The sequence below is a fragment of the Trichosurus vulpecula genome, chromosome 1 (genome assembly GCF_011100635.1).
Source record: "Trichosurus vulpecula isolate mTriVul1 chromosome 1, mTriVul1.pri, whole genome shotgun sequence".
In the NCBI taxonomy this organism is placed as follows: Eukaryota; Metazoa; Chordata; class Mammalia; order Diprotodontia; family Phalangeridae; genus Trichosurus; species Trichosurus vulpecula.
This window is the reverse complement of record NC_050573.1, coordinates 446,703,762-446,823,615: the sequence shown is the minus strand read 5'-3', so window position 1 is coordinate 446,823,615 and position 119,854 is coordinate 446,703,762. Positions and strand designations below refer to the sequence as shown.

At 37.0% G+C, this 119,854-nt stretch overlaps 1 protein-coding gene and 2 long non-coding RNA genes across 3 annotated transcripts; 2 read left to right on the top strand and 1 right to left on the bottom strand.

Annotated features, from left to right (window-relative positions):
• The first annotated feature begins 6,606 nt into the window (after positions 1-6,606).
• On the top strand, positions 6,607-8,461 carry LOC118834956. Its single transcript, XR_005009361.1, has 2 exons — positions 6,607-6,926; positions 7,959-8,461. It is a non-coding gene; the product is annotated as an uncharacterized LOC118834956 (long non-coding RNA).
• On the bottom strand, positions 6,990-12,072 carry LOC118834955. Its single transcript, XR_005009360.1, has 3 exons — positions 11,953-12,072; positions 10,365-10,473; positions 6,990-7,548 (listed from the first exon to the last, which is right to left on the bottom strand). It is a non-coding gene; the product is annotated as an uncharacterized LOC118834955 (long non-coding RNA).
• Positions 12,073-27,003: 14,931 nt separating this feature from the next.
• On the top strand, positions 27,004-115,738 carry BDP1 (B double prime 1, subunit of RNA polymerase III transcription initiation factor IIIB). The gene is made up of 39 exons (XM_036764355.1): positions 27,004-27,486; positions 34,829-35,102; positions 41,445-41,554; positions 42,665-42,724; positions 47,648-47,779; positions 49,325-49,458; positions 52,500-52,594; positions 54,445-54,499; positions 58,175-58,318; positions 59,579-59,857; positions 60,783-60,930; positions 62,135-62,296; positions 64,125-64,290; positions 68,273-68,364; positions 71,666-71,852; positions 74,182-74,315; positions 74,754-74,964; positions 75,797-75,981; positions 80,613-82,710; positions 83,410-83,594; positions 84,578-84,779; positions 85,694-85,821; positions 86,056-86,260; positions 86,753-86,958; positions 88,296-88,683; positions 92,177-92,296; positions 93,128-93,164; positions 93,661-93,744; positions 94,907-95,132; positions 95,602-95,762; positions 99,179-99,332; positions 99,934-100,102; positions 102,191-102,257; positions 104,378-104,564; positions 105,206-105,413; positions 107,072-107,114; positions 111,066-111,330; positions 111,506-111,752; positions 112,832-115,738. The coding sequence occupies exons 1-39, from the start codon at positions 27,263-27,265 to the stop codon at positions 112,967-112,969; spliced, it is 8,310 nt and encodes a 2,769-aa protein (XP_036620250.1). The 5' UTR covers positions 27,004-27,262; the 3' UTR covers positions 112,970-115,738.
• Positions 115,739-119,854: the final 4,116 nt, after the last annotated feature.

Genomic DNA, 119,854 nt, shown 5'->3' with positions numbered 1-119,854 from the left:
AGTAACCCAACCGCTCTTCCCTGGGGTACACCCTCTCCCTGTCCTCGATTCCATCCTCTTTTCTCCCACCGTGAATTCATTACCTTCGTCTTCAGTCCCTCGCCTTGACCATCCTTAAAAATTGTCACTGCATCCCACCGTCCCCAAAGCTATTGTCTTTTTACAGCCAAACTGCTTTAAAACGCCTACGCTGTCTCCATTTTCTCACCTCCCACACATTTCTCAGCCCCTTGCAACACGACTTCCAAGTCAACTAAAGCTGCTCTCTCTAAGGTCCCAAAGGTCTCTTAACTGATAAATCTAAAGGCGTTTTTCCAGTATTCATCCTTGCAACATCTGGTCCTTCTCCTTGTGAATTTTTCTTCCTTTAGTTGTTGTTACACTGTTTCCTTCTAGTTATCCTACTTGCCAGACTGTTGCTTTTTTCTCTCTTTGCTGGATCATTCATCTTTCCTCTCACAATAGGTGTGTATTCTCTCTGTGTTCTCTCTCCTGGGCCCTATTCTCTTCTCCCTCCTATACCATATTTCCTGGTGATCTCATCCAGTTCCATGCCTAGAGTTATCAGTTACATGCAAATAACTGCAGTTGTGGCTGTGGGATTGCCCTTAGGGCTGTCTTGATCTGCAAATCCTCACGCAGCCACAGCAGCCATTGGTCATCTTTATTGAGAACCCTAAGTTGGGCAGCTAAGTGGGGCAGTGAATAGCGCATTGGAATCAGGAAGACACATCTTCATGAGTTCAAATCCAGCCTGAGTTCCTCACCTGTAAGATGAGCTGGAGAAGGAAATGGCAAACCACTCAAGTATCTTTGCTAAGAAAACCCCAAATGGGGTCATGAAGTGTTGGACATGACTGAAAAACAGACTAGACGCAACAACTTGTCCAAAATAGCTCATTCTTTCTCAACCCTCTCAACCTTCAGATCTCATGACTGAAAGCACCAGACATCCAACTTGGAGTCATCCTTGATTCTTCTCTTTTCATTCTCCAACTTCTCTCTCACTCCTACACCCATATTCAAAACAATTGTTGAATCTCGCAAATTTTACCTCTATTACCGGAAGGGCTGAGGATTTTGTCACCCCTTCATAGTAGCCTCAGTAGCTACTTGCCACCTAACCATCCTCCACATAATTGCCAAAATGGCACTCCTAAGGCATGTCTGGCTAATTTAAGAAACTCCAGTGGTTCCCTCTTACAGAGTTTAGAATCAGATACAAACATCACTCTTTAGCATTTAAATCCCTGCACAATCTGGCTCCAACCTACCTTTCTAGACTTGGTATACGTTATTCTTCATCATACACTCTAGAATACAAATTGGCCACCTTGTTTTCCTTCACACAAAATATTTTATCCCTTCCCAATGCCTGCAATACACTCCTTCAGCTATGTTTCTAAGAATCCCTAGTCCTGTTCCTCCCCTCTCTACTGCCAGTACATTAAGCACCTACTATATGCGAGACACAATACTAAATTCTGGGGATACAAAGAGAGGCAAAAGACAGTGCCTGCCCTCTAGGAGGAGACAACACGCAAATATGTACAAGCCAACTATACACAGAGTATGAAAAATTGGAAATCAAATAGGAAGGCACTAGGATTGAGAGAGGCTGGGGAAAGCTTTCTGTAGACGATGGGATTTTAGTTGAGACTTGAAGCCAGGGAAGCAAGTAGGCAGAAATGAGAAGGCAAAAAATTCCAGGCATGTGGGACTGCCAGAGAAAATACCTACAGGTGAGAGTTGGGGTTTCTTGTACAAGAACAGCCAAGAGGCCAGTGTCACTGAATCAAAGAGCATGTGGTGGGCGATAAGGAATAAAAAGACTGGAAAGGGGTTTGGGGAATGTTGATTATGAAGGGACAAAACGGATTTTGTAGAGTGCTGGCTGGCTTCAAATGGGTTTATCAGAGCTCAAGCTAGTTTCCTAGGAAGTAGTTTCCAGTTCATTTATCAGGCTTGTTGTGTAATTCTGGACTGGAGGAAGAGCTTCTGTTTCTACAATTTTTCATTGCTCTATCTGGGTTCTTTATCAGATATTAATGGGACATGTGTGGGACTTTTCCAGTTGCAACTAACCTTGGACAGTTACAGTTGCTGCTTTTGATACCATCAGAGGCAGCTGCTATTAAAATGTCTTCTTCATTTAAGAGTTACAAAGTGAGATTTTATCCTCAAATATAGGCTCAGTAAGATTTTATCCTTATACAGGATCACTCCAAATACACCTTTGGGAATTTAGTATAGACTTAATACTAGTTCATCTAATTAATTTTCCTTGTTGGAGCAAATATCACAGGGGAAAGGAATTGTCTAAGCCAACCTTGTTTGTGATTATAAGTCTAGAACTGTTTAAGGACCTCTCATTTTATATATGAAGAAATTTGAGATCCAAGGAAGGTGTGATTTGCCTAAGGTCATACAGATAGTGACCATTGTAATCTGGGACCAAGATTGGTCTTTTTTAGACATCTATTTTCTAAAATATTGAATCACATCTTTTTATATGAACTTGCATTTCCTAGTTTATCCCTCAACCCACCCCCTTCTGAGAGCATCTCTCATAACAAAGAGGAAAAAAACAGTTCAGCAAACCTAAATGACATATTGAAAGAGTCCCATGTTACACACTGTTGCATACCAATAGCCCCCCATCTCTGCCTTTTCGTATATCTTCTGGGAGCCAACTTTGGTCATTATAATTGTACAGCATTCAATCTTAATTTTTTTGTTGTTCTTTCCATTTACATTGTTGTTATGTATATTGTTTTTTCCTGGTTCTACTTCACTTTTCTTCAATTCGTAAAAGTATTCCTATGAACTTCTGTTTTCATCTTGTTCATTTCATCTTGTTAATATTCCATTACATTCATGTACCACAACATGTTTTAACCATTCTCCAGTTGATGGCATCAATTTTATTTCTAGGTATTTTGGTATGCACAGAGCTTTTTTTTTTTTATTAACATTGTCCTCCTTGGGTATGTGCCTATCAGTAGAATCTCTGGATCAAGGGTACACATTTTGGTCACTTTCTTTGAATAATTTCAGATTGCTTTTTCCAAGTCAAATGTTTTCCTTGTTATCCGGTTAACCACATATTTTAATAAAAATTACATTTTACTGACTGCTTCATCTTTACACTAGTCATTTCTAAAAAAAACACCATTCTTTTCCCAACTTCTAGCCTCTCCAGACCACACCATTCATTTTAACAAAGAAAACCAATTAAGCCGCACCCAATACAATGACTGCATCTAACCATACATTCAATATTCTGGCCAGAAATTTTCCACTTCTTTACCATGGGGAAGAAGGTATGTGTTTTATCATCTGTTCTCCAGGACCATCATTAAAAGAAAAAAATACTAAGCATTGACTTTCTTCCAGTGATACATTGTTGTAGTCATTGTATGTCTATCTTATCCTTTTGGCTCGGCTTGGTTCATGCTTCAGCTTATACAAATCTTCCCATGTCATTTCTTAATGTCTCTTCCCTTACCCTCAATTACCAGTGTTTTGGTTTTTTCCGCCCAGCCATTCCCTAATCAGTGAGTATCTATTTTGCTTCCAGTTCTTTGCTACCAGAGTACTGCTATACTATGTTGGAATATATAAGATTTCTGTTTCCATGTTTGATCATCTTGGGTTTATTTCGTAGTGACATGCTAGCACAAAAGGTTTGGACAGTTTAGTCACTTGTCTTTCATCATTTCAAATAGTTTTCCAGAATAGCTGGACCAGTTCTGAGCTCCACACAGAGTATATTAGTGTTGTGTTTTTGAAGCAGTCAAGAATTGTTAACAAAATGGGTGCCCACTGTTTGGAGTACGGCTAAACAAATTTTGGTACATCAATGTGATGAAATATCACTGTACTGTAAGAAAGATGAATACAGAGAAGCATGGAAAGACTTATATGAACTAGTACAAAGTAAAGTAAGCATACCAAGGAAAATAATATTCACAATCACTACAACAATGTAAATAGAAAGGACAATGATAAAACAAAACTGAATGTTGCAACTTTATAATGACCAAACTTGCTCCAAAGAAGACACATAATAAGGAACCTTTCTGGTTTCTTTGCAGAGGTGGAGGACTCAGTGTGGAACACAGCATAAAATATCAGGCTGTGTTGATAAGTTGGCTAATTTTAATGATTCCTTTTTCATCATAAGGGATTTACTCTCTGAGTAAAAAGCGGTATATTATGAAATGTGGATACTGTAAAAACAAAATGTCAAGAAAATGTATTTTAAAAGTGTATTTGGTATGCCCATGTTTCCATGGCCTCTCCAACATTGACTATTCCTATTTTGTCATCTTTGTCATTCTGCAGAGTAACAAAATGAAATCTGAGCTGTTTCAATTTGCATCTATTAGTGATATGAAAAATTTTTAAATGATCATTTATACTTTTTAGTTCTTTAGAAACTTATGCATATCTTTTGAGCACTTATATATTGAGGTATTGTTCTTGGTATTATATATTTTCATCAGTTTACTATATATCTTGGATATCATTTTCTGAGTGATATTTGATGCAAATATTTTCCCTCTAAATAGTTTTGTTTTCATCTTTGTTGACTGATGCATGCAAAAGCCTAATTTGATTACCTAATTTTAGGTAATCGAGGTAGAACATTTTACTTTTGATGACCTCTTTCCTATTTGCTTATAAATTCTCCCCTTAACCACATTTCCTCTTGCTAATTTTTAAATGATATGAGCTCTATTTAGTTCAAATATCCATTTTTAGCTTACTGGTATAAAATGTTGGTTTGAATCTAATTTATTCTAATCTGCTTTCCAGTTTCCCCAGTAACTCTTGTCAAAATGGGAGCCCTTTACCCATTAATATTCTTGATTTTATAAAAAGAAAAAAACAACGCTAAACCTAGGCTACTATTTTCTATTGCTACTATTCCTTGCCATACTGTTCCACCAATCTTTATTTGTGCTTTTTCTTATTTCCTTTGAGAGTCTAGACCTTTTTTCCCCCTCCAAATGTTATTTTACATCTAATGTTTACGTCATTTACTGAGGAAAAGATGAATCTCATCTTCATAGTCATAGGATCATAGATCTAGAGCTAGAAGGAACCTCAGAGGCCCTCTAATCCAACCCTCTCATTTTACAGATGAGGAAACTAAGGTCACAAGGTAGAATCAGAGATGGGTGGTGAACCCAGGTCATGACTCCAGTCAGTGCTCTATCCCATTACTACACTGTCTGCCTTAAGTTTTGTCTAGTTCTATAAAGAACCCCTTCTTAGTTATTTCTTATAGCATTATGTCTAAATTGAGGTATAATTTTTTTATTATATTGGCAGAGCCCTCCAATTATTTGCCTTCATTTACTTCTCTAAAGAGTATTTCTGGACTGTCTTGGAAGATTAACTTCAGATGCTTTTTGCATTTTACATTAATTTTGAAGGCAATTTCTTATTTCTTGCTGGGTTCTGTTAGGACTTAGAAATGCTGATTTCTGCCAATTTACTTTGTATTGTCTTACTTTTTTGAATTTGTCTCAATTATTGTCTTCACTTTTTTCCTGGTACCTATATCTTTTTTCAGGTCTTCTATAGAGGTTCTCCTTAACATGTATGATCTTCAGATGTTTAATATCCCAGGTATACCACTGTATTTCTGTTGTTTCCCCTTCATGACATTGTACCGGTCGACTACCTTTTCTGATTATCATGTTATTAACACTGGAGGTAAAATGTCACAGCTTATTAGGCTGAAAAGTGACTTTATTTGCCTTTTGAATTATCTGCAATGGGAGTGGGACAGTGTGGTATATAACAGACAATGCTGAACTTGGGACTGAGACCTGGATTTGAATCCTACGTCTGACATGTGTAAGCTGCATACTATTTAGGCACATAAGTGACATACTCTCTCAGCCTCAGTTTCCACAATTCTAAAAACAATATAATACTTGTACTTACCTAATAAAAGTTATTGAGGATCAAAGAAGATAATGTTTGTAAACCATATAAGTGTTAAGCTACCATTCCATTAATCACAGACACATATCGATAGAAGAACATGGTTTTAAAGAAATGGGCTATTGCAGTAACTAGTAAGTGGCATCTTTGAAAGCATTATGCAGCTTCCACATGTTTTCCTTTACAGTAGTCAGAAATACAGCGGATGGATGCCACATTTTTAAAGAATTTTTGTTAATCAAGGGGATAGCATACTAACAGTTAACATGGAAGCCAAAAGTCCTTCCTTGCTTTAATGCTCAACAATGTAGTTTTGAACAAATGATAATGAGCCATTTCCACTCTTGTAAAATGAGGCCAACATAAATGCATACAAATAGTTGTAGCATGTTATGACTTTTTTTTTCCTCCACCATATATCTGAGAGGCAGTGTGGCACAGTAAACACTGAATTGGCCTTAAGAGTCAGGATGGCCTGGGTTCAGGTTCCTCCTCTGACACATACAGTTTTGTGACCCCGGAGAGCACACTTAAGCTCTCAGTGCTTCAAGCAAATCTGAGACTACAAATTGCAGAGCAGGTGCTGATTTGCATTGATAGAGAAAATTCCCTACACAGATAAAATCATAAGTCCGGTTAAAAAAAAAAAAAAGCATTCATCTTTCCATTATTGGGTGAAGTGGGTTTATTAAAGTCTCAGGATCTGGGATGGAATCTCTGTTCATTTACTGATTGTGTAACTTTGTGTCTTGGGTCTCAGTTTCTTCGTTTTATAAATGGAGGAGGAAGAACATGTCTAGTTGAACAAAACTTGCCACTGAATGGCATTTTTCCCTTTTTCTCCCTCCAGAATTATATTTATATTGTATATTGATACAGATTGCTGACATCTTTTGAGGATCTACTTCTGCTGTCTCCAGAAAGTAACATTTTTATAGGCAAGATCAAAGCTGGATTGAAAAAAGGTAGTCAGCATACCTTCACAATTTTTTAAAAGTTAAACAGAAATATAAAAATGCCAATTTAGATTGCTGTTGTTAAAACATTTGTTTACTAATCAGAGTAGTGTCATATTTAGATAATATTTCATGCAAAACATGCTCTAAAAAGTTACATGAAAACTTGACTTTTATAAATCCAATAGTAAAAAATTATAATGGATCTTAATGACTTATTTCAAACAAAAGTTAACATATCATGAGAATACTACAGAAAGGATAAAGATTTGAATCTTAAATTCTGGTATCAAACTACTTATCTACATACATAATTCTAGATATTAATATGAACCACAGGGATGCTATCACTTTTATAAGCATGAAGCATGAAGTAATGTTCCATTTCTTAGAACTATTCTATGCCATGCAGCTTTAGTAATTGTGGACTAAAAAGAAATAAATAGAAAGTAAACAAGTCTAAGATATGATAAACTGTTAGATATTTAATGGCTGGTCATTCTACAAACTCTTGATTTCAGATCCTGTGATCCACTTTGTTCTTCAAATTACTGTGGATCATTTTTCACCTGTCTGCAGAGATTTCTTCTCATTAGCAGCCTTCTGCTTTTGTTGCATGATTTCAGAATCCCTATGAAAAACAAAAATATAAGCTGCTATAAAAAAGTAAACTTAGTTTTAGCTATTATTTCCCACAGATATCCTGTTTCTCTAATGCATAAAAAAGCATTTGAGGTGTCTGAAAAAAAGTACTAACAAAATTACATTTCCCCATTTTCTTCCCTTTGGTTTTTCTTCATTAGTAAGAAGGAATAGATGGGAGCACAACTGGCAATATATTGCCTTGTTAATGCAGCCATAATTCTTATTGGATTTTGTTGTGCTAAAATGTTCTGAGAAAGTTGTCTCCTTGAGATTTCACTCTTAGAATCTCATAGTTCACTAACACATAGACCAGGAAATGGGCCTAGGTTCTTAAAAGATATCCAAATTAAATTTGTGAATCCAAAATGTTTTAGGAACATATGCTTTTTTTTTCAGGTTGATATTAGGAAAAAATCACACGTCCATAAAAGAATCCAATAAGATAGGTGAACTCTTATCCCCCAAATGCAAAACAACCCCAAGGGTAAGTGGCAGTAGCTGAGCAAGTGGTGACATAAGATATGAAGGTGAAGCTGATGTTGAAGATGATGAGTGAAGAATGTTAACCAGAATATATTACTGACAGCATCAAATAGCAGTGAGGTCCAGACACAGAAGAGAGTCCAGAAGGGGACAATGAAATCAACAAGCCATCGCTATAATTTTTGCTAAAGTTAATGCATTTTCTAACTGTTATAAATGACAGTTTATAGTTTCATGCAAGCTCCTTTTTATTTTGTTTTTGAATCTTTGAGTAGACTGAAAGCTCCCTATGTATAGGTAGGAACTGTTTCACTTTGTATTCTCAATATACCTAGCTTATTAACTTGTTGATTTTACTAAGTGCTTACTTCCATTTATCTTCATAGAGCCTGCACTAATAAACTCAGTGTTAGTCATCTTAATAGTAATGTCATACAAATGAAATGTCACATGATAATGTTAAAGATTTTTACTGTCTAAACCAATGACTCCATGCTACAATCACAAAATTTTTGAATTGGAAGGGACCATATTGATCATCAAGTAAACCCATACCCCCAAAAGAACTACTTACCTGACACGTGCCCCATCTGCCTAAAGATCTCCAAAGAGGATAAACCCACTTACCTTCTATTAATTGTTAGGAAATCTCTTCTAACCACCTCAATCCTAATTCTGACCACCCCTGTCTCTCCTCATTACTTAGGCTCAGATAAGCTTATTAGAAACATTTTAAAACAAATCTATGTCATTTGAATTTGACTACAGTTTAGTACTATCGTGGGAGAGATACACACCTTGCAATTAACCCTTAACTCTCATGGAACTTACCGCATATTGCCCTTACAATAGAGAAAGTCTGCGTATACAAATTGACTATTTGAGGAGAGTTGGGAGGACAAGCATCTTAAATTTCTTTGTACCCTTCCACACGGGGTACAAAATGCCTGCAGAAAAGTACAGTAAGGTGCCTTTAACAAAGAAGAATTGTGAGATACTTAGTAAAATATTTGTCCAATCAATGGATAATCAGTTTTGCACATTTTATTTAGAAGAAGTCCTTGTGGTAGCAAAGAACTGAAAACAAAGTATATGTCCATCAACTGTAGAATGCTTAAACAAATTGTGGTGCGTAAATGTAATGGAATATTATGCTGTGAGAAAAATATCATAAATACAGAGAAGAAACATGAGAAAGACTTACAAGAACTGCAATGCAAAGTGAAGTAAACAGAGCCAATAAGCAATGTGCGTAATAACTACAATAATGTAAATGAAAGAGTAACCACCACAAAATCTAAAATGAAATGTAGCAAAATTACAGAGAACAAGCTAGTCTCCAAAGAGGACATATGAGAAGACACCTTCCTCACTCCTTTGCAGTTACTTGAATGTGGAACATTGCCTATGTTTATCATATGTTTTAATGGATTGATTGGTTTTGCTGATTTTTTTTCTTCTTTTTAAAAATTCTTTATTATAAGGGATGGCTGCCTAGGTGGGAGGAGGGAAAGAAATACAAGAGGAAATTTAGGTGATTACAAAATAGATAACAAAAATCTATTTGGGGCAGGTAGGTGGTACAGTGGATACAGCAATGGCCTTCTAGTCAAGAGGACACAAGTTAAAATGTGGCCTCAGTCACTTACTAGCTGTGTGACTATGGGCAAGTCATTTAACCCCAAATGTCTCCCCCCAAAACAAAACATGAATTTAAAAAAGAAGTGTCACACCTCTAGTAATCTGTTTTTACATTCTAAGTGGACAAGGCTGTCGTGGAAGGTCCTATAGCCTCAATCTGTAATGAAAAAGGACTGGATGTGGGTTTCCCATATTATAGCCCTAGAGAGTTCAGATGAAGGGATATGAATACATTTATTTGTCATTTCCTTCTAATCACTTAAAAAATAATTTGTTTTTAGTTTTCAACATTCACTTTCATAAGATTTTGAGTTTTAAATTCCCCCCCTTCTCCTGTGATCTGATATAGGCTCTACTTATACATTCATAGTAAACATATTTTCACATTAGTCATGATACAAAGAAGAATTAGAACTAATGGGAGGAACCACGAGAAAGAAGAAACAAAACAAAAGGAGAGCAAATAGTATGCTTCCATCTGCATTCAGATTCCACAGTTCTTTCTCTGGATGTGGATAGCATTTTCCAGTTGTCTGGAGTTTGGAGGCAGAGAAAATTAAAAACTCAAAAATTTGTGGAAATGAATGCTGAAAATTAAAAAAAAAGAAATATTTTCTGCTTCCAGCCTAAGAGGTCAAATGAAAAGCCAGTTACTCAATAACTCCATTAAAAACTTACCTCTGCTTTCTCTGGGAGGCAGACAAGCTATCTTCTTTTCTTTTTCCCTTGCTAATCTCCTGTGTTTTCTTCATGTTTTTCTGACGGGCAAGTTCCCGCTGGTTTCCACCTACAAAATGAATAGCACTCATACTTTTTAGCCCTTTTTCATATATTTAGCTATGTCTGTTTTAAAGGACATGTATGTGAATCTTTAATCTGAACTGGCAGCAAGTCTTGCAGGTAAGACAGGATTATGAGACACATGAAAACGCATCAGCACCATAAGCAATATTAACATTGCCTGCTACCACACCATCCCTTTCTTAAAATCATTTCAAGTTCACAGGACCGTAGATTTAAGGCTGGAAGAGACCTTAGAAGTCATCTAGTCCAATGTATCATTTCACTTAAGGTAAGTGATACAGAGACCATAGCCCTGTACCTGGAGTCAGGAAGAGCAGAGTTCAAATCCTGCCTCATTTACTAGCCATTTAACCTTGGCAAGTCACTTAATGGCCATCTGTCTTGGTTTCCTCGATTGTAGAATGGAGGTGATGATAGAACCTACCTCTGTGAGGATCAAATGAGATAAAACAGTGCTTTGCCACACAACAGGTACTTACTAAATGCTTCTTTCCTTCCTTTCTTTGGCCCAGAGTAATTAGGTGACTTGTTCATTATTACACAATAATAAATGGCAGAGACAAGCCTTACTCAGGTCCACTGACCAAACCCCAGCACTCTGCATGCAGCTTGATTGCAGTAGGTAGGAGTCAAGACATACTTTTACAGATGATAAATGAATTACAAATTGTCTTATTATGGGGTCAGTTCTCCCACAAAAATGGTTATAATTTTTTTACTTGTACATAGAATTCGTTAGATTTAGGCTTACAAAAAATCCTCTTCATTCTCAAAAGAGAGAAAAAGATAGTGGGAGAGTGTATTGGCTCTTTATCCTTACTATTGGTTACATCATAGGCTTTAGACATCATCCATAAACAGACCAAAACATATAATAGGACTATATTTCTCTTTCCTTTTCCATCCCCGCTCCACTGCCTTGCCTAGATAGGCTCAGACAGTAAGAATACCTTCCTCAGAAGGAGAGGTTTATCAAACGTTTACATCTAAAATGGATGGGAAATTTGGGAGAGGGCTGCAACGCCGGGGAGTATTTCAAAGTGCTGAAGCTGGAACCTACAGGCTGGACCACTGAAGGCAGCAAAGGGGATGAGGATCGGGGAGAACCGTGGGGAAGCAGAAAGTCTTTGTGGAATTGCCGCTTTCTGAAAGCGGGGTTGACAGATCCTGCATTCTGAGGGGTGCCCCGGGCCAGCCCAGCTTTCCCTTCCCTCCCAGCTAGCTACTTTCCTTCCCCAGGTGCGCAGGAGGGCAGAGTTGGGTCTGCATCCTGCCCCAAAGCCGGGCGGAGCCCTGGGGTGGCTCGGGGTCACCAAGAGCTGAACAAGCTCCTTCCCCCCCCCCCCCGGAGGCTCCGGGGTGCAGCCTCTCGAGCATCACAACGATCTGGGGCCGCAGCCCTGAGAAGGGGACCTCAGCACGTCGTAGTCTGGGTTCCCGCAGCCGATCCGCTAACACTTACGGGCCATCGCGACCGTCCGAGTCTCGAAGGGAGCCAACAACTCTGAAAATCAACCGTTCACACAAACGTCCCACCACCGCTGCCACAGGACAGAGCTGGACAGCAACCGTCGCTGCACCCGACCTTAAATAGGCTCAGGTGCCTGTGTCGTCACCAGGCCCCACCCACAGCAACGAGAAAAACATTCGCTGGCGTTCGCTGGAAACAGCGGTTGCTAAGGCGCATGCGTTAAAGGTGAACCTCGTTAAGGGGCAATTTGTGTACCAAGTGTCCTCATCATCTTAGTCCAGTTTTGTTCTGAGACACCTGCGGTGTTTTCTTTTAAATCTTCTTTTTTATTATGAACGTAATAATTACCAGCACATATATCATAGAGTTTATGAACTCCTGAAGTTGTTACATCATAGTTTTTTCTTAAGTATACATTACATTTAACATAGTAACAAAATTGCCATGCTTGTAGTCCCTTCTGAACTTTTCAGTTTTATTTTTAAATTTTTCTTTTCATTGCGAATAATAAATTATTTTAACGTTCTATTAATACGTTTTAAAAAATCTGTTTCATCGCTTTCCAACTCAACTCCAACTCAATAGAACTGCCCCCCACCCCCACCCCCAGCTCCTCTGAGAAACAAATCAATGATGTGGCCATGTCTAAAAAATGCCATTCTTCACTTACAGTTTGTAAGGGTGGAGTTAAAACTACCGTCATTTGGTTATGGTGCCTTGATTAGGTGACACTTTTTGACTGAACCAAACCATCAGGACTAAGTGTTAGGGCTTGTATACCTGCTCAAATCAACTAAAGTCACTGTGTGCCTGTGAGAGAATAGGTCACTCTTTAAATAATCTGAATAAAAGGGAATTGAGAATTAGAAATTCTGAGCTCCTGGACTACAGCGGCTAAAAAAGAGAGAAGTGAGTTGCGGCCCAGAAAAGAAATATAAAAGAAAGTCATTGTTTCTACAGGCATCTTAGAGAACTGTGGCTTAGGAAGTCTTTCCCAAACATCACCTCTTAATACCTTTCTATTAACAAACACTAAATATCTGCTGTTTAATTACCCAAATGTTTCCAGTAAAGTGAATTTTGGCCTCAACCACAATGAAGCCAGGAATTAACTAGAGATTGATTTGGTTTAAGGTAGAGAGCCCAATCTCTGCCTAGGTGTTGGAAATTTTCCTAAATGAGGGCTCAGGGCAACTGTAATTGAACTGGGAACGTTTCATCTAAAAACAACAAAAACCCTCCCTAAATCCAAAGATGAAAGAATCAAGTGGACCTTAATGGGATATCAGTACCCTCAGTCTTAATATGAGCTTATTATTATTATAAAAGGATGTTACAAATTCATCATCTCTCTGTCAAGAGGTAGAAGGAATACTTCAGTCTTAAATAAGGATGGTCAGAGTTAGGAAGATCTACCCCTTTAGAGAAGGACTTGAAAAACTTATTGAAGAAAGAAGGAACTTCCAGACATAAACCACAAGAAAGGAGGAGAAATTAGCATATACGCCATTATCAAGCCTCAAATGGATTTTCCTTCCTTAACTTAGAAATAGTTATCTTTGGGGGGTTAGGTTCATTTGAGGAGCCAAGGATCTTAGCAGGAATGTCCTTTCTTTTAACAGGGGCTTGACATTTCATGAATTTAATCAAAATATTAGTGAACTCTAATAATGACACAGAGGCTGAAATTTTAAAATGAACCAAGGAGATCAGATTTAAGGTACATTACTATTTATGGTAACAAGATTGCCTATGGTCTAAATAAGTTCTTGTCCCGTTGAGGGATTGAAATAGCCATTGAATATGTTTTGTACACTTGGCAACAGAAATATTATTCATTTTCCAGGGGAGAATAAGGGATAATTCTAAAGATATACAGCAGCATTTCCTGACCCACCTCCAGCACCTCTGAATGTTATTTTAAATTTCAGCATGGATGGTCTTCAGATCAAGAACAGATTCTCATGATGACCAGTTTCTGTTGAATCTAGCTGACAAAACTAGTGGCACAATTTTAAGCAATGATAACTTCAGAGAATTTGATTGGATCAGTATCTTGGATTTTTTAAAAAGCTGTTTAAATATACATTTGTTGGAGACATTTAATTTATGGTTCCTGATTATCCTTTGGGAAGAAGTGGAGAAGTGGGAGAAGTAGAGGAATTTCTTTGTAAAGAAATCTTCCTTGGGGATTTCCCCACATCTGCTCCATGCTCTGCCAAATGGAGGATTATATGAAACTTTAGGGTCCCCAAATGCCAAGCTACCCACCCAGCACTATCCAACAACCCACACCCAAGATATGGGGAACTCTTTTAAGCAACATATCTCTGCAGCAACCCAACCTCCCAATCCTACAAAATTTACAACCAGCTCAGTGATTACACCATAGAGATTATCCAGAAGAAACCAAACACCTAAGGGAAGCCCTCCTGAAAATATTCACCAACTCTGAGCAAAGATGGAAAATTGGTCACATACTGGCAGCATATCCACGTATGAGACCAGTGAACATTTATAAGGTGTTCAGCTTGTGCAGAGTACCCACAATGTAGATAAGGCAAAATCCATGTCTCTAGATGTGCAATGAGGACATCTTCTTGCTACTCATCTTATCATAGCATACTTATCCCATAATAACCCTCCCTCTACCTTTATTATGGAAACTGAATTCAAATTGCTTGTGGAAAAGAGGTGTTATTTAGCAACCCTATGGTTTTTATTCCCCATGCTAGTCACTTCACTATACATGGGTTGTCTCTTTTCATTAGAATATAAACTCTTTGAGGGCAGCTGGCTCTCATTTTTGTATTTGTAGGCACAGTACTTAGCCCAATTCTTGGCACTTAATAAGTGCTTAGTAAGTACTTTTCATTCATTCATTCATTCATACATTCATCCCGTGCTCTCAAAAAGCTTTCTAATAGGGGAGAGAGGGAATATTGTACGGCAGGGCTGTCCAAAATGCGGCCTGCAGTGCAATTTATGCGGCCTGCCTACAAGCACAGAAATTTACACAAATGCTTTAGTAAATGAAGCCCAGCTACCGTAGAGCTCTCACTAAAATGTCAAATCAAAATACATTGTCTATTGTTTCAATAAAAACCTAAGGTTGGACAGCCCTGTTGTACATAATACAATCAATCCATAAGTATTTCTTGAGGAATTCAACATTTGGTGTTTAAAATAATTTTTTATTGATCTTTTCTCTTTTACATCATTAGCATTTCTCACAGTATCACTCCCCCTTTCCTCTCCCAGAAAACCATCCTATATAACAAATATTTTATTAAAAAAAGAGAGAAAAAAATTCAGCAAAAAAAATCAGTACATTGAAAAAAGTCTGAAAATGTATGTAATGTTCCACATCCATGAACCTTCCATTTCAGCAAAGGAGCAAAGTATCTTCTCACATTTCCACTTTGGGGTTATGCTTTTCACACACATCTACACTTGCTATATGCTAGTCCTACATACAAATTTGCCTTTATATAAAGCAGTAATCAATTGATCAATGAACAGGCATTTACTATGTGCCCCCTATGTGCCTGGCACTATGCCAACCAAGTGCAGGGGACAGAAATGAAAGTTCCTGTCCTTGAGTTACATTCTATAAGGAGAGACCCTATGTAGATAGGTTGCTGTTGAGTCATTTCAGTCACGTCCGACTCTCTGTGACCCCATGTCGGGTTTTCTTGACAAAATTACTGGAGTGGTTTGCCATTTCCTTCTCCAGCTCATCTGATAGATGAGGAAACTGAGGCAAACAGAGTGAAGTGACTTGCCCAGAGTCACAAAGCTAGTAATTTCTTGAGGCCAGATTTGAACTCAGTCATCCTGACTCTGGCATACCACCTAGCTGCCCCTATGTATTGGAGAGAGTGCAATGAGATAAGGTCTCTTATAAAGGTGGCACTTGAACTGAATTTTGAAGGAGACTAGGGATTCTAAGAGATGGGTCTGAGAAGGAAGTACATTCTAGGTATGGGGGGCACATCTAGAACAAAACACAGAGATGAAAAATGGAGAGTTGTGTATGAGGAAAATGAGAAGGCCATTAACTTAATTCTAGTCATTTGTTCGCAACAATTTGGTGAAGTAGGTTTTAAAGAAGAGGAAACTGGGGCTCACAGAACCCCAGAGAAGACTTGTTGAAGGTCACAAGGCTAGTAGAATGGCAGAGTTAGGGCAAAAAGATGAAAAAAATTTCTAGTCTCAAAGAACTTACCAGCATATATTACTGTATGGATAACCAATTTCTTTTTTGTTCTGTAGATAAGGACAACTGGTTGGAAGAAAACAAATGGCATATGCTAGGCTCTAAAAGACAGGGATGAGGACAGATGACTTTTATCTGTGCAATGGATCACGGGAATCCCTAGTTTATGTTATAAAATGTAATAAACACTACTTTTTAACTATTCATTAAGTCAGGAACTTTGAGATCCATTCATAGATGACTTGAACATTTTTTTTTGTTTTTTGGCAGGGCAATTGGGGTTAAGTGACTTGCCCAAGGTCACACAGCTAGTACATGTGTCAAGTGTCTGAGGCTGCATTTGAACTCAGGTCCTCCTGACTCCAGGGCCAGTTTACTCACTGTGCCACCCAGCTGCCCCATGACTTGAACATTTTAAGATAATGACTTGAACTTAAACATATTAAACATGTTGGGGCTGGAAAATGGGGAAAGGAAGGTAAGAACCCAACTGAAACAGACCAGAAAAACCTAGGTACAGTTCTGCTTACAAAACCAAAACACAGAGAAGAAAGAACATCCAGAAGGAAGAGTTGGTCAACTGTATCAAAAGTAGCAAATAGGTTGAGAAGGCTAAGGAATGAGAAAAGACTACCAGATCTGGCAATTAAGAAAAATCAAGTAAAGGACTTTTTAGTTTCCCTATTAAATTTCATTATCCCAGTCTGGTGAACTTTTGTCAAATATTTATTTTGGTTATGTAATATACCATTTAGATAAGCATTCCATCTGTCTTCTTCAAGTCATTGATAAAAATGGTGAACAGAACAAGGCCAAAGACAGAGTCCTGCAATACTCTATCCTCCTTTAGATCAATGGTGTCAAGCTCAAATGGAGACTGATCCCTTCAGAATGCATATTGACTTAGAAAACCACAAATTTACATTATCTATGTCCTGTTGTATTTTTATTTATTTTGTTAAATATCCATCAATTACATTTTAATGGGCAACACCTAAAAGTCTTTCTAGTGACTCATAGCCTCCTGCCTTTGACAGAGTTTAACACTTAGGTCAATATTGATTATACTAATCAGAACATTTTGAATCCATTTGATCAAGTAGTTCCAGATAGGCAAAAGATTGCAGAACGCCTTTAATATCAGAAAAAGGAATTTTACCTTTATACTGAAAACCCAAATGAAATAATATTTTAAAATGCTTTGTAAATTTAAAAGTATTTTATAAATTACAATTATTATCTATTATAGATAGTGGAGAGCTCTGTCACAATTTTTTATTAATATTAATTTGATAGTTTATGGATTATCCAAATGCTTTATTCTCCATATCATTAATACTCTCTTTAAGAAAAGACATGGAAAAATGGTCAAGGTAAACATGAAATAACATAAAAATTAAACTTATTTTGACAGGAAATATTATTACTTATAGGGAGATCAGCAGATTACAGATTTGTTAGAGCACAGTACAATGAACACAGAGCTAGAATAAAGAATAAAGGTATGGCATGAAAGTAAAACAACTTCAGCCTGACCTGTGATGCCTACAGTATTGGATACGAATGGACAAAAGTACCTCCCAGGATCACTGTATCGATAAAATGATATTTGTAAAGCCCTTTGCAAACCTGCAAACACTATTATTACTATTACAGTCGCTGCTACTACTATAAGCAGTTGATGATACAGTGGATAGTGCGCTGGGCCTAAAGTCAGGGGGACTTGAGCATAAATTTGGTCTCAGACACTGACCAGCTATGTGACCCTGGTCAAGTCACCTAACATCTGTATGCCTCAGTTTCCTCAACTGTAAAATGGGGATAAGAGCACCTACTTCCCAAGGTTGTTGTAAGGGTCAGATGAGATATCTGTAAAGCACCGAGCACTGTGCCTGGCACACAGTGGGTGCTATATAAATGTTTATTCCCTTTACTACCTGTGTGACCTTGGGCAAGTAACTTCATTTCTCTGGGCCGGTTTTCTCATTGTAGAAGGAAGAGATGGGACTAACTGACTTTCCAAGTCCCTTTTGGCTCTAAATTCACAGTGCTATGCTTCTTTCCTATCTACATATAATTTTCACGCATTGGTCATGGGATCTGATCTCCCATTGCAGGTGACATCTTTAACATCCTACAAATGACAAATGACAGAAAGATGTAGAGAATACAACCTCCTATTGTACTTACTGTTTGTGGACTATAAAAAAGCATTTGATTTATTAGAGCCAAACACTGCCTCCAATAAGTGTATTCTAATGCTGCCTGACACTTTCCTCCAAGAGGTGGACTCCTGGGCACATGAGGTTATACAGGATTTCTGAAAGGTACAATAGAAAGAACCAAGTTCAATGAGTCTCTGATCATTAATATCAGATAAGGCATAAAAAAAGAAAATGGTCCTGGTCACAAGTTTTTACCACTGTCATGAATGAGATCTAGCCTAGAGTTCAAGTTGAGTGAGGTCCTCCAGATGCTGCTGGTTTTAGATCACACTGCCTGGAACACTGCAGAGGGAGGGATATATAACCACTCCCAAGAGGATGGCCTAATTATCTAAGCAGGAAAAACCTTGTGCTTTCACACAGCCATCTTGGCTCTGCCCCCTCAAAACCATGTGGATGAAGAATACCTATTGTCTAGGACAGGGCTGTCCAAAATATGGCACGTGGCCTACAGTGATTTTATGCAGCCTGCCTGTGGGTTTTAATTTTCACGAGCGAAAAAATAAAAAATAATTTGCATGGAATGGGTATTAGATTTTTTAATTCCATTACTAATAAATAATTTTGCTGATGTTAATTTTCTTTGGTGTTTTTAAGCAGCATTACAGATGGAACATATCGAATGGAATTTTCAATCGATCTGTGGGATGCATTCCATCTATATGATGCAGACTAGTCAGTATGCACCTACCTTTATACTGTTGCATTGTCGCTTTGTTGTTTTGTTTGCTTTTGCGCTTTGTGCCTTCACCTGTCGTATTGGTGATGCATGTTCCCCCATTTTCTATTAGCGTACTGCATTTTTTTATTCTGGGTGTGGCCCTCAAATAATTATTTTATTTTAATGCAGCCCTAAGATAACCTAATGTTGGACAGCCCTGGTCTAACACATGATATATAGTTTCATGGACAACTTATGGAGCTTACCAGTCAGTTTATGTCTTCTGAACAGATAATGGCAAACAGATGACATATTCGATCTAGAATAAACAGAAGAAGAAGAATAGACTGCATTGTCTTAGAGAGGTTGCGAAGTTCACTTCTTGATTACAAACTTCTCCCAGAAACAAAGTCTCATCTACTTCACTTGGCTGTGAGACTTGGAATACAACAGTCTCCAAAAAATTGGAAATGATTATCACCCAGAAGGCATTGGAAAGGTACCTGGCATGAGTGAAAAAGACAGACTGGTCCCATGGTAAGATGGAGAAATAACAGATGAACAGCCTGTGTGCTCCAACCGCATCCTCATAACATCAAGAGAAAGTAAGGAAGTACTCTAGCACTTTGGGGAGATCTCCTAAGGTAAACTTACAGGAGGGCACATACGAGGTTGGTACAGAATGGACAGCGTTGGATAGGTTATGACTGCACTGTTGGAAAGAATACTCACACTGATGAGATAAGGCCTATTTGCGTGATGTGGTGAAAATTTAGTTTCATTGAAAACTTTTTATTAAGAAAGTCCTATGGGATAAGCACCGTGACTTTAGTCTACGTGTGACATGACAAAGGTCTTGACAAGAGAATGAAAAGGTTGTAACTAATTTTGAAAGAAGATGGATAAGGCTTGCTAATGGATATAGAGGGAAGGAGGAAGAGTACAGGATATTCTCAGAATCTGTAATTTTACTTGTGAGGACTCCCTGTACTAATGCAAATCATAACCCTTCTATAGCTTCCCATCATTTGCAATCATTGCTCATGTTTTATCACAGATTCTCCATAGTGGCCCAATATAAGAGGCTTTCCTTTGGTTCTTTAATATTGTGGGAACATCAATATATCTCCCATTCAAGATTTTCATCTATTGTCTCACATTCTTGATAAGTGACCACTCTGCCTTTTCTGGTCATTCATATCCTTGATATTCTCCTTTAGACATTTTCTTGCAACAGAATAACTAAATGACATTCTGTTGTCACTATGCCTATTACGTATCTTTCCATTGTCCTATGGATTTAGTTGTAATTTTAATTCTTCCAAGATTGATATTCTCTGAATCAGAGCTATATAGCATGACTAGGGAAACCGAGGAGTTAAAGAAATGGACTTTTGAAAACATCAGCAGTTTGAGATCAGTGAATGCACTGAATGATTTCCCAAACAAAAGCAAGTTCCATCTCCCCCTTCTACTCAAGTCCATTCCCAGCTAATTCTCCATCTGCAAAACAGCAAGCAACAAATACTTGTCAAATATACACTTGTTGATTGATTTAATTCAGTGAGCTTGCCAATCTTTACATTCTATAATCTTAGCAATGAGTTTTTTGTTTACTTAGTTTTTCTGTGTGGATGGCTGGATCATTCTCCATTGTATTACTTATTTTACTAGAGAGGTTCTGTTGTGTGTTCTGGGGGCTTGATTCAATGAGTACAATTTCATTTGCAAGTAGCAATATTTAGAAATCAATAAAAAGTCATTATTTTCATCTTCCTCTAAAATTGTTTACAACCTTTTCATTCATCCACTAGGCAGAACATATTTTGCATAAGGCTGAGAAATACCTCTAGTGAACATATCTTCTTTAGCACCTTACTTGATGGCAATGCTCAGATTTTATAAATTTATCGTCATGTCTACCATGCAGTTTTCTGTAATTCTGAGTCACATGTGACACACCTTGAGTATAGTTTTCAAGGGTACATTTCAATCTCCCAAATTAAATGTTTCCTTAAGATGAACAACTAGAAGTTTATATTTCCCAATCAGCCATGTGATCCTAAAGATATGATCTGCTATAGAAAATGATTTGTGAATGTTTTTCACATTTTTACTGACAATACCCTCAAAATTTTGCCAAGCATCTCCTACTTTTTTTGTTGGTGGCATAAAAATAACACATGTGTTATTTTCCATTAAAAAAATCCTTCTCCTCAGGATATCTTTAAAATTAATAACTGGTTCTTTTAAGTGCAAATCTTCTCTGGCACAGATTTTTCCTGTGTGTTCTTGCTCAGGGTCAGTTGTTCTTTTTGCCTTCATCTTTAAGAAAATGGAAAAAATTATTTGAAAAAAAATACTGTTTTGATGTTCTGTAGATTTTTCCAACCTGCTGGAGCCCTTGCCCTTGTCCATAGGGATCATTCAAACAGCTAGAACTAAGGAAAATCCCTCTTCTACTTCCTGACAGGAAAGGAACAGTTGGGAAGGGAAAGTCCTTGTTCCAATGGCCAGGGTTGTTGAGATGGGGGAGAAGGGCAAAGATGCTTTCTGTCATCCCTAACTGACTCTCTGAATGCATTTTTAAAGTGTAGAAATATTGTTTCTCAAAGCTATTAATAATCAACAATCATTTATTAAGCAACTACTATGTGGCCAAGCTCTGTGTTAGGTTCTGGGAATAAAAATATAAAACAGTCTCTGTCCTCAAGAAGCTTAAATTTTATATGGGGATATGCACATGTAAAGCGTATACAAGATATATAAAATGTGTACAAGGCACTTTTTTTGGGGGGGGCAAGGTTCTATCCTCCTATTGTTATTGTTCAGTTGTGTCTGACTCTCTGTGATCCCATTTGGGGTTTTCTTGGCAAAGTCACTGGAGTGGTTTGCTGTTTTCTTCTCCAGCTCATTTTACAGATGAAGAACTGAGACAAATGGGGTAAAGTGATTTGCCCAGGGTCACACACCTAGCAATTTGGTGAGGTCAGATTTGGCAGGAAGAGGAGTCTCCCTGACTCCAGGCTCAGCACTCTGTCCACTTTACCACCTCACTGCCCACCCATTCTCCCATTAATACAGTAGTATTCTTTTTTTTTTAATTTAATTTATTTATTTTCAGTTTTCAACATTCACTTCCATAAATTTTAAATTTTCTCCTTTTCCCTCCCCAAGAAGGCATACAATCCGATAGGGGCTCTACACATACATTCCTATTAAACACATTTTCACATTAGTCATGTTGCATAGAAGAATTATAATGAATGAGAGAAACTATAAGAAAGAAAACAAAACAAAACAAGGAAGAAGAGTCAGCTTTGCTCTGCATTCTGACTCCATAGTTTTTTCTCTGGATGTGGATGGCATTTCCCATCATGAGTCCTTTGGAAAAAATTTAGGTCCCTGCATCACAGAGAAGGGCTAAGTCTATCAAAATCAGTCCTCATGCACTGTGGCTGTTAAAGTGTTCTCCTGGTTCTGCTAACTTCACTCAGCATCAGTTCATATGAGTCTTTCCAGCTTTTCCCAAAGTCTGCCTGCTTATCATTTCTTATAGCACAATAGCATTCCATTACATTCAAATATCACAACTTGTTCCCCAATTGGTGGGCATCTCCTCGATTTCCAGTTCTTGGCCACCACAAAAAGAGCTGCTATAAATATTTTTGTACGTATGGGTCCTTTCCCCATTTTAATGATCTCTTTGGGATACAGCCCTTTGGGCAGTTTCAAATTGCTTTCCAGGATGCTTAGATCAGCTCACAGCTCCACCAATAATGAATTAGTGTTCCAACTTTCCCACATCTCCAACATTTATCATTTTTCTGCTTTGTCATGTTAGCCAATCTGGTAGGTGTGATGTGGTACCTCAGAGTTGTTTTGATTTGCATCTCTCTAATCAATAGTGATTTAGAGCATTTTTTCATATGATTATAGATAGTTTTAATTTCTTCCTCAATACAGTAGTATTCTTGAGCTCAATGGGTTTAAAGGCCAGACAGAAAACATGACCACTGTATTGTTTTATGGGAAAATTAAATCAGGTGTCTAAACAACCAATTTAGAGATGAACATTTGGAACACAACCTGTTTTTAAGTTATGGCCTTTGTGAATATAAGTCTTGACTCTGTAATTAAACAGTAAGCTCTAGAGGCAGCTGGTAGCACAGTGGATAGAATGCTAGGCCTGGAGTCAGGAAGACCTGAGATCTAATTCAATTTTATTTATTTATGAACTGAATGACCCTCAGAAAGACACAGCCTCAGTTTGCTTCAATTGTAAAATAGCACCTACATTGTAGGGTTGTTGTGAGGATCAAATGTGATTAATATTTGTAAAAAGCACTGAATACAGTGCCTAGCATCTAGTAGGTGCTATATAAATGTTTATTTCCTTCCCATCCTAAGGGTAGTGACAATACTACATATTTTTAAAAAACTTTAAATTTTATTGATATATTTTGTTTTTTAATCATCAAAATTTCTCTTATTATTCCTCTCCCTTTGCCTCTTGCAGGGACCCATCAAATACAATATTTTTTTCAAAAATCAAAGAGAAAAAAATCAGCAAAACCAATCAACTCATGAAAAATGTCTGCAACACTCCCACGGACCTCGCACTTTTGCAAAGGAGTGGGGTGGAGGTGTCTTTTAATATCTCTTTTTATTTTTGCAACATTCATTTTTGATTATTTTGTTCTTTCCATTTACGCTGTTGTAGTCACAGCGTACATTGTCTTCTTGACTCTGCTTGATTCTGCTGAATTTCCCTTGATTGAACGGGACTATCTTGTACCAGCCAAACTATTGATTACTGATTCCTGCAGTTAACCATATACAATCCAGAGGTCAAGCTATAGACTTCAACTCCTGAGACTGTCTTGTTACGGATGTAGATATACAGATGTACAGACCCCTTAGAAGCCACCCCACCCCCAACCCCGGGCCATGCCAGTAGTAAATGAAGCTGATAGCCTGTGCCCAAGGTACAGAAATTATATGTTCAACACCTAATTAGCATACTTGGCACACCATTCACTGAACTTTTCTATATAAGCTTTAACATCACTCCTATTAGACTGTGAGTTCCATAAGGAGCTGTACCTGCCTTTATTAGTGTTACGATAAACTTTTTGCCACTTGACTGGAAGATTGCTTAAGTCTGAATTCTTTCCAGACAACTCTGCCCTGAATCTCAGTATTTTGGGGTTCTTGCACCCCTAAAACTTCATTAAATCCAAACTTCACAGGACAAATCCTTTCACTGAGGGGATTTTATTTATATGTATTACATGTTATATATTTATATATATCTGTTTTATTAATGGATTTGTTTTGTGAAGTTTGGATTCAGTCAAAAGGCCACACTTGAGGACCTAGAAGGCCACATATGGCCTCAAGGTCCCAGGTTCCCCACCCCTGGCCTAGGCAATCTATGACTAATCATCAATAGCTGAACAGATGTTTTCAGTTCTTTCTCCAGAAGTCCCATTACCTACTTCACAGAGCTGGTATGAAAACTGTACTTTGAAACCAGAAAGCACTATATAAATGTGAGCTATTATATCATCTCTACTTCCTCCATCCATACCCTTTTGCTTTACCTTCCCCTGCCTTTGATTTTTAGCAATAGCTAGGGACAGAGATGGCACTCAACTTGAAAGACAGTTCTAACAGTAATTTGCTCAATGATCCTTGGCATATCATTTAACCTTTTTGGTCCAGTCTGAATCAGAAATCTGTATTCAGGTAACTGAATGGGTACAGGTAGGTAACTCCTGGTATACAGGGGAATAAATGTGACTAAAAATGGAGGTAATGCAGCCCCGTCAAAAGCACTGTTTGACTGAGCCTAGCAGCTAGAGTCATAGACTTTTTAGAGCTGTAAAGATCCATATATTCATATCTTAGTTGGGTCAGAATTTCCTGAGCACTATCAAATCATCAAATAATGATGAAGGGAAAATATTCCCATTCAAGTTAATACATTTTCACTATGCACCTATTACCTAGATGAGGGTCATCCCCAAGAACCCTCTCTGGCCCTGACATTCTGTTAACCACATAGCCCTGTGGTAGATACTCTAAGAGATACAAAAGAAACAATTGACAAAGTAGATGCGCATTGATTGGGAAATGGTTAAACAAATTGTGGTACAGGAATGTAATGGAATATATATCACTGTGAAATAAGAAATTATTAATGTGATGAATACAGAGAAACATGAAGTGACACACAATCTGATGCACGGTGCAGGAAGCCTAGACCAAGGTCCTTTCCCCGATTGCCAAATTTTCCCACATACTTATCTATGTCACCTTATCTTTTTCGTGACCAAATCCTATCCTACCATACCCTTTGGAATCTCCATTCTATTGTTAATTTGCTCTTCAAATTAGACTTATGCCCTCCTCTTGGAAACTATATATTTCTTATATTTAATTTTTCATTTCCATGTTACCTATTTCCAATGGAATGTAAGCTCCTACAGCTGTTTCTTTTTTGTCTTTGTAATCCCAGTACCTGGTTTATTTCTTTCGCTGTTTTTCAGTCTTGTCTGACTCTTTATGACCCCATTTGGGGTTTTCTTGGCAAAGATACTGTAATGTTTTGCCATTTCCTCCTCCAGCTCATTTTACAGATGAGGAAACCAAGGCAAACAGTGTTAAGTGCCTTGCTCAGGGTCACATAGCTAGTAAGTGTCTGAAGCTGGATTTGAACTCAGGAAGAGGAGTCTTCCTGATGCCCCAGGCCTGGAACTCTATTAACTGCCAACAAGCTTGTAGTAGGTACTTAAACTGTTGAATCGAAATGAATGATGGTATTATCTTTGTATACCCTAGGATTCTTCAAAATTAAAAAAAACAAACAACAATTAATCATCAAGAGTTAAATAGTTGCTTTAAATTCTTTTTTTATTTCATTTTTTAAAATTCTGAATTCACCAAATAAATAAATAAATGGGAACAAGAGAGATTGTACATGAAACAGTGAATACCAAGATCTATTTTCCAACAGGCCAAAGGATTTGAAAAGTTGTCAAAAGAAGAAATGCATCAGCAAGTTCTTTCTACAGAAGTGGCATTACCTAATTCACGGAGTTGGAATGAAAAATGCACTTTGTAAAGTGGAAAGTACTCCATAAACATGAGTTACTGATTCATATCGTCATTGAAGCTTTTTTTCTGACACTTTTATCAAAGAATGGTGATTGTTACTTCTGAGTTTTCCAAGGCTCTTTTAGACAAAAAGTCTAGGAATATAATAAACTTCCAAATATAAAATCTAAAAGTGCTTTCAGTATGGATCCTTGTTTGCAGAGGCTCCTCTCACCAGAAGATAATTCCTTTGGGCCTTAGGAACTCTTTCAGACAATTTACAAAAGGGCAAGGGGCTGCGATTAGCTGGGAGGCTGCCCACACCGGACAAATCAGGGATCCTCTGAAGACTTGATGCGTACACATTTTTGGTCCCCCTCCCCCCTACTTTCCCCCATACCTACAGTCCTAGGCGGGAGAACCGTGACCCATCATCCCGGGGTTCATGCTCCCTGACTTGCTCCAGCCCGATCAGTGGGGCAGGCTGTCCTTCCTGGCAGGGTGGGAGGCGTGGAGAGAAAACTGAAATGTCATAGAAGCCCAGCCAGCTCCCTGTCGGGCGGCCCAGATCCGGGACCCTGCCACTTCCGCCCGCCTCTAAGTTTCCGTAGGCCAGTCCCAGCTTAATTTACGGCCCTGGGAAAACGAGGGTCACTTCCTCGGCATCAGGTCACCGCGGGGAGGCTAGACTTAGGCGTTCGGCCACCTAGCTCCCACACCCAGGAGTGCCAGAGAAGCAGCAGCAGCACCCCACGTTGGGCCCAGAGACCAGCGGCGACCACGCCTGCGGGCGCCGTGCGGATGACGTCACCGCGGCCGCGCGCCGCGATGACGCCAGGAGCCGGCCGGGGCCGTCCGCCTGCTGGGCCCCGAGCTGGAGGGACGGTAGCCCGCCCGCCGCGGCCCGGAGCAGGGACATGAGGAAGAAGCGGCGGCGGGAGGCAGACGGAGGCGGAGCCGCCCAGCGGCGGTAGCAGCGTCCTCGGGGGGTGGCAGGTGTAGCTCCGGGGCAGGAGCGTCACCTCCTAGCCCCCCTTTCCAGTCAGTGGCCGCGTTAGGGGCTGGTGGCGGCGGCGCCTCCCTTAGTCCGCCACCATGTTCCGGAGGGCGCGACTCAGCGTAAAGCCCAACGTGAGACCCGGGGCTGGCGGCAGGGGCCCGGCCGCTCCCGAGCCCCCTCGCGGCCATCAGCCTCCCCGAGAGCCCGAGCCGGCCGCGCCGCCGCCGCCGCCAGCGCCCGAAGCAGCCGAGACCCCGCCGGGGCCCCCGCTGGATCCCGAAGGAGCCAAGCCCCTGGAGGACCAGGCGGCCGAGTGCGGGTAAGAGCCAGCCGAGCCGCTTTTCTGATTCTTGCCGCCCGGCCCCGAACCCCCTCCCGCCTCTGCCCCAGACACGGGGTGCAGGGAGGCAGCCCCGAGTCCGACAGCGTGGAGTGAGCTCCTGGTGCGGCCGCGGCTACAGCCAAGGACTCCAGGAACCTGCCCTGGAGGGGCTTCCAGTGTGATGGGGGGGAGAGAGGAGGAGATGGAGGGAGGGAGGGAGACTGACAGACTGAAAGAGCGAGCGCGCGCAGGAACAGCTCTGTCTGCGGAAGAGAATGACCCAAAAGTGTCAGTGCAGTTTTAAGCTATTACAACTTAAGCCTTCCGGGACACAATCTAGAATGAACTGGTGGTAATCATCCAAGGGAAGGCTCTACTGTTGAAGGATCGCGAATGACTCCTTTCGGAACCGGGGGGTCTTGAAGGCAGCCGGGAGGCAGGGAAGAGGAGAGATTTGCAGGCAAGGAGTTGGAATGTGTAGTATCTTGTGGGAGGAACATTAGCTCCCCAGCATGTGGTGATTTACCCATCTCCTTATCCAGCCCTAACTTTCAACTCCATACATATCTCCTGCTGCCTGTTGGACATCTCCAACGGAGGTTCCTTAGAAAATCAGCATGTCCAGAACTGAACTCATCTTTCTCCCCAAAGCCTCCTCTCTTCATAAGTTATCTATTACTATTGGATACTGCCACAATTGTATATTCCTGTCACCTCGACTCACAACTTAGTGTCAGTATCAACTCTTGACTCGCTTTCACTCCATCCTTACATCCAATTTAGTCTGTTGCTAAATACTGTGGATTTTACCTTCATAATAGCTACTGTGTATACCTACTTCTCTGCCACTGCTGTTACCTTGGTGTAGGCCCCATCATCTCACACCTGGACAGTTGCAATAACCCTTGCAGTAGCCTTCTGGTTAGGCTCCTTGCCTTAGTCTTTCCCCACTCCAGTCTATCCTCCACTTAGCTATTAGATTAATGTTCCTAAAGCAGGAACTTGACTGTGTCACCTTCCCTTTCCTCTGGTTCCAGTGCCTTCTTATTAACTCCAGAATCCAATATAGAATCCTCAGTTTTGCTTTTAAAGCCCTTTTTAACCTGGCCTCTTCCTACTTTTTGCACTTTTCTGAAACCTTACTCTCCTCCATGTATTCTTCCATCCAGTGACACCGGCTGCTTTGCTGTTCATAGTGAAAGGCACGCTATCACCATGTCTAGAATGAGCTCTCTCCTCATTTCTACCTCCTGGCTTTCTTCAGATTTCAGCTAAAATCTCACCAATGCCTTTCCTGATTCCGCTTAATGCTAGTGCCTTTCCTCTGTTGGCTATCTCCAATTTATCAAGTATATAAGCTTGTTTGTATGTAGTTGTTTTCGCGTTGTCTCACTCATTAGACTGTAAACCCTTTGAGAGCAGGGTGGTATGTTTTTTTGCCTTTGTATTCCCAGCACTTAGAGTGCCTAGTGCATAGTAGGCACATAAGAAGTACTTGTTGAATTGAGGAACAACAAGGAGGCCAATGTCAGAAGAATACATGAAGGAGAATAAGGTGTCGGAAGACTGGAAAGGTAGGATGGGGCTGGCTTTTGAGATTCTTTGACAGCTAAACTGAGCCTTTTTAATTTTATCCTAATAGGGAGCCACTGGAATTCGTTGACTGTGATGTGGCCAGACTTGTGTTTTAAGAAGAGCAGTTTAACAGCTGAGTAGAGGATATATGGAAGTGGGGAGAAACTTGAGGCAGGAAGACCAACCAGCAGACTATTGCAGTAATCTAGGTGTTAGATGAAAAGGCCCTGCACTAGGGTGGTGTGATGATGTGTAGTGGGGACCATATAGAAGATATATTACAAAAATGGAAATAACAGGGCTTGACCTCTGATTGGAAATTGGAAAGAGGAGAGAACACAGTGTTAAGGGTTGACACCTAGGTTGTAAGACTGAGTGACTTAGAGGATGGTATCCTCAACAATAACAGTGAGGTAGGAAGAGGGCAAAGTTTTTGAGGAAAGATAATGTTCAGTTTTGGACATGTTGAGTTTAAGATACCATGGGATATCCATTTCAAATGTCCAGTAGGCCATTGGATATACAAGATTGTAGGACCAGTGAGAGGTTAGGTTCGGACAAATGGATCTGAAAGTCACCTACACAGAGATGATAATTGAAACCAAGTGAAATAGTACAGAGGGAGAATAAGGCCCGGGACAGAGCCTTGGGTGACCCAAGCCAAGGAGATTGAGGAGTAATAATCAGGTTGGAAGAGAACCAGGTGACAGTAGTGTTATGAAAACCTAGAGAGGAGAGATTCTTGAGGAAAAGAGGACAATCAGCAGTGTTAAAGGATGCAGAAGGATGAGAATTGATAAAGGGCCATTAGAATTGAATATTAAGAGATCATTAGTAACTTGTGAGAGAGCAGTTTCATTTCAATGATGAGGCTGGAAGCCAGCCTGCAAATAGTTAAGAGAATGAGAGGAAAGGAAATGGAGGCCTCTTTTGTAGGTGGCCTGCTCAATGAGTTTAGCCACAAAAAGTAGGAGAGACAAAAGACTGATCGCTAGCAGGGATGAATGATCAAATGAAGGTTCTTTTGAGGGTGGAGGAGACATGGATATGTTTGTTGGCAGTAGAGCCATAGAAAGTAGCCCATAGAAAGAGAACAATTGAAGATGAGAGAGAAATGGGCCTGATACAGGGGCATTCTGCTTGAGGAGATGGGATGGAATGGGATTATTTGTGCATGTGGCAGGGTTTGCCTTGTTAAAGAGAAAGGTCATCTCTTCCTGTGAAACAGGGATAAAGGATGAGGTAGTGGAAGAAGGCATCTCGATGATATAAGATGAGGAATAGGGAGAAGAGGGAGTTCTTAGTAAATGGCCTCAATTTTTTCAATAAAATATAAGGCAAGATTCTCAGTTGAGGGGGTAGGTAGAGTTAGAGGAACTTTAAGAGGTTTGAGGTTAAAGTAAAAAATTTGGTACATCTGCTGTGTTGAGTGAGCTAATGAATCGATCAGGGAAGTGTAAAAGGATCGCCTTACTGCTTTGGAGGGTCTAGTTGACATTTTGTAACATAAATTTGAAATGAACCCAATCAACAGAGTTTCATGAATTTTTCTTTTTTAGTAACATGGGAGTTACACGTGAATGAAGTGGATGATGGGAGTAACCCTGGGTTGGGGTTTGGAGGACAAGATCTTATGTATAATAAAGAGGCAAGGGACCTAAGAGGAGAAGTCAGTGTTGAATTAGTTCACCAGGGGGTCAGGATGGGAAGGAAAGGGAATAGTCATTTATTAAGCACTTATTATGTACCAAGCGCTGTAAGCACTTTATAAATTTTATTTGATATGAGAGTCAAGATTGGGAAGGAAGAGAATGTGTCCAGTGCAGTAGTAGCAACTTTGGAAAGAACTGAGGACTGGAGAGATTGGAAGTCTTCACTAAGAGGGAGAATAGAATTGGAAGTTGCAAAGCAGAGAGAGGTATAGTAATAATGGATTATGATCAGATATAAGAATCTCAGAGTTCACGAACTTAGATGTGGAACACTTATAGGGGATGACAAGATGAAGGATATGTTCATCTCTGGGTAGCTGTGTGGTAGAAGTGTAGATCATTAGAAATGAGTATTTTGAGAAATTGGAAAGTTAGGATTTTTGAGAGAGTATCATCGTGTATGTCAGAGTCCTCTGGTATGAGAGCGGGAATTGGGGAGGAGAGAAAGACAGTGAGCCATGGATTCAATTCATTGAGAAAGGGAGGATGAATGTCTTGGAGATTTGTAGACCACAGAGCTGAAATGGTTTGGAAGAGATGCTCTTCCAGTCAAGTAGGAGGGAATAGAAAGTTTTCCTTGCTGGAGTGAGGGCCCAGCTAAGAATAGCATAAATGCACATTTTTATAATTTCCTCTGTGTCTTGTCGGTATCTCTGTAATAGCAAGAGTCAGTCCTTGGGAGTGGTCCAGGGTTAGGACTTGACAGTATGTGATGGGGATAGGACAGAGGACAAGGGACTTGAATGTAGAAGATAGTGAAAAGTGGAACTGGCTTACCAAGGATTCGAGATAGAGAAAGGAGGAGAGTGTAGCTTACAGGAATGATGGCCTAGGAAAGAACTGAAAGGTAAAAGGAAAGGAAATCATGGCAGTGTTTAAGAACAAGTTTCATGGTCTTAAGGTAGAGGTAATGATAGAATGAGAAAAGATTATAATCTGACAAAAGAATTTCAGAATTCGTTAATGTGGAAGCGGAACACTTAGGGGTGATTAAGGTTAAGGGTATGACTGTTGTCTGTAGTTGAGGTGTAGGTCAGGTGAGTTGAATAGATTGAGGAACTGGTAAATTAGGGTATTTGAGAGAGCATTAGTATGTTGAAGTATTCTAATATGAGGGGAAATGGGGAGGAAAGACTGAATCTGGCAGTGAACTCACTGAGGAAGGGAAGAGAATGCCCTAGGCAGTAAATGATAGTCACAAGGATTTGGATTGGGAGATAATTTTGGATGTCATAAACCTTAAAGGAAGAGATGATGTTTGGTGAATGAGAGTAGAGGAGGCACTTTAAGGTTTGCAGCTGCTTTACACATATTATCTCTTTTGAGCTTCACAGCATCCCTATGAAGTAGGTGCTGTTAACCCCATTTTACAGGTGGGAAAACTGAAGCAGACAGAGGTTAAGTGGTTTGCTCAGTTAGTAGATGTCTTGAGGCCCTATTTGGACTCAGGTTCAAGAGAGTCCTAAGTCTGAGTGACTCCAACTGACCAGTGAGGGATGGAGACAGAAAATTAAAGCAAAAAAAAAAAATAACATTTATGAGATTCTAAGGTGCCTTAAGTATCCTTTATAGGAGAAACTCAAAATAATTTTATTAATTTCCAACTAATTAATATGAGAAGATACCCTAACCTCAACACTAGTGCTGTCATCAGACAAGAAGACCCCTGATGCACCTTTGGTTGATGCAGAATTTACACTCATGCTTGTTGTGCCATGGCTGCCTAGAAAAACATGATGAAGTTCGTTCAAAGTATAGCTCCTAAAGCACACAACAGATTATTCCTATACTTTAAAAAAGAATAGATCTTTTTTAACCAAACTTTAACAGGACCATTGGAGACATCCTTTGTCTTATTGGAATCCATGCCATGCTTGCAAGGAAAAACTCCTTAGCTTCTAGAGAATGAATTCCAAGAATAGGCAAGATTCTTTGATGAACAGGATCATGTTCAGGTATTTTTGAGTTCCTACCAAGGCTGGTAGAGCTTCAACTTGCTCTATTCCCATCTACTATTGAAGCCAAACCCACTTAGCCCTTAGAATTAAGGAGGCTTTGGAGCAAACTTGACGCTTATCATACCCTCCATGTATGTAGTAGCACTTAGTAGCTCTCACAAGGTGACAGCCATGGCTCACTTAAAAGAGCTTTTACAAGAAGCATGGCACCATAGGGCAGCCTTATCCTGAGTGCCAGGCTTGTCCTTCAGCCTCTCTCATAATCTTAACTGGGCTCTCACTGTGACAAGGCAATCTTTCCATACCTCCCCCCCCCCCCCCCCCCCCCCCCCCCCGCCAACCCCCTTTCACAGTAGCTTTTCTAAATCTTTTCTTCCCTTGGCTTTTCCCCATCACTCTCCTAGATGAGTACGTTGTCTCATATTTTATTGGAACATTGTGACTATTCACCGAAAGCTCCCTCTTCTTCCTGTTTCTTACCTCACATCACTCAGATGCCTTCAGCTACTATTTCCTCCTTTACTCCTATCTCCCGTGAAAAGATGTCTCTTCCCTTCGCCAAGGCTGGCAGACAGCTCTACATGCTGTGCAGTGATCCCATTCCATCTTGTCTTCTCCATTTAATTGCTCCCCCCCCCCCCAATCATCTCCTCCCTGTCACTGGCTTCCCTGACTTTCTCAGGCCTTAGCAAAAGTCCTTCCTTCTTCACAAAACTTTTGCTGGCCTCCTTAATGCTAGTGCATTACATCTGAGGTTGTCTCCAATTTCTCTTGTATATATCTTGTTTGTATATAATTGCTTGTGTTGTCTCTGAACTCCTTAAGGACTGTGTTGGTAAGCAAAAATGGGCTCCTTAGCACTTAGTTCAACAAGTGCCCTTGAATAGTTTGGCTTTTGTTCCCTTTGAGTAATTCATTGAGCCTTATTAGGTGCTAAGCCCCAGGCCCAAACCCCTATTAGGTGTAAAACCTTAGTGGGTGTGGATTGGCAACTAAGGTGGGGCCCAAGGTGGGGCTAACTCCTGGGGGGGGGGGCTAGTTTACATGTCTGGGAGAGCAGAGGCTTTTAGACCACATGGGTTTAAGTCCACTTCTTTGTGACGATTCTAGGTCACGTGGGTGAGTCACATGTGTGACTCACCCCTGACACTGAAAAAGATATAAAAACCAGGGGATGGCCTCTTCTTCCTTGGAGCTCATTCCCGCAGCCGTGGTGGCTCGCATGACTCTGGGCCATTCCTTGTTCTGAGCTCCTGGGCTCAACCTAGATGTTGGTAACTATGAATTGTATTGGGTCTGTCTGTTGATGTTTGTAATTTGCTTGTGTTTTGTTCTGAAGTTTAGGGTGCTGGCTTTTCCCCCTGAACTAAGTGAATGCTGTCTGTATGCTGGATTAAAGTAAACTTGTCAACCCCTTCACCTTGCTTTCCTTAGTTAAGCAGATCAAAAGAGCCTGTGCTGTTGGCAGCTTTCTGGGTGCTGGCTGTGGGTGGATCTTACACCCCCACAGAAGCTGCTAGCCGGATTGTTGAAACAAGGACAGGGACTGGTTTTTTTTTTTTTCCCTGATTTTTTGTATCCCCAGTGCTTAGCAGAAATGCCTGGTACATAGTAGGTGTTAATGAATGCTTGTTTACTTGACCTGACTTGACCTCTGCTGCATTTGACATTGTTGATTACCTTCTTTAGGATATCCTGTCTCCTCTGGGTTTTCATGAAACAACTCTCTCTTGGTTTTCTACCTGTCTATCCAGCTGTTTTGATCAGTTTCTTTTGGAGTTCTTCATCCATGTCACAACTGTTAACTGTGGGCTTTTCTCACAACTTTGTCCTGGGTCACTCTGTATTCTTGGCTTGGTGATTTCATAAGCTCTCGTCCGTTCCAATATGATTAGATACAGACAATTCTCAGATCTCAGTTTCTAGCCCTAATCTGTCTTCTGAACTAATGGCATCTGAATAAGTAAGATTATACCACATTTGTCTTAGTACTTGTTTGTGGTTTTAACTGAAATGAGTTTTAAAATTAGAAAATAAATGTTTATGGTAAGTATTTTAAGATAGTTCATGATATATTTTTTGGTATTTCAACAGTGATGAAACGCCCGCTGGGGATGATGCTGGACAATCCAGTAAATCTTCATCGACTGTTTCACAAAGAAGAAAGAGAATATCAACTGTGCCTAGTCTCAATAAATCTAGTGCCCCTGCTTCATCAGTTCCCCAGTCCTTGTGCAGTGTTCAACAGGAAGCACCACAACCAAGTCCCCTTCCAGTAAAAGAGAAACAGCCATGCTCAGACCGTCATAGGATACTTAAAGCTCAAAAGCTGAGAGAAATGCTGAGAGAGGAAATGACAAAAAGAAGGGTAAGGACCTCCATTAAGAATGGGATAGGGAGAAAGAATGGAATTTTGATTCTAGAATTCTACTGGAATTCTGTTCAAGTATCAGTAAACTATATCCTGGGAATTGTTACCTAAAAAAAAAGGAGTCTTGTACTCATGCAAATAATATCTCTCTTAATTCTTTTGGGGTAGACTGTAAGGAAAGACAGCATGGTTTGTTACATAATTTTTGTTTCTTTTTGTAAAAGGTTTTTTTTTTCTTTTTAAAAATGTCTTATCAGTTTTTTTTTTTAAATTTCACTGTCACTTTTTGGTACTAATTTATATAGAACCTTCCCTTGCAACAAAATAGCACAACTAAGCAAACAAACTTACTCGTTGATAATTTCTAAATGGGTATACCTCATTTGATAATATACCACTCCTCCATTGAGAGGATCTATTAAACTGATTTGAATTCTTACGACTTTAAGTGTTGTTTTCCATTATATTGTCATGGTTGTTGTGTCTGTTGTTCTTTTGGTTCTGCTCACTTCATTATGTATCATTTCAGACAATTTTCCAGGTTTCTTAGAATCCCTCATTTTTATCATTTCTTATGGCAAAATAATATTTCATTAAATTTATATAGTGCAATTCAGTCATCTTCTAATAAACACAAACCTGCTTTGTTTCCAGGTTTTATTTTTTTTGCCACCATAAAAAGTACTACTATACATATTTTGGTGTATATAGGCTCTTTCCATCTGCCTTTATCCTGCTTGGGGTATATGCCAGAAACTCTTGTTGCTGGATCAAAAGGGTATGAACTTAGTCACTTTTCCATCACAGTTCCAAATTGTTTTCCATAATGATTGGAACAATTTACAGCTTTTATTAAGTTTAATTTTAAAGATTTTTGTATACTCTCAAATGTAATACTTTGTTTTTAAAATAGTAGGCCAAAAACCAATAATATTTTCAAATAAAGATTTCCAAGTGATATGAGGATTTATTTAACTCACGGAATATGTAGTGTTCTGTATGAGAAGCTATATTATCTAGAGAATGAAAGATGATAAAACTCATTTTTCAATGAGAGAATAAACTTGATTAAATTGTAGGAATAGCATATGTGTAGATGTTGTGGCTTTTAAGATGTGAGTGTGTAGGAGGATGTTCTAATTTTAAAAGTAGTTGAATTTATACGTTTAATAGAAATTCTAAATGTTTTATGTGGTATAGTGAGAATCTACTTAGAGCTTCATATGAGTGACAGTTTGTCTGGTTTATCGGATTTAATCTATGTTAATGAGAATATTATACCCCAAGCCCTTAGAGGATCGTGGTTCTCAGAACTTTCACTAATGGTTACTGTAACACCTAGAAGGCTGAATCCTGTTAAATAAACATTCAGTTTTGTTTGAAAGGGACTTAATGGCTACGGGTAAGCACATGAATTATGAAGGTTATTCTTGTCTCTATATACATGTCCATCCAAAATAACTCATATTGACAATAGAATCTGTTACTTTTATTTCTGAATGGAAGATGGTAGCAAGTAGATTACATTTTCTCAGTACACTTAGAGTTACTCAGTCTTAACAACTCTTAGTGAAGAGAGAGAGAGAGAAAGACTGCTTGTTGCTACTTGATCCTTAGGAAGGATGAAAGTTGAGAATTCCTCTTACCCAGCTGTCTACCAAGAAGGGAGAGCTAGAGCATCTTTTCCGTTGTGTTCCAGAAAAGAAAGAAAAGCAAGAGGGCAGAATCAAGAGGCCCCTCCTGGAAAAAGCCTTTAAACAAAGTACAGCACTCATTTAGGCTGAAAACTGTAAAGTGTATGCACAGAGTGATTTTTTTTAATATTGGAAAATTATCTGTCAAAAAACAAAAATTAGCATTATATTCAAAGGGCAGAGACTAGATGCTTTCTCAATAAAGACAGGAGTAAAGATGCATCTTTTCCCAGTATTATTTGACATGGTTTTAGAAATACTAGCAATAGGAATAAGATAAGAGAAAGAATATAGGCATAAAAATAAAGAGAAGACAAAACTGTCACTCTTTACCGATGTTATAATGGTTCACTAAGAAAATCCTAAGGAATCAGAAAAGAAATCAGTTGAGAAAAGTAACAATTCATTAAATGTGCAGGCAACAAAATAAGCAGCATTTTTATGTACTAATATGAAGTCTAAGAGGCAATATTAGAAAGGAATATTTCATTCAAAATAAATGCAAAATGTATCAGATCTGGTAATCAGTCTGCTCAGCACATTCAATACTTATGTAGATGTTATTATAAAACATGACTTAAATAAAGAACAACTTAAATAATTGGAGGAAAGCTCTGTGTTCCTGACCGCACCAAGCTAACATAAATAAAAAATGACAATGCTACCGAAGTTAACATACAATTAGTTTAATAAAGTTCTCTCTCATTCAGACTGCTGAAGGGACACTTTACAGAGTTAGATATAATAAAATTCATTTGTAGGAACAAAAGATTTAACAGAGCTACAGAATTAATGAAAAGAGGTAGAAATGAACAAGAAAAGCACTTCTATACCTCAAGCTGTATTGTAAAGCAAAAATCACCAAAATGATTTGGTACTGGTTAAAAAAATCAAAAAATAGAGCAATAGAATAGACAAGAAAGAATCAGAAATAATTGAACTCAGAAAACCAGTATTTTATAAACTCCAAAACATAAATTACCTAGGAAAGAATTCACTTGAGAACTGCTAGAAAAACTGGAAAACATGTTAGAAATTACATTTAGAGCAACCTCTTATACTATATTCCATAGTAAATTAAAAATGTGCACATAACCTGAATATTAATGGTCATGCCATAAAAATTTAGAAGACGAGATAATCATCATAAACCTTCCATAGCTACCACTAAGGGTGAGTTCAGTATCAAGCCAGGAATAGAGGCATTAAATTGAAAAGATTTTGCTTGAACAAAATTAATACAACTAGGATAATAAGGGAAGTGGTTTTCTGTGGAAAGTCTGTGAAATATCTTTGGTAAGGGTCTAATATCCAAAATTACATATAGAGTATACACATACATAAAAGACCAAAAGCCATTCATTACTAGATAAGTAGTCAAAGGATTTGAGCAAACTGTTCTCAGAAGAATTGCAAACTAGTAGCAACACTATGAAAGAATACTCCAAATCACTAATAATGAGAGAAATGCAAACCAAAACAACTTAGAGGTTTCAGTTCACACCCAGTAAATTGGTCAAGATGACAAAAGATGGGCTTAGTCAGTATTGGAGGGCTTGTAGAAAGACAGGCACACTGGAAACCCTGAACATGGAGTGATAGGGCTGTGAGCTTCTCTCTAGCTATTCTGGATAGCAATTTAGAGTGGTGCAGATAAAGTGACTAAAATGTACTACATTTCCTTTGACCCAGAGATTATACTCCAAGGCATATACCCAAAGGAGATCAGGACAAATGGAAAGTCTTCACATATGCCAAAATATTTATAGCAACACTGTTCGTCATAGCAAAGGACTAGGGAATAGCTAAATAAATTGTGGTACATGAATGTAATGGAATATTACTATACTATAAGAAATGAGGAGCATGGAAAGACTAATATGAACTGATGCAAAGTCAAGCAAGCAGAACCAGGAAACTATATATGCAATGACTACATCAATGTAAATGGAAAGAACAACAAAACAATCAAATGTGAACTTATAATGGACAAGCTTGACCTCAAAGAAGAGATAAGAGAAGATGCCCCTCAATCCCCTGCTTCTTTGAATGGGGTGGGGGTCCTATGGTTGCGGAACACTACATATCAGACTTTTTTAAGATGTTGGTTAGTTTTCTGAAACTTATTTTTCTTTTTTTATTCATTATAAGGGAGGAGGGGTATGGGCAAGGGTATATACAGTGGGAAATACAGTTTTTGTGAAAGGAAGACATCCCAGCTTACCAGGTAGAACAGACAGGATTGAAAAAGCCAAGAACTTTTGTTCCTGTGACCACTAGAAAAAGAGTGAAGAGGTAGAGCAGAAGGAAGACACCTCTACTCCCCAGTGTGCTAGGTAGAGAAAGGGAACTACAGGGCCTGGATTGTGGCTCCTCAGTTGAATAGGAAGAAAAAAAGAATCCAGAGAAAAGTTCCTGAAAAGATCTGGATTTTAAAAGTTCTGCCTACTATTTTCAGTCAGTATAGGTCCCCAGTTTTTAGTTTTTCCTCTTGAAGGTAGGAGGCCACCCTGTACTTTGTGTTTTTGAAGCCAGTTCTTAAAGTCAGAGATTCCCGCCTTTTAAGGAACAAATCATTTCTGGATCAAAGGGGACCTAGTCACATGATTTTTATCCTAAGAACTTCTATTTTGATTGGAGCCCATTGAGGGGAGGGGTAGATTTTTTTGACTCCCAAGTTCTCTCCTGCCCCATCCTCCATTCCATACAGCTAGAAAAGAAACCTGGTGTCAGTTTATAACTTGATTTTGCTGAGAATGCTGACCTGGTAAGCTCCTGTAATTGAAGGAATTCCACATTGGTGTTAAATGAGAAGTCATTTCCTTTGTCACCCAACTTAACCTTAAAATCTTAGAGATGGAATACATTTGAACAGAGAGCACAAAAATCACAATGTATTTTGCTTTGCTATAAGCATATGTGTACAAAATAAGAGCAAATTTAATTAGACCAAGTTTAGATTTAAATAGAAAATTTAACTTTGGAACCATGCAGATATACCTGTGAAAGTATTTTTATAAAGAGAGATTTTTTTTTTCCTGTCTATAATATTCTTACATAGTCCTGAGTAGTGATATTTATCATGTCCAGGGGTATAAGCAAGTCTATCACTCTTACTATAGGGGTAGAGATGGGTACTAGAACTGTAATTTCAATGCTTCAAGGAACTCCTGAATGAGGAGCCCCTCTACAGTACATGTTGGCACTTTCAGGTTAGAGGCTAGGAGAGTTGCTTAGAGCACTGAAAGCTTAACTCACTTGTCCAGAATCACATAGCCTGCAGTTATCAGAGGCAGATTTCTTGGCTTTGAGACCAGCTTTCCATCCACTTGCATAATGGGTGCCTCTTTTAATTGTCATCGTGCTTTCAGAAAACATCACATCAATTCACAGCTTGACCAACCTTTTAATAGTGTGCCTGTTTCTATGCATCCTGATAACATTGAATTTTATTTATCTTTGCCAATTTAAATGTCATGTATTTCCAGATTTAATTTGAGAGGTAGCATGACGTGTTAAAAAGAGCATTCAAATTTAAGTTATCGAGGCCCTGAGTTTAAATCTCAGCGCTATTGCTTCCTGCCTTGTGACCCTGAGTAAGCCACTCCTTCCCTCCCTCCCTCCTCTCTGTCCTTCACCTGAAAAATGAGGGGGTTGAACTAGATGACCTTTAAGGTTACTTTCAAATCTCAACTTACGAGTTATGAATTTCTCTGATTTTTAGAGTTTTAACAGTTCCACAGTTAGACTTATGAAAAATATATATAAAATAAAACATTCTCCAGTTCTTTATCCTGGGCATATTGCTTGTTGCTATATGCAAATTATTTTTTATTTAATTGAACCAATCTGTTTTGTCTCCTTTAATTTAATTTTTAATATTTGAATATTTAAAAACATCTTTATAGTTCTGAAATTATATAACATCCTATCATCTTCTAAATTTTTTTAATGCATTCCTCATATTTAGATTATTAATTCATTTTGAATTTATTACATATTATATGTAATGAATTGCAGTTCTTATCCCTGTTACAGTGTTTTTTATTCAGTTTCTTTTCTGTAAAATGAGGACATTAATACTTGTACTACTACTCTCACAAGGCTATTGTGAAGGAAGTACTTTGTAAATTTCAATTTTGTTGAGTCTTTTCAGTTGTGTCCAGCTCTTCATGACCAATCCTTTTTGGGGTTTTCTTGGTGAAGGTACTGAAGTGGTTAGCCATTTCCTTCTCCAGCTCATTTTACAGATGAGGAAACTGATGATTTTACTGATGAGGAAACAAACAGGGTTAAGTGACTTGCTCAGGGTCACACAGCTAGTGAGTGTCTGAGGCCAGATTTAAGCTCAGGAAGATGTCTTCTGGCTTCAAGCCTGGCACTCTATCCATTGCACCACCTAGATGCTATATAAAAATGAGCTGTTTTTACCCTAACTTAATTTAATTAATGCATGACTTCTTAGAAGGTTTCATCTTTTTATATTCAGTATTGAAAATGTTTTCCTTAAAATATGGGATGGGATATTACTAAGGAAATTTCAGTCGAGAAAGTAGTAGATAATGACTAGGTTACTATTCTGTGTTTCAGCATGCCTTAGATTTGTATATATAAAATAATATTAAATAATTGTGTGTATATGTAGAAGCAAGGGAAAAACAAATATGCCGGAAATGAAAGCCAAATGCCACCAGACCGTTCTAAAATGACTATGAGAGACTTAATATATTACCTGCCGGACAGCAATCCCATGAAGTAAGTCTAATTACTTGTTTTTTTATTTTCATTGATTTGTTTTAATGATCTAAACATTATTTCTAGGAATTTGTTTAAGATTTCCCCAACTTAAGGTCTCAAGTTCCTTGGCATGTCTTTATAGCATGTTTAAGTTCTTTCACTTAGATTGTTATGAAGGAAAAACAGAAGTTTTAGTAATTAACTTTTGGGGGGAGGCTAGCTAGTGGTGCCTGACTATAAAGGAACAGAATTATAGCAAATCTTCATCTCTTTCAGATTGAAAGTGTTTGTCTGGTTTTATTAATTCTCATGAGGTACTCTATAAAACCAAGTTTGACCCCATTCTTTAGTAACCAAGGGTCTAGTTTCTTGTTAACTAAAGAAAAGGATTATAGGCAAATCCCTTAACTATTCCATGACTCACTTTTCTTATCTTTAAAATGGTCACATTAATATAGGGAACATGTACTTCACATAGTTGTGAGGAAAGCCCTTCATAATTTATAAACCAGCATATAATTGTGTGCCAAAACTTTATTTTTAAGCTTGAATATGAAATAATGGATACTTCATTAAAACTGGCCCTGCAATAATTAAATGCAGTGATACTTCTTCTGGGAACAAAGCTCTTTTTAACAAAGCTGGCCTGAGTGATATGATCTCAGTTTGAAACTTCTTGCTGGTGGTAAGGAACAAGGGTATAGCTGAGAGGGAGATCATATTTTGGGGCATCAGAGAGCCATGACTTTGGTGGTCAGGAAGGATCACTCTAAGACAATGGCATATGCAACCAGCATATGACTGGCTTGCACTGTATTGACAGAGTCTGGAGTACTTACTGAGAAGGCAAGTGAATCCCAGCCTGCCTTTGAAGCAGGGAAAGAATTACTGAAAGTCTCCTGGATCATACCTCTACGTTTCCTACAGATCATTTTCTGATAACAAAGTATCTGAAAAAGCATGTCATTGGGACTCATTCTGTTCATTGACAGAAGTATCACTGTATCTTTTTCATTGACAGATTTGACAGGTGACTTAAAGTTGCTCTATTAAACAGGTTTTTAAAGAAGAAATTAGAAGTAATAATTGTGTATTCAAATTGTGTTGTGTTATTATATTGTTTAATAGATCTTCTTTGGAACAAGAAGCAAAAACTGAAAAATCTACACCACCAGTGCAAACCAAAGAGTAAGCTTCTGTTTCTAATTGTGAAAGTTTCTGTTATATATACTTTTTTTTTTAACAGTTTATATCCTCTATATTCTTTTTTAAGTTAAATCATTTTTATCATTATTTATGTACTTAATATTTTTAGTTTTCAGCATTAATTTTCACAAGAGTTTGAGTTATAAATTTTCTCCCCATTTCTGCCCTCCCCCCCACTCCAAGATGGCATATATTCTGATTCCCCCAGTCCCCAGGCAGCCCTCCCTTCTGTCACCACATTCACGCCTGTCCCTTTTTCCCTTACTTTATTGTAGGGCAAGATATATTTTTATGCTCCATTGCCTGTATATCTCATTTCCTAGTCGCATGCAAAAACTTTTTTTTTGAACATCTGCTTTTAAAACTTTGAGTTCCAAATTCTCTCCCTTCTTCCCTCCCCACCCCTACCCTCCCTAAAAAGGCAAGAAATTCAACATAGGCCAGATGTGTATCATTATGCAAAACCCTTCTACAATACTCATGTTGTGAAAGACTAACTATATTTTGCTCCTTCTTATCCTATCCCCCTTTATCCAATTTTCTCCCTTGACCTTGTCCCTTTTCAAAAGTGTTTGCTTTTGATTACCTCCCCCCCCACCAATCTGCCCTCCCTTCTATCATTCCCCCTTTTTTGTCTTCTTCCTCATTCTTTCCTGTGGGGTTAGATACCCAATTGAGTGTGTATGGTATTCCATCCTCAGGTCAAATCTGATGAGAGCAATATTCACTCATTCCCCCTCACCTGCCCCCTCTTCCCTCCCAACAGAACTGCTTTTACTTGCCACTTTTATGCGAGATAATTTACCCTGTTCTATCTCTCCCTTTCTCCCTCTCTCAACATATTCCTCTCTCATCCCTTAATTTGATTTTATTTTTTTAGATATCATCCCTTCATATTCAACTTACCCTGTGTGCTCTGTCTATATATTATATATATATATATTCCCTTCATCTACCCTAATACTGAGGTCTCATGAATTATACACATCATCTTTCCATATAAGAATGTAAACAAAACAGTTCAGCTTTAGTAAGTCCCTTATGATTTCTCTTTCTTGTTTACCTTTTCATGCTTCTCTTGATTCTTGTGTTTGAAAGTCAGATTTTCTATTCAGCTCTGGTCTTTTCACTGAGAAAGCTTGAAAGTCCTCTATTTTATTGAAAATCCAATTTTGCCTTGGAGCATGATACTCAGTTTTGCTGGGTAGGTGATTCTTGGTTTTAATCCTAGCTCCATGGACCTCTGGAATATCATATTCCAAGCCCTTCAATACCTTAAGTTAGAAGCTGCTAGATCTTGTGTTATCCTGATTGTGTTTCCACAATACTCAAATTGTTTCTTTCTGGCTGCTTGCAGTATTTTCTCCTTGATCTGGGAGCTCTGGAATTTGGCAACAATATTCCTAGGAGTTTTCTTTTTGAGATCTTTTTCAGGAGGTGGTCGGTGGTTTCTTTCAATTTCTATTTTACCCTCTGGCTCTAGAATATCAGGGCAGTTCTCCTTGATAATTTCTTGAAAGATAATATCTAGACTCTTTTTTTGATCATGGCTTTCAGGCAGTCCAATAATTTTTAAATTATCTCTCCTGAATCTATTTTCCAAGTCAGTGGTTTTTCCAGTGAGGTATTTCACATTGTCTTCTACTTTTTCATTCCTTTGCTTCTGTTTTATAATATCTTGATTTCTCATAAAGTCACTAGCTTCTACTTGCTCCAATCTAATTTTTAAAGTAGTATTTTCTTCAGTGGTCTTTTGGGCCTCCTTTTCCATTTGGCTAATTCTGCCTTTCAAGGCATTCTTCTCATTGGCTTTTTGGAGCTCTTTTGCCATTTGATTTAGTCTATTTTTTAAGGTGTTATTTTCTTCAGTATCTTTTTGGGTCTCCTTTAGCAAGTCATTGATGTGTTTTTTATGGTTTTCTTGCATCACTGCCATTTCTCTTCCCAGTTTTTCCTCTGCCTCTCTAACTTGCTTTTCCAACTCCTTTTTGAGCTCTTCCATGGCCTGAGACCAGTTCATGTTTTTCTTGGAGGCTTTTGATGTAGGCTCTTTGACTTTGTTGACTTCTGGCTGTATGTTTTGGTCTTCTTTGTCACCAAAGAAAGATTCCAAAGTCTGAGTCTGAATCTGAGTCCATTTTTGCTGCCTGGCCATGTTCCCAGCCAATTACTTGACCCTTGAGTTTTTCGTTGGGGTATGACTGCTTGTAGAGACGAGACTACTTTGTCCCAAGCTTGAGGGGCTGGCCTCTTGTTTTCAGAGCTAGTTCTACACAGCAGGCTCTGCCACAGCAGCACTCCTTCTCCCCCAAGAACCGCCAACCAGGACCTGACTCAGATCTTAAGCAGGCTCTGCTCTGATCCTTCACTTATTTCCTCCCACTAGGTGGGCTGGGGCTGGAAACAACTGCAGCTGTAGTGCTGTCCTCAGAGCTGCACCACCTCCGCTGCCCCCAGGGCGGTGGCCTAACCACTAACTCCTTTCACTCTGTCCCCGCAGCTTTTCCCACTAACCTTTTCTGTTGTCTTTGGTGTTTGTGGGTTGAGAAGTCTGGTAACTGCCACAGGTCACTGATTCAGGGCACTAGGGCCTATTCTGCCTGGCTCCTGGTTTGGTTGGTCCGGGCGCAGCCCTCACTGGGCCCTGCTCCACTCTGGTCCTAGCTCCATGCGATAGACCTTACCCAGTGACCATCCAGGCTTTCCTGGGCTGGAGCCCTGCTTCCCTCTGCTATTTCGTGGGTTCTGCTGTTCTAGAAATTGTTCAGAGCCATTTTTATAGATGTTTGGAGGGTCCTGGTGGAGAGCTTTAGGCAAGTCCCTGCTTTCCATCTGCCATCTTGGCTCCGCCCCTTTCCTCTATATATACTTTTAAAAAGAATTATTTTAGTACTATCAAAGTCAAGTGTTGTTGGTTGTATTCTACTTAATGGAATCATTAACAAATATAATAATTCACTTAAATTAATATGGGAAAACCATTTATATGTTTTTGCATTTAAGATTTAGCTCATACTAAAGCTCTTATTTTAGGGTATTTTGGGAATTAAAAGATGGAGTATTGAGTGATTAACAGCAGATTTTTTCTGTGCAGGTTCATAAAGTGCTTTTCAAGGTTTATCCTGCATTGGCTTTTTAGCCCTTATTTCTGTATTGACTTTTGGTAGCTAATTCCTAAACAGTCATCCCAAAAGATACAGCAGCAAGTCATAGCACAAGAGTTACTGGTTCTATTCACTCTTATACTTCCCTATTTCAAGGATCTATGATTTCATCAGTATGAATACTCTTTCCACTGATTTAAATCACAACCTTTCAATAATTTGAAATAGAGCTTTTGAAAATTGCTGTGGCCAAAAGCATTTATCACCTGGGTGATGTGTCTGAACTTAGGTAGTTTGGTCCTCAGGTGATGGAAATAATTTGTCAGTGGGCCCATGCTTTTCTAGCATGTTAGTGCCTGCTAAAGCATATATGGTCCATTGTCATAGACTTTAAAATTCTGTCATTGCTGTAACATGTTAAGGTCTTTAGGACTAATGGAGATTTTTTCATTTAAGCAGAGATAATTGTGGACTGAACTATTGGGAGATCTCATTTCTTTTCTTTCTTTTTTAAATTTTGTTTTAAAATTTGAAATTACATGTCAGCAATCCCCAGCATTTTCATACACAACAGGACACAAAAAAGGATTATATATGAAACCGTGAATCTCCATCTCAATTTTTTTTAGTTGTTTTCCACACATTACTTTCAAAACTACCTCATTTGTGCTTTCTTCTCAACATTCTTTTGTTCTCTTCTGTGCACTGTTAAAAATGTTTCAGTGGCCCCTTTTTTATTGGCATCCTCATTGCTAATCATGCCTTTCTCCTCACCCTTCCTTCCACCTAAAAATATGAGAGGAAGAAAAAAACCTCTTAATAAATAAGCATAATCAGACAAAATGGATATACACAGTGACCACATATAGAAGAATGTATGTCTCTTTCTGCACCTTTAGAATATATCTCTGTCAGAGGAGGTATGCTTCATCATGAGTCATACTGGAATCATAGTTGGTCATTGCATTGAACAGAGTCTAGTCTTTCAAAGTTGTTTGTCTTAATATTATTATTATTGAATAAATTGTTTTCTGGTTTTGCTCACTTCGCTCTGTATCAGTTTTAATCTCTGATTTCTTTGAATTGGCCTTTTGCCATTTCTTAGGGTCTAGTAGTAATTCCATTAATTCATATAACATAACTTTTTCAGCCATTCCCCAATTGATGGACACCCCTTTAGTTTCCAGCTCTTTTACACTGTAGAAATCACTGCAGTGAATATTTTTGTACATATCGGTCTTTTTATTCTTTATTTAATGTCTCTGGGATACTGTCTAGTAGTAGTGGTATTGCTGATTCTAAAAGTTAGCATAATTTAGTGATTTCTGGGGCTACGTTACAAATTGGTTTCCAGAATGGCTGGACCACTTCACAGTTCTGCCAATGGTGCATTATGTGTCTATTTTCCTGGAGCTCATCCAACACGCTGTGCAGTTTCCTGATATCCTGACACCCTTAACTCACCTTAACTCACCTACTATTCCCACTCCCTATTTAGAAAATCATCTTGTGTTAATTTCACAGTTACTAGGGTAGTTCACAGTTGTACTTCTGTTCAGACTGCACATAAAGGACAAATTGTCTTTTTCCTCTGGGAAAACACTTGTCTGGCTAAGTTTAACCATAGTACAACATGAGGATATTTTATAAGCCATGTTCTTAGAAATATATTGCACTTTTAATTTTTCTAGCAATATCATCTAGAAGGTGATATTACTAATAATTTTTATAAGTTCATACTGATCAAAAAATAGTATTTCCACAATTAAGTTAAACTATTTTTACTTTGGGGATATTTTAGTCAAGAAGAGAAAAATATTCCTGATGCCGAAGATGATGTTGAAGAAATGGAGGAAGAGAGCAACGATGGCCCTTTACTTGTTCCTCGTGTTAAAGTGGCAGAAGATGGCTCTATTATTCTGGATGAAGAAAGGTAAAGAAAGAGAAAAATTGGTGTTCTTGGAATAGAGGAGAAATTATACCCAGTTAGGCAAATCATTGTGGGCCACTGTCACTTAACCTCATTGTGTTCCAGCTTTTTCATCTACATAATGTGTAGTTTGTACACATGCTATTGGTATCAACTGTGATATATTTATATATCATTTTGATAATTTTAACTGTGTTGTCTTTTATACATGAAGATGACGTTACTAATCGGCCATCTAGTTGGTTTTCTTTTTTTTTTGCCTTAGTGTAGTGGTGTTAGATTTATGCTGAGCTGTTCATATCCTGTTTGGTCTTGTCATTAGGAAGGGAGATTTGCATGATTAGTTACTGCAGTATTAGGGTGTGGTTTATGGCTATGGAACAGAATATTTTTGTGTTTGCTTGCCTTGAGGGGAGCAGAACTCAAAAACTTGACCTCATTGCCTCTGTATATCCAGTCAGTTGAAGTGATTGAAATTTCAAAAGATTCACTTTTAATGAACCTTACAAGTGAATGAGCATCATACACATTTTATGATTTTGGAGGGAAATCTATTCAGTGACCTTAATTTTCTTTTGTTTACACTCTTAAGTTTAACAATAACTTACTGTAATTTTGGCATCTTGAAATTTACCTTTTTTTTGTTTATGGTGATATTTCATTTGCCTTGCTATAGTAAAAAAAAAAGAAAAACAACAGATGAAATAAAAATGCAATACAAAATCATAATACTTTGATAATTATTCACAGTGATAAATGTTTGACTATTGTTTTCTAAGAATTAAATGAGGTGCCAATAAATTTTAAAGTATCCTTAAAAGTACAAATTTATTGACCACAAGGGTCTTGTATAGCACTATTTTTTTAAACTTACATTGCTATGTGAACAGTGTTTCCTGCATTGTAGCAGCACTGTGTGTGTGTGTGTGTGTGTGTGTGTGGAGAATGATATGTTAAATGATGATGGATTCTTGCAATATAATTTTTTCTTTTGCCTGAAATCTGAAGTATTTTGCAGATTATTCTTGTAGTTAATATAATATAAACTACTGCATCTCTCTCTCTCTTTTTTTTTTAGGGGAGAAGGCAGGGCAATTGGGGTTAAGTGACTTGCCCAAGGTCACGCAGCTAGTAAGTGTGTCAAGTGCCTGAGACCGGATTTGAACTCAGGTCCTCCTGACTCCAGGACCGGTGCTCTACTCACTGTGTCACCTAGCTGACCCCTACTGCATCTCTTTTAACTATGTTAATATCACCAAATATTAAATGCCTACTGTATACTAGGACTGTGGTAGACCCTAGATATACACATACAATGTATGAAGCAATCTTTACTCATATATACTACTAACAAGTGAGACAACTTTGTCATGTGTTAGGGTATGCATAATAACTATAAGGAGAATAAATATAAAAAAATAAAAATTGCAGTCAAATTTAAGGAAACACAAATGCTTTTATGCATGAATCTGTCATAGTAATTAAAAAATGTAACCTCATTTTTAGGTATTGTATTCTTCATGTCTTTCAAAATTCTTTTTCTTTCAGTTTAACAGTAGAAGTTTTAAGGACAAAAGGCCCATGTGTTGTTGAAGAAAATGATCCCATTTTTGAAAGAGGTTCCACAACTACATATTCCAGCTTTAGGAAAAATTATTACTCTAAACCATGGTCCAATAAAGGTAATCATTGTCGCATTTCAGTTGATGGAGGCTTATGTGAAACAATTCTCAATGTGATATCTAACCATGTAAGTTCGGATTATAAGAGATTATAAGATTTAATTAATAACGAGAGTAAGGATAGCACTGCGGTAAATATCTAACTCTTTTGTGGAGTTTTTTGGTAATCATTTGTTAAATTATTATTGTGTTTTACTTTTTGTAGTTTTGTTTTTGATGGGATTGTTTAAATTCTTCACATAATTCTTCACTTCAACTTCCCTAATTAAAATTTATACTTGTAAGTTAGGAATAATCTGTTTTCCATTTCACCATTGTTTATTATTGTAGAATGGAATACCTTAAAATAAGCTAATATGCTTCAGGCACTAATTAAACCATATCAGCCCAATAGGATAGTTTTATTTCCTCTTTGCCTATCTAAAACCTTTCGTTTTTTTCCCTTCTCTTTCTTCTCATATTGCTTTTGTTGGCATTTCCAGAACTATGTCAAATAACCGTGAGGACAATGGGCATCCTTATTTCACTCTTTTATTTTTTGGGAAAGGTTCTAATGTATTCCCATTGCATGTTATGCTTGTTTTTGTTTTTTAGATACGTTTTATGATATTGTTCTTCATATACTTTTTACTTGATTTGTTCTGTTTAAGTAATCACTAGTTAATATGCTGCAGCCTACTCATATTTACTATGTCTCTCCATGACCCTTTGGATCGCTGTAATATTGATTTTTTTCTGTGTAGTTGTGTTCTTTAATTTACTTCCTCCACTGGGAGAATATTGATGCTAAAAAGAGGGGTTTTTTTGGTAGGGACAATTTAAGAAAAGGTGGTGCAGTTTTATCACTGTAATCCAGATGTGATTTAATTCTGGTCCCAAATCATTATTTATCTGTAGCAACCGTGTGTGTGTGTGTGTGTGTGTGTGTGTGTGTGTGTGTGTGTATTTTACAGATGCTGATGAATTAATAACTTACTGCGCTACCCAGCTAACTCTGTATTATAATTCAGGCAGTGTACTTCAGTTTGTATCAATTCATAGAAATGTTTACGTTCTTTATGGTCATTATTTCTTACAGTTCAGTATTATTCTGTTTTATTTACATACCACAGTTTGATAGTCATTTTTCCCCTTGCTCCATAACAGGTATTTGCTTCATTTCCAGTTCTTTTCTGTGACAAAAAGTACTGCTATTAATGTTTTGGTGTAGATGGGGTTTTTCAATCCTTTCGGCAATATGCCTATTTTTAGATATCTAGGTCAAAGCGTATGCTTTCTTAGCGTAATTCCAAATTGCTGCCCAGAATTGTTGGCCCACTTAACAGGATTTGGAGATTTCTTGTGATTTTTGATATTGTGGGCTTTTTTCCTATAATTGGCTCTTCATATCTTTTGACCACATTTTAATTGGAAAAAATGACTTTTACTCTGATTTTGTATGTTAGATGTTTATCATACTTCTCCCCCCAGTTTTGTTCCAGGGAACTTCTGGATGAACTTCTTTTTGTGGTAAAAAAAACTTTTATTTTTGTGTTTCTGTGAATCATTTCAGCATATTTATCTCCTATAATTTTTTTCAAGTCATGGTTTATTAAGAATTTACTCGTTTTCCTTGTAAAGCATATCAATATCCCTTGTCCTTTAATTTTTAAGAAATATTTCTATCACTGGTCTATTTATTATTGTGAGATTTTGCTGTATCTAGGTCACAAAACACTGGGTAGATTATTATTCAGCCAAAGTTGGAGGGACAAATGTTAGACTACTGTATGCACCTGGTTTTAGCTTAGTAATCATTCAACAAGCATTTATTAAATGCCTACTATATGCCAGGCACTGTGCTAAGAACTCGTGATACAAAGAAAGGTGAAAGACAGTCCATGCTTATAGTCTAATGGAGAAACTTACAATCTTACTATTTTAAACATGTTTCACTGACCTCTTTTTTAAAATTCCATAAAATTTAGTTTTGATAATTATGTCCTTATGGTATAATTTTAAATTTGGAAATGATTTCCCCTTCCATTTGGGCAAGATTTGCCCAGATCTTGTTTTTGTCCCTTTCTCTCCATTAACACCACAGCTACTCTAGTTCAAGTTCTCTACCTGTTTAGTATCGCTGCTACCTATCTCTTCCCTCTCCAGTTGCCACATAGCCACTAAAATATTCCTAAAGCACAAGTGTGACCATATCACAGCTTTTCTTAGGAAACTCCAGTGTCTTACAATTTCCTCTAGGATAAGAGACAAATTTTGTCATTTAAAATTCTTTATAATCTGACTCTAGCCAGTGTTTCAAGATTGACTTCTCATTACTCCTCACCATGTCCTGTATATTTGAGCCAGTTTGGCTCACTTGTTTTTTCCTGTCCAAGACATTTCATCCTTTATCTTTGTGCCTTCACACAGACTTTACCCACTGCCTGGAATGCTCTCCCTTTTTACCCTTACCTTTTAGAATCCCTGGCTTTATTTAAGATTTAGGTCACGTAACATGACCTAGAAGAATCCTCCTGTAGGGCAGGAACAGCTTTTTGGCTTTGTTTTTTTGTTTTAAATCTTTATATACTGACACTTAGCACAATGCCTTGCATTTACTAAGTGCTCATTAGATTTTATCATCTTTAATTTTTAATATATTGGCTTTGCTTAACTAAGGAATTGTTTAGTTTTCCTTTATTTCTGCAAAAATTATCTTGTAGTTGACTTCATATTAAGTTCTATATATTTCTTGCTTGGTTACTATCTTTACTTTAAGTTGTATTTAAACTTATTCCAGTGTAGTGACATATTGGAAATCTTTTTCAGTTTTATTTATGAATGTTCTGTAAAATCACATATGCTTGTATATGATTTTTATTTTGTGTCATCTACTTTCTGTGATCACTGATATTATGAACTTGAGACAGAAAACATTAAACAAAGCATTATCTAAATTTATATAAATATACTAATATTGTATACATATTTATTATTTATAACTTCTCTACTTTCAGATATTGAAGTTAATTTGAAATTTTTCTGAAATTTTATTTTAACAGAAACAGACATGTTCTTTTTAGCCATCAGCATGGTAGGAACTGACTTTTCCATGATTGGCCAACTTTTTCCTCACAGAGCAAGAATAGAAATTAAGGTAAAAATAAATGTAAGCTTTGGGGGGGGCGGGGGGGGTAATCGGGAAAGGAGCCAGAAAGTACTTAGCATGTCTTCCTATTAATCTTTGTTTTTTGTTTTTTTTTTGTTTAATTTCATTACTTTTACATCTGCTCTCTGTTATATGAAAAGTATGTTTATCAACCTTTAAAATATATATTATGTAAACAAGTTTAGTTGATAACATTTATATAGCATTATCACTTAATAATATAATAGTTGGCATTGAGATGGCACTTTAATTTTGTCTCCTTTGAATGTCACAACAGCGTTGTGAGCTAAGTACTGCAGTTAACTACTTCTACTTTTTTGCATATGAGACAATTGGAGCTCAGAGAGATTAAATGAGTTGTCCATAGTAACAAAATGAGGAAGTGACAAGTGGCATTCAAAGCCAAGTTTCCTCATTCTGTGTCCCCTAGAGTTTTCATTATTCCCCTCTGTCTTTCAGCATGAATTTTTATGTTTATATTTTGCAGTAGATGAATAGTTGAGAGTCTGCTTAGACCCTTTCCACAAAATTCTGGGGCTTGGTCCCTGTTCAGTCATCTCTGCTGTTATCTATCACCCTGAGTCACCGAGGCCAGCCATAGCATCACTTCTAATTCTGGAGGAGAGAGCTAGTGCCCTTGTATCTGTTGTCACTACTATTTCTCTAAAGCCAGCATAGGGTTCATTGCCATGATATTTGTGGTAATTTTTGGGAAGATTCTAGCCTTTTGAGTTGACTGTTTGACTTCCCCTGTATAAGTGGAAGGGTATTTGAGAGTCACTTGTTTGTGGTATGCCTGCCTTTACAGTAACTTTTGGCAAGGACTAATATTAGATTAAGTTCTGTTGTAAGCCCTCCTATGGCATGAGCTAGGCATTTTTGTGTGGGTGTTCTCAAATTTACTTACTTAACTATTTCTGAGTTTCCTATTTTTTATTAATAACAGTTATTCTCCTATTTATCTTAGTCTTCATTAACTCCTCCCTGTCTTTTTTCTCATCCTTCCGCTTATCAAATTCTGTTAAGCATATGTCCACAAAAACTTTCTAAACCATCGCTTCCTTTCTCTTCCCATTGTCGCCGCCCTAGTTCAGGCCCTTCTTTTGGGGGATGGGGAGCAGTTGGGGTTAAGTGACTTTGCCAGGATCACACAGCTAGTAAGTGTCTAAGGCCATACTTGAACTCAGGACCTCCTGACATCAGGGCTGGTGCTCTATTCTACTGCACCACCTAGCTGACCCCTTGTACTTCCTAACTGATATTGCTGCCTTCAGATCTCAACACTTCATGTTTATTTTTCAGTTTTCTCAAGCAGAGCTTTGCTCATATTGTTTTCTAATTGAAAATCTTAAGTGTTAGTTTGATGCTGATCAAATAAAATCTGAACTCTTTATTTTTATATTCAAAGTCCTCGACATTCTGGCCCCTACCTATATTCCTTGTATTTTTTTCCTATTACTCTTCAATGCTTCTGATAAACTGGACCACTTGTCGTTTTCTAAATGTTCACTGCATTTTTCCACCTCTTCCCATGTTTTTACCTTGAGCTTGGGTTTTCCTTTTCCCCTCTACCTCCACCCATCACAATCTTACACATTTTTCAAACTCCATCTTAATGGTTACTTTTCTGATAAGGCTTCCTTCTCCTTGATCTTCCCCTTTTTATTTAGATAGGATCTTCTTTTCCTTTGACCCCTCCATGGCATTTTGTACCTCGTAGTCCCCTAGATCTAGAGCTGTGAGGGACTTTAGAGTCATTAAGACCCTCCCACCTCACCATTTTAGCATTGTTTCTATTGAAGGAAAATTACAGATGAAATTTTATTTTATTTTTACAGAATAAATTTAAACGTGAGGAAAAAGCAAATGGGTGGAGAATTGACAAAGCATTTCGTAAGTATTCTCACTTTTAAAAAAATTCATGTTATTTGGAGAGCCCTTTAATAAGCCTTATTTTTATTCACTTTATTTCAGAGTAGTCTCTCTTGTTGTTGTCATGGTGGGGAGATACGGTCACTACTGGACGACAGCTCTCTAGGGGGGTCTGAACCCGGAATGCATGGTGAACAGAAAAGGATCTGGCACATTCCAGGTCTAGAAAGAAAACAGATTATTTTCAATTAAGGCTGGTTGGAGTAGATAAATACCTTGACTCTCTGGAAACGTGATGTAGATCTAAAGAGGGCCATGCATGTGGTAGGGCAGGCATGTACCACATGGAGGCTGGTGGAGGATCAGTAAGGACTGAATACTGAGGGTAGTGCATGCCAAGGCTATTCTATTTCCTCCTTGTTTTATACTGCCTGATAGAGATAAGTGTCTAAGGTTGCAAGTGTTAATGATCATTGGCATAAAAAGGGCAGCGGCGTGGAGGTCGTCTACCCTTTGAGGAAGGAATGGTGATACTAACATCAGGTTTGTTTTTTTTCTCGTATATGTGAATGTTCATTATTTCTCATACATGCTATTTGATATTTAAGGTTCATGTGTGATTTGAGGATTTATCTAGAATTTTTTTTCTTTTTGAAAGGGTACCACCCAGGAAAACTACAAAGATGTTAAATATTTAAAGTGTTTTTAATTTTACTCTAACCTTTAAGTTTTTCTCCTGTTCCTTATATCAAAGCAAATCATGTTCATCAGGAATGTATATCAATGTTAAATGATTATTAAAATAATGGTGTACCAGTTCGTTAAATTTGGAGTCTTAATGTTAGGTTTTTGTAAGTCAGGCCAGTAATGCCTGGGACTGTCTGGGCCATTATTGTAGAGTTAAGCTTAAGGCCTAATAAGAGACACTTGGGACAGGTACAGCAATGAAAGTATACAAGTAGGGAGGTCTGGAACCTTGGTCACAATGATTTTCAGGCCATGGCAGGGGGGAGGAAGAGGGCAGGTCTTTTGCAGAGCTTGTTCTTAGACTTGGAACACCCAGGTTCACTAGCTGTCCATTACTCATCCTAGTTTTGTGTATGATGGCTGTGAACATACCTCCTCCACATCAGGGCAGCTGTGTAAGGGAGCAAACATCACATATTTTAGAGGGAGGGAGCAGATTTTTCACTCAGGCATAGTTGATTGGTTGTAAGGTTTTAAAAAGGAAAACTGATCAGCCAGTCCTCATTTCTAAACTGGTTGAGAAGGAAAATACTATAAATATTGTATACCTGAATCTAGAAAGCATTAGATAATGTTTCATGATGTCTTTGTGGAAAAGATGGAGAGATAGGGGCTCATTGTGCCTTCAGTGTGGAACATGTTAAATGACCAGATCTGGAGAATTGTGTTTATGGATTTAGGTCAGGAGTAAAGTTAGCCTTTAGCAGAGACCTCCAGGGATTTGTCCTTGGTGGCAGTTCTCAAAATTTTTATTGGTGACTTGTTTAAAGACAATCTACACTTATTTAATTTGAGATCCCACAAATCTGGAAAGAGTAACATGTTAGGTAGATAAGGGAAAGTATTTTGGGTAACAGAGCTCAGATCTCAAAAAGATATCTAAGACAGATGGAACAAAATCAAGTTAGTTGAAATTTAATAGGGATAAATGTAAAGCCCTACCCTTGTTGGATAATAAAAATTAGCTGCATAATTCAGGCTTGGGGAAGTAGGCAGCAGGTTGTGTGATTTGGGATTTAATAGACTACAAATTCAGTCTGGCCAGTAATGTGACAGAGCAGCTAAAAAACTGAGCACAACCTCAGGCTACCTTAGTCAAAGCATATATAGAATATCATGTTCAGTTCTGAATGCCCTGTTTATTGGTGGGACATTTATAAATCAGTATGTCTATGGGGGGATAATCAGGAGGATAAAAGGGCTGGAGGCCAAGTCATATCAGTCAAAGGAACTTGAAATGTTAAGGCTAGAGGAGAGTTGTATTCAGTACTTATATTCAACTGAAAGGTTGTCTTGTAGGGATTGATCTTGTTCTAACCTTGGCCTCAGCAGACACAGATATGAGATATGAATACAAGTTTTTGAGAGACAGTGTTTAGTGTTCAGAAATGTCTCCCTAGGGATTGAAGATACCCCAAAGTAGAATAGGCTACTTCAGTATGTAATGAATTTCTTATTACTGGAGGTAATAAGACAGAGGCTGGATTCCCCTGTCAGAAATCTTACAGAGAAAAATTCTGTCCAGGTTGGGCTAGGTGGTCTCAGGTCTATTCCAATTTGGAGGTTTTGTGAAATTTGCCACAGTTGAAAAAAATGTTAATTTGGTTCAGTAGGAAATGATGCATAAATATGAGGAATTAAGAGGAACATAGAAAGATTGATATGAATTGATGCAAAATGAAATAAGGAGAACCAAAAGAATGATATCAAGCAGTCATCCAGCAGTATAAGTGAAAAGATCAGTAAAAGGAAGTAAACCAGTGAACGGTAGCACAGATAACAAATGTATCTTTTCCGTCATGGCAGAAAGTTAGAAGACAAATATGACAGAATACTGTATGCATTGTCAGACCAAGTTTCTTTCTCAATTATTTTTGCTTAATTATTTTTCTTTATCATAAGGAGGGAGGGTTCTGTCAGGAGATAGTGTTGAAATGACTGTGATGCAAAGAGAAAAGCCATCAATAAAATATATTTTTAAGTTAATTTTTTTTATAGATTCAAATCTGTAATGGAAAATCAACATTTTTAAACCTGCCCATTTTTCTGTGGCTTTTATTTTGCATCTAGTCCTGTTTTCTTATTTTACAGGTAAGAAACTGAAGCCCACAGAAGTTGACATAATATAGTAAATAGCAAAGTTGGGATTCAAATTCAAATCATCTGATTCAATCTAGTTTGCAACGGATCATGTCAGGAACTTTTGGAATAGACTCAATAAGATAGATTATAGATTTTAGGGATATTGTAGACTTAGTCCTAAGACTGACCTAGGATGTCCAATATTGACGACTTGATAAAGATATAGGGTGGTAGTTGATTTCTTGTGGCATCAAGTTTTTGTCAAATTTTTGTCAAAATCACTTTTCTAAGATTAGCCTCTAACCAGACTATCCACAGTAATTAAATATATAAAGTATCAAAACGGACATAGATTTTGGATCAGGATGTTTTGTTGTCCTTTCCAGATCTATCTACTATTATAATAATAGTAATGGTGGTAGTAGTTGTACTAGTAGTAGCAAGTAGCATTTATGTAGTACCTACTGTGTGCCAGCCATTGTGCTTTACAAATAGTATCTCATTTGATCTTCACAACAACATTGGGATGTAGGTTCCTTTGTTATTAGCATTTTACAGATGAGGAAATTGAGGCAAATAGGTTAAGTGGCTTGCTCAGGGTCACACATTAAGTGTCTGAGGCTGAATTTGAATTCAGGTCTTCCTGACTTCCAGCACTCTAATCCCTCTGACTCCTAGCTGATTTTTGTCATTTTCAGGTTGCATTTCTTATGTATTACATTAGAAGGTGATAGTAGCAGGAGGATAGATAGAGCTGGGTAGGCTTTTTGGCATGCCCTGAGGTCATTAGATAATATATTTATCCTAACTTTTAGAATATTTTGGAAATCATGACCAGAAATGTTTTTTACATTGTATTTTGGACAGAAGAGAAACGCCCCTTTGACTTCGATTTCTTTGCTCGTTTGCTTGAGAAGGTCCTTGCAGAGGAGGAGAAAAGAAAACAGAAAACTGTTAAAAGTCAAAATACAAAAGAGAAGAAGTCTTCTAGACCTCGAAAAAAACAAAATGGTATTTATTATAAATGAGAGTATGAAATAATATCGATTTGGCTGTGTCTTCATTCTCAATAATTCTTGAGGTTTTATAGGTGGTTCTGTAAATTGGGAACATCAAGATCAGAACATTCATCTAAAGGGTGATTGATTTTTCTTCCACTTCATAGTTATTTATGAATAGTAGTCTGTATAGGAGCTGTTCTCTAAATAGTTTTTGGAATACTGTAACAATGTTACATACACACACACATATACACACACACATGTATACACTGTTACATATATATAATTGCATTCTAAAAAATCTGGAGTATGATGGGTGGTACATGTTATCTATATAGGCCTACATAGTTAACAGCATATCATAATACTTCAGTACTGATTTTTTATTTATTTTTTAACAGAAATCTGTTTTTTTTTTATTTTAGGAGATTCATTTTATGCCATTAATGCATTTGAGTACTGGCATCTGAAAGGCAATTTTGGTTTTTGTTGGAAAATTATTTCTACATAGACTTCTTGGTCTATGAGCATAAATATCTAAATTTTCTTAACTGCATCCTTAAAATCCTCCTGACATAGTATATACTACTGAAATAATGGAGTCATAGGATCTTAGAGCCTGAAGGTTATTTAATAATCATTTTACACTTGAGGAATTTGAGGCTGATGAGCTCAGGTGACTTCACCAAGGTCAAACCAGCTAGTCAGTGATGGAATTAGGGCTAAATCCAGTTTTCTGGAGTGCTTCTTCCACTTTATTGTCTCTGTCTTTGTGGAAATAGTATTGAGAACATCATACTTCATTTCACAGTATATAATTCTTAGCCATTTTTCACTTGCCACCTATGCCAGATGGGAAAGAAGTAACATCAATTCTGTAATAATAAATTCTAAAATAATTCTGTTAATTCTGATTTAGTAAGTTCCTTTTAGAGCTTTCTCAGTTCATAGGATCATAGATCTATGGCTGGAAGAAATTTCAGTTGACTGCAACTTGTTTTATATCAAGACTACTCTTAGGAACAGGAGCAAGTTTCTAGAATGTTTCAATAATGTTCACTATTTTGACGTAGAGAAGATCTGGTTTAGTTCCCCGTTTGTCCTCTTTCCCTTTCTGTGCTTTTTATACTCCTTACTTCATTTTTATTTATGTTCATTTCATTGTTTTGCTTTTATGTCTTTTCCTTTAAAGTTTGCTGTTGGCCTGTCTGAAAAATACATTACCATTTGAAAGTGAAAATAGAAAATTTATAGATAATTCTTTTTTTAGTAAATAGAGTTGCCAGTGGCGAAGTGGATGATGATCCGGATGATTCTCTGAATGCTAGAATTTCAGACATGGAAAGAACTGAAATGGATGCTCAGATTGTCGAGAAAGAGAATGACCAGTCTTTGAATGTAGCAGGACAGACTATATTAGAATCTGTCGTAAACAGAAAGAAACGGAAAAGGAAGAAGAAGGATGACACCGATGAGCAAGAAGCACAAAATCTTTCAAAACAGGCCACTGACCCCTCAGATACTTCTAAAGGAGAAAAGCCAAATAAAAGTAAGTGATATTTTTTAGCAGATATCTGTAGTAAAGTTAAAGATTATTCAGTGCTTCTTGTGCAGCTGAACTTTTTGATTATATTTTGCTTTTGAATAATCATTGTCAAATAATACATAATAAGTGTTGATTTATTTATAGTCATGGTACTGTGTCCAAGGCATTAGGAGGTGGTTTTTATTGGAAGCATAACGTTTATTAGAACTCATATGTTTTTGACCATTGGTTGCTGTGAGGTTGAGGTGGGAAGGTGAAAGTACTAGATATAGAGCAAACGTTGTTTCTGCCCTCATGAGTTAAAAATTTGTATTACTTAAGACAACAGATGAGTTAAAGGTAAGAGAAAAAATAGTAACAAATTAGAAGAACTGCAAGTAATTTCTTCACTGATTTAACTATAGTTGGTCTCAAAAGACACACACACACAGAGTAAATGGGTGCTGCCAGGTAAAATAATACTAATAGCTTACAGTTATTTGTTCTTTTTGGTTTGCAAAGTGGTTGACATGCACTGCCTATTTATATACATTCCCTTCTAATAGTCCTTTGAGGTAGGTAACCAAGTATTATTCTTATTTTACAGATAAGGAAACTGTAATGCAGAGATGCTAAGTGGTGTACTCATAGTCATACACCTAATAAATAGCAGAGCTGTAACTCAAAAGTTGTGTTTTATGACAAGATAACTAATGCTCTTTCAACTAATATTTGCTTTCAGATTCTGGAGTCCTGGTATGGTGGTTTACATGTAGTCAGCGATAATAAAAGAATTTATTTATTGAATCAATCATTAAATATTCAGTATTTTCCAAATTATAGGCTTAAAAAGATTTTTATACTCTCGATGATGCTTCTCTGTTAAAAAATATTGAAAAACTTTTCATGCATTTTGAAAATAACATTCATTTTATATCATTGTTAATAGAGAAATGTCAACTTTTGGTAACTGTAATAAATGGGGATGAATGCAATAAAGACTTGGAAGTTTCCAATTTAGAAAACCTAGATGAGGTTGCTTGCGCATTACCAAGTGAAAATGATGAAAATGAAACTGAATACATCTCTTCAGCAAGGTAATTTTAATGCTTTTCAACAAGTTCACTGTCTTCCTAGTTCTCTTGGATTATGCCAGCCTTATGGGTTTGGTTTGTTATTTAGGCCATTTAAAATAAGTGTATAGTAAAATAAAATCTGATTATCTCAGCACATAGCCACCTGATTTGAAAAGCAGGAGTATTTGATTGCATTTTGTTTTCAGCGAGTGGAGTTAGATTTTGGAATGTAGGTTTAGAACTGTGGTTGTTGACATTGGACCAATGGAATAGTTCCATATAAAAAATAGAACAGGAAAAGGGATTATATGTGAAACCGTAAATACATATGCCTTTTTTTTTTTAAAAGTATGTTGGAAATGTGGTGTGGTCTACTTCCAAAAATATCTCCTAGTATTATCTAGAAGGCATACTGTTACAGGTTACAACTGATGCCCACCAATGACCAACTCAGTAAATTCCTATTTCTTTGCCTTTTGGTTTGAGTCTCTTAAATTAAAAATTAGATAAACACTGATTTTTATTTGTTTGGCTTGTGGAAACAACCATATTACTTTATGGTCACCCACTACACATAATACTATACAACTTAACCTTGAAAGGATAGCTTCAACTACCTTGTATATGTAAATTTGTACCATCAACCTCACATAGGTAATAATTTTACATTTTGCTACTTCCTAGGGTCTCTCTTGAAAAGAGCTTGCTTATGTTAACTTGTAGCTACTTACTCTGAAGATGGATTTTTTTTTTTCAGAATATACTACTGAGTTTTTCTTTGCAAATGAGTTTCAGGTGCATTTTCCATTCAAGCACATAATACAAGTTGCCTTTAATAACCTCAGTTTGGCTAATCTTAATAGCTAATTTAATTTTCTTCCTTTCTGATTGTTTGTAAAGCCTATGTAAATTTTTGATGGTGATAGACATTGTTGTCCTGTATTTTTGAAAGAATGTTAATATGAGAAAATACTGTTAAGGTACGCTATAACAAATTGAATTAATTAGAAACAACTTTCAATGTTACTCACTGAAAATGCTGTACAAAGAAGCTATCGGAATAATACGATATCAAATTGAATTTCTTAAGTAATGTGTGAGATTGTCTTCCCAAGTGTGAACTGCATGCTGCTTAGAATTTCCTTGCTGTAAAGACCCTCTGAATGTCTATGCATGCTAAAGTGTAATACTATCACATCTCTTTCACCATGCTTCTCTTCTTCAGCAATCAAGATGATAACGCCATGTCAGTAGGAGCAGTTGAATCCTCTGAACCAGAGGCTTTAGATTTGTCTCCTTCAGAAGCCAAAAGTAAAGAATCGACTCAGATTGCTCAAGTTGACAGCAATGTAGGAGGAAAAGTTAGTGATACTAATATTAAACTGCTGTAAGTATCTCTTATAGTTGAAATTGTAGGAGGAAGAGAAGTGGTGTGTTGAATGTACATGACCTTTCCAAGGGTTAGACCCAGTGCACTTTTCTTTTGCCATTAAGTGAATGTTAATGATATAATGGCATTCTGCCATTAACTTTTATCTTCAGATACTGTAGACTAAGTGTATGATTCCTATTAAGTTACTGATTATATGCCTCTATAAGAAATTAAGTCCTAAGTGCCAGAGTTTTCATTTTTACTTTTTCATGGGTTTTGTAGGACTAACGATATCATCCACGTGGTCATTCTTTCATCAGTGCATAGCATGATCTTTCAAGATCTTTTCATCTTTTTCTGTTTTTTTTTCATTAGTGCTGCATTGTTTCTCTAGCCAACATACTAGAGACCTTCCTTTTTTTTTTTTCCGCCAAAGAAAAGAAAGTTTATTAAAGATTCGCCATATTGGGCAGACTCTTAGGGAGCCTGAGCATGTGTGACGCTAATGCCAGCAGGCCAGATTAATCTGAGCTGAGCTAGATTGAATCTGAGCACCTTCTTTTTTTTAATATCCCAGTTATGTTCTTGTACTATTTGGTCAGCCAGTTTTCTTTCTAACTATACGAGCATCCTACACTCTTTTCCTACTCATGTGAGACTATATTTTTTATGCCATTTCCTCCTTTCAAGTTGTTATTGGTTACATACATGGCACCACTTAGTTATGTCTATAATGCGCCTTTCCATTTGCCATTTTAGGGATCTGTGGTGTTCCACTGTCGTAGCCATATAACATCACTGGGGAAATCATGGAGGGAAGGTGCAGGGCCTTCGTGGGAGCCCACAATTTGAGATCCTTGAAAACGCTTTGCAGTTTCCTGAATGTCGTTTATTCTCTTTTGCACTCTGGTCTTGGGTCAAGCAGTACCTATGTTGTTGTTGTGTGTGTTTGTATTAATTTGATGTACTTCTTGTCTATTTTTGATGCATTAGTGTTTTTTTTTTGCACCTGGATGGTTAGGCCAGTCTCTTGTACTGCATGGATTTAACCAAAGGGGATTTAGGACTTGATGTAATTTAGAGACTGTCTACTAATAGGAGATATGTATAACCTCATATCAGTGGGCACTTTTAGTTACCTCATTATCTGTTCATCTGATTAAAAAGTAGGAACTATGAATCATTGATTAAAGCAGCCCTCAAATGAGTATCTTTTATAAACTCTCATGAGTTTAATCGTCTAAAAGTCTTCAGAGCTATATTTTTTTCATTCTAAATTTAATGAACACTAAAAAAGAAAACATTTCCATATAAAAAATAGAACAGAAAAAGGAATTATATGTGAAACCACAAATACATATGCCTTTTTTTTTTTTAAACTATGTCATAAATTCAGCATGCTACTGTCATGGTTTTCCTGCTTGTTGGGTTTCTCTCTGACCTTTTATTTCCTTCTTTGTGTTTTTAAGGTGTTTCAGTCACCCTCTTTTATTTCTTCCTTTTTTTCTTTCATTTCTTTTTTTTTTTTAACTACCATTAGCTACCAGATGTTTTGCTTAGAATAACACTGTGACTGAGATAATGTAAGTAACATCCATTTTGTGCCAGTTAGAAAACAGAGGTTTGAGGATGTTAGGGGATCTGACCTGAGTCATAACTAGTAAAGGTCAGGTCAGGGACTCATTCTGCAATCTTGTGCCCCTTTAAAGAAGAGACCATATTTCAGTAGGCTGTCTTATAATAACTTCGTTTTTAGCATTATTTTCTGTAATTACATGTTTTTGATCATACTCAAACTCTCTAGTTTGAACATAGTTTAAACATGCTATTTTGTTTTTTTTAGAGAAGCTGAAAAATCTGATACTAGCAAACCCAAAGTGAGAGGGCGTCCCCTCAGGCCTAAACCCAACTTGTTAGGATCATTTGGAAAGAAAGCAGAACCTACTGAAAATAAAATTGAAGTAGAGAGCAAAAATTCATTTCCAGAACTTCCAGGAAATGTTGAAAAGGTATGGAATAAGGAGAGACTTAAGTTGAAAATAAATTATAATTTTTTTTTTCCAAATGGTTGATTAAAATGCATGAGGTATGGCTATGGAGTAATACTGTGTATTTATAAATCCAAATGATGAAGTTTTCCAAATGAATCACTGTACTTATTCCAGTGATATTGCCATTACTGAAGTAATTTTTGAAACTCTTTCCCAGTATCCATAATGTTAGTAAATGTTTGTCCTGTGAAGATAAATATGATTTTTGGAAATATTGCAAAACAAATTTGACCAAAGTCTGATAAACTTGAATAATATTGTTTTTGTGTAAAAATGAATTGTGATGAAATCAGACGTCTCAAGTGGAGATGTGCCACTCTTAGAGGAAATATGGTATTTGTTATATAGCTTGTGAACTTTTCCTGAAAGCATTTTTCAATATGCACTTTGAAGAATGTTTTTGAGAAATGGCATCATCATTGCCACCCAGCCTGGAGGATCACACAGAGCAGTATCCCTGATTTCATTTATAGAAGATACTACCCTGTTTGAGACCATAAATATTAAATCATCTTCCACCACTGCTTTTCATTAAGCTATCCAACTTCCCTTTTGTTATTTAAACACTGCCTAGGCTCAAACTGTGCCACCAGTGCCCACCTTATCCTCTCTTATCCTCATCCTCTTCAACTTTCCCCACCCATGTCCTCTGAATTTCCTTTTCCATAATCAAGCTTCCCTTTATTCTGGACTTCTTTCTTTTATACTTCTGGTTTTTTTGTTCTCACCAAAATCTGTCTTCCCCAAGATGTCCCTAGATCCCTAGCCTTTGTCTCTAGTACTGGCTAGACTTTCCTTCATGCCTAGCACCCTCCAACATTATGTGTATTTGTGTGTCTGTACGTGTGTGTGCAGGAGTCTAAACAATCTTTGCTTCGCCACTGAAACTTTCAGACTTTACCTTTAAGGTAATCACCATCACTCAGCAGTCTCTTCTTTGAAATGGAGATGACTGAATAATTTTTTTGCTCTATATAATCATGGTGACTGTTCTGTACTGGCCATCAGGACATTCTTCTGCCTTTCTAAAGGAGTTCAGCATCTGGACCACTGTCTTCCTCTCCTCTTCAACTGTGTTCTTCTGCTCTCCACTTCTTGCCCTTGCACAGGGTGTCCCAGAAGTCTTAGTGCAGTTTAAAGCTATTAAAGCAATACCCTGTACCAACATTCATTCTGATGCTGCCTCAAACTTCCTTACCTCTTGATTCCTCAGTTTTCCCATTTCATATGACCTCCCTACCACCTCCATCATGAAGAGGGATGGTCACAACTTGGATGTCATCCTTCGTCAGAAATTCTGACTTCTTTCTCATCATAACCTTTTATCATTCTGTGTCTTCTTAAGTGGCACTCCTCCTAAACCAATTTGTCTTCATTGTAAACTCCAGTCCCTTCACCCTGTGGTACTGCTCTGACTTGCCTTTTTCCCTTCCCATCTTCAGCCCTGTAGTTAAACATTTCAGTTGCACTCTTGTCTTCTAGTCTGATGCAGAGTGATCTTTTACTCCGTGTCCTGACACTGTTCATCTCTTTTCCAGCCATGGATTACACTCACTTTCTTCCTCTCCTCACTTCACTTGTTGCTGAATGGAACTGTAGAAAGCCAGACTACTGTTTTGACTGGGTCCATTACAAATGTTCATTCTTCAGCCTTGAGTAGGCCTTCATTGTAGCTGTGCAGTCTTTCTATTGTTCCTCTGTTGATTTCCCTTACCCAGCCCCTCGCTCCTCCAAACTGTTCCAAACCTTTTTTTCTCTCCTCAAGCTTCCCACACCTCCCCCTACTCTTGCAGAATAAGGACCTTTACATTTACTTTTTTGAGAAAATTGAGGGCATGTGGGCTCTTTGTCTTTCCCCCATCTCAAAACCCTTTGATATCATCCCCTCCTCTCTCCTTTCCTCCACTCTCTGATAATAAATAGTCCCTGCCAAGGCCAACCCCTCTGCATGTGCCCATAATCCCATTCCTTCCCATATTCTCTATCAAGTCACTGCTACTATCATTCTCTCTCCTATCTTCACCACCTCCCTTTCTACTGGTTCTTTCCCTATGACCTTTAAATGCATCCAGTTCTCTTGTAACCTTTCAGAAACCTTCAGCAAGGTGTACTCCTTAGCTTCTCATTTTTTTCTTGAAGAAATCATATGTACTCCTTATGATCATTTCCTTTCCCTTTATTTCCTCAGTCTTTTTTTTTTAGTTGACAAGAATTTATGTTCTTTTGCCATTGCCCTCCTCCTACTGTCATTGGGGAAAAAAAGGAAAAATAAAACCCACCATATGGGCATCTTTTGCATTTATTTGCATTTTTCTAATTATGAATGATTTAAGACATTTTTTTCATATGGTTGTAGATAGCTTAGGTTTCTTCCCCTGAAAACAAAATTTCTTGTTCCCATACTTTTACCATTTATTAATTGGAGGCTCAGACTTCTTCAACTTTTTGGTGAAGTCTTCCGATCTCATGTCTCAACTGAAATAGCTCTCTCCACTGTTACTAATGATTGCTTTGTTGCTTGTTCTGTCTCTTCACAGTCTTTGTCTTTGTTGACCTCTCTAATGCATTTGACTACTCTCTCCTCCTGGATATTTTTTCCTCTCTTGATTTTTGTGAAGCTTCACTCTCCTCTCTTCTTTTCAGATTCATCATTGTTATCACACTCACTAAAACTGTATTCCCCCAAAACCGTGTTCTGTTCCGTCTTTTCCTTTTACCCCCTTTTGGGGAGATCCTTGGATTTAATGATAATATCTGTGAATTTGACTCCTAAATCTGTATATCCAGTCTTAGTTTCTCCCCTGAACTTCAGTCTTTTACTTATTTGACATTTTAAACTGGATATCCTAGAGGCATTTTTAACTCAGCATGTCCAAAGCAAAGTTCGCGATTTCCTCCCTTACTTCACCTCCTTTCCATATTTCTCTATTTCTGTCAAAGGCACCACCATTCTCCAGTCTCATAGCTTTATAGTCTTGGGCTTATTTTCATCTTTTTGCTTTTCTTCACCTAAAGTTTCTAATCATTTGCCAAATTTTGCTACTTCTCCCTCAACTAAATCTTGCATACCCAAGTCATTCTTTTTTCTCACACAAGTAATTGGTCCCCTCAGTTCACCTCTGCCTCAGTTTATTCTCCATGTAGCTGCCAAAATGACTTTGTTAGGCACAGATCTGGCCATATGTCATTCCCCTTCTCATTAAACTTCAGGATTCCCTGTTGCCTCTATTTGGCTTTTAAAGTGCTTTACAATCTTCCCCCAACTTGTCTTTCCAGCCTCATTCTAAATTATTCCTCTTCTTTACATCCTGTAGGCTAGCCAAACGACCTTTCTATTCCTCAGTCAGGGCACAACATCTGTCGTAGTACTTTTGCCTCCACTCTGCTTGGAATGCACTTCCTTTTCACCTTTACCTTATAGAGTGTCCTCACTTCAGTATTCAGCTCAAACATCACTTTTTACATGTAACCTCATGTGATTCCTCCAACTGTCAATACCCTACTTCTATGACTATTTTATATTTAGTTATCTTGTATTCTGTTTATGTTTATTTGACATATACTTAAAGATGTACTTTTGTTTTTCTTCTTAGAGTGTACTCTTTGAGAGTAGGGATTGTTCCATTCTTTGAATTTGTATCCTTAGCATCTAACACAGTGCCTAGAAATTTACTAAGTGGTTAGTAAATGTTGATTGAGAACTCCTTTGGTGACACCTTAGAAGGATAGTTCCATTTGGATGTCTAAGTTCTGGTGTTGTATTTGTTTAAAATAGTTGCTATCATCCTACATTATATTATAGACAGATTTTTTTATATATTGTATTTGGGCTTAGGGGATTTTCTTCTGTTCCTTAAATTCAGCCACTGAATTAAATTTCAAAAACTTATTTTGCTATGACTATTATGTAAAAATAGGCTAACATTTTACAATTTTCCAGAATCTCGTTGAAAAAGATGAATGTAGCCCTCCTGATATTACTGGAAAGGAAGTCACAGAAACAGAGAGTCAAGGACCTGAAGGTGAATCTCAGTAAGTATCATGAGAAATGATTTTTAAAATAGCATTTAGGAATGGTGGCAATATTCATGGAAGATGATTATGAATTCAGATTTTTTTCATTTTATTTTACTTTTCAACTGAATTGTATTTCTTTTCTTTCTTCCCCTTAATTTAAAAGTAAAAAAGAAAAACAAAACCCTTGTAGCAAATATTTATAGTCGAGCAAAACAAATCACCACATTGTTCTTGTCTAATAATGCATATCTTATTCCAATTTCTGATTTTTTTTGTTTCCACTGGTTGTATTTAAGGTCCATTTAAAGTGTAGATGTACCCAACTTAATTGAACTTTGATGTGTACAGAAATGGAGGTTTATGTTAATTATTTCCATAGGTTATGAAGCTCCTTTCTTACTACCATTGTCAAAACATGCTAAACAAATCCATGTTTAATAAATGAAGATGATAACAGCATGGGAATTTTATTGATTTATTATTTATTTTTTTAAAATTTTATTTTTATTTTTAATTTTTAGTTTTAAGTTCTTTTCCCTCTTCTACCCCCTCCTCCACCTATTGAGAAGACAAGAAATACGATACTCAGTATATAGAGAAAGTCATGCACACTTTATTTCAGCATTTAGCCATATCGCTAATAAAAAAAAAAAACAAGAAAAATAAAGAGGAAAAAAGTTTGCTTCAGTCTGTACTCATAATTCATCAGATGTCTCTGGAGGTGGATATCATTTTTCATCATGGCTTTTTTGGAATTGGTTTGGATCACTGTATTGGTCAGAATAGCTAAGTCTTTCACAGATGATTGTCATTATAATATTTCTATTACTATGTACATTGTTGTCCTAACTTCCCAGGTTTTTCTGAAACCATCCTACTTACTATTTCTTATAGCACTGTAGTATTCCATCACAATCATGTATCATAACTTAGTTGGCCATTTCTCAATTGATGGGCATCCCCTCAATATCCAGTTTTTTGCCACCACTAAAAGAGCTGCTGTAAATGTTTTTGTAGATAAAGGTCCTTTTCTCTTTTCTTTGATCTCTTTGGGGTATAGACCTAGTAGTAATATCACTAGGTCAAAAGGTATGCATGTTTTTATAGTTCTTTGGACATAGTTCCAGATTGTTCTCTAGAATGGATGGACCAGTTCAGAGCTCCACAACCACAGCAGCATGGAAGTTTTAGAAAGGAACATTTACTTTTCAAAAAAGAGATAGAAGGGCACCTCTCTCTAGTATTACTCTTTCCAGTGCTTGCCAGTAGAATGTGTTGTTTCCCAACCCTGAATTTGGTACCTATCACCCATGTGACTTTTCAACTCACTCCACCTTTCTGGGCTCCCTCATCCGTAAAATGAACGGTTGGACTAGATGACTTTCAGGGTCCTTCTAGCTCTAAATCTATGTTCCCTGTCATGAAAAAAAATGGTGCTACATGCATCAAAGGGAACCAAGTAGTAGATGTGCAGTTGAGTGGGGAATAAGCATTTATATAATGCCTGCTGTGTGCCAGACATTGTGCTAAGTGCTTTATAAATTCTCATTTGATATTCCCAATGACCTTCTGAGATAGATGCTATTATTATCCACATTTTACAGTTGAGAAAACCAAGGCAAACAGGTTAAATGACTTGCCTGGGGTCACACAACTAGCAAGTATCTAAAGCATGATTGGAACGCAGGTCTTCCTGACTCCAGGCTGAGCGCTTTATCCACTGTGCCACCAGGTGCCTCTCACTATGCCATTACAATTTGAGTATCAGATGATCAGGACCCAGGAAGCAGTGATATCCCACTATTGTGTGCTTATTAGATCCAAGGAGATGTATAAAAATTCCCTTTGTAAACAAACTATCAGCTGCTTTTTCAAAAAACTTTTTTTCCTATTATATAGAAAAACAATTTTTAACATTCTTTTTAAAACATTTTGAGTTCCAAATTATCTCCCTCTTTCCTTCCCCTTCCCCCTCATTGAGAAGCCAAGCAATATGTTTTGGTTTCATATATATATATGTATGTGTGTGTGTATATATATATATATATATATATACACATACATACATATTATGTATATGCAGTCATGCAGAACATTTTTGTATTAGTCATGTTGTGAAAGAAAAGAGACCAGAAAAAAAAACCCCAAAAAGTATGTTTTGATCTGCATTGAGACTTCATCAGTTCTCTCTTTGGAGGTGATTAGCATTTTTCATCATGTGTCTTTTGGAATTGTTTTGGGCTATTGTATTGCTGAGTATAGTTGTCATTCACAGTTGATCATAGAACAATTTTGCTGTCACTGTGTACACTGTTCTGATCACTTCAGTTTGCACCAATTCATGTTAGTCTTTCTGAAACTATCCTGTTCATTATTTCTTATAGTACAATAGTATTCTATCGCAATCATGTACCACATCTTGTTCAGCAGTTTTCTACAGTGGATGGGCATCCCTTCAGCTTCCAATTCTTTGCCACTACAGAAAGAGCTGTTATAAATATTTTTATACATATAGATCCTTTTTTTTTTTAATCTTTTTGAGATACTGCTGGGTCCAAGGATATGCAGTTTTATAGCCCTCTGGGCTAAGTTCTAAATGGTCTCCAGATTAGTTGGCTTAATTTACAACTCCACCTACAGTGCATTGGTGTCCCATTTTTCTCACATACCCAACATCCAACATTTTCCTTTTCTGTCATATTAGCCAATCTGATAGGTGTGAGGTGGTACCTCACGGTTGTTTTAATTTACATTTCTCTAATCAATGGTGATTTAGAGGATTGTTTTCATGTGACTGTAGATAGCTATGATTTCTTCATCTGAAAACTGCCTGTTTATATCCTTTGATCATTTATCATTCAACTTGTGTTCTTATAAATGTGACTTAGTTTTCTGTATATTTGAAAAATGAGGCTTTTATCAGAGAAACTTTCATCACCTTTTGTTTTTGGTGACCTTTAGTTCATTCATAACATATTCTAAGCAGCTAGAATACTTCACCCCCAATGTATTTTTCCCCCCAGGCTCCCTACTCTTTTCCCTTTCTTCTAACCCACCCCTTCTCTCTTTCCCTCTATTTTTGTTTTTTATAGAAGTTGAATAAAGTGCCTAAAAGGTGGGAAGCAAAAGTTTGTACACACGTTTCTAACTTTATAATTGATAGTAATAAATTTTACAAAAGATTTTTAAGAAGATATTTCACAATATGAATTATATTCCAAATCATCTTAGTTATTCACATATTACAGAACATACTAAATAACAGATCATGTGTTAAGAAGAAGACATCCCTTATTTTATCACTCTTTTTTTCCAGTGAAAAACATGGTTTACAAGAAACTAATAAGACAACTACTTTCAGACCACCGAGGTTAATGAGGGGTCGAATGCAGAGACCAAAGCCACGTATAGGTCGAACAATTGGCCAGAAAGAAGTATTGGCAACAGAAGACAAAACTGGAACTAAGGAAGAGGAGGAAAATGAGTCCAGTGTCACCAAAGGTGTAGGTATTTTTTTTTTAATTTAAAAAAAAGCCTTGGATCCAAGATCAAATCTAACCGTTTGTTAATCTTATGATACCAACAAGCCAAAATCCTTTGGTTAGCAGAACATATTTCCCAAGTATTAAAAAAAAGGGGGAACCCTATGAATTTTGAAGAGACCAACTATGCATAGTCAGTAGCCAGTCTTTAATTCCAGAAAGACCTCCCATGACCTCTCCCATAATCTCTCATTTAAATAGACCTTGCTTTCCAGTTGACCCTTCCTTTCTACCCCTTCCTCAGCAGGAGTTATTTGCTTAGGAAATGAAAAGTAATTTTTAATATTGACCTAAGTAAATACATTATGAATTTTGTTCTTTGGAATAACTGACATTTTTCTGTACTAAATGGCAAATATAAAATAATCCATATCAGCCTATTATGTCTGTGAAGTTTATTAAGAAGACTTTGGGATCTAATTTTAGATTTATATTGAATAGTAAAACCTTTCAATAAAGTTGAAACTAGGTATTTTATATATAGTGTGCAAAAGTCTTAGTGCAGTTTTAAGCTGTAATAACTTCAGTTAGTGCTACAGACTTAGAATAATGACACTCGAAAGATAATTTAAAATTTTAAAATATTTATGTCTCTGATTAAAATTCAAAATAACAAATTTTGTGCTATAGTCACTTTTCAAATTTTATAAAACTTTCATCTGGTCCTATTCCATGACTGAAAGCATTGCTGTGGTAGCCCAGCAAGAGAGTTATTAAAACTTAAAACTGTGCTAAGACTTTTGGGGCACCTTGTGTACTGATTGTGTAGATTTTGTTCAGCTGTCAGTGTAGCAGCTTCCATAGCAGCTGGAACACTTACAGTTTGGGAAAGAGAGAGAGTAGGGGACAAAACAAGTATGGCTATCTGAGTCATTCCTAAGTTGGTCAGTAGATAAGACTGACAATGGTCTATAAGTAATATTTGTTGTCTAAAATTTTATGTTCCCTACTATTATTTTTATAAGCTGGTAGAATTCAAATTTTTGAAATTGAATTATATTTCCTGTATGTGTAATCAAATTAACTTTTCTCTGATGGTCCCTGATAGATTCTTTACTTTTGATATTATTTAGTTTTTTTATCTTGCTCATAGTATCTATTATTCTCTTTAATATACAGTGGGTATTCAATAAGTGCCATAGACTGACACCAGAAGTCTGACATCAGACTTTGAAATGTTTGAGAGAGACTATGAGACCTTTGTACAAATGTCACATCTGTATTCTTGTTGATCTCTTTATAGTGGTCAGTCAACAAAACTCTGGTTAAATATGGTGGTCATTGTTAGTACCACAGTATCAAAGTTAGGGGACACATCCTTCCATTTGTTAACAAGTAAAACATAATTGTACTTAATATAATTTGTAATTGTGTTTTAGAGAATGCCTTTTTATTAAAACCAGTTGTGTCAGTATATTTAAAGTAATAAATGAAAGGGATCAATATAACTTCTTTATGAATAGATTTAAATATCTTTGGTTTTCAGGCTACCATTTGGAGTATTGTAATGATTCCTTATGGCTCATGTGATTCCCAGTGATATAATAATAGCAAAAACTGACCATATACATTATCACTTTTGTTCTCCATTTGACTAATATACTGAAGGAAGGATATTGAACAAAGAAGTATTTAGAAAGATAATTTTGAGGGTCAGGATTTGGAGGGATAACATTCTGGCAACTTTTTGTGTATTAATAAAAAGGGAGAAAGAATGGGTCTTTAGAGATGTGAAAATAAGAGGGAAAAGGACATGGAGGCATACGAAATGCTATCAGCTATTTAAGAGGAGTATTAAAACAACAAAATTTAAGGAATCATGTTGGAATTTTATTTATAAATAGGATACCTTGTCTTTTTTTTTCCTCTAGAAGTGCAGTAGCCTGGATTTTCAAATGAAGTTCCTGTCCCCATTGGGTACATTTTTTCCTTCACTGAAGTCCTACTCTTGATGCCTTTTTGTGATAGAGAATTGATCTATTCTCAGAGGCTACCCCAGTAGATTACAAGTACTAGCACATTCTTCTAAACTCAAAAAGCTTCTATTACAAGCCTGGTAACATTGCATATGAAAATAAGCATAGCTAAATTCAAAATGACTCATCATGAAGGTTCATCTTTAGGCAGTGGAGTTTTTGGTCATAGAAACTCATGAAGCTTACTGTTGTGTGGAGGGATCATTAATAGAGGATAAAGAAAAAACTTTTGAAGTTTTGAAATAATTAGCCCATTTCTTAGAGTAACAGTCATTGTGAAAAGTATAAGATGTTTGCCGTTTTTTATTCTTAAGGCCCAAGTACAAACAGAAGATCAATCATTCAGCAAGTTAGATGTTGGGAACAGCAGTTCACAGAGTGAAAAAGAAGATGTAATTTCTCAGAAGTCAAAAACAGATGAGCCTGAGACTGTTGAGGAAAATCAGAGGTAAGTGCATCAGCAGGAACTGATTCAGTTTTGTCTTTGTATTCCCAGGTCCTAGCACACAGTGTGTGCTTAATGAGTAAATACTAGTAGGTTGATTGGTTTGTAATTGGAAATTTTACGTTTTTACGTGATAATTTTTCCAAAGCTTAGCTGGAAGGACTGAATGACGAATCCATTTCTTACAACAGCTATGCTCAGTCGTAGGGAAGACATAGGAAATTCTTTATACTCACTCTGGAGGAAACTTGGAAACTTTCTATTCCTACAAACATTTTAAAGACAGGAACTAGAATTTTTGGTATTTACTGTTTTCTTGTGAGATAAAATATTTCTTTGCCTTTCTGAGGTTTTTATGTATTCTGGCACAAATCCTCAACTACTATAGCTTTCACTAAAAGACTAAAGAACTTGTTTGTGATTTTGCATTGTTTTTGACAGTCTGCAGGATGGCAATAAATCAAATACACTCAAGCGAGGACCAGTAATGAGAACACGATTTCAGAAGCCAAGACCTAACATAGGAAGAGCAACTGGAAGAGGTGAAATTAGCACAGGAGAAAAAGCATCCAAGGAAATAAGTGTCACTGGAAAAGTAGAGGCAGGTTTGCTTCAGACTGATGGTGAATTCAGTTCTCTTCCCCTCCCAGATGTAAGTTTTATGCATTTTTCTTTATTAAAAATATTCTCAGTTATTTTTTTAGAGAAAGGTATTGGCATATTCGTATTATGAACACTGCCTTACACCTAATGAAATTTGAACTCTTTGAAAGTGGTGATGGTTATATGTAGATTCTAGGAGGAACATTATTTGTTAGATACCATGTTTATTGTGAAATTCCATAATATGGTCATAATATGGATGCTGTAGCTGAAATAATGCTATGAATTACCTTGGATAAGTCAGTTTATTTCTGGATCCTAGTTGTCTCATCTGTAAGCTGAGAAAGTTGGTCTAAAACAGTATCTGAAAGGCTCTAAACATTTCCTGATTCAGGATTTTATCATGCCTCAAGGTTATTACTTGTTCTGTGAATTATCATTCTATACTATTGTAGATATAAGAGGTATAGGAAATTAGAATTAAAATGAATCTGTGTTGATTATAGGATATTTCTGAGGATTTATTTTTAAACTGACACTAACTCATCATTTGATTCTTTGATGTTTAAAAAAAAATTCCCATTATTTGAGGATTCTTGTTCCATTAATTGAAGTTTCTATTATCCTTAAAGCATTTTGTTAATGAGTACTTTTTAATATATCTTACCTGTTAGATAATTGGGTTTTAAGGAGGTAGTGGAAGCATGCTTAACATAAAAAGTAGCTAAGAAGAATTCACAACTTCAGAATTCTTTTTTTTCTGGCATAAAGATTTGGCATGGCTTAAAAAAAAAGTATTGGTTTTAGAGTGACTTAGAAAAGTTTTAGACACTTGAGATCATGGTTGTGCATTAGTTGATCATTATAATTGTCATTTCTAGATCATAAACTGTGGAGCACCACCCTCTGTTGAAGCAGTTGAGAAAGAAGCACCTTCTCAAAAGGGAATCTCAAGTCCAATAATTCCTCTGAAGCCTTCTTGCATATCCCCTGTAGAAGGATGTGAAGAAGATAAGGAAACACAATCTGCAACTGATCTGGAGCAAGTTTCAGATGTTATCAAAAGGTATCTGAGTGGATGTATCTATTCGTAAGAGAAAATAAAATTTAAATTCATAGTTGATAGAACAGAAACAAAATTTAAAACTACCATAACAAAAGGGAAACCAAGAAAATATGCTGAAATTCTCTTGATGAAAATAAATACCTGCAAAGTTAGGGACACAAGAATAAAGAGAGGGAGGAATAAATTAAAAAACATTTGAAAATCTTTTTTTTTTTGAAGGGGGAAGGCAGGGCAATTGGGGTTAAGTGACTTGCCCAAGGTCACACAGCTAGTAAGTGTGTCATGTGCCTGAGGCCAGATTTGAAATCAGGTCCTCCTGACTCCAGGGCCAGTGTTCTACTTACTGCACCACGTAGCTGCCCCTAAAATTAAAAACACTTAAGAAGTACTTACTTTGTTCAGTATAAAATACCCGCTGTATTCAGAGCATTGAGCCAAGCACTATAGGAAATACAAAGTTTAAATAAGACAAGACATTTCCTTATAGAAGAGTTTATAGTGTAGTAGGGGCATGTGGGATATGTACAGATAACACTGATACAAAGTATTGCATGGTGCGTGCATTAGAGAGATACAGAAGTGCTGAGATCTGAGATGAGAAAAGCCCTAACCGACTGAGGGGGATCATGAAGATCTTCCTGAAAAAAGGGGAATTTTTAATTTTAAAGGATGGGTAGGAATTCAACAACAGAAAACTGAGAAGAACATTCTCACCATTGTGTAAAAGTATGGTGGTGGAGAGAGTATGTTTTGTGGGGATACCAAGTCATCTGTTTTACCAGGAGCATGGAATGTGTGAGTGGAGAAGTAAGTCAGTCTAGAAAAGTACAGCGATGTCATTTTGTCCACCATCTTGAAGCCAGACAGAGATATATGAAAGCAATAGGAAGCCATTGAAGATATTAGAGCAGAATGACACTACTAGATAATGAGAACAGTGTGAAGACTTGACAGAAATAGGCAGAAAGTGGTGATGAGGAGACCAGGGAGGAAGCAATTTTATAGTCAAGTTTTTATAGCAGTTTTATAGTTGGTGACGAGGATTTGGACTAGTTTGGTTACAGCCAGCTTTGGGAGGAGGGATTCATATGAAAGCTATCATTGAGATACTATCTAAAGGACTTGGTAATTGATGAGAAAATCAAAGATAATGTCAGGGTTTTAGATGTGAGAGAGTGGGTAAATGCTGGGACCACTGACAGAAAGTTTAGAGGAAACAAAGTTGAGTTGTAGACATACTGAATTTTGAGATGTTAGTGAAACACACAAGAATAGGTAACCTGTAAACAGTTGTAGATATGAAGTGCAAAAGAGCAGTTAGGCCTAGACATCTATACTTGTGAGCTGTCTCCACGGAGCAGGGGTGATAGTTTGGAGACATGAGTATGCAATTTATAAGTATGGACAAAAGGACCGAAGACAGAACTTTGGAGTGCATCCATTTTAAAGGGGTGAAAATAGGATGACAAGTTAGATAAGAAACAAAAGGTTGGAAGAGGGGAAAGTAGAGAGGTTTCACAGATGCCTGGGAAACCAGTGGTATCCAGAAGGAGACAGTGTCCAGCATCATATGCTGCAGAGACTTGAAGGAAAAGGACTGGAAAAGCCATTTGGATTTGATGACTTCTTGGCAGTGTCAGTTCCAATAGAGTTGTGAGGTTGGATGCCACCTTGTTATTGTTTAAGGCGGGAGCAGAGAGTGTGGATGCAATGGAGACTTTGGATATTGACAACTTTTTCAAGAAGTTTTGCAATGAAAGAGAGTGAAGGAAATAGTTGGCAAAGGGAAGGAGGATTAAGGGATGGTGCTTGTGTCAATAGAGAGGGAGAAAAGAGAATCTTTCTGGAATAAGGAAGATCTCTCTTAGAGGAAGTTGGAGGAAATGGGTTGAAGATGTGGCTAAAAGGATTAACAATGCAAAAGGTAGAAATACTGGTTCTTCTGATACAGGAATTGATGAGGAGTGAGTAATAATACTGAGGAATTTTGAGAAAAGGAGTTGAAGGGTTGCCATCAGATAATCTTAGTTTTTGCAGTGAGATAGGGAGCTTAAAACATTTTCTCTAAGTTTGCAAGGTGGGAGTGTCCCTAAGGCCTTAAAGAGAAAAGGAAAGGTTTAGTACTGTCATTGTGGGAAATGGTATATGCACTGGACTTAGCTAGTCAACCAGTTAACAAGCATCTCTGTTAAACTCCTATGTAGCTGGCACCATGCTAGGCTCTGGAGATACAAATAAAAAAAGTGAAACAATCCCTACTCTTAAGGAACTTACATTCTATTGGGGATAACAACATGTGTGAGCATGTAGAGAATAAATGCACAATAAATGCAAGATAGTATAAATGGAGGACACCAGCAGTTGGGAGGATGAGGAAAGGCTTTGTGGTGGTGCTTGAGCTGACCAATGAATGAAAAAAGGGATTCTGTGAGGTTAGAGGTAAGGAGGGAATGCGCTGAAAATGGGGGAGAGTCAATGGCCATGGCTAGGCTATAGAGCACAGGAAGGGAAGTAATGTACGATGAAGGTGGAAATATAGGTTGAGGCAAGGTTTGCAACCTTTTTAAGTAGAAGTTTATACAAGATGTCACAAAAGTCTTACTTCAGTTTTAAGCTTAGCTGTGTTTGATCCTAGAGACAAAAGTGAATTTATTGAATTAGGGAATATCATGGTTAGATCTAACCAGCTCGGTAGCTTTGGCTGCGCCACGGAGGATGGATTGGAATGAAAATAAATCGGGGGGGGGACACCAATTAGGAGGCATTGGAATAGTCCAGCTAAGAGGTGATGAGGAGCAACTTTGTGAGTTAGAGAAAAAGATGGTTGTGAGAGATATTGTGGTGTCTGATGTCCCCCAAGATATTTTCTCTTCTTTTTGAAGAAGTTCAGTACCTCCTCAACTCCTGCCATTAAGGATCCTAGGGGACTTCAGCATTCAAAGTAATGGATGCTACTTCAAACACCCTTTACTTCACAATTCCTCAGTCTCCTCAAACCCCATCACTTTCTCCAATCCTCCCCAGCCATACATAGAGATATTTACATCATGGATCTTGCCATTGCTCACAAGTGTCCTGTTTCTTTGATAAAAAATTCTGACATTCTTCTATCTTTCCATAACCTAACATTCCATCCTGCCCAATGCTTCACCCTCTTCCTATGTCTTATCTATCTTCGCTTCCATTGTGACCTCAAATCTATTCACCCCTCACTACTTTCTCCAGGACCTGGAGAAAATTTCTGCTTTGACAATACTTTCCTTCTTTTCCACTCCACATTGTCCTCTTCTCTCAGATTCAAAGCTCTTATTCATTGTCTTATCTTTGCTCATCTCTTGTCAAACCCTAGCTCTGAATTATTCGCACCATATGCCTTCTCCTTTCTTATTTATGTAACTGATTGACTAGGTCCATTACAAATTTATGTTCTCTCACTGCAACTAGACCCTCATTATAGCAAGGCAGTCCTGTTTTTCTTCCCTAATTTAAATTCCATATATCTCACTTCCAACAGAAATTATTCCAGAACTTCTCAAACCTTCCCACAGTTAAAGCTAAAGATGTTTACTCTTAAATATTTACTTGGAAAATTGAGTTCATTTGCTGGTAGCAAGCTCTTCTCTTTTTCTCTTCATCTCAAAACCCCTTAATATCATCCCTCACTCTCTTCTCTTTTCCTCCAGTTTCTGGTAATAAAGTAGCCTTTCTCCTTGCCAAGATAACCCCTCTACTTGTGAGCTTGATCCCATCTGCCCCCGTCTTTTTCAGCAGTTTGCCCTCTCTGAATCTTTCTGTCTTTCTTCCCCCTCCTGATCCCTCTGTCCTTTGCCCTCTTTCTTCCTCATCTGCAGTGTATCTTCTAGCTTCTTCCCCACTGCCTTCGAAGTTGCCCAACACTTCCCCATCTTTCAGAAACCTTTACTAAACCCTCTTGTTCCTTCAAGCTATTGTCCTCTATCTCTCTTTTCTTTTTCAGACACACTCCTAGAAAACTTGTCTATATGCATTGTCTCTACTTCCACTCAACCTTCACTCCTTTGTTGAAGTCTGTCTTCTATCACTCAAATGAAACTGCTTTCTCCATAGTTATCAATGATTTTTTAATTGCAAAATCTGGTGGTCTTTTCCCAGTCTACCTTGATTTGTATAGGTTGAAAAAAATTAATACAGTGATCTTTAAAGAATAAGGATTGTGGAACCACAGTAGTAAAATTTAAAAAGGGAGCAAAGAAGCAGAAATGAGCAGCTTCTCTAAGCACAAGAATAACCTCGTAGAATGTGTAGGGAGCTCGAGAGCAAAGCATAGCTTATTAGGTATGGAAAAAAACTCATGTGCTTCATTAAGTAATTCAAGTTTTATTTCATTGATGAGCAAATTCTTGTGGCACCTGGTTGTATAATTCCAAGTGTAAAACCCCAGCTTCTTGACATACCAGTTCTATTTGCATCTTTAAGTGTCCTCTTCATATTGTAACCTTTTTCTGCAAGTATTAATAATTTCTGTTTGGTGCTTAAACGGCCACTTTTTAAACTGGAGCCCCTTTCTGGCTATAGGTAGAAAAGGATTTGCTTACAAGTTTCTTTTGTAGCATTAACTACTTTCTTATGTTTAATATTTTTCTTCTCAAAAGCAAATGTTCTCAAGATGAAAAGCTCTGCGTCGTTAAAAAAACCCCTTTTGTGAGAAGTCGATTCAAGAGACCAAGACCAAACTTAGGAAGAGCAGTTGAAAAAAGTGGTGTTCCAGGAGCAGAAAAATGTGAGCTAATAGAGAAAATGGAAACAGGAAAATTGGAGATTATGATACAACATAAACAGGATGCCATCTCCCCCCCTCAAACTGATGCCTTTCTTCTTCAAGAAAATGCTTCTTCCCTTCAAGTTAATTTCTCCCTCTGTCAAGATGATGCCTCTCCTCCTCAAGTCACTGCATCTTCCCCCCAAGTTGATGCCTCCTCTCCTAAAGATGATTCCATTCCTCCCCAAGGTGATTCCCTGCCCCCTCAAGTCTCTACCTCTTCCTCTCAACTCGATGCCTTCCCACCCCAAGACAGTGCTTCGACTCCTCAAATCAATGCCTTTCCTCTTCAAGATGACATTTCCCCCCTTCAAGGCAATGCCTCCCCTCTTCAAGGCCATGCCTCCCCTCTTCAAGGCCATGCCTCCCCCCTTCAAGGCCATGCCTCTCCACTTCAAGGCCATGCCTCCCCACTTCAAGGCCATGCCTCCCCCCTTCAAGGCCATGCCTCCCCTCTTCAAGGCCATGCCTCCCCCCTTCAAGGCCATGCCTCTCCACTTCAAGGCCATGCCTCCCCCCTTCAAGGACATGCCTCCCCCCTTCAAGGCCATGCCTCCCCCCTTCAAGGACATGCCTCCCCCCTTCAAGGACATGCCTCCACCCTTCCAGGTAAAGCCTTTGCCCTTCAAGGTGAAGCTATCTCCTTTCAAGGTGAAGCTTCCTCCCTTCAAGGTGCTGCTTTTTCTCCTCAAAATGATGCCTCCCCACTTCAAGGGAGTGTTTCCTCCCTACAGGTTAGTGTCTCCCCCCTTCAAGGTAAAGCCTCTCCCCTTCAAAATAAAGCCTCCCTACTTCAAGATAATGCCTCACCACTTCAAGGTGAAGTCTTCCCCCTTCAAGGCAGTGCATCCTCCCTTCAGGGTGATGTCTCTTCCCTTCAAAATAGTGTTTCCCCCCTTCAAGGTGATGCTTCCCCCCTTCAAGATGAGGCCTCCACTCTTCAAAGTGATGCCTCCCCTCTTCAAAGTGATGCCTCCCCTCTTCAAGGTAATGCCTCCCCTCTTCAAGGTGAAGCCTTCCCTCTTCAAGGCGGTGCTTCCTCCTTTCAAGAAGATGCCTCCCCACTTAAAGGCAATGCCTCCTCCCTTCAAGATGAGGCCTCCTCACTTCAAGATGATGTTTCCCCACTTCATGGTGAAGCCTCCCCTCTTAAAGGCGAAGCCTCCCTACGTCAAGGTGATGTCTCCCCCCTTCAGGGTGATGTCTCCCCCCTTCAAGGTGATGTCTCCCCACTTCCAGGTGAAGCTTCCCCCCTTCAAGATGAGGCCTCCCCACTTAAAGACAATGCCTCCTTCCTTCAAGGCAGTGCCTTCCCCATTCAAGATGAGGCCTGCCAACTTCAAGATGATGTCTCCCCCCTTCAAGGTGATGTCTCCCCTCTTCAAAGTGAAGTCTCCCCACTTCCAGGTGAAGCTTCCTCTCTTCAAGATGAGGCCTCCCCACTTAAAGACAATGCCTCCTTCCTTCAAGGCAATGCCTTCCCCATTCAAGACGAGGCCTCCCAATTTCAAGGTGATGTCTCCCCTCTTCAAGGCGATGTCTCTTCTCAAGACTGTACCTCACCCCCTCAAGTTGGTGCTTTTCCTGTTAAAGCCTATGCTTCCCCCCCTCAATTAGCTGCCTCCTCCCTTCAAGTTGTTGGTTCCCTTCATCAAGATGATGCCTCCATCCCTCAAGATGATGCCTTTCCCCGTCAGATGTCTGCCCTCCCCACTCAAGATGATGCCTCCCCCTTTCAAATTGATGTTTCTCCCCTTCAAGTTGATGTTTCCCCTGTTCAAGTTGTTGCCTCCTCGCTTCAAGTCAGTGCCTCATCCACTGTAGCTGTTACCTTCTCCTCTGAAGATGATGCTTCCCCTGTTCAAGTCACTGCTTCCTGCCCTCAAGGTGCTGCCCTTTCCATTCAGGACATCGGCGACCCTTGTCAGAATGTAAGTGATGCTATTTAATATTAAATACTTTTAGTTATAAGTATGGCCAATTATGACCAGCTATGGCTAGTTATAACCTTGGAATTAGTTGTCTAAAGAGTTCCGTACTTGGTTTCCACTCTTCCGTTGTTCTTTCAGTCATACCACATAGCTTAAGGTACAAACACAGAGTCATAATCATAGACGTAGTCATGGACTAGAATGTGGAAAGAGCTTGTCGTGAAATCAGCAAGCCTAGGTCCTTAACTAGCCTCTATCACTAACAATACATTGATATGGCATTTACATCTCTCTGACTCAATTCCTTCATCTGAACATGGTAATAATAGTATCTTAAACTACCTCCATTGGGTTGTTGGATAATGATGTGAGCCAGTGGAAGTGAAAATACTTTGAAAAGTTAAGAACTATGCCTATTTGTTACATATTTGTTTATTTTAAACACTTGGCTTTCAGAACTTTGAGCTTATCAGAACCACATTATTTCCTGTGATATAGGGTCACATGCTTGATTTAAAGTGAAATCCATTGTTCACACTGATAAATATTTGAGCATTTTGTACAAATAAAAACCTTTTTGAGCTAAAAATAATTGGACAGCTTGTTGTAAAGTACCTTAATGCTTTTCTATTAATAGTGTTTATGGTTGCCTTCTTGGTATTTAAAATAATTAATTCATTTGTGCAATATGCCTTTTAGGATACAGTTGAATGTTCTCAAAAGACAGCAGTTAAATATGAAAAACCAGTTCCAGAAAAGGGTGAAGCAGAGCTGCTTTCAAATGAACAGACTGCAGAGAAGCTTTTAGATTCAATGAATTGTGAACCTGAAGAGAGGCCTTCATTTATTGAAGCCCAGGAAAATGATTTTGCTCTTTCTACATGGTAAATAATTTTACTTTTTATTATTGTTTGGTAGGATGAGGGAAAGGGAAAATATGATAGATTTTTTTAAAAATTTATTTCATTTTTATAGCCATGTAAAGCATATTTGAAAACTATTTTGGTTTATCTTTTGGTATAGTTAATACCAAAAATAAGAAAATAAACATTTATAGTTAAGCGGTTTTTAATGAACATTTAATCATTATGTTTTGAGAATTGAGAAATTTTTAATATGCATTTTTGTTAAGCTGAGTGGTAATATGTTTCCCTTTGTTGATTATATTGTAGAGGTGATTCATAGGTAGTTACAAATTGGATTAGATGGCTTCTGAAGTTACTTCTAGCTCTAAAAATTGCATAGTTCTCTGATATTTTACACTAAGATGTAGTTAATGGATGGAAGACATTTAACTCAGTTTTTCCCTTAAAAATGAATGAAAAGGCACTTATTATATTTTATTATACTTATTATATTTTAAGTACTTATTATATTTTAAGTACTTATTATATTTTAAGCACTGGCTAAATTCTAGGGCTATAAACTAGAAAAACAAGATAGTATCTGTTTCCAAAGAGCTCATTAGGGAGAGATACATTTTGAAAAATTTTATGTTCACTACTAATTTATTAATATTAAATATAGTATTAAGTATATATTATATATTATTATAGTATGCATAATATAATAATATATTTTGTATAATGAAATAACATATAATATATCATGTATAATATAATAATATGTAATATATTATATATTATTAAATGTATATTATATATCATATATATTATATACATATATTAAATGTATATTAAATATAATCTAACAGACCTTTGATAATATATGAGGAAGTCATTTATGAATTTAAGCTACTGTAATTTATTATAATTCAGAGATTCAAGTTTTATTCCATTAGGATGCTTTCTCTAAACTTTATGTAATAATAACTTTGTTTTCTCCCCTCCATTCGTCCCACTCTTAGCCTCAAGAATTCCCAGCAAGAAATTAAGAAAAATGGTATCCAACCTGCACAACGAATGAGGGGCCGATTTAAGAGGCCTAGGCCAAACATAAGCAAAGCAGAACGAAGAGGATCCAGGATAACAGGAAAATGGGTTATTGAAGAAAGGGAAGAAGGAGTAACACAGCATAAGAACGAATCTGAAAGTGAATTCTTCACTCTTGTAAGTTAGTCGTCTGTAATTTTATTGAATTATGTCAGGAATGTTGATGTAAATGTATGAAATGGTAACTCAGAAGCAATCTCAGGGATGACTTGGGCAGCTTGCTTATAGGACAAGCATCTGTGACATTTCTAGTAAGCCCCTCCAAGACTACATGGGTCTCCTGTTTTGCTGGTACTTAGCTGTATGACTAAAGAAATGCGTGTCATCTAGTTCTAGTTTTTCAGTCCTACCTCCCCTCATAAAGGTACTAAATTAAAAATCATTTGGTCTTTCTTGATTTGAGCTAAAAAAAAAATTGTGCATTTAAACCTTTCTTTGTTTTCATGTCAGAGGGCAATTATATTTTTAAAGTAAATTATTCCTGGGTTAACACTTGATGCAAACTGTGAACTGGGCATTTTAAATTAGTGTAACAAATTGATGAGAAGGCCACATGGCATAGTGGATAGAGACTGTTGGCTTAGTACTCTAAAACCTCAGGTTCAAGTCCTAATTTTTGTTGTTAAATACTCAGTGCCTCAGGCAGATCTCAGACTATAGATAAGACACAGTTTACATTGGTAGAAGAAATTCCTTACCAGGTCTCCAATGAAATTGCAAATCCAGTTTAAAAAATGCATGCTGAAATTTACAGATAGATGGAAATGAATCCTTTTATTCTCTCTGTTCTGTTATTTGATTGTTAGTAGGTATTTAACAAATGGTTGCTGATTGTTTATGTCATAATCTTTTAAAGAAATTTAAACCAGCAAACTTTATATATAATATGCAAGGACTGCATAGCTTTAGTTCTTGTTATTATTATTATTGTGGTTCAGATAATTCCTAGGTATTTTCTGTTTTTTGGAAAAGGAAATCCTACGTGTTTATTTTTCTTCTATTATATAACATGGCCTAACTATGTTTTTCAGCCAAATTCTAAAATTGAAAGTGAAGTTGTACCTTCTGAAGTCTATAGTACGTGTGGAAATAAGAATCAAGGGATATCAGAACAAAATTTGCAAAGTAGCAGAACTGAAGTTTTAAATGAACAGATAAGGTGAGTTTGGCCTTGATATCATCAAAGAAAGTTTAAAACTTTTAAAATATGAATGGCTAATTTTTTGTAATTAATTTTGGCATATATAGAATATGTTTCATATACCCGTTTTTATTTAGTCAATTTATATCAGAACTTTTTATCAGTGGGTAATTTTGTTCCAAAAATATTTGCCATAAACAATTACTACTGCCACTAATTTTGCGATGCTATTTTTTTATTTTTAATTTAAAGCACGGATAAATATAAACCTTGTGCTATCAGCCCAGCACAGTTGAGAAGGAGCCGATTCCAAACAGCTAAGCCAAATTTGGGGAAGGTGTACAGAAAGAAAGAAGAACCTGGAGCAGAAGAGATTGTGCCCAATAAAAATGACACAAGAAAAGTAGAAGATCAGTTGTTGCAGCAAGGAGATTCTGATACTCATCAGTCTCTAAAAGTGAGATTTTTTTTTTACCTGCCACTACAGTTTGATTTCATATCTTTAAAAAAAAAGGTGTTGCTATAATGTTTCAATAGATATTAAGTGTTTTGTTTTGATACTTTTTAAATCAAAAGTACCTTGCCAAATTATATATTAAGAAACATCTCAGACTTGAATTTGCTTTTGTTCATAGCAGTTATTTTGAGTGTTTTCATGATTTTATTTTATTATTTGTTCTTTGTATGACTATGCCTTTTAGAAAAATCTAAGCTTTTTAGAGCCACCTTGCTCTAGTGAGTTCTTTTCTGTCATGATCATGAGGGAGAACATACTTTTTGGAGTCTTCTGCTTCTCTTCCTGGGAATTTAGGAACTTTGAGTGTTAAAAAGATTCATGAATTCATTATGCATGTTTTTTGAACAAGTTTAGATTAAGGGTGTCATGCCAAAATATAAAAACAAACCACACTGTGATACTTAAAAACATTTTTAAAATTTCATATTTAAGGATAAAACAGAGCTGTTGTCATCCCTGGGAATTGCAGCAAGAAAAGAATGTGTGGATTCCAGAGACTCTGCCTTGCTCAAAGAATATAGTCAGTCAGAAAAACTGGATTCCTTTGACAGGCGATTGGATGATGCTGGTCACAGTGGTCCAGGAGCCACTTCCTCATCTGTAGGTGTTGAAGAGCAATTTCTAAATAAATCAACAAGGTACAGTTTCATAACAGAATATTAAAAATAAGAACAACAATACTAATAATAGCATTTATATAGTGCAGCGGTGGGGAGCCACACATGGCCCTCTAGGTCCTTGAGTGTGGCCTTTTGACTGAGTCCAAGTTTTACAAAACAAATCCTTTTATTAAGGGGATTTGTTCTGTGAAGTTCAATGAAAGGGCTGTACTTGAGGACCTAGAGGGGCACATGTAGCCTCAAGGCCGAAGCTTCCCCACCCCTGATATAGTGCTTTAACATTTACAAAGAACTTTATAGCTTTCATCTCATTTGATCTTCACCACAACTCTTGGAGGTAGAGGGCTATTATTATCCCCATTTTACAGATGAGGAAACATAGTTAAATGACTTGTCCAAGATCACATGGTTAGTATGTGTCTGAGGTAGGATTTGAATTTGAGCTTTCCCACTTCCAAGTCCTGTACTATGCAGTGCACCCACTTAGCTTTTTCTAGTTTGATTTAATGTAGCTTCTCTGATTAGAAAATTAACTGTACATTCTCTCTTTTATGAGTGCCTTTTATTTGCTCCATTCATAGAGGAAAAGGGTTTCTTACTTATTCATGTGAATTTCTTTTCTATTTTGATTGTTCTTGTTCTTTTGCATCATGTTCCCCTTTTGTAAGAAGGGTTTTCTCCCTTATTGATGAATGAATATAAAATCTTTATTTCCCCATCCCAGGTTAAATTAGTATAGTGTGCATCTCATATGTTGATGGAACCTGACCAGGCAGAAAATGTCCCCACTGACTAAAGGTGAAACTAAAGAGAATAGGTAGTGTTGGGATGGGGACAGGGAAATGGGAAAAAGGATCCCGGGTGCATTCTCCTGGCACATTTTAATGAGCGAAGCTGGAAGCTATTCACTCAGAGAATATACCTCTGCCAATGTTTTAGCTTCTTTTTCTGTTACAGAGATTAGATTGGAATAGCCCCCTTATGAATTTCTCAAGTTCCTTAAGATTAATGCCTCTTTACCTATATTTCTCTTCTTTTCTCAAATAATTGCCTGTTTCATTTTCCATTTGGATGGAAAGGAGGAGCTAGCTCAGGATGAAAGCTTTGCTATGGGTTGTCACATGTGCTTGATCAAAAATTGAATTTACTGCTAAATATAGAATAATAATAGGAAATTCTGACTTAACTGAATTAGAATTCTTCAAGGAAATAACCCACTAAAATGGGTGATGATAATTTTTGTTTTAATGACTTAAACTTATACTTCATGTCAGTGGCCTTTATTGTTAATAAAACTTCCCTAAAAAGTTGTTTGTGTCTAGTGACCACAATATTTTTTTTAAATGATCATTTAGATATATACAACAATCAAAAGAACCAAGCTGTCTGAAAAATACTTTGGGTCGAAGAATAGTTACTTCCTCAACCTCTGAATGTGAGATGGATAATGCTGACAGGAGAATGCAACGGAAGTCTAAACAAAATTTCACCAAAGGACGTGGGTCCAAACGTGTTCGTGGCAGGATTTCCAAGAAGGAACCTAAGACCTCAAAGGCAGTATTAGTGACACTCCGAGCTTCTCAGGAAGAAGATGAAGAGGATATAGAAGACCTTGAGTCTGAATATGAGGAAGAAAACTACCACCTTGCACCAGAAGAAGTCAACAAGGCACCAGTGTTTGTACCTATCGGACTCCGGTCACCAGAACCTGTTCCTGCCCAAATTGAGGAAACTATGGAAGAGGTATGCAAAGTTTTTGATTCCCTGACATTGTGTTATTGCTTAATTTTGTTTTGGTTTCATGTGACATTTTCTTCTTTTGGTCATAATATTTAAAAAACTTTTAAGTTGCTTCAGACCAACCAAATCCATAAAAATAAGAAAGAAGCGTGCACTCCTGGGTGCATCGCTCAGCTCTGTGGGCCAAGAAGAGTGGGGAGGAGGAACAGCTGTTTACACATGGGCATCAAAGCTCTCCAGTGTAGTTGTGTTCAGTAAATTCTCACATAGGTGATTGTCATTGTTTTCTGGAGCCCGTTGGTTGGGGCATAGTTGGGCTCAATGTGATCATATTTTTCTATTTCCTTCAGTAAATGTGGGCCTCAACATTTTGTCTTCTTTAGCTAGCCACAGATATCTCAGGAGCAAAGAATCTCCGAGCCACTGATTTTAATGGCTTTTAGAACTCCAGATGCCTAAGAAACATGGCCAGGTTTTGATGGTAGCAATGACAGTATAATAAAGTGACATCATTTAGTTCCAGGGTCTGACCAGAAGTAAAGGTATAGTTCAAGAGACTGAGTACCATTTATGTCCATGGGAGTAACAGTGCAGCACTCCTTCACTGGTTTTTAGCGGAAATGATTAGTCTCAAGGGTTCCCCAGAAAGTTAAAGCACAGAAGCTTGAAAATGGCTGGAAAGTAATTAGGAAAAAGGCTAAAGTTAATTAGGAAGGAGCTTAAAGTGGTTACTGATGCTAAAATAAAAGAATCTTTTTGAGTGCCAAAAATTCAGAGGACATCAGTAAAGTTGGCAAAGAGGATTTGTGCTGAGGGGTAAAAAAAACACAGGTTAATTTGGCCTTTTACTTACTAATTAATTTTGACAAAATATAGATATGTACTCATCAGGTACATGTTCTGCACTGAAGCTTATTTTTGAGAGAAGAACGGTAAATGAAAATTAGTTATCTGATAACAGGAGGAGAAGTTTCAGGGTCTGTATACCCTGGGACTGCATAGAATTATTCTGATGTCCTAGGATGTCAATAGCCATTTGTCATAGTCATTATCGTTAAAGAAAGGGTTCATTTGTGTTCCATTTGTTAGGGCATGCAAACGTAAGATATATTTTAGCTCATTCATCAAGAAGGGTTGAAACAAACAAATAAAAAACTAACCCTTATTCAGAATACCATATTCTCCAAATATCATATATAACTAATGTTACTGTGCCTTGTGTTTTATAAAATGCTTATTTTTTTTAAAGTACCTTCCCTTTTTATTTCATTTTAGCTTCAAAACAGCCTGGTTAAGAAAATAGCAAAGGGTTTATCCCCATTTTCTAGGTAAGGAAACTAAGGCACAGAGAATTTATGTGACTTGTTTAGGTCTAGCACTTAATTCAGTATGCTGATATTTTACTTTTAATTATTAGCTCACCTTAGGTCTACATCAGGTCTGTGGAGATGTCAAGTTAATGGGAAGAGAGCATCCAAGGTAGACCCCTGAGGGAATCTTGTTGTGTTCTACAGTCCCAATATAACAGCTATCCAAAAGGCCACTCAACTTGGATAGAAGTTGAGGAGAAAAAATGGATAGAGAGTAGGGCCAGAGAATGATGACAAAAGAGAATAAGGTGTAGTTGTAGTCAGTATGTAAAAAAAAAAATACCTCTAGTTGTGCTTTTAAAAAAACTTTGCATTATTTCATATGAGTTTTTAGCATTTTTCTTTATAGTCCTCAAATTTGAACTTCTTTATGGTGATGTAACTCCATTACCTTGATATCCCACAGTTTGTTCAGTCATTCCCCAAACTAGCTGTTTCCAGTTTTTCCTTGGATAACGAAATAGGACAGCAATAAACACCTTTATGCAGAGAAAAAAAGAGAATAAGGTGTCAGGGACTTAAGTTTAGGTAAGACTACTAGTAGTCATAAGGAAATTTTCTTATTGGCCAGTGCACTATCACTAATACTAAGAATTATAATCTTTATATACTTTAATTATGGGCATGGCACATTGGTTTAGGTTGGCAAACATTTGATTTTCTGTATGTGTTGCATCCCCCTACCAAACTGTGAAATTTAAAAAGAAACGTTTTATTGATAATTTATTTGGGGGGTTTTGTTTTTGCATTTATGCCAGTCATTTTTCCAAAAATGCTTCCTACCTTGTACCCTTCCTTTGTAACTAATTGCCCCAAGTAGGGACCATATCTAACAACATATGAAACATAATGCACCCGTAATTGCCCTAATCTCTAGTCAGAGAAAAAGTGTGTTTTGTCATCTGCCTTCCATGGCATTCAGCTTTGTTTGATGTTATCTTTATTTACATTATTAAAATCATTTTGTATGATATTCTCTTGATTCTGCTTTCTCCTTTATTTATCAGTGAGTTCATAGGTTTTTGATTCCAAGTCGTCATTTCTTAGAGTGCAATAATATTCCATTATATACATACCACAGTTTGTTCAGTTGATGCCCATTCAATAGATCAGTCTACTAGTGGCATTGAAGGGGTTTGAACAGGTTAGTCACTTTTCTTGCACAATTTCAAGTTTTTTCCAGAATTGTTGAAACATTAAACAGCTTTGCGAATGGTATATTTATATGACTTTCTTCCCACAGCCCCTTCAGACCCCTTCTAAAGCCTCCATTTCTGCTTTTTATCATTTTGACTAATTTAGTGGTTTGTGAGGTATTATCTGAGAATTTTTTTTAAATTTGCGTTTCTATTTTTACTAGGGATCATGATATTTTTTCATGTGGTTGTTGGTAATTTCTTCTGTAGAGAACTGTTCAGATCCTTTGACCATCTGTCTGTTGGGCAGTTACTCTTTTTTGGGGGACGGGGCAGGGTAATTGGGGTTAAGTGACTTGCCCAAGGTCACAGCTAGTAAATGTGTCAAGTGTCTGAGGTCGGATTTGAACTCAGGTCCTCCTGACTCCAGGGCTCGTGCTCTACTCACTGTGTCATTTAGCTTGGGCAATTACTCTTAGTGTTATATTTGTCATTTCCTTATATATGCTGGTTATCAGACTTTTAATCAGAGATATCTGCTAGAAGATTTACTTTTCCTGCTTTACAGTTTCTCCTTCTATTACCTTGATTTCGTTTGTATAAAACTTTTAAACTTATTTAATCAAAATCATCTGTTTTATCTTTTGTGATGTCTTTTATTCCTCATTTGGTTGTGAATTCTCTCCCAGCTATAATTTTGAAAGGTTTCTTGTTCCACTGTCCTTTAATTTAATTTAAAGAAATTTAATTGCTTATAATATGACTCTTTTACATTCATATCACTTACCCATTTGTAGTTTATAGTGGTGTTTGGTGCCATAAGCGCTATAAAAGAGCTTATAAAATCCTTAGATCCTTTTTTATCATCACCAGCACCTAAGCAAGTACTTGAGAAGAGGTTAAATTCTCAAGTCAAATGAAGTCAAGTTTAGTATTGTTAAATTTTTGTAGACTTCCAGACAAAATAATAAAATGTTTTCATTTCTGTAGCTTGAAATTTCTGTGAATGTCCCAGATGTACCATGTATTACTATTGCTGAACATCTTCTTCCTGATGTAAATGTGTCAAATGAAGGACTGAATCAGGAACAAAATTTGAATGCCTCAGTTGTAAGTATACACTTCGGTTTGTTACCTTTAGTTCATTTATAGGCACTCAGAAATAACTGGAGCAGTATTGTCATGAATAACCCATATACAAATAATAGTTAATGACACGTAAAATTGACATGTAAAATACCAGTAAAAATTAGGTATGTTATGAGTAGGTACTATATGCGGATTTCTTTGTAACCCCACTGTGGTACTCAACTGACTAATGCTAGTGCAAGTTGCATCACTTGTCATCATCATGCTGATCTATTTTAAATGAGGCTCCCTTCCCTCAATATTTCAGTAATCCCTTAATTCTTTGTATTGAATTAATACCAACTTAAAATCATTCAGAATATATTTATTTCCAAGCCTTTTGGAAGTCACATTAATTGTTTTATATTAATCTTATTCATTAACAACTTGGAGTTATGGGTTTTAATTTGTATTTCTAGACTTTGTAACATTCATTTTATATTAATCTATGTGTTAATCTATCTGTCCTTTCAAAAGGAACGTTTTCAGACTTGTTTTTATTTAGGTTGTAGCTGACAAGAGAGATGTCTTAGGAGGCTTATGATGATGAAGAAGGAAAGACACAAATGATACAAGATGTAAAGAAGTTTCATTTGTTGCCATAGGTAGAACAAGGGTACAGAGAAAGAGGAAAAGTAGGAATAGTGAACAGTTTTGCTTTTTTCTACTTGTAATTTCATGAATAGTGATAAACAAAAAAAGAAAATTAAGCTTTAGAATTATCAAAAGGCAGCTAAATGCCTAATGACACATTGTACCATGGGTAAAGTGCTGAACTAATGCTTAGTTAACATTTTTTCCCTCTTTTTTCAGGAAATTACTACAATTGAATATCCTGAAGAAGAAACAGGTAACTTTTAATAGGGAAACTATTTAAGTAATCATTGATAAATTCAGTGATTGAATGATGGTGGTAGTTGGTAAGGAATTGAACTAAAGGACTGTATTGATAAGTGAATTCTCTTTCTTTTAGAAGAATTGTATGTTCTTCTTTTCTGATAGTAAAGTGGGTGACCTATTGCATACCCAGAATGGTTTAAATATAGATGAAAGGATTTTTTTTTTAAGATGAAAGGATTTTGTCATAGCAGATAGTCATTTAATATTATCAAGAGATTTCTTTTCAAAGGAGTATAATAACTTTTTCATTATGGATTAATGGATTAAACTGATCAAATAATTCAGGGTCTCATTTTGATTTCTGGTGTTTCTTGGTAAGATGTTGACAGTAGTATAATAAAGAAGAGGGAGAGTATCTTCAAGTAGATTCTTTAAAAAGTAAATTTAAATAAACTTTGATTTCTACTATGATTCTTTTATTCAAAATTGGGTAAATTGGTTTGTAGGTATCAATGATGGAAGCACAGAAGCTGCCATAGCTTTGCTTACAATGGGAAATCAGATGTTGCAGTCAGAGACAAGTACTGAAGGTAAGAACAAGATATGTTTTTGGAAGAGAAAGAAAGAAAAAACTTCCTCAAAAAAACCTATCCCACCATTTTAACTGAAAATGAAATTGTAGTCTTTCGCATATTAAAATAATTTTTACTACTAAGACATTATCAGTAGCATGCATTTTGGGTTGTTTTTCTACTAGTAATATACAGTAGTTTTTCAGTAGTATGTGTCTCCTATAGAGTCACTAGGCACAAGTATGTTAACCATCAGCCATTGTAATAATAGCACTTCTTTTGAATGTGATGTCTGCCCACTCTGGAAGAAGACTATCTCTACACTTGACACATCTTTGCTCAGATCTTTTGGACAGCAGCAACAGTTCAGTGTCTATCCCAGAAATAAATCTGTAATCATAATCATCTTGGCTCAGTTCCAGGCCATTCTTTTTGCCATTATTTATAATTAAGTTCCATACTTGGATGTGTTTCATTCCCTTAGTTAATGAATTCCCAGAAGTAGAGAATTCTAGAGCTAGAGAATACCACAAAGATCATCTAAGCTAACCTGATATTATAGATGTAGACCCTCAGGCCCAAAGAGATTAAGGGATTTGCACAAGATCACACAACCAGTGTAAGAGCTGGAATGAAAACCTAAATTTTCTGACCCTGGACACTGTGTTCATTGCCTGCTCTCAGGATGTTTATTCATTTCTAAAAATGCTAATTTAAATAAAGATGCATTATTTTTTCTCACAAATTTATTATAATACTTCTTGAGTTAATTAAGAAGGCATATAAAGGCTGGATTCTTCACAGATTCATTAAATTAATATAGCATTAGATTGGTCTCATGCAATTATATAGTCTGCCACAGTATCACGTTTGTTTTTAAATAGATATCTATCTTGAAATCCATCTAAAAAGGATTTTGTTATGGGCAGCATTTGTTATGGGCAGGTTTCTTTAGAAACTAGTCTCACCAAAAATATAAATTTGTTCTGCTAATACCTAGGCTATGTTAGAGTAAAGCTTGATTATATAAAAATTTTTAAGATTACATCTTTAGATGTAATTAATTCTTCATTATAGAGGACTAACAGATCATATGGAATTATTGCATTATTGGTTATGAATAAATTCATTTGAAAATCTCCTTATCACTCTCATTTCTTCTTCTGTTTTCGTAAAATAGGAATAGTGTGTGTACTTCCTGAAGATGACTTAAGGAGCCATATTTCCACTTCTAACCCAGAGACCTTTGACCACAGAGTAGTTCTTGAACATCAAGTGCTTTCTTCACCAGTCCCTAGTACATTGCTTACAACACTGGATGAAAATAAGAGTATATTAGAGGAACAAAATGCTGGAAAAGAAATGAACGTACCTGGACAAATAAAGGAAAATTCTACACCTTCCAGGTTAATTTCATGGGTTTTTCTTTATAGATCTAAGCTCTTTTGACTGGTAGTATAAAATAAATATAAATTACATTGTCATTTAACAACACAATTTTAAATTAACTGCTTTAATATACCGAATAGTATTGAGGCATATTTAATCATAAAATACAAATCAAAATGGGTATTGATGATACTAGTTTCTTAATTTCAAAAACAGTCATTGGTTCTTTGCTCTTAACATTTCACATTGATGATATAGTATATTTGAGGCTGTGCTGAAATTTATTTAAACTTATCTAAAGTAGTTAGAATATTTTATGAAAATTGAACTAAACTTTCTCCCTTACCTATTACTCCTTGCTAGACCTTTGGAAATTAATTAACTGTTTTAGACTATTAAGATTAATGTGCTTACAGTGCAGTAAGATATAGGGGCATTTTATGAAAGATCTGTAGTTAATTTGTGTTTTTTTCCTCCTTTCTGTAGTGACCAGTCTTCTAAAAAGACAACTTCATTGAGAACAAGAAGCAGATTTCCTAAACCTAAGCCAAACCTCAGTAAAATACTGGGAAAAGATAGACATGTTCGCCGGAAAGTTACTAGTCTTCCTTCAACTGTGGATCAACAGGTTGACATTCAGAGTGATGGTGAGTATTGTGGGTTTTTTTGTAAGAGACGGAGGTGCTTTTGACCTCACATTTAAAGTTATGGCATATCAGCATTTGAAATGTAATATTATATCTGATGGGAATCTGCTTCTCTTACTTTCCACCCATTGGCTTTACCTTAGCCTTCAGATCTTTCGTTTACAGGCTTTCTCATATTTAAAGGCAGCATTTGTTTCCTCCTAAATCTTTTTACGGGTCTGACAATTCCCACTTCCTTAATTCTTGTTTGACGTGGTTTCTAGTTTCTTCCTCATCTTGGTCACATTCCCCTGGATACATTATAACTTATCAATGTCTTTGCTAAAATATTGTATCCACAACTGAGCATAATATTCCAGATATGATTTGACCAATACAGAATTCAGGGACTATCTCCTCTTTCTCTTAATGCAGCCTGAGATGACTTTAGCTTCTTTGGCTACTACTTCAACTTTTTCACTCATATGAAGCTTGCAGTTCATAGACCCCAAGGTCCTTTTCATATAGTCACATCTCCCACATAGGCTATTTGCTTCTTTCAATCCTAGGTATATTAAGAGAAACATAGATGGTGTCTAGAATGAAGGCAGTAATAGATACCTGCTGTCATGGAGAGTACTTTGTTCAATTCTGGGTACCACATTTTAGGCAGGACCTTAACAAGTTAGAGCAGAAGAGGCCATCCAGGATGGTGAGAGGACTGGAGAATATGCCACATGAGGGTCAGTTGAATGAACTTGGGACATTTACCATAGGGAAAAAAAAAACTTTAGGGGGAGGCTAGTAGCAATATTCATATATATAAAGAGAGGCTGTCATATGGAAAAGGGGCCATATATTGTATTGCTTTCAGTCTTGGTTTGTCTGCATGCCCTCAGAGGGTCTAAACTCAGGAGCAGTGAATAGAAGTTGCATAGACACAGCTGTAGGTTTCATTTCAAAAAGCACTTAATAATTAGAGCTGTAAAAGAGTGGAATTTCCTTCATTGAAAGGTAATGGGCCCCTTTAACAAGTAGAGGTTGGATGGGTACTTGTTTCCAACATTATAAAAGAGTTTTTAAAAATCTTACCTTTTATTGATAAATCTTTTGATTTTATATCACCTTAATTTCCAAGTATATCCTTCTTCTCGCCTCTTACCCAGAAAGCCTTCTTTAACAACATTTTAAAAGAAAAATAGGAAAAAAAAGTTTGAGCAAAACACACCATCACATCAACTATATCTGACAGTATATGTGGTGGTGTACATCCTTAGTCTCTGCAAAGTAGGGAAGGAGGTGTATTTTCTCCACTTTTGTTTAGGGCCAAGTGATTAATATAATTACATAGCATTCAATTTCTTCCTTTTTTCTCTCTATTTCTTTTTATATTGTTGTTGTATATATTCTTATCTTGGTTCTTCTTGCTTCATCTTGCATCAGTTCGCATGATCTTCCTTTGGCTCTTTGAATTCTCTGAAAGGGATTCTTGGTCAGGTACCATTTGAAATAGGTGGTGTCAGAAATCCCTGCAAACTCTTAAATTCTATGGCTTTCCATTTATCACTATTAAATTTCATCTTATTTTCTGTAGCCTAAGAGGCAGCTGTGGTAGGAGATCTAATCCTGAGCTTGGAATTTAGAAGAATTGGGTTCAGATAGTTCCTCAGACACTTAATAGTTTTATGCTATAACCTGCTGCTTGTTCTGCCTTCCACAGTTCTCTTCTCACTCCAGTCCATCCTCCAATCAGCTGTCAAAGTGATCTTCCTAAAGCACTGATCATATCACTGCACTGTCTCCCTTCCCCTATCCCTTTACTTACACTCACACACACACACACACCCTCCTCTGGCTCCCTATCACCTCTAAGTTTAAATATCAAAATATTTATAAAATAATTTAAAATAATATAAAAATTAAGTAGAAAATCATCTGGTATTCAGAGTTGGTCATAACCTGCCTCCCTTTCCTCATCGTATATCTTACTCCCCACCCCCACCCCACCCCTGCCTTCCCCACTCTGCAGACAGACCAGTAACAGTGACCTTCTTACTGATTCTCATTCAAAGGCATTCCACCTCCTGACTTGGCATTTTTACCTGTGGTCCCTAATGCCTGGAATGCTCTCCTTCCCTGCCTCCTGGTTACTCTGACCTCCTTCAAGCCCCAGCTAAAATCCCATCTTTGACAGGAAGCCCTTAATTCTAGTGCCTTCACTCTGTTCATTATTACCAATTTATTTTGTTGAAAGCCTGTTTGTACATAGTTGTTTTCAGGTTGTCTCCTCCATTAGAAAATGAGCTCCTTGAGGGAAGGGCCTGTCTTTTGACTTTCTTTGTATCCCTAGTGGCATCTGCAACCTAGCGGGTGCTTAATAAATGTTTATTGACTGATTCTTTAGATAGTTCCTTCTTTTGTTCCTCATCTGAATCATTTTTGTTTGTCATCACCATTTTATTTTTAATGTCTTCCAACCCATTCTCCTTTATTGAAATAATTAGGTTGTCACATCTTACCCATCCATTCTCCAAGGTCTTTGAAATTTGCTTTTCCCTCTCCATACTTTAAGATGTCTTGGTCCCTTCCTCCTGAGGTTATGGGTTAATTTCTACTTTGCCAGTAATTTCCTTTTTATTGTTCAGTATCATGTCCAAAATAGTAGTTTTGCCTTTCTCACTTTTACCTTCTAAAGGATGGGATTTTCAACAAGGTAAAGATGATTTGTGAGGAAAACCATTTAATTACAGTTTTAAGATTGTAAATAAAAATAGACATCTAGATATTATTTTCTTTTGATATGTCAAGTAATGTAGATCTTGCTGGGCTCATTTTATCTTTTGAGAGGGTAGTGTGGTAAAGAAAACACTGGAAGTGGAATAGTAAGACCTGGAATAAGTCTTATTTGAGCCTTAGTTTATTAACCTATAAAAAGGCTGATAACAATACTTCCATTTCATAGAGTTATTGTAAAGATCATATGAACAAATGTGTATTTGTTCACTCACTAATGTGAATATATTTATAAATGTGTATTTATTCACTTATAAATTCACTAAAAGTGATATAGACAGATGTAAAATTTTATTCTTAAATATCCTTAAATATGGTTTTCAGTGTTGCTAACAGGATGGCCTTTTCGTGTAGCTTTTAAAATGAAGTTGTTTAAACTGGGTTGGAGTTACCAATGAGACACTGCTTAGCAAGCAATATATATCACAATATATTAGTTAGATTTAGAGTTCAATAATGTGATTAGCTATTGTCATACTTTTTCCCCTTTGTGAATAATACATCAGTATTTCTTGTTTAGGAATTACTTAGGAGAGCTCCTGATTGAATAAGTTATATTGGTAGGAATTTAATCAAGAATGTGGTTTTAGTGTAAGTCATCTTATCTTGCACAATACGTTGAATGTTTGTTCTGTTTTTTAAAGAAACAGGATGTATTGCTTCCAAAGTACCAGTATTGGAAGACATAAACATAGAATCAAAGATTATGGCAGATGGCATGATGCAGGCTAGCATGTTGACAGATCTGCACAGCTTCGAAGGCACCGACAATGGCAAAGAAGTCAAACAAATAGAAAGGTAAACAAAAGGAGAGAATTCCATTTATATGCTGTAGGCTACTGAGAGGTGCAGGAGATAGAGTACTGAACCTTGCCAAGAAGACCTGAGTTCAAATCCAGCCTCAGACACCTACTAGCTGACCCTGGGCAAGTCACTAGGCCTCTCTCTGATTCAGTTTCCTGTAAAATGGGAATGACACTAGCACCTACCTTCTAGAGTTGTCATGAGGATCATTTCTCCTCATCAAATTTGAAAGTGCCAGATAAATGCTAGCTATTATTTGCAATATTTGTAAAGTGGCATAAGTTTTCCAAGCTGCAGTGTTGATGAAAATATTGTTTTTATAGACTAAAAATAAGTAATTGGATGTTCTGTAAAAATAGAACATCATCCATCATCTAGCAGAAATACCATTGAACTGTGAGTAAAGGAACCTCAGTTGTAATTCTGGCTTTGCTACTCCATGGCCGTGTGACCTTGGGAAAATCATTGAGCTTTTGTGAACCTCATTTTTCTCAACAGTTTAAAATGTGAGAATTAAACTAGATTACTCAAGGCCTTTATAGGAATAAAATTATGTGATTTTATACCTACTTTTACATATATTTTTTACTTTCAGAGAAGAAAACCAGGACAAGGAATCTCAAGAGTCTCAAATGGTGTCTTCCTGTCCACTAGCCAAGACCAGTTCAGATGACATTGGCTGTAATCTCACTAAGACTCCAACAGGAGAATTTCTTAACCATGATGATAGTGGACAGAACTTATTAATGACTCATTTTGCCCAGGTAAAAGAATATCTAGGCTTTCCTTTTATCCTGAACTCCTTTCAAACTCCAGATTATTTTACTATAATAGAATTTTGTTAAAATATGGACATATTTCCTATCTTTTGGTCCTAGATAATGAAATAGCAGATGTTCAGTCAGTTCTAGTAATTTGTTTTACATTGAAATGTTTTGATTCTAGTAATGGCAGAATGGAGGTAACATGCACTCCTCTTTTAAATACTGTATCAGTAAGGTAATAAACACAACATCAACCATAATCGTGAATATGCCTATGTAGTTCTGTATTGTAAAGTATGAGAGACTCTCCATAAAGAAGGTAAAAGAAGTATAACATTTATTCAGACACCAGAAAATCATATCCCATAACCAAATGTTCTGCTCCCAGAGCCAATCAGCCCACTTTATCATAACAGCCAGGAACTTAAAACACCATATAACAGCCTGCAGCCTTGCCATCCCAAAACCTCTCTGACCCCCTACTGGGGTCTCCCCAAAGACAAACTCACAGTACAGCTAAGTCAGCCTGTTCAATTCTAACAATCACGAGGGTGGCCATTAGCAGCTATAACATCTGTCTCTCCCTCTTTCCTTCCTCTCTTCCCCTCCCCTCTCCCTCTTCCTCTTCCTGTCAGGAAGCTCTCCCACCACATAGGTCTTAGGCTTCCTGTGATGTAACCATGTCACATGGCCTATTAATGGGTGGGAAAGATCTTCAAATCCAAATTGCTACTTCAGATACTTATATCTGAAGTTAATTTTTGGCTTTGCTAGATTGAGAGATCTTTTAGTTAGGATGTTTAAGGGAGTTAAAGGTATTAAAAGGTATTTGCTAAAAAGAACAAATAGACAAAATGCTCAAATTGCCTTTCCCCCACCTTCATTTGGAACTTCACATAATCATTCATTCATACACATTCACACAATTCTGTTAAATTGATTATTAAATGTGTGGAGACTTGCTGAAGGCCATATGTTCATTTGTTGCACAGAATCACTTATTTTATGCTTTAAAAAAAAATCCTATAGCCAATTCTTTGTATTTATGGGTTCACTTACCAAAATTTGGAAATCTCTATGTAAAATACTTCTTTGTAGTGATATTGATTGTAATAAGATTTTACTCATTTAGGTAACTGAATTTGCAACTTATCAAAATCTTTGCTTAGATCAGGGCTGTCCAACTTTAGGTTTTTACTGAAACAATAGATAGTATATTTTGATTTGCCATTTTAGTAAGAGCTCTGTGGTATCTGGGCTTTGTTTACTAAAGCATTTGTGTAAGTTTCTGTGCTTGTAGACGGGCCGCATAAATCACCCTGCGGGCCGTGGGCTGCATTTTTGACAGCCCTGGCTTAGATTATAATGTGTCAGCTGATAGAAAACACACATACTCTCACATACTCACACACATAGTAAGTTCATATAAATTCTTGGCCCTGTCTCGGACTTACACTGATTTTTTTTTTCTAACTCCCTGTATGTTTGGGGAGAACCTGAACCTCATTTCTCTCATACCATATCCATGACAAATTCTCAGCAGTCACAGATTGATAAGCACCTCTGTGGCAGGTTGATCTTTCACTTTCTATGTCCTTTCCTTTGTTGCACCCAGAGTATTCTGTGTGTCTACTAATTTAAGTGTTTAATATTGTGACTTGTCAAAGGCTAATTAATGGCCACATTCCAGAGACTGGATGAGAGATAAGTTTCTTTCTCCACATAACTTTTTTCTCTATCAAGTTGGTACTTGCTGTGTAGAGGAGAAAAGGCTTAGGACCACTATCTCAGTTACTTCTTTGGATAGAAATCATTTGGATGAAAGGTCAGCATACTTAGAGTAAAAACACTTCAGTTTTCACTCCTAGGTCTCTTCATGTGTATGCACACACACAGACACACAGACACACACACACACACACACACACACACACACACACAATTAAATACATTGGCAAAACAGAATATTTTTAAACTTTTTAACATTTTAAAATATTTTGAGTTCAGATAACTGCATGAATCCAAATCTAATGGCTGTTCGTTGTGTTATATTGTCCTAAAATAATTTTTCATTTTGAATTTTTATAGCAGTGTACACTGAATAATGCTGCAGAAGTTGAGCAACAGAATGCAGTTATCCCAGATAACACAGCAGGTATGGCATACTACTTCTGTAGTGTTTTTTTTAATTGTTCAGTTTTTTCAATTGTGTCCAACTCTTCATGAAACCACTTGGGGTTTTGGTTTGTTTGTTTGACAAGGATACTGGAGTGGTTTGCCATTTCCTTCTCCAGCTCATTTACAGATGAGGAAACTGAGGCAGACAGGGTCAAGTGACTTGGCTAGAGTCACACAGATAGTAAGTGTCTAAGTAAGTGTTTGGATTTGAACTCAGGTCTTCCTTACTCCAGGCCCAGTGCTCTGTCTACTATGCCATCTAGTTGATATATTGCCCATATTTTACCATGATATTTTACCTTTTTTGGGGCCCATTAAAAACAAGAATTTTTTCGTTAATGAGACCTACCTGTTTTTTTGTAAATGATGAAGTGAGCTTTAAATCAAGAGTCTTAAATTTCCCTCATCATAGTCATTCTTTCTTTTTTTAAAAAATGTTTTATTTTCTTCCCCAATTAGATGTAAAAACAATTTTTGACATTCATTTTTAAAAATTTTTGAGTTCCAAATTTTTTCCCTCCCTCATTGAGAAGGCAAGCATTTTTTTTATAGATTGTATGTGTGCAGTTATGCAAAACATTTTCATATTAGTTTTGCGAAAGAAAACTACAAAAAACCCCCAAAATGAAGAAAATAAAAAAGTGTTCTTCAGTCTGCATTCAGACTCTATTTGTTCTTTCCTTTTTTGCCAGGGGGTGGGGTCAGTGAGACAATTGGGGTTAAGTGATTTGCCCAGCGTTGCACAGCTAGTAAATATCAAGTGTCTGAGGCTGGATTTGAACTCAGGTCCTCCTGATTCCAGGGCTGGTGCTTTATTCACTATGCCACCTGGCTGCCCCTCTGTCTGCTTTTTCTCTGGAGATGGATAGCATTTTTTTTTATCATAAGTCCTTCAGAATTGTCTTCGATCATTATAATTTCTGAGAATAGCTAAGTCATTCACAGTTGATCATAATACAGTATTGCTATTACTGTGTACAGTGTTCTCCTGGTTTTGCTCATTTCACTTTGCATCAGTTCGTGTAAGTCTTCCTCAGTTTTTCTGAGAGCACCCTGCTCATCATTTCTTATAGCACAGTAGTCTTCCATCACAATCATACACAACAATTTATTCAGCCATTCCATGATTGATAGACATCTCCTCAATTTCCAATTCTTTGCCACCACAAAAAGAGCTGCTATAAATATTTTTGTACATATAGGTCCCTTTCCTTTTTTTTTTTTTTAAATATTCTTGGGATACAGACTTAGTAGTGGTATTGCTTAGTTAAAAGGTATGCATGGTTTTATAGCCCTTTGAGCAGAGTTTCAAATTGCTCTATAGAATGGTTAAATCAGTATACAACTTTACCAACAGTGCATTTAATATCTCAGGTTTCCCACATCCACTCCAGCGCTTGTCATTTTCCTTTTCTGTCACAGTGGCCAATCTGATATGTATGGAGTGGTAGCTCAGAGTTGTTTTAATTTGCATTTCTCTAATCAATAGTGATTAAGAGTATTTTTTCACATGGCTATTGATATATTTGATTACTTTGTTTGAAAACCCCCTGTTCATATCCTTTGACACTCTGTCAATTGAGGAATGGCTCTCATTTCTATAAAGTTGAAGTTCTCTGTATATTTGAGAAATGAGGTCTTTATTAGAGAAACTTGCTGTAAATTTTTTTTCACAGTTATCATTATTAAGTATTTCCCTCCATCCTGTTTTCCCCATTTATGCTTCTCTCTCTCTCTCTCTCTCTCTCTCTCTCTTTCTCCCTACCCCCTTCCTTTCACATTGTCCATTTTTAAAAATGTTTTCTTCTGACTACTGTTTTCCCCAGTCCACCCTCTTTTCTGTACTCCCCACCCCCCCCACCCCCCATATACTCTCTTACCCCATTGCCCTCTGACTTTCCTGTATGGTAATATAGGTTTCTATACCCAACTGAGTGTGTATGTTATTCCATCTTAGAGCCAATTCCAGTCATTCTTTTTGAAATACTGTTTTTTGTACTTTGTGTGAACCTTTTTGCTAAGGCTAATTTCAATTGTAAGAAAATTGCTTATGCATCCTAGTTCAGATTTTCATTACTGACTGTTAAACTTTGATAGTGAATCTGGCTGCAGATGAACATCAAGGAGAAGAAGAGGAGCAGACATTCATTTTAACACTGGTGGAAATCCCAAGAGACTCAGCAGAGCAATTTGCTGGTTTGTCGGATTCGTTAACTTCTGGCGCTCTACTGCCAGCACCCATTTTGGTCAAACCAATGAATAAAGAAGAAAGGGGAGACCTGAGGTAAATTATGAAAAACACTATTTTTGCTGAGTTTTTGGAAGAAATTAACAAATTTATTTTAAAAATGAAATAAGCTTAATTGAAATTTTATTTGTAATTATCTCAAATATTTTATTTTAGCTTTTGGATGGACAACTAAACAGGAAATGTATTATTACCATTCTTATATTTGGTAAAAAAAAAATTTGGGGTGTTGATGTTTTCTTATACATCCCTTATTCTAATTTCTCATGAAAAGTATTAAATTTTCCTCTAACCTACATAGGCTGTCCCAAAAATCTTAGTAAATTAACTTTGAAGCTTAGAATTACTAAAAAGCTACCTTTAAGCTACTAAAGCTTAAAACTCCACTAATATTTTTGGGACTTTTTAATATAGTCTTTGACAAATGATATTAGAAATCAAAATATCAGAGATGGAGGAATATAGAGATTTAAATCAAATTTTTTCAATTTGAAAGTATTAAATATTTCAGATTTGAATCCAATGCATAAGAATTCAGGTTGAGATCAGATCTTAAATATGAATTTAATTAGGAAGTAGAATTTTGTGGTAGTCAGTGCATAATTTTTCATCATTTTTCATTGGAATGATACTTAGCACGTTATAAAATTATGAAATCCAATTTACTTTAACTGCAGCTTGAATTTCCCAGTTGGTGAAGATGCCATACATTTACCTAGTTATGGAAACAGTATGCAGCCATCTTCTGAAAAGCCTCCATCTGATTTGGATCTGACATTTAGTGAAACCGTTGGATGCAGCCCTGAAGAAAGCACTAGCCTGGTTGCTTCTACAAATCTTAGTGTATCTACTTTAGGAGAAGATTGTCAGAAAATCACCTCTGAGGTAAGAGAACCATTAAGCACCTGAGGTAACAATATTCTGTCATCTCTTTTTCTGTTTAGATTTTTAAATCTACTAAATACATGGAGAGACAAAAGTAAACAGTAAGTACTGCAGCTGTTAGGCACTCTCCAAACCTCGTAGTACCATATAATGTCACCTGTTATTACTAGATGTTCATACACATGGAGAAAAATAATGCCAAAGGAACCTTCTCAAAGTGAAGGTTGAAGAGCAATAATTTCTCTCCAGAAGACAAATTAAGATAGTGTTTGGGCTCCCCTGAAAGGTAAATTGAATAATAAAGGTGTGAATAAAGCTCTTATTTTTCCCTGCATAGCTGTACTGAGGGTTGCATCTATACTGTTTATTAGTTTGTGTACTAGTGTGAATAATCTGAACAATCAAGGAAATAAGTAAGAGAAAGAGAAAATGGTTTGGCTGTGTGGTAAGCCTGAAGGAAGGGCAGTGGATCAATTGTGAGATGGACTTAGGGAGATTATGGACAAGAATCCCATAGTATTGGCAGGTATAAATGGGTTGTAGTATGCATTATTGGGAACTCCCTTCTCATTGAGATCACAGATCCATTTGAGTGTTTGAGTATTATTACCTGATGTTTTCTAAACTAGTGATAGAACAGTCTGAGCATTCAGAGAACCAAAAAAAAGGGGGGGAGGAATTAATTGTTTGATGAGGAAATGTGAAGATATCAAGTACAAATGGCTTGCTTTGATAAATTTCAGAGTTAAATGAAATGAGGTAAGCCCTGACATCCTTACAGCGCCTAGACTTATATACCAGTCTCCTTTTCTCATTGTGTATTCTTTCTTAGAAAATATGAGGGGAAACAGCAGAACTAAACTTCTTTGGTAGTTCATTTTGGTTACATCCTTTGTTTGCCAAAGACCCAAAGCAAAGCTTTATGTTCTTGGGGTCCCCAAAGTGTAACCAACAGAGGCAACATAGTAAAGGGAGAAAGCAAGAGGGAAAGTGCTCCCCATTTAAAGTTAGAGCAAATGAGCTCACATCTCTGCTTTGTCACTTATTTTACCTCTGTGACCATAAGCAAGTCATTTAACCTCTCTGGGCCTCAGTTTCTTCATCTGTAGACGGAGGGAGTTGGTGTAGATGACTTGAGGCTCCTTCTAGCTGTAAGTATGAGAATATGAGATACATCCTTAAGTTCATATTATTATGAATTACTATAATTTTTTCAGGAATACTATATTACTCTGTGCTCTTTATTTCATATCAACATATTGAAACCTGCAATTTCATGGAAGTACCAAAGCTTGGATTTATTTTGTCACTGAGAAGTCTTTTATGATTTATAAAATGTACTCTTCGTACATGAAAACGGCACTATTGAACCACCGCTATAGGCCAAGAGATTTGGTTATTTTTCTAGTAGCAATATATGCATTGCTAAATAAACAGCAACATCCAGTTGTTAGATGACTGGCCTGAACTACGGTAAATTCTTTAAATTCATGAAACACAATTCTGATTTGGAATTGAACCTGTAGCCTTGATTATTAGCATTATATTCTGATCATCTGAGCTGGTTCTTTCAGAAGATACTTTGTCATTGTATTCAAATTACTGGACTAAGGAGAAAAAAATACATTTCTAACTTTAATAACTCTTATTTAAAACAGGTGTTCTCAGAAGAATCCACAGATGTGTACAAGCATGCTACAGGTGAGGGATTTGGTGTTTACATTTTGCTCATTATCATGAATGACCTTAATTTAACTGGGTATTTCACAGACTTGAGTTAGTCCTTTGAAAGGAGACATGGTGATCTAGTTATTAGCCAGCCTTAGTCACTGTGGTATGAATGAGGCCTTTGCCTGGTAACACCAAGAGCACCAAGACCTCTTGTCAGCTTCGGGCTTTTGTACTTAGTATATGTGGGACCTTGGCTAAGTAACTTAATCTCTCAAACCTCAGTTACTCTCATCTCTAAAATGGGTATAATACCTGGCATTACCTGCCTTGCTGGGTGGTAATGAGGATCAAATTACGTAGTTATGTGATCAGTGATTACTATTATTAGTATCTGCTGACTTTCTTTCTTGGGATCTTAGCAACATTTTTCTGTTCTTTCCTTTACATTGGGATTAAGAGTGCTTCTGTTGCCTTCCACAAAGCAGTTTGCTAGTGTTAACATCTTGTGTTAGCCCCAAACCAAATAATTATCAGGGTTTTGTTTTGTTTTGTTTTTTTTAGCCCAGAAGCCAAATTTAGGCTGAATTACCCTAGTCCATACTCCCAATTGTAAAGGGTTTTCTCTGGAATCATCCTGAAGATTCATGTTAGGACTAGTAAAAAGCCTGAAGGCTTGGCTTTCTCCTAAAGGTTCTAGAATTTTTGGTTCTGATATCTTTACAACAATTCTTTGGGAAATCTATATTAAATTGGCATTTGGTGTCTCTCTCCCATTCCCCTCTTTATGTACCTCTTTCCTTTTCATACTTTCTCTTTTTCTCCCTTTCCCGTTTTCCTTTCTTTTTCTCTCTTCTTTCCCTGTCTAGTCTTGGGCTATCAGTTGTACCTAAAGTCATTGCTTAATAGTGTTTGAGGTATTTAGAAGCAAGGAAGTTGCATTTTTTTAAAAATGTGAGTAGAGTGATATGGTGAAGACTTGGATAGCTAGTGATATACTTTATTTTGCAAGGCCTGCTACCACTTTGACCTGGCCTTCATTCAGCTGTATTCAAATCCCAGAGCTAGAATGGCTTGTCAGTGATTGGAAAATCCTAGTACTATACAAATGCTACAGTTTTTGTTTTTGTTTGCCCTAAAAAAAAATAAAATAAAATAAAAAACTAAGCCATTTTTAATCTAAATCAAAATATTACATTGTATCAGTCACCACTTTACAAACAGACCATTTGCAACTCTGGTTCTCAATAACCTTTGTCTCCGTTTTTATGGGACTTTAGTATTACTAACTGCCTATAAAATTTTCATTACGTTACTGGTTCATGGTACATATTCATCAGAAGCTATTATAGGAAGGAAAGAATTTTTAAAATTATGTTAAGTTATATTACATAAGGATGAACCAATGTGTCTCCTTATTTTTGCTTATACTTCAACTAATTTGGTTGAGAAGGATGCTGGAATCATTGGTTGAATGGAGCTTTTGATACTCTGAGAATTTCAGTGATCTATTTCTTTTTTTTTTTGGAGGGGGGAAGGCAGGGCAATTGGAGTTAAGTGACTTGCCCAAGGTCAGACAGCTAGTAAGTGTGTCAAGAGTCTGAGGCTGGATTTGAACTCAATTCTTCCTGACTCCAGGGAGGTGCTCTATTCATTGTGTCACCTAGCTGCCCCTAGTAATCTATTTCTATTCTTACTGACTATCAAATTGTAAAAAATGACAAAATTGGTGCTAGTCAGTGTTGGAAGGGCTGTGACAAGGTAGACTCATTCATCAGTGTACTGCTGTGGATCTGTTGATTGTCATAGTCATTCTGGAAAGCAGTTTGGAATTGTGCTGATAAAGGGATGAGAATGTTTGACACAGAGATTGTACCGTAAGGCCTCTACTTCCATAGAGGTCAAGACGGAAAAGCTCACATTCTAGTGAGACAGACAATATGGAAATAAAGTACAGACAAGATGGACTGAGAAGATTAAAATTGATCCTGTATCATTTTCTTATTTTTCCTGTTTATAGGTAATTGATTTTGCCCTGTAACTGCTCAAAGTCATGGTTCTTTGTCTTTGAATTTAGTTCAGACTTCAACTGGCCTGTAATGGGTTAAGTTTTAAAATCCAGCTTTCTTGTCTCAAGAATTTATTTAACCTTGGGGAATGTATGAGAAAGCAAGGAAGTTTGGGCCTGATATTTTAATGCCACCAAGCTATCCTTCCAGGATGTCTTATTTGCGGTCCAAAAGTCTAGGCTGCTGTGTTTTACCTGGATTCAAACAATGAGCACTTCTTAGTCTTATGAGAAAAGAAGTGGGGTTGTTGCTAGCCCCCATTACCAAACTTCCAACCAATCTTGTTGTTCCCTGCACCTCAGCTTTATAATCAGTCATGTTGCCCTTAATCCCATGATGTCATCTTCTTTGCTCTGTACTCCGCAAAACCTGTATGAGGGTAAATGTCCTTTGGCTTAGAGGTCTTTGGCATCAATGGAGGCAATCCATTGACCTATTTGTTGACAGGTAGCCTGCCTCTGTTAATAAATGTTATCTTGGATGGAGATTTGCCTCAGTTTACTCTTTTGTTAAAATTCAGTTACGAGAGTGTGCAGAGTAAATGGAAGGCAATCTTAGGGAGCATGCACAAGGATCAGGAATTATCAAGATAAGCCTCGTGCAGAAGGTAGGATTTGAGTTGAGCCTTGAAGGAAGCTAGGGAAGCTTAAGAGGCAGAGGTGAAGAGGGAGAGGATTCCAGGTATGGGGGGAGGGGGAAAACAGCCAGAAGAAAGGCATGGTCGGGAGATGGAGAGTAGTGTGTGCCAAGCTTTGGGCATTATGACACACTATTCAGTTTTATTTTGTTGTTTTCATTTACATTGTTGTGGTCACTATGCAAATAGTTTTCCTGGTTGTACTTACTGCACTTTGTATCAGTTTATCTAAGTCTTCTCATGTTTCTCTATTTAGAGTGTAGAAATATTCTATTATACTTCCTGTACCACGATTCATTTAATTCTTCCATCTAGATGTTTCTAAAATCTAGCCCTAGTCTCTCTCCTAAGCTACATCACCAAATGCCTTTGGAACATCCTGAATTGGATGTTTGATTAGGCATCTCAGACTCAACATGTCCGATACAAAGCTCTTTATCCTTCTTTCCATACCTTCCCATCTTCCCACCTGTCTTACTATTGTCAAGGGAGGGTACCACCCAGTTAGTTACTCAGGCTTGAAGCCATAGTTATATTATCCTTAACTCCATACTTTCATTCACCCCACTTATCCAATCTGTCATTAAATCTTGTTTTTACTTTTAAAATATCTCTTGCTTCCATCTCTACTTGTACAGCCACCCTCCCCACTCCTGTCCTCAGTATGGACATTATCGGGATTACTGCAATCCTGCTTCAAGTCTCTCCTCTCTCTGCTCCATTCTCTATTCAGCTGCCAAAGTAATTTTTGTAAAAAACACATCTGACCATGTCACCTTTTCACTCAACAAAATCCAGTAACTCCCCATCATCTCCAGGATCTAGTATAAAGGCCTCAGGCATTTAAAGCCCTTCACAATCTGGCCCCTTCTTTTTCTGTCTTGTTACCCTTTGCTCTTTAGCTAGCTTGGCTCCAAAGAAGAGTGTTTCTATAAATATTTTTGTACATATGAGGGAGTCAGAGGGTAGATACATCATTTACTTTCATTGTGGTGTGGTGCTCCATCTATCTATCTATCTATCTATTTATTTATTCATTCATCCATTTATTTATTTAGGCACAGGAACTTTAACCATTTTCCATTTTAATCAGTTCAGCTTATTCTGAATGAACTTTTAAAATGTTCCATAATGATTCATTGTAGCTTATAGTGAACTTTATTTATGAGGATTCTTACTATCAATTTCGATAAAGCATTTCAGATCATTTGAATACATACATTTCCTGAGTAACTTGCTTCGCTGTTTGTACTCACTATTTTTTTGTTTCTTCTGAAGGAGAGTCTTATGAAAAGCAGACAGTTGTACCTATCTTGGGAAGCACATGTACAATTGCAGAACCTCCGAAGATAGAGAAAGAGCAGTCAGAACCCACTGTTCAGGCTTCAGGAACTGAATCTTCTGAGGAGGTGACATGTGCTCAAAAAGAAGAGAATGTTCCTCATTTACCTCAGGATGAGACAGTAGTGTCTGACGAGCCTGAAAGGAGCGGGACTGCCCATCAATTAGGACGGAGGAGCAAGTCATCGTCTTTGTTTTCCAGGTATTGTGAAGAAATCTCTTAACTGTGATAACTGTTTCCTTTCTTTTTTAATTTATCAAATAAATATATCCTTAAAACAGATTAAATGTTACTGTGAATGGTAACTTTCTTCTTGACTTGAAATAAAGGAGTTCCAGGCATATAAATAAGATTGTCATTTTATCTCTGTTACTAGGCCTGGCCGAAGACCCCTGGGATTTTTATCTTTGATATGTTCAAAGAATAATTTGGAATCTGAGGAAGCCACACCAATGAATAGTCAAAAGCGTTTGAAACCTCTTATACCTGTCTCAAGGCATAATTTTAGAAGACCGGCTCTACTAAATGAAAGCAAGAGAAAAAAGCAAGACTCTTGTCCCCTTCCACCCCCAAGTGCTGAGTCTCATTCTGAAGCCAGTACTGTTAGCAGCTCAACACCTCAGGTATGGATAGTTACTTCTATGTTTTATTGCTTCTGTGTGAAATGGAATAAATGACATGGATAATCAATGATGGATCTTTTTATGTGAATATCAGCAAAGGCTACAAAATAAAACACTGAAAAACTAGAGGAAAAGTTTTTTTTTTTTAAATTAGGGAATTAGTCTTGCAGAAATTTCTGGGTCAAAATCACTGATCTAATCCAAATCAGAAATTTTAATATGATTTTTTTAATACCCCAAAGCAGCAACAGAAGAAAGCAGAGGGAGCAGAAGAGCAAAGAGTATTTATGGCCCGATCAGCTCATACATATTCTATAGTTTAAAAGTTGCATTTGCCTTACAATATTTACTCAATTTCTATTACTGAAATATTTTACAATGCAATACCATTATTCATTTTTAGAGGTACTTTCTATATGACTGAAGATGTCCTTGCCACTTTAAATGCTAGTAGCTGGCACTCTTGATTTTGCTAGGGGGCACTCTACTTAATTTAAGTATAGTATATGTAGTTTATATATTATGCCTTTAACATGGTAGAATAATTTCATTAGAAACTGTTATGAAATGTAGCATTCTTTGCCCTTACATTGAGTGCCTCCCCAGACTGTAATCTCTTTTATTCTGATTTCTTGTATATAGTCCTAAGGATTTGCACATGTTTTTATAAATTTCATCTGCAGCATGAAGAGAAGATATAAATTCTGAATTAGAGATAGTAAATCTCAAAAATGCGGAGTTGAAACAATTTGCCTTAGCCCACGCAGCCTAACTAGTATATAGTCAAGAGAAAGCTCTAAGAAAATCTGGGTTGCGTGTAAAGAGTTATGCCAAGAAAACAGCAACTTTGTGCTTTAGTGTTGTATGGTATTCTTTTAAAAAATTTTATTTTTATTACTATATTTTCTGCGTTGCCTCTATTTCTAAATAAATTTCGTATACCCTCAGTTAACTTTCCTTTATACCACAGATTTAAAAAGAAAGCAACTATAAGTGGTTTGGCAAAACTTGCCAGCATATGAACTGACAGTGTTCTGTAATGTGATACTTTTCAATATTTATTTTTCTTACATTATTAGGTTTCCTGTGATCAATCATTTGAGGAAGAAAAGTGTAAAAGTGACCAAAAGATGGAAACTGAAGAGGAGCCAACTAAAGTCACTGAATATTTTTTTAGTGATATTTTTATGGAAGTGGATGAAACAGAGCAAAACTGAAGCTTTTTACAAAGCTTGGGATTTAATTCTGAATTGCAACAACAAAGCAGTATTTAGCTAAAAGATCACTGTTGATTTTTCTTGGGTTTATTTTGTATTTGATGAACTTGGTCTTGAAGCTTTTAAAATCACTGGAGTACATTATGGATATTTTTCTCAAATTAGTTGAGTCAAGTAATTAAGACTGATTTAACAAATAATGACTCTTGTTTACACTTTAACCTGCCTCCTGTGCTGGCCATATGTGGACACTTTGTGGTGTCACAGATAAATGCCTTTTCAATCATAGGCCTAAAGTCTTTGGAGGTTGATTGTATATAACATTTAGTGAACACTTCTTTTTGTGAAGTAATTTCTTGGTAGGGGCCTTTTAATTTGCCTCTGTAATAGATGGAAGCAGATTGTGAAACTTTAGAAAATGGCAAAGAAAGCCATTTTCTATTATCAGCTATTTCTCTGACTATAAATATGTATTTTTGTAATAAAAGAATCCATATTGATGTAAGATTGATGGTTCAAATTGAAAAGTAAATATTTAACTTCAATATTTGTATAGAGGTGAAACATCAAAGAGCTTATTTATTTATTTTTTATTTATTTATAAGAATGCTGTTTGTTTAGTCTTTTCACCTGACAGACTTGTGGTAAGGTAGAAATGAATGTTTATATCCAATTAAGAATCTCTTTCTTAATTTTGAAGCCATTTATCATGATTATTATAGTGGATTATGTTTGTTCTCTTGGGAATTGTGAAGCCAGGGAGATTTTCTTCATATCTTACTTGACTGACTTGGCTCTTGATGGTATTTTAGGTGGGCTTTTTTTAAAATTCAGGATAAGCACATTCTTTCCAACAAGAAAAAATCTTGCATTTTATTTTTAGCTGGTTAGGCAAAATTCCTTCCACAAGTTAGTGATTGTAAATTGTAAGTCTTTTTTTGCTGCTTCTTTCTTCCTCCTCCAAATTCTACATAAACAGTTTGACTTGTGATTAAAAAAAGGTTCTAATAGATGTCAATTAGACAATTGAAGTGAAGTCAGAAACTCTGTTTTTAGTGTAAACTTTTGGCCAGTTTTTACACTTAAGGGTTGTAATTTCAAGGTCTAGTGATTCATTTTCATAATCTAGGGCCTGCCTCAATGTCCTCCCCCCACCCAATTCCCCTCCACACCCAGCTATTCTGATGAAACATTCCCAAAGGATATTTCTGGTTTTCTTTGAGTAGCTTGCTTTTTAGTCTTCCATTAGTTATTTTGTGTTTGAAGTCTTCAATCTTTCCTGAAAGGAAAATTCTTCAGAATGTAAACTGAAACCTGCTTTTCCCATAGAAAAAAAAATGAATTTCCAAATCTGCTACCACCTACAAAAATGTCCTTACTCATTACATCGCATTAACAATTAATAATGAAACATGTTACTATATTGAAAGGAGAAAAGTTATATGTAGAAAAATAATTATATAAAGTTCCTGTGTTAAGATAGACATTTACTGTGAAGATTGTGTAATTGAGGAAGGGAATCAGAATGCAGAATTGGGAACTACTCCAGTCTAGCGGGGAGTCCTAGAACCTGTGGAAGAGATATACAAGCACCATCAAGAAATGCATAGTCTTGAGTTCAGGCTGGGAGAGAGGAGGAGGACTGGTAGGGACTGATAACAAGATTGCTAACTTCTTTCTTCCCTCAAGCTAAAGGCAAGGCAAGCAAAAACCAGTAAAACTAATCATAGGCTACACTTAGGTTTTATATAAGCCAAATTTGGGGAAAAGATGATTTGGATTCAAATTAAATTCCCAAGAAAGTTTTTATTCTGTAGTGATTATTGCTTTGTATGACCCCTAAAAAATGGGAGAGTAAATCTAAAGTCTGTGAGATAGGATCACAATTAGAGGGGAGAGACCTGCCAGTTAGAGTGAAGATTCCCTGCTCAGGCATGCATGTATAGGTTTTTCATGCCAGTAAGCATCAGATACAGAAAAATCATGATAACTATCACATTGCTTTTCTATTGTGTTTTTTAAAAAGTCTTAAGCTAAATTTCTTTCTCTCTGAATTTGTTTTCAGGATTAGATTGTATGATGGAACAGTAGTTTAATTTACCCCCTGTAGACTAATTTTTATGAACAATGCTAATTAAACTTTGCCTCTTGTAGATTTCATTTGTAAACAGCAGCTTTTGGGGAAATGTTATGTTTTACTATGTATGCAGTGGGTTTATCTGATTGTTTTAAAGAATCAAGTCAGTTGGTTAAATGACCTGATGAGAAAAAGTAATCTCAGAAAAAGAGACATTAAAACAAATTTAGTGCTACTGTGAAAATGAAAAGATTTATTCACAAATATTTTAGGCCTCATCCAGATTAACAGGGTTTCAATTTTGTATTTTAAAAAATATTAATTATAAAAAATATGATTAAGTGTCTTTATCTTTCCCTGTGGAATACAAGGATTTTTTTTTTTTGTAATTGCCACATAGTAGGTCAGACTATATATCCTTTCTCGAGATGCATTTCTGAAAATAGGAAGTGATTATTTTAAAGAAAAAAGTTCAGGAATGATCGATGCAGAAACATTAATTTTTTCTGTCAACAGCTACTAGTTGCATACTTGTGATTTGAGATAGAAGTGATCATCTATACTATGTTGCCTAACAGTTTATTGTTAAAAATGGAAAAAATGCTCATTTGTAAACTTTCTTGTTTCAAAGAAAGTGATGATCTTTCATATATGTAAATTATGTGAATAATAAAGTAATTTTATACCACTCATTCTTTATCCTTTCAGTCTTAATTTTGGAAAAACTAAATCGACTTGTTTATCTACAATAAACCACAAATGGAGGACTGCTGATATTTTTACAGCTACAATGCATGATCATTTTCTTTCTACCATGAGAAAAGTCAAACAGGAAAAATTTTATATTTATACTTAATCACAATTTGATATGGAGGAGTTAAAGCCATCTTGTACAATTTTTGTTTTGTTTTTTTCTGGTTTCACATTCCACTTCTGAAGCTAGTTGTATAACATGAGCAACTTAACCTCCCAATTTCACTTTCCTCATTTGTAAAATGGGTTAATACTTGTAATGCCTCCCTTGAAAGGTTTTTGTGAGGGTCAGGTGAGATTATATATGTGAAGTACTTTGCAAACCTTAAAACAACACACAAAGTCAATTTTTTTTGAAAGCAGGAGATACATATTCCTTATTCTCTTTTGCGCCATTTTCTGCTTATTCTGAAGAAAAATAGATGTGAAGTTTCAAATATGAAATGTAACTCCTCTTTAGAGGCAGGCTTAGTGCCAGCACCCTGTTCAAGTTCAATGTTCAGATGAAATGAGGCACTCACAGCACTGTACGGGTAAAAGGTTTACTTTGGTCTAAGACAGCAAGGATATAGGGACTCTTACCTTCTCCGGATACAGTCCCCTTCATCTCTAAATTGGAAACACGAATGGTCAACCACAGAGTATGGTGACTCTCAGTGGTCTTCAAAAATCCACCAAATCAAAGGGATTCCAAACGAGGGGGACTTTTCATGCCCTTGAGTGAATAGGCGGCTGCTACAGGAGGCAGGCATCAATCAAGTTCTAGGGACAACTGCGTTGTCTTTTGGAGAAAACTAATTCCAGTTACAGGGAAGTGGGGTCTGATCCTATCATAACCCTCCCAGACACAAGAACCCAATTACAATTTTTAGATGTGTCTCTTAAATCTGCTCGTGCACTCACCCAGACAAATGCTGGGAACTTCGGCATCTGGCTCATTTTGTTCTCCAACGTGTTTCCAGAGTAACTCGGGCCAACCATGGCATTAAACATAGATGTTTTATTTGTGCAACAATACAGAAAAGACTTGTGCCTGGGTCCTTAGTCAAGAAAAACTTTCTACTTGTGGAGGCAATAAAAAGGACTTACACCAGAGTATGTAGACAACTGACAATTCTCCCACTTAAGGGCCTACATGTTAAATCGTAGAATGGCTTTATGGTATGGAATCAACAGAGTGTGTTTACTCTTCACAGTATAAACAAAAGGCAAAGTACATTTTTTTTTCCTTTACATCATCGCTCTGTGTGTTATTCTTCAGTTCTAGATCCTCCTAGGGGCTTTGGTTCTGTGGTGCACTGCCACTCTGGTCATTTCCCCCATTTGGCACTCAGTCATGATTCTGCCAGTTCAGCATTCCTGTCTTGTGCTAGCCCCTTCTCTTTGGGCCAGGCTTCATTCAGCACTGGTTTTCCCAGGTCCATGTGTGGTTCAAGGTCCCCATCTGGTACCAGCTCCTTCCCTCTAGGGGCACAGGCGTCTCTTAGATCAACAAGGTACCTCTTGGTCTATAGTGTCAAATGCTATTTCCCTCATGACCCATGTGATCTCTTCTATTTAGGAACTTTGGCATGCATTCCGTGAGTCTTACCCACAGATAAGGTATCTGGGGATTATCTGACTGCTTGGCATACATCAGCTACAAAATAAAGTACAAATTTGAGTTCAAATCAATTTCTAAAAAGTAATTCCTCTACAGTGAAACATTTGACATCTGTGCTTCTGTTAAACGTGGTCACCATCACAAATTGTGATATTTGAATGCAGATACAGTAGTGGTCTGTTGAACAATTTTTATTTTCTTATTTTTTGCTAAGTTTTAGATCATATAACCTTTGTTAGCAGAACAGATGTTTTTAGAGAAGCAGAAAAATAGAAACCTTTTGGCAAGTTGGTCAAGGTCACATAATGAATTTTAATTTGATTAACATTGTGCAGAGACATGTTTTCAAGGAACTGACAAAGTAGTACTTAGGGTGTTTTCTACTTTCTAGCTGTAAAAATATATTGGGTAAAGAAAACAAAATGGTACCAAATCTGAGATGCCTTGACCCCAGAGAAGATGAATTGCAAGCAGTCAGTAACTGACCACCAGAGAGAAAAAAAAAGGCAGAAGTGGCAAGAATTTTGTAGACCTCACAGATCATTGATGAGTGTCACTAATAATAATAACAACCCTCACATAGTGCATTAAGATTTGCAAAGCAAACATATCTCATTTGTATCCTCACAACCACCCTGGGAGGTAGGTGTTACAGATTTTATAGATGAGGAAATTGAGGTAAACAGAGGTTAAGTGACACAGCTAGTAAGTGCCTGAGGCAGAAATGGAACTCAAGATTTCCTGTCTTCGGGTCTAGCACTCCATGCACTTGCTGCTCCAACAGGTAATTAGAAACTATGAATGTGCAAAAATGTAAGTGAATGTCACCATTCAGAAGGTTTGAAAGGGCTAGAGGAACCACTCTGTTCTGGCTTGTTAATGACAATAATGTGTTCTTTGAGAAAGTGGAACTAATGCTTAAAAGGAAGACTTCCATATTAAAGAGCTGATTGTGGACCATCTGTCATAAGCACCATGTTCTCTTCCACTCCACATATCAAAATTTCCTCCTCTTTTGCTCTAGGTTTTAACAAAGTGGAGGTCCTCCTTGCCAAGGTTAATCCTTTCATTTATGCTCTTGATCACCTCCTTTATCAACCTCTCCTTTTCCACTGGTTTCTTCCCTGCAACCTACCATCAGGTCAGATCTCATTATATCACTGCTTCCATTCTTCTTCCCACCTTCCATACACACATTTGGTCTTCAGAGGTTTCCCATTGCCTTCCAAGACAAGATACAGACTCCTCAGCCTGACATTCAAAGCCCTCTACAATCTGGCTCCTCTCTGTCTTTCCGGTCTTAGTTTTATATGTTTCGAACAGACTCTGAGCAAATCAGGAAGATCTGCCAGATGTTTCCCATCTGTTACATTTTATCTTCTACCTTTGTGCCTTCACACAAGTGGTTCTCTATGTCAAGAATGCACTCTTTTAGAACTGATGAACTCTGAATGGAGTTTGAAGCAGACTTTTAAACTTTTTCTTTTTTTTTGTCTTTTGCAACATGACAAATACAGAAATGGGTTTTTTTGACTTTATGGTATAATCAATATCAAATTGCTTGTCTTCTCATGGAAAGGGGAGGGAGGGAGAGAATTTGGAAGTGAAAAAATTTTTTAAATGAACATCTAAAATTTTTTTACATGCAATTGAGAAATATTTCATGAAATGAATAAAATATATTGGAAAAAAAAGGATGCACTCCATCTCTTATATGAAGCTTTTCTTGCATATCCCCAGTTATTAGGACTCTCGTCCTCTTGAAATTATGTGGTATGACTTGGTGTATTATTTGGATTCACTTGTGTACAAATTGTACTCCCCCCAGTGTAATGTAAGCTACTTGAGGGAAGGTCTACTATTTAGTTTTTGCATATATAATACCTAGCACAGTGCGTTGCACAGAGTATGCACAATAAATATTCAATTGAATCTTCAATCTCATCAATGTAGGTCCTGCCTCCAAGAATGCAGATCACAACCAGATTTGTTCTTGCCCATCCTACGTGACTGTGTTCTTCCACAAATGCTTTGAATGAAGTATACCTAACCTTCTGGGGTCCTTCCTCTTGTTCTCTTGACTTTGCGGGCTATGAATGGAGCACCTGGGCTCTCTGTAGATTACTCCTCTCACCACATAACATCTGACTTTTTGTCTATTTTTATATCCTCCTGATGATATCTGTCTTTATCAGAAAGATAACAGAATATGGAAATATGTTGTGCATGACTTCACATGTATAATGGATATCATATTTCTTACCTTCTCAATAAGTGAGGGAGGGGTTAGAGGGAGGGAAAGAATTTGAATCAATATAAAAAAAAGAATGCTAAAAATAAATAAATAAAAAAAGATAAGACAAGAAAAACTGAAGCAAAGGAAAATCAGAACAATATCCATTACAGAATAATTAGAACAGAATGCAGTAACTTAAAACCACTGCTGCAATAT

Excerpts from the sequence above, each read along its gene's own strand:
- BDP1 (XM_036764355.1), top strand. The coding sequence starts at position 27,263 with ATGTTCCGGAGGGCGCGACTCAGCGTAAAGCCCAACGTGAGACCCGGG. Across the intron at positions 59,858-60,782 it reads AGGAGAAAAGCCAAATAAAA|AGAAATGTCAACTTTTGGTA; the intron begins GTAAGTGATATT and ends CATTGTTAATAG. Across the intron at positions 102,258-104,377 it reads TATCCCAGATAACACAGCAG|TGAATCTGGCTGCAGATGAA; the intron begins GTATGGCATACT and ends AAACTTTGATAG.